This window comes from Dipodomys spectabilis, unplaced genomic scaffold (genome assembly GCF_019054845.1).
Source record: "Dipodomys spectabilis isolate Male_0828 unplaced genomic scaffold, ASM1905484v1 ptg000174l, whole genome shotgun sequence".
In the NCBI taxonomy this organism is placed as follows: domain Eukaryota; kingdom Metazoa; phylum Chordata; class Mammalia; order Rodentia; family Heteromyidae; genus Dipodomys; species Dipodomys spectabilis.
The window spans coordinates 3,740,997-3,885,175 of record NW_024870851.1 but is presented as its reverse complement, the minus strand read 5'-3'; the positions used below and the strand labels follow the sequence as shown (position 1 = coordinate 3,885,175).

The following is a 144,179-nucleotide window of genomic DNA, read 5'->3' as shown; positions in this document are numbered from 1 at the left end:
AGTGGCCTTCCAGATGAACCCATACTGGCTTACACAGTGTGCTGTGAGGTTGTTCCTGCAGGGACCCAAGACTCAGTGCAATCACAGGCAACAGAGACCCTCCATGTGTAAGGTCTGAATGACAGACCACCTTGAATGTATAACCCTATTCTCAGAAGGAAAGTTGTAATAGAGATTTAGAGAATTAAAATTTTAGATGAAAGAACAACAGTGGTAGGAGATTTCAAAGAGAGAGAGAGAGAACTGTCCCCTATCCCTATTTACTATTTTGACTACAAATTCTAGACAATTTGTGAAATTGCTTATTCTGCAAGTCTTAACTAGAAGACAAATCCAAAACATTTTCCTAATAGTAAGTACTCTGAACAGTCACTTTCTACTAGTAAGTACTACATTTAGTATAATAAGTACTACATTTAGAACTTTAAAAGTCAGCAAACAAATTACCTTTCCATACTCTGTGGCTTCCTATACTCAAAGTGGGAGGTTGCATGCTTGCTTTTGAAGTGACTTTATTTCCTTCTCTGTATAGTTTAATTTGGTGATAAATAATTGTAGAGCAACCCTTTTGATAGTCACAGCTTACTCTGGACTAGTGGTCTTCCTGAATGCCCTCCTCTGCTTCTTTTGATCAAAGAGCAAATCAAATCCCAACACAGGATTGGAGGGATAGCAATGGCTTCCCCTGGTGCTTCCTTAGGAGACCTGGAGTCAGGTGCTTCTTAATTATGATGGGATCCTTCTTGTGCCCCAGCACAAGGGACAGCCATGAGAGTGGGAAAACAGGGACTGAACAGACTGATTTGGGGGAGTGTTAGGAAAGGGATCAAGTTGGGGATATGTCTTAGAAGTGCAGATGGAAGGAACAGAGGGGCAGGAGAGGCAAGCTCAGAATCTGTAGCTGTTGAGGACACGCTCACTCCTCCCTCCTAAAGGGCCAACAGGCAGGGATGCCCTGTTGTACAACTCCAGGACCACATTCATCCTGGGAGTTGTGCAGGTGTAATAGGTTTATGGATTTGAGCCTCCCTGCCTGACACCTGAGATTATAGTTTGGGTTCTGGAGTAGGTAGCTCATCAGGCTCTGAGGGCCTGGAGGATCTTGCAGGCTCTATAGTAAGTGTTGAGGGGCGGTGGTAAGGACAGATGTGACAAAGCAGGAGATACAGATCTCACAAGAGCTTAGAATGGAGAATATAGGGTTCTCACAGAAGAGAGAATAGGGTTCAAGAAGTGGGAAGAGCTGGGAAGGAGGCTCGGTGGTAGAGTGCTTGCCTTGCATGCATGAGGCCCTGGGTTCAATTCCTCAGCACCACATAAACAGAAAAAGCCAGAAGTGGTGCTGTGGCTCAAGTGGTAGAGTGCTAGCCTTGAGCTGAAGAGCTGAAAGACAGCACCCAGGCCCAGAGTTCAGAGTTCACAATTGACAAAAAAGAAGTGGAAAGATCTCAAGAATCCATGCTTATCTTGTTCCTCCCTAGAGCAACAATTCTGGCATCCCTGATTTTCTGCTGGCTGAACTTCTCTGATCTTAACTTGGCTTTTTCTATCACTTCCCACTATCTGTATGTGATTTCTTCTGTCAGCAAATTTAGCCAGCACTGAGATACTCATGCCTTCTGCTTACTCATAGCTGGCTCATCTGTGAGCTGCCAATCATTGCTCTTCTTTCTAACATCCAAACTACAAAGATAGATCTGACCGCCTAGTTTGCACACCAATAGTCCTCTGGTTTTAGGGGAGTCCACTCACCAGTGTGCAGAGTCCCTTACCAGTCATGTCCCTTAGGAGGGAAATGGGGATCTTTTCCTTAGAAGAGGACTCTTAGCTTACAGGACTGGGTTTCCTCTACACAAGACAAAGTGTGAAATTTTCTTCTGTTCCACACTAATCTGAAAGCTCCTTGCTGCTGAAGGCCCTCTTAGCAAACTCCCTGTTACACATGGACCATTTCAGAGTCTGAAGGTCACTGGCCTGAAAGCAATAGCTGACCATTAGCTACCTGCCATTTTATAACAAAACAAATACCCCAAACCTTTATTCAAAGCTGTGAATAATAAAACTTGCTGAAGGAAGTGGTGGGAGCTGCATTGCTTAAATCCTTTCAGAATTGACTGAATGAAGCACTTCGCTCTGGCTGCACAGAGAATAGACTGGTGCTGACCCTGAGGGCAATCCATAAGATGACCTCAGAGTTTTTTCCCTGCCTCTGGTTTCTATGAAGGAGAAAGGCGACAGCTGAACCAATGAAACAAAGATGTAAGTTCACAGCCCCGCCTGCCTCAAGCCTTTAATCTTTAGTTGGGTTCTAATTCCAGATCATTTCCACCAGAGATGTTTCCAAAGCATCCTAAAATACTATAAGATCATCTTCTTGCTTTAAAGACCAAACTCATTTCAAAGACCCTTTCGTGTTTCCATTTCTTTTTTCCATAATTACTACCCATGTCATCAGGAATGGACTCTGAATAATTCTCCCAATTCCCTCTGGTGCTGTAAACCACCCTCCACCTTACAGCAGTGAAATGTTTCCTTGCAAGGTTCTGGCAGCCTGTGTCATGAAGTAAGTCTAAGGGTTGTTTGCTCTTTGGGACACAAATAATTACATGTCAGCTTCTTAGGTCACAGCTAGAATCCGTAAAAGTAACAGCAGAAAGAACTGGGCATCTTCTGCAGGAAGGGCAGCTTTGCTTTCTTTCCTTTTTCTTTCATTCATTCCCTCTTTACAAAGCAGATAAGGAGGTATTATTTATCGAGAAGGAAGTGTATGCATTAGCTGCCATGGTAACTTGTTACTGTTGCCACTGTCCAGGACAATTAAGTCCCTTTCATAATACTCATGTTCTTTCTCTGACTTGAGAAAGCCACTCAAGTCAGACAGATAAGTATCTTACAAGCACTAAGCATCAGGCTTCAGATGTCTCTCCATTGACTTTCTGGGAAATCTCTCTGTCCACAATCCCAGGTTTCTGGAAGGGCCCTGGGTCCTACTATGCCCAGATCTTACTCTGGGCAGGGGGAGAGCTCCTTCAGCAAAGATTAGACTTGCCACTGTACCCCTCTGCACTCACTTCCTATTCTGTTTCCACCTAGATTCTGTGTCTCCTTTTGAGTCTATGGAGATCTTCTCTCCCAAGGCTTTTTGCTAGGTTCATAGCCTAAGCTCTCATATCTCTTAGGCTTATCTGTAAGACCTAGCACTTATCCATCTACCTATAGATCCATCTATCCATCCATTACATATTTACCATATGCATGACCATAATATGGTATATGTAGTATATTAGTATGGTATATGTAGTATATACCATTTTATATTATGTACAGGTTTTTATTTATTTTTTTGGTAAAGTCTGATTTTATGTGTGAGCCAGGCTGGCCCACCATGTTCCTACTGGTGTTTCCTTCTGTCACTGGGGATGACAGGCAAATGCCACTGCCCCCAGTCTTTGTGTTTTCCCCATAGCTAGGATAACAAGCACATACCTCCATGCCCAGCTGTTGAGTGAGATGGAGTCTTGAGAATTCTTTTTTTAATGTCAGGGTCTGGGCACTGTCTCTAGGCTGGATTTTGCTTAAGGGTAGAGCCCTACCACTTTGAGCTGCAGGTCTGCTTCACTTTGTGTGTATGTGTGTGATTTATTGGAAGTAAGAGTCTCATAAAGTTTCCTGCCTGCTATGAGCTGTGATCCTCAGATCTTAGCCTCCTGAGTATCTAGAATTATAGGTCTGAGCCACCAGTGCCTGGCTGAATTTCGAGGACTTTTATACTTTGACTGGCCTAGAATCACAATATCCTGATCTCTGATTCCAAAACAGCTAAGATTACAGGTTTGAGTCACTGTACCTGGCAAGAGGGATGCTTTCTGTCTTCAAAGGACTTCTAGTTTAATGGAAGAGGCAAATAATTTTTTAAAGGCCAGTGATTTTATATATGGGACTATTAAATTCTTATAATATCAAAGATTTATAGTAAAAAACAATTCACTCTTGCTCTTGTGAAGATTATCAGTTCTCTACCCTACCAATTTCAACAAATTTATTGGAATCAGTTAAGGTACTTATCTGTGCTCTGGGTTAGAATAGACATCCAGGGGATAGCCAACAAGAATGGACAGGAGAGAGACCACATCAGAATAAAAATGTAGTTGTATAACTCAAGGAGTAGAGTTGAGTGCTAGTAGCTTGCAGTGTGGAGAAAATACACATTGTTACAGGATTTGTAGTGGAGAAAGGTTTAAATATGTTTAGCCCTTATGTTCCTCCAATAGATCAGGACTGTTACAGTAGCTAGTCATAGCTGGTGTGTTTCTCAATACTTAATGTCCATGCCACACAGATCGGAAATTACTTCAGTGGTTCATAGTGTTAATACATACAAGTACTTCATGGGACAGTTTTAAATGAAGAATACCATAGTTTGTGTATATACAATCAAGTAAATATGTTAGGACTATGATTTTAAAAGCATTTCCTAGCCGGGTGCTGGTGGCTCACACCTGTAATCATAGCTACTCAGAAGGCTCAGATCTGAGGATCTCAGTTTAAAGCCAGCCCGGGCAAGAAAGTCCATGAGACTCTTAACTCCAATTAACCACCAGAAAACCAGAAGTGGTACTGTGGCTCAAGTGGTAGAATGCTCACCTTGAGAGCTGAGGGACAGCGCCCAGGCCCAGAGTTCAAGCCCCATTACTGACTCTCCTCCCTCACAAAAAAAAAAAAAAAAAAAAAAAGCATTTCCTGTTGAGCATCCTAGCCTTCATCCCAGCTCGGAAGGAGGCTGTAGGTATGAAGATTACAGTCCATAGCTAACTCTTGGCAAAACACAGAGTTTATCTGAAAAACAACCTAAAGCAAAAAGGGCTGGAGTTGTGGCTCAAGTGGCAAGAGGGATTGACTAGCAAGCCAAAGGCCCTAGCGCCCATACCCAGGTACCGCTAAAGATGATGATGATGATGATGATGATGATGATGATGATGATGGCAATAATAATAGCTTTTTTTCTGTTTTTTTATTGTGAAAATACTGTACAGAGGGGTTACAATTACATGGGCAAGATAATGAGTACATTTCTTATCAAGCATTGGAGCCTCCTCCTTTGTTTCCCCTTTCCATCCTAATAATAGCTTTTCTAGAACCCCTTTCCTTTAGAATTTTCCCCAGGTGCCTTCTTAGGAAGACAGGACCTTGAGGTTCCCTCTTTCTACCTGCACTTATTCAATGAACTCCACTAATTAGAAAGAAGGTTGAACCCCCAGCAGGGTTGTTATTAGGTATGCAATGATCATGCTCTAGGGATATTTCTGGAGATCATGGAGATGCTTAAAGAAGAGCACCTAATCCACTGTAGGGAGTATGGCATGGCCTAGGAAAGACTCCAGAGTGACTTCTGAATTAGTGTTAAGGGATAGGCAGTTGTTTCTTTGGATAGAGTTGGTAGCATTTGAAAAGCCTTACAAGGGGCTGGGAAGGTGGCTCAGTGGTAGAGTGCTTGCCTTGCATGCGTGAGGCCCTGGGTTCGATTCCCCAGCACCACATAAGCAAAAAGAAAAAAAGCTGGAAGTGGCGCTGTGGCTCAAGTGGTAGAGTGTTAACCTTGAGCTGAAGAGCTGAGAGACAGCGCCCAGGCCCAGAGTTCAGGCCCCACGACCGGACCTCCCCTCTCCCCCCTGCCTCCCCCCCAAAAAAGAAAAGCCTTAGAAATAAGCAGAGAAAGCTCAGCCTCTTCAAATCAGTTATTCAGTTATTCAATATGACTGGAGGGATTAGCATAATATATAACTGAAGAGGTGAGTTGAGGTCAAATGAGCCTACCTTGCCTCCCCCAACACCCCCATTCTGTGTCCTGTTGGCAGCCTTCAACCAATGCTCTGGATCTGGCTGGTACCTCTCTGACCTCTGAACTTCAAACCCAATCCATGACTTCAATTGTTTTCTCAGACATGCTTTTGTTTGGGTGTGAGAGACTGGATATTAAACCCAGGCAAACTCACCCGCTGTCTGCATTTACTTATCAACTTTCCAGATACCTGAGCTCCATCAAGTTTGAGGCTGTGTTTCTCTAAACTAAGTGCTGAAGTTGGGTTAGAATTGGAAACATCATACATGTCATCACCTCACTGTGATGGCTGCTAGCAAGGGACCTGTGAGCTCATCGGAATTGAAGAGCTTAGTTCACTGTCTGTAAGTCCCCTACTGCTTATTATGGTCTTCAAATTGTTGATTGTGACAAAGCAAGTTGTGTGCAGGAAGCAACCATTTCCCTTCTTCTTTAGAAGACCAAAAAGTTTTGATCTTAGATAAGAAGCCATAAATAATTACATAAACAATTACTCAGCCTTTGCCTTTTCTTTCTTCTAATCTTGTTATGGTACTTCAGTAATAACCTTACTACTATTTTCCTTCGGTTTTCACAGTGAATAAAAATAGGAAGAAAGTATAAATAACAAGTACTTGTAATTTATAACTAAGACTTCTTGAGACTTTCGTTGTGAGAAGACAACTGATTCATGTTTGCTCTTTAATTTGCCACTTTGCATGATTATGCAATATTCCCACCAAACAGAAAAAATAACTATTTTACCCTATGCCACTGGGGATATAAGTTTCGACATTCTATGAAGTCCTTGGAGTAAAAGTATTATCCCAGGATGACAGCAGATCCAATATTTAATTCTGAATATTCTTCCAACCAGAAAGAAGTTAAAAGCCTGATCACTGTCTATACAGAGGTTGAGGTTTCCAATATACTACTTTCTTTTCAAGGATAAAAAATGGTGGTCACTTTCTGTATGTTAAGCTGTATGATGCTATGTAGCTTCTCTATGGGAATTGGGAATACAAATATGGCCCATCCAATATTCACAATAAATATTTGTCATGTACACAGTTATAGATTTAAATATTTCATGTTTGGGAATATTCTAGAGAGAATAGCCTTTGAGAATAAGATTACCATTAAGTGAAAAATTGTAGTTAATAGATCACTATATACAAAACAGTTTTAGTATTTAACATTTTATATATATATTTGTATTTGTATATAACCATTGCAATACATGCTTATAATTTGAATCTTATAATGCTAAAATGTGCTATCCATAGTAAAGTGTATCTTAGAAGCTTATCAAGGTAGAAGTTTCATTCAATGCTATCTAGCATTTACAATTGTACCTTTGTCCTATTAGGCTTATTCCCTCAGACTAGTAGTTTTTCCCCAGCATTGGGCTTTGAACCCAGGCCCTCAAGCTTGCTAGGTAGAAGTTCTATGGCTCTAGTCATGCTCTCCAGTCCTTTCTGCTTTTTATCAGACAGTCTTGTGTTTTTGCCTGGTCCTAGTCTTTGACTACAATCCTCTAATCTATGCCTCCCAGTAGCTGGCACCAAACATATATACCACAGCCTCTTGTTTGTTGATATGAGGGTCTTGCTAACCGCACACACACACACACAGACTGGCTTTGAATCTTGATTCCCCAATTCCAGAATAGCTGAGATGTATGCTACCATGCCTGGCCAGTCATACTAGTAAATTTGATGGTATAAATACCATCTCTTTTTTTTGGGGGGGGGGGGTCCGGTCGTGGGGCCTGAACTCTGGGCCTGGGCGCTGTCTCTCAGCTCTTCAGCTCAAGGCTAGCACTCTACCACTTGAGCCAGAGCGCCACTTCCGGCTTTTTTTTTTCTTATGTGGTGCTGAGGAATTGAACCCAGGCCTCGAGCATGCAAGGCAAGCGCTCTACCACTGAGCCACCTTCCCAGCCCCATAAATACCATCTCTAAACATCTCTAGGCTGCATATTTACTCAATTATTTATTCTACCTAAATGTTGAACTCAAGCTAAGCCAGGGCTTTGCTCTCTAGGAGGAAAAAGAAGTGAATGTTTAATGTGCAGAGGAAGAATAAAAGAGGGAGGGATTGGGTCCAGATGGACAGGACTTGGTCTATGAGCTCCTTCTGTGGCACAAGATTGACCGATAAAAGATAAGTTGTTCTGAAAGGAACCCCACAAAGGGAACCAGAAGGCTTGAATTTGACTCCTTGTCCCAGGTACTAAATTTATGATTCTTGTTTAACAGGTTTATTCCGTTCAATTCCTTAACTTGTCTCATCTACAAAATATAAGCAATCATAGCTACTCATCCATCTCACAGAATGAGCCAGTGCCTGGGAAAATCTCTTTAAAAAGTGTGTGTGTGTGTGTGTGTGTGTGTGTGTGTGTGTGTGTGTGTGTGTGTGTGAGAGAGAGAGAGAGAGAGAGAGAGAGAGAGAGAGAGAATGTGTGTGTGCATGTGTGTAATATTTCCACATTGTGGACATTGTGTCACATTACAAGTATTATAGCCAGTTCAGGCCTTGATGGAAGGAGATGAAGAACTGGTTCAGGACTCAAAATATGGGTAAGAAGGTTAGCCTAGGATAAAATGGGGGACCAGAGACAAAACATGTGCAACAAACACAGGAAGGGCTCCAGGTGTTTCCTATCTTTGCTGAGAACCAAACAAGAAGAAACAGAGTTAAATCCCAGCACAAGGAGTTTAGGTTAGGAATTATAATGTTTTTCCCCCTAAAAAGCTGTTCAAAATCTTAAAATGGCAGCTGGGGTAATGTGGCTTAGTGGTAGAGTGCTTGCCTAGCATGCATGAAGCCCTGGGTTCAATTCCTCAGTACCACATAAATGGAAAACACCAGAAGTGGTAGAGTGCTAGCCTTCAGCAAAAGAAGATGAGGGACAGTGCCCAGGCCCTGAGTTCAAGCCCCAGGATTGGCAAAAAAAGAAAAATCTTACAATAGCCAGTAAAGAAGGCTCAGGTTCTCTTCCTCTGGAAGTCCTTACAACTGGGGAGAATACAACCATGTTAAGTTGGGTCACTGTTCAGTGCATCTTATGCAAAACAGAGCCTAAGTACAAGAAATGCACAGCTGAAGATTGGCAGAATTGTAAGCCATTCGGGGAGAACCCAAATCTGAGAATGACATCAGGCCCTCATTCACCCTTCTAGATGGAAAAGATAATATTCCTTCTCTCCTTCAGGCCTCCATTGTTCTTTGTTCCTTTGTAACTTCAGCTGTCTCATAACATAGCTATATAGACCAAGGTCCACAAAAGCCATTCACCTTAGGGCCAACCAACATGCAACTGCTTTCTCTTAGGCACTTGCGCTGATCCTTATCCTTGGTGTAATGCTATGATTCCAGCCATGATTCAGCGCCAAGTTGAGTGCTGTAAGGCTAATAAACAATGACTAACCCAAATCTATATGTGATGGCCTTTACTTCAGTGGGGTGTGGCTTGAGGATTCCCATACATGCTTGGCAGGAAGCTGAGAACACCAGAACCTAAAGAAAACAATTAATAACTTGGTTATTTTCCAGATTCTATACAGTAAATATTGTGCTACTTGAGCCAGACCCATTCTTGAATGGCATCGCTCTTTCTTAAACTCGTTGCCCTGTCTGATTACACTGTAGCTTGGAGCATGGGCGACTTTTTCCATTCTTCCTCACTGGGGAGGCTGGCTCTGTGTTTGTGTAGCCAGCAGGGAAAATGGCAGAAGGAGGGAGTTTCTGTTGTAACTATTTTTAGTGGCTCGTAAACGCAATATTCCTTGGCCCAAGGCTGCACATGCTTGGTCTGAGCCCAAGGGGAAGTAACTTTGGAAAGTTTGAGCAAAATCCTCTCCATGGCTGCTTGGCTTGAGTAGGAGTGACAGAAATAAGTGACTTTTGGAAAAACAGGTCTGTAACTTTGGGCTGCTGTGGAACTAACTGCTGGAATCCTATCTGGTGCATTTCCTTCCTGAATCGCAATAAAAAAAGGAGCCACTGAACTTAAATACTGAAAGTTCTTCTTTTTTTTTTTTTTTCTTTTGGTCACTCGTGGGGCTTGAACTCAAGGCCTGAACATGGTTGCAGAGCTTGTTTGCTAAAGGTTAATGTTCTACTAACTTCTGGTTTTTTGATGGTTAATTGGAGTTAAGAGTCTCACGGACTTTCCTGCCTGGGCTGGCTTTGAACCTTGGTCCTCAGATTTCGGTCTCCTGAGTAGCTAGTATTACAGGCGTGAGCCACCAGTGATAGACCAAAGGAAGCAGTTTGGCCACATCTCCAATCATGTTTTTGTTTTTTGTTTAAGTTCTCATTTTGATCTGGAATAAAGGAATGGTAATTTATTTCTTTTTGAGATGGAGGCATTCAAATAATTAAGAGGGGAACATCTTCTCTTCATGTTTTACAGACATTGCTGGTAAGAAATCATTGGGACCAAAGGACAAGATTTTGTGGCAGCCCATATGAAGGGATCTTGAGTATAACTATTTAGAGTTCTTGTTTGTAGAGGGTGGAGGTGCAGGAGAAATCTAAACAAAAATGATGACTTTTATACCGAAATCCCATGTCATTTCCCAGAAGCAAAGCTATTAATTCAAAGCAGAGGAAAACCAGCTTTTTCTTCCATAAATGCAAAAAACATTCATGTGTTTATTTATGCGTCTATTTATTTCTTCAACTAATATTTATTGAGTGCCCACAAATTTATACCTTTTTCTTTGGGGAATGGGAGATAAAATAGGGAAGGGAAGAGGTAAAGAAAGAACATGGTTGGACAACTGGGAGCACTGGCAGGACTTAGAACACTGCTAAATAGTGACCAGAAGCCTGCATGGTATGCTTGTCCTTCCAGGTTTAGGAAGCAAATTCCACTCCCAGCTGGCTATCAAGGTGCTGAGCCTGTGTACTGAGACAATTGGCAGGATGCCACCACACCTACATCAACCTTCTCGATTCCTTGCTCTGTCATCCATTCCCATGGGAAGCTCTGAGTTCCCACACATCCTCAGTCAGGAAGGTCAACACGTCACATCTGTGTGAGGCGGGGCGCGGCTGATAAGCTCCAGCTGCAGGACCCTGCTTTTGCCCTGAATGCCACATCCTCCTCCATATCAGCTACTGCAACAGAACCACAGACATATCCCACGAGCCCTGTCACAGCCAGCTTTGGAAAAGGATAAAAAGGGAATGGTCAGGGAGTGTGATTGGGATGCTTGCCAAACAGGCTTGACATAAGAGGTGGAGGAGATGTGGCAGTATACTTCTTCACACCAAGAGAAAGGAATACATGTACTTTCTTTTTTTTATTATAGTTATTAGCACGTAGTATACAAATTGATGCCAATAATACAATTGAATGGCATCAATTTGTATTATTTTCATACATGTGTATTCATGCATTGATCATATCTGGCCACCTTCCTTCTAACCCTTTTCCAGTCTCAACTAATCTCTCTTCTACTTTCAGGCCTTTTAAAACTGTTTTTAATACTTATACTGTGCGTGTGTGTGCAAATATGTACGTGAACCAGTTCCTGGAGTTGGAACTCAGGGCCTGAGGCACTGTCCTTGAGTTTCCTTGTTCAAGGTGAGCAATCTACCACTTGTGCCACAGCTCTGCTTCTGGCTTTTGTGCTGTTAATTGGAAAGAAGAGTCTCATGAACTTTCCTGCCTGGGTTGGTTTCGAACCAATGTCCTCAGATCTCAGCCTCTTGAGTAGCTAGGATTACAGGCATGAACCACTAGCCCCTGGCTAATACCTATACTTTTACCAACTGCAGATGAAGAAGACAAACAGGCTGTTTAATTTTTTTTTTTTTTTTTTTGGTCTGGCATGGGGCTTGAACTCTGGGCCAGGGCACTGTCCCTCTGCCCTTCAGCTCAAGGTGAGCTCTACACACTAGAGCCACAGCACCACTTTTGGTTTTCTGGTGGTTAATTGGAGATAAGAATCTCATGAAGTTTCCTGCCCAGGCTGGCTTGGAACTGTGATCCTCAGATCTCAGCCTTCTGAGTAGCTAAGATTACAAGTGTGAGCCACCAAGGCCCAGCTAAATTTTTTTAATGTATGCATTTTTTTACACAAGACCTCATTATGTAGCCCAGCCTGATTCCAAACTCTCTATGTACCCCAGGTTAGCCTCAAGTTGCCTCTTCCTCCACAGTTCTAGTATTATAGGCATGAGTTACCATGCTCAACTCACCAAAATTCTTTGTGTATGAGAGGAAGGAGAGAGTTACTGGGGCTTGAACTCAAGGCTTTTCACTTGCAAGGTAGGTCGTCTGCCAATTAAGTCATGCCCACAGACCTTATTTGCCTTGGTTAATTTCAAGGTTGAATCTCTATTTGTGCCCTGGCAGGTGTGGGCTGTGACCCACAGGAATTGTGCTTCCTTTGTTGCTGGGAATGACAGGTCCCAACCACTATGCCTAACGGTCACGCTTCCACCCTAGCTGGGATGATAGGTGTGTACCATGACATCCAGTCATTGGTTGAGATTGGTGATTTTTAGTTTTTTATGTTTGGGCTGACCTTGAACCTCTCTCCCTGAATCTCCACATCCCAAATAGCTAGGATTGCATACTAGAGTCACTACACCCAACTAAGCACTTCCATTTTTTTGGGGGGGGGGTCCGGTCATGGGAACTCGGGGCCTGGGTGCTGTCCCTCAGCTATTCAGCTCAAGGCTAGCACTCTACCGCTTGAGCCACAGCACCACTTCTGGCTTTTTTTCGTGCTTATGTGGTGCTGAGGAATCGAACCCAGGGCCTCAAGCATGCAAGGCAAGAGCTCCACCACTGAGCCACCTTCCCAGCCCAGCACTTCCATTTTTAACAAGCTCCTAAGTGAAGGAAAGCTGTTGGTCCCTAAACCACATTGAGTAGCAAGGTTCTATCTTAATCTCCTCTGCATCCCTCCCCAGGGGTAGAAACATAATCACAAACTATTTTGGACGAATGATAATATCACAGGGTAGACCATGGGGTAATCATTTGCTCATGAAAAACAATCAGAGCTTTTAGCCCTTTTTTTTCTAGTAGGAGGAGGAGGGCTCAAAACAGTAGAGAGAAGGAAAGCTCTCCTTTCTCAAGTGGCTAGAGTGTGGGCCAGAGCCACTGCTATTAATGATGCCTTTTCTCACAAATGGATTGCTCTATGATGTAAAGACAGAGGAGGGAGAGATGGAAGAACAGAGAGGAAGTTAGCAGATTCACTGTCCTGGTTCCACTTGTGCCTAAGGGCTGCACTGCCTGGTCCTTCCAGTGCTTTCTTCCATGAGTGTATGTTACCCTTCATTGCTGAAACCAGTGGTTCTCAACCTGGTTGCCCATTTACAACCTGATACTAGAGACTTTGATTGGATGGGTCTGGGACAGGACTTGGGCCTAGGTCAGTTTTAAAGGTCCTCAGGTGGTTCCAACATAATGCCAAAATGGAGACAAGCTAAATTAAGCTCATTCAAGTGGGGTGTCCCTCAGCAGCTACTGAGAGGATCTAAAATGGGTCCTCAGGCACCATTGGTCTAGAAGAAAAGGCATATAAGCTGGAATCATGGGACAGTCTTCTAGGAGGATCTACACCTACAGAGGGTCTGAAGATGGAGTGGAGGTCAAGGCTCAGCCTTCAGCTACTGATCTGCTCCTTAAGCCCTGTGCCATGACATACCATGTCTGAATTATGGGCAGTGCTCTCTCTTGCTTTGTTGCTGCGGAACTCATTCTTGCTCTGTATTCTATGCTCCTAAAGGGCAGGAATGGTGTCTGAGGTCTCCTTTTTTCCCCCAAAGCATCAGCCACTATGTATGCATTTGCTGGCCTTTCCAAATGAGTAATGGATATCCAAACATATACAACAGTGGGTCAGAGGCTGGACTCAAACTAACAATCTCCCTGCCTCCTTCTCCTCCAGAGTGCTGGGATTATAGGCCTGGGCCATCATCCCTGATTTAACAGAATTAATATCTTAATAAACTTCTATGATGACCAAATTGTTGGTCTATGAACCACACTTTGAGTAGCAAGATGTTACTTTAGTCTCCCCAGTACCCCTCCCCAGGGGTAGAAACAATCATGAACCAAATTGGATGAATGATACATCTTAGTGTAGACCAAGAAATGATCACTTGTCCATGGGGAGCAATCAGAGTTGTTGGTTTTTGCTCCAAACAGACGTAAGTCTTCCTAACTTCTTTAATTATAAGGAAACCCTGGAGCAGCCTACTTAGTTCTCAGCGCGTGTTTTGGAGGGGAGAGAAAGGTTGGTCAAGTGCTTATTTTATAGTTTAGACTCACTTCTCAATCAAGAGTGGATGGAAGGTTTCAGAAGTGAGGGATCAAGGAGTTTGTGAGCTCTCTTGCCACTTCAGGTTTAACAGCTTGTCTTCTTGAAATAGAAATAGCTGCTAGTCCTTTTTTCATTTTTTCCCCCTTCAAGTTCAGCCCCTTTTCTCAGAAATGCAGTTGCTGGTGGAAAACTGACACTCCCTCCCAAGTCCATAACAGCTGTCAACCCCAGAGCAATAGTAATTATCCCTCGGCCTTCTTGCTAAATTCCAGTGATAGTGTCTGCCAAGGCCTGGGAGCAGATGTGGTGGAGTTGGCAGAGCCTCCTGGAGCTCTCTGGGTGGTATCCTCTCCCCTTCCCTCAGGAGACCATGTGCTAGGAAGCCTCTAGGCAGACCATCCACAGTGGAGTGGGGTGGGAGGTTGGAGGGTATGGAGATGAATGGGTAGATATGAGGAATCCTCGGAGAGTGAATACAGAGACCTTATGTGAGTTGCAGGAGGAATTCTATGAGCTCAAAGAATCTGAAGCATGGGGATTGAGCTGATGGTCAAACTGACATGTACCTTGCTAAGGAAAAACCCTAACTGAAACTCATTAATGTGGAAAATTTTTGCAAATGTAAATACTCATTCTTTGCAATGTTTGCATGGATAAGAACAACAGCATATATAAGATACCATCTGTCAACAAACTCTCTTTCAGAAGCCCAGCGATTGACTGCAATCTCCAAGTGCTTATTGTGACATTAACTTGCTGTATGGCCTTGGACAAATTCAGTTAACTTGTCTGGGCCTTAGGATTTCTAATGGCTGGTTATCTACAGTCCATTCTAACAACATTTTTATAATTCACCAAATTTTCAGTGTGATTCCTATGAACTAAGGTCAGTAACCTTCAAATAACATATGAAAAGAAAACTAATTACAATTATTGGAAAGAAAGACAGGGGGCAAGTCCCAAGTGAGTTGAGTCTATATGGATGTTCATTCTTTTATTTCATGGAAATTTCTCACACAAATAAAAGGCTAATTGGGAAGAAATTGTTGCCTCCAAGGTACAGGCTTAGTGTATTAAATCTCTTAGGCTTAGTGAGAATTTTTTTTTTAGCCCCTTTAAGAATTTCTGTTATGGGGCTGGGAGTGGCTTAGTTGTAGAATACTTGCCTAACATGCATGAAGCCCTGGGTTCAATTCCTCAGTACCACATAAACAGAAAATGCCAGAAGTGGGTATATGGCCCAAGTGGTAGAGTGCTAACCTTGAGCAAAAAGAGGCTCAGGACAGTGCCCAGCCCCTGAGTTCAAGCCCCAGGACTGGCAAAAAAGAGAGAGAGAGAGAGAGAGAGAGAGAAGTTTCTTTTGTGCTCATTCTCCCTTCCTCCCTCTATCTTCCCTTAGGCTCAATGGAATCCAGAGGTGTTTTCTCCCATCACACCTGGTAAGGACGTGGGTGTTGGGGTAGGAGTGGGCCAAAAGAGTCAGCAGCTATTTGCTCACAGGCTAAAGGAGAAATAGGCAAACAGCAAAACATGCCTGCCCAGAGCTCCCCTCCCAGGCTGTTCTACAGGTGGAATCCAGCCAGTTCTTCCCAGCTGGCTCTGAAATCTGATGCCTCCATGATTGATTTTACCATCTGACTCCCTAGATCTTGCAGGCAGGCATGCATGTGAGAGTAGGAGAGTTAGAAGGATGTCTCCAAGAGTGTGCTAATCCACACTTCCTGATAAGGTTTCAAACACCATCCTCCCAGTTTCTTTCATGTTTGGTTGCAGATCTTTCTATGGATAGTCTAAAACTACTCTTCACGATTATAATAAAGCAAGTTGCTTTTTAACTTTATAATGGTATGAAAATATATCCATACAACCATAATATTTTGCCTTTCATTTAGTATTCAATATGTTACATGGAATATTCAATACTTGATTATAAAAAAAAGTCTTCGTGTAAGATGTTTTTGCCCAATTGTAGCCTATGGTATGTGTTCTGAGCACATCTAACTAGTCTAGATAAATGTGTCAGTATATTACATATATATATAATATGTAGAACTATATATAGTTATATAGTTTTACTTATATATAGTGCATAAATGTGTCAGTATATATAGTTGTTAGTATAATCAAATTACTGGTTAAATCATTTTTCTGTCTTCCAAATAAGACTCCAAGATGAAGTAATCCTATGATGTTTTAAATATGTAGAAGGGCAAAAGCATATATGTTTATTATCTAGCCACAAATATTCATTAAATGAATGGAAAAATGTGGGATATGTATTTTTAAAAAGTAGAAAATATTTTACTTATGAAGAGATTCTATATTATATATAATATAATATTGCCATATTGTGCATTAATTGTATATTAATACAATTAATACATAATATGTTAATATTCTATTGTAAGAAATATATATATTCCCTTTAGCTTTCTTTTATCTGTTACTTGAAACAAAACTGTGCGTGAGATACCATGTACATTTGGTATGGCCCATGGCACATGGATGTTAGCATTTTTATTTTTTTAATACAAAGCCAAGAACTCCCTCACCCTTCTATTAAATAAAAAGAAAAAATAAAGCCCTTTTGGGTTGTTGTTTTTTTTGGGGGGGTTGCCACGAGGTATGTTTTATTTTCATTAATCATACAAATAATTTTCTATAATATCCTAGGGCAAACCGAGAATTTGGCAGTCCGATCGGTGTCCCCTCAGAGACCTACAGGCCGGTGGCATTGGCACCGAGTGCCTAGGGTTCACAGTTCAGGCTGGTGGCTCGGGTCCATTTTCAGATGGCTCTTCCTCCACATCAGGAGGTGTCTCTGAGATGTTGGGGGGGAGCGGGGGGGGGGGGGGGGAAGAGGAGGAAAGAATTTCACTCTGACTTTCTTGTTCAGTGGTCTCTTTGGTTGTCTCGGTTATCTGTTTCTCCCATGTGGGACTTGTCTGCCATTTTCACGGCGTCTGGTCCGGAAGCCGAGGCCTGGTGCTTCCACTCACGCTGCAGCAGCAAGAGACCAGCCCACTCCGCTGTACAGTGTTTATTCTTCAACAATTCTTTGAAATAGTAAGACAAGAAATAATATCTTCATTCAAACCCCAGTATCACAAAAAAAGGAAAAAAAAAAAGAAGTCATATTCTCAATTTATAGAAGGAAAAAAAAATCAGTGCCTCAGGAGCAGAATGTGACTTAAGTCTCGGGTCATTTTGCCCAATCTCTCTTCAGAGATCTGACTCTAGAGTCTGGTAGCCCATTGGTTCCCTTTTTCACCCAATCTCATTCCATTTCCTTTGCACAAAGCTTGATAAGGATGATTAACTGTGATGCAGGGACCCAAACACTTCTCTCAAGTGGGCCTAGAAGAAAGGAGCAAGAAGTGAAGATGTCTTAGTCTGTTTGTGTTCCTGTAATAGACTAGATAATTTATAATAAACAGAAATGTATTGGTTCACAGGTTCAGTGACTGAGAAGTCTGAGATTGAGGAGCTGGGTCCAGCAAGGGCATCTAGATGCTTCATCATGTGGCAAAAGATTCAGCATGGTGGGAAAGAGCAACAGAAAATGGGGCCCACTCCCATGATAGAAGCATTTCATGAAGAGCCCACACTCATGATATGGCATTAGCCCATATCAATGAGGGCAGACCCCTCCTTGCCTAACTATTTCTTCAAGGCCCCATCTCTTAATATGGTTCCAGTGGCAATTCAGTGTTAACATGAGTTTGAGAAGGAATGAATGCTCGGACAACAGTAAGAGGAAGAAGACAGTGAGGACATCCAACTAGCTTTCTACCTTCTAAGTCTCTATGGGGCACCGTGGGTTTCTACAGATCTCCTTCTCCCACTAAAGGGACTAGACATTGTTTCTGGCCTCACATTACCCCAGATATAGTCATCCCAAAGTATAAGTCATCCCAATTTTAAGGGCCAGTTTTGCTATTTATGGACAGGAGGACAGGCAGAAGATAGCAAGCCTTATAAAGTGCATAAAGCCATTTTATGTGGCCCAGAAGCAGGGCCCTTATGAGTATGAGGCAAATGAAGGAGAGTCACACAAGTAAAGGCTAGATCTATCCCTCTCCTCATCTGAAATCTTGTTTACTCTGTATTTTGTGTATTGTAATAATTATCTTGCTTTTTGATGTCTTTGGTACCCCTTTCCATTTTGACTAAGTCAACAGAGTTAGATAACATCAGGCAACTGTGACAGTGTCTGGTTCATTGGAACTCAATGAGAACAGGATGTCTTTCTATCACTCAAGTGTGGAAAGGTCCCAAAGCTTGAGAGAATCTCAGTGCTATGGAACATGGAAGGTGACAGTGTCTGTGGTTCTATTCACTACTCAGAAGAATTGTTTTTACCTTTCATTCAGCAGCTGTGTGCCTGCCTTCAGGCTCCCTCAGTACCTTGGATCACTTGAATGGATAACTCTCTCAGCCAGCATATTGGATCATATGCTACCTCCTGTAGGACTGCAAGTGTCTCTATACAGAGATGTTGTCTTCACCCTTTCTACCTAACACCAAACACCATGCCTGGCCTGGGCTTATTCAATAAATCTTTATTGAGTGAATAAAATAATTAGACAAGCCGGGCACTGGTGGCTCACGCCTGTAATCCTAGCTACTCAGGAGGCTGAGATCTGAGGATCTCGGTTCAGAGCCAGCCCAGGCAAGAAAATCTGTGAGACTCTTATCTCCAATAAACTACTAGAAAACCAGAAGAAGCTGTGGCTCAAGCAGTAGAGTGCTTGCCTTGACCTGAAGAGCACAAGGACAGGGCCCAAGCCCAGAGCCAAGCCCCAAGACTGACAAAAAAAATAAAAATAAAAAATAAAAAATTAGGCAGTGTGTCTGGCACATATAAAATATTTCTGTAGAAACCTTTTTACAATGTTTGTTATTTTGTTGGCATGAACTTTTTGTACCAGAGATTATCTAATAAGCCAAAACTCAAGTGCTTTCTCTGAATGCTTTCTTACTGTTTTCCAATAGGTCCATTTGTAAGACAGTTCAGTTAAACTACAGCCTAGTCATTAAAGGAATTCCTTAGTAGCTGGATAGACCATCTGCCAGTTGAAGCTATTATTTTAGTGGCTGAAAGTTTTATGTAATTAACAAGGACATTTGGATAAAATCCAACTCGAACTGACTTAAACAAAAAATGAGAATGAGGGGCTGGGAAGGTGGCTCAGTGGCAGAGCACTTGCCTTGCATGCATGAGGCCCTGGGTTCGTTTCCTCAGCACCACATAAGCAGAAAAAGCCAGAAGTGGCACTGTGGATCAAGTGGTAGAGTGCTAGCCTTGAGCTGAAGAGCTAAGGGACAGCGCCCAGGCCCAGAGTTCAGGCCCCACGACTGGACCTAAAAAAAAAAAATGAGAATGAGAGCAAGCTAATGCCTGTAATTCTAGTTAATCAGGAGGCAGAGATATGAGGATCATGGTTCAAGGTCAGCCTAGACAGGGAAGTCCACAAAAGTTTATCTCCAGTTAGCCAACAAATGTAAGACTGGAGGTGTAACTCACAAGGTAGAGCACCAACAATGAGTGAAAAAGCCATGCAAGAATGTGAAACCCTGAGTTCAAGCCCCTGTTCAGGCACAAAAACAAAACAAAACAATCCAAGGGAAGAGGACACAATCCTATTGTATACTAATATCATCAAACTGTTGACTCAGTCAAAATGGAAAGGGGTACCAAAAATATCAAAAAGCAAGATAATTATTTTAGTACATAAAATACAGAGTAAACAAAACTTCAGCTTAAGAAATAGAGAAGTTTAGGGTGGCTAACAGCTCCCAAGATTGAAGTGCTAGGAAAAGACCTCTTCTCTCACTTCTGAGGATAGGTTTAAGTATCCTGGGGCTTGCATGCAACCTACTTAACTGCTCCAGGTGAGGTAGAGCATCTTCATGTTAACTACCGGGAAGTCCTGGGATCAACTGACTGTTGGAATCCCAGTCATGTGCTCACTTGTGAATGTGTCACTGGGGCCATAGAGAATGGCAGACCTCATTCAGGTCTGTATTTCCCCACACCTCTAGAGGACAAGCAAGAAAGATCAGCTGTACCTGCACTGCATAGCCAGGGCTCCTAGCAGGAAGGGAGGTCCATCACAAGAGAATGGGGTGATCTGTGAGCAGGTCCGCTCCACAGGTGCTGTCCTCCTACATTGTCACACCACACACATCATATTTGCTTGCTTTTCATGTGTGTGTGTGTGTGTGTGTGTGTGTGCGCGCGTGCGCGCGCGCTTGAACTCAGACCTGAGCACTGTCCCTGAGCATTTTTGGCTCAAGGCTACCACTTAAGCCACTGCTCTACTTCTGGCTTTTTTTGGTGTGTATGATTAATTGGAGATAAGAGTATCACAGACTTTCCTGACTGGGGTGGCTTCAAACCACAACCCTCAGATCTCAACCTTCTGAGTAGCCAGAATTACAGGCATGACCCACTGGGGCGGAGCTTCATTTTATTTTTATAGTCAATGTTGTTAACTTATCTTTACTTTGATGATAATACACATTTTACTGTGCCTTGAACTCAGGGCCTGGCTGCTGTCCCTTAGGTTTTTCTGCTCAAGGGTGGCACTCTACCATTTGAGTCACAACTCACTTCTGGCTTTTTACTGATTAATTGGAGGTAAGAGTCTCATAGGCTAGCATTAACCACTATCTTCAGATTTTAGCCTCCTGAGTAGTTAGGATTACAATCATTAGGTACTGCTGCTCAGTAGGGGACTGTCATTCAACTTTGTTCTAGAAGATAGAAAACCTTTGGTAAGTATTTGGGGCATGATGCACACTTCTACTCAGCATCTTCTAAGCAATACTTCAGGTCGCTGCTCATCCTGGCACACATATATCAGTTAGTATACCATTGCCATTATGTGCATGTCTCCTTTCTCTTATTACATTGTGAAGTTCTTTCTGGCAAATGACTCTTGGTCTTTATTCATTTTTGTTATCTGAAATCTAGTCCCATGTCTAGTATATAGAGTAGGTGCTAAATGGGAAAGAGAAATTTGTAAACGTAGATCTCTTCATCTAAAATGTTTTAAAGTGGCAGATTACTATATGCCCTTTGTTTCTATCTCTCCAAATGCTTGGTTTGGTGTGAACTACAAACATGTGATTTTTGCCCAAACTTGGTCTGAATGCTCTTTCAATCTCCTCTTGTACTAGATTCTCCGAATTAAGAAAAGAAGCTAGGCCCTGGGGCTCACACCTGTGATCCTAGCTACTCAGGAGGCTGAGATCTAAGGATTGTAGTTCAAAGCCAGCCTGGGCAGGAAAGTCTATGAAACTTTTATCTCCAATAAACCACCAGAAAAATGGAAGTGACACTGTGGCTTAAGTGGTAGAGCACTAGCCCTGAGCTGAAGAGCTGAGGGACAACGCCCAGGCCCAGAGTTCAAGCCCCATAACAACAACAAAAAAAACGAATTAAGAAAACAAACTCAAGAGCAATGAGTACAAACTGGACATCCTGAACATCCCTCCATCCTATTGTATCCTGAGGGAGGAGGCAGGTCCCAAACTTTGATGACTAGAATTCCAAGACCTCACACTTGTTGGTGAATGTAAATGAATGGGGATGGAGTTGGGGTCCAAGAGCCAGTATAGGACCAAATCAAGACCACACTGCTAGGTGAAGAGTCAGAAACGGATTCAAAGTAGAGAATCTAGAAGCAAAGAGAGCCCTGGAAGGAGATATTCCACACCATGGATAGGGCAGGACTTGGACCTGCAAATCTGCCATTGAGCCTGTGAGTAGAGAGATCATTTGGGACTAACTTCTTAGGTATGTGAAGTGACAAGCTGAGGGCCACCACAAGCATGCCACATGTGTCACAGAACATGATTGAGACAGACACCTTATCCTAGTTTTCAGCTGGGCTGCCTTTGCAACCCATGTTTGGAAGCAGTGCATACAAAAAGCAAGTTGGCTGGGCGCCTGTAATCCTAGCTACTCAGGAGGCTGAGATCTGAGGATCGCGGTTCAAAGCCAGCCTGGGCAGGAAACTTTGTGAGACTCTTATCTCCAATTAACTACCAGAAAACCAGAAGTGATGCTGTGACAAGTGGTAGAGTGCCCGCCTTGAGCTGAAGCGCTCTGGGACAGTGCCCAGGTCCAGAGTTCAAGCCCCACAACCAACCAAAAACAAAACAAAACAAAAATACAGGTTGTAAGACAGGGTTCTTGCTCTCTGCTGTGCTTTGAGTAACCCAGATTCTGAGAGCAGAGCTCCTCCTCCTATAATGAAGCAAAATCAGCTTCAGTACATCTGGTTAATATGGTCATGACCAGCCCAGGCTCAGCCCTGGTCACCAGGTTTGCCATTCTTACTCTCTGAATAGCTAGCAGTACTTGCAGCCCATGTTGGAAAATAGGGAAGACTATGATGAGCAACAGCAAGGAGAAAACAGGAAGGTGTGCTTCTATTCCTTTATAATTCCAATAGAATTTATTGGGATTTTAAGAACTGAGAAACCAGACTTGAGCCACTTTCCTCTCGGAAGGAGACACTTTCGTTTCCCAGCCTGCTTACGTCAGAGTAGAAGATGAAGCTCTGATAAAACAATGTCTTTATTTCCTATGTATATTTCTTTGTTCCGAAAAGAGCACTAATGTGTTTTCATTTCATGTGAGTTCAAAGAAGAGATTGTCCTTGGGGGTGGAGCGGGTAGAGGAGGACCATAGCTCTTTTAGAAGGGCAACCAGGGCATAAAAACCCTTTCTACTAAATCTTCACCCTGCTAGGCTAAAGCACTAGATTTCCTGCGCCAGGGTGAGCTCTCTGGCTCAGGTGGTTTTTAATTAAAGCAATTTATATTCCAGGAATGTGTGCACACACAGGCTCACACAAAAATCAATGAAATCAAGAGAGGAAGTGGATGAAGAAAAAAAAAAGCAACCAAGAAGCACTTGCATGAAAAAGCAAAAGAAGTTTTTAAAATTTAGTTTTAGTTTGAAATATTTGTGTACATAGCCTCATTTCAGCCCAAAGTTAGTATGTGTTACATACTCTTTAATATCATTCCCCTCTCCTCCTTACTCTGTCCCTACAAAGTAAAGCTGAGTTTCATCGCAGGTAAGTGCTGCTCCTATTTTCCTTACATTTAAATGAATGTGCACATGGAATAATTAGCTTGGAGCCACCCAGTAGGAATGAGGAACTAATGAGTGTCCTCTTTGAACAAGTGCCGCCTTTTTGTCATTTCCATCAAGTTTACTGGCACATAAATATAACCCCACATTCTTTTATGAAATACATAAATGCAATAAAATAGTCCCTTTGCTTCTCTTCTGGAGGCCGAAGGAGAAAAATGTCAAACACTCATTGTTCTGTGCTCCTAACAGACCCCTTTTGTATGACTGGTATGACTTCCAGCACAAAGTTCTTAAGTGCAGATAATGGCTTAAAAGGCAATCTGAACTCGTTCTGTTATGTAGATGAAAGAAAGTCTTTAAAATTAATCTATGGCATCTCTGAAGAAAAAAGAAGGGCACTCATCCAATTCATTTCCTTGGGCCAAAGCAGTGAGCAAAGCAGAACAAAAATGCCAACATTCTGCTGCTCAAAACCCAGAGTCTGTCATGGCCCAAGCATAGAAGATTAGCAAACCAGTGTTTGCTTCTAACCCATCACTGTTTGGAAACAGGCAATAGTGTGTTATTATGCAATGTTGTCACTAAATTAAAAGTTGATGTAAGGGATCTGATTAAGGAAAGTGTGACAAAGGCTTAAGGACCTTTTACATTGCTATTCTGTAAACAAAATATTTTTTATGAGATGCAAATATTTAAAGGAGATAAAATAATCTTTATTTTAAAATTAGAAGACTGAAGGAAAGCAATTGAATAACTGTGTGTGATAAATTAGGATAAGCATCTTGGGAAATAGGCAGGCCACATCACCTCAGAGTATCAATTTTATTAATAAAATCGTATCTTCAAAAAACTTCTATTGCATTCAGGCGTGGTGGCTCATGCCTGTAATCCTAGCTACTCAGGCTGAGATCTGAGGATCGCCATTCAAAGGTAGCCCTGGCAGGTAAGTACGTGAGACTCTTATCTCCAATAAACTACTCAGAAAACCAGAAGTGGCACTGTGGCTCAAGTGGTAGAGTATTCACCTTGAGCTGAAGAGCTGAGGGACAGCACCCAGCCCAGAGTTCAATACCCATGACCAAAAAACAAAAACAAACAAACAAAAAAAAAACTACTGCAATAGACACTACATCAAGGACTCAACACAAGTGTCATCATCTTAAAATAAGAAAGATTAAAGATTAAATGATGTAGTTACATGGGAGGCTAAGGTTGTTGGGATGGTGGCTTAAAGCCAGCCCAGGGAAGAAAAAAGTTCTAAAAAACCCTTCTCAATGAAGAGCTGGACATAGTAGCTCTAGCTATCCTAGCTACTTGGAAGCCTGATATAGGTTGATTAGGTCTAGACTAACACCTAATCAGAAAGTGAGACCCTATTTTTAAAAATAACAAGAGCCGAGCGCTGGTGGCTCACGCCTGTAATCCTAGCTACTCAGGAGGCTGGATCTGAGGATCGTGGTTCAAAGCCAGCCTGGGCAAGAAAGTCCGTGAAACTCTTCTCTCCAATAAACCACCAGAAAACCGGAAGTGGCACTATTGCTTAAGTGGTAGAGTGCTTGCCTTGAGCTGAAGAGCTGAGGGACAGTGCTCAGACCCAGAGTTCAAGCCCCACGACTGACAAAAATAAATAAATAGCAAAAAGCCAGGCTGGAGGCATGAACCAACAATAAGAGTGCTTATTTAGCAAGTGAGTTTGACCAAAATTCAAACCCCAGAATCTCCGGGGGGTAGTGGGAGAGAAGGGGGAAGGCATCTGCCATTAATGAAAAGAATTAGAAGTGCCTGATCATCAGAATGAATAAGAATTCAGAAGGAGCAGTTACAAGAATAATTATGCAGGGCTGGGAAGGTGGCTCAGTGGTAGAGCGCTTGCCTTGCATGCATGAGGCCCTGGGTTCAATTCCTCAGCACCACATAAGTAAAAAGAAAAAAGCTAGAAGTGGCTCTGTGGCTCAAGTGTAGAGCACTAGCCTTGAGCTGAAGAGCTGAGGGACAGCACCCAGGCCCAGAGTTCAGGCCCCACGACCGGACCCAAAATAATAATAATAATAATGCAATCAATAGTTTCTAATTACAAACAATACACAAAATCATCCATGGTAAGTTGTGCATACACACATGCACGCATGTGCATGCACATACACACATATGCATATACAATACATTACTGCTATTGTCTGAATGTGTCCCCTCCCCCCAAATTCATATAATAAAATTGAATCCCCAATTCCATAGTGCTAGAAGGACAGAGCTTGGGGTCATGAGGGTTCCAACCTCATGAGTGGAATTAGTACTCTTATGAAAGAAACTCCAGAGAGCCCACTGGCGCCTCTGCTCCATGTGGATACAGCAAAAAGGTGCTGCCCACGAGGACCCAGTCTTAACCAGACATTGAATCAGCTAGTGCCTTCATCTTGAAATTTCTGGCTTCTGGAATGAAGAAAGACATTGTTGTTGTTTATGTCACATGGTTTGTAGTATTTTTGAGGAGCCCAAATAGACAAGACAATTAAAAGTAAAAAAGTAGGAAAAATGCCCATTTTAATATATTTTGTTAATATACTTTGTGATTTGTTTCATTTGTAAGGTGTAAAAGAATTTGAATATATGAAATATACTATGTTTCCTATATTGTTGTATCACTGGCTATAAAGGCACAATATTATTAAGTTGACCATTTAAACTAAGCTCTAATATATACTAATAAATATGCCAGTAAGATTTTAGTAAGAACTTGATACAAATATTCTAATATGCATTAAAAATGCATATATGAGCACCAAGGAATATCCTAAGTACAATGATCCTAAGTACTGCTTCTCAAGTTGTAAAATGAATTATGAAATTATTACAATTAAAATAGCATGATATTATTATTTAACAGATTAATAGGAAGCCATTCTTAACAACTCCATAGGAACTTAGGAAATATTGTAGGTATTTACTGTTTGATGAAAGAATAGATTAACATATGAAAAATGTGCATATAAAAAGTGCAATGTTTAATAATGTTAGGAAAATACAGTAGTTTTGATCTTAGGTTGAAAGTTACTGAGGAGTCATGCTGGGTGTGCCTTCTAGTTCTAGCTAACTTGAGAGGCTGAGGCAGGAGGATTCCTTGAGCCTAGAAATTCAGACTAGGCAACATGGCAAGACAGAAAGAGAGAAGGGTGGAGAAAGGAAGGGAGAATGAGAGATGGCATAAAGGGAGTGGGTAAAGAGGGAGAGAAAGGGGCTGGGAAGGTGGCTCAGTGGTAGAGTACTTGCATGTATGAGGCCCTGGATTCAATTCCTCAGCACCATATAAGCAGAAAAAGCCGGAAGTGGTGCTGTGGCTCAAGTGGTAGTGCGCTAGCCTTGAGCTGAAGAGCTGAAGGACAGTACCCAGGCCCCAGGACCAGCAAAAAAGAGAGAGAGAGAGAGAGAGAGTAAGAAAGAGAGGGGAATGAGAAAGCAAGAGTGAGAGAGTAAGAGTGAAAGAGAAGTGAGAAGAAAATTCCTTTATAGTAGCTAACATCAAAATGAAAATTCCTCCAAACACTGGTGCCTCATGACTGTAATCCTAGCTACTCAGAAGGCTGAGGTCTGAGGATCATTTATATCCAGCCTGGGCAGGAGAGTTCTTAAGACTCTCTTCTCCAATTAACCGCCAAAAAGCCGGAAGTGGAGCTTTGGCTTTAAGTAGTAGAGCCTTGGGTACAAAAGCTCAGAGGCAGCACCTGAACTCTGAGTTCAAACCCCAGAAATGACACACACACAAAAGAATATTCCTGTTTAATAAGACCAAGTCCAGCTAATGTTGTTGTCATCAGTGTTTCTCAAATTTGATAAATTTATAGACTTCTTTTAATGGAAAAATTGCTGGTCAGTTCAGGCAATGATTCAAATTATTTTTATAGGCAACAATACTTAAATATAAACACAAAACTAGCCATATACTTTTTAAGGGTTTTAATACTTTAATATAATATTAAAATGTATCCATTAATTAAAATTTATAAGTTAAATGATAAAAATTCATTATTTAAAAATTATAAAAATTTTAGGATCAGCAAAATTCAAATAAGCAACACTTTTAGAATGTGATAGACAGTATTCTATAGAAAGGAAATTGCTGGAGTTGGGTTTAGTAATAGGAAGATGCATTTGGTTGTTTTCTGTTTCTCTTGGTGACTCAATTCTTTGATCTGGGCTATGACGGACCATTTATTTGAGGCTGCTTCTTTTTGTTGTCATTGCTGTTATTTTTAGTCCTCATAATCAGCTTTTGTCTATAGATTTGCTCTGTTGGTTGTCCAGTCAATTTAGCACGTTGTCTTGTACATAAAGTTGTGTACAGGGTAGCATTGAAGGTTTAGTGCTAGTTCCCTTTGAAACACAGATGCAGATAATGAGCTCCAGGCAGCATTTGGTTACAAGATGGTCATCCGGATGATCCAGAACACCCTGAGATTGCTTTTCTTAGATCACAATCCAAAGGAGAGCCTCAAATTTTAGAAATTCTTTCAGAATGCGTAGATCTAACTTTGAGAAATATTACCTTAGTTTTATGTCAAGTAGCAATCTTGGCTGGGAATGTGGCTCAGTGGTAGAGTGTTTGCCTAGCATGTATGAAGCCCTGGGTTCAATTCCTCAGTACCACATAAACAGAAAGAGCCAGAAGTGGCACTGGGGCTCAAGTGGTAGAGTGCTAGCTTTGAGTACAGAGAGGCTCAGGAACAGAGCCCAGGCCCTGAGTTCAAGCCCCAGGACCAATAAAAAATATATTTTTTTATTATTTTTTAAATAATTTGTTATGCTATTAGCTATTAGCACAACAAATTAGGAAGTTGTTGGTAACTGTTACAATTGAGACTTTGTGGTTTGATCTGTATTTTAAAACAAATTGATCCTCTTTTGGAAGTAGATGTTGCACACCCCATTCTGCAGATGTATAAAAATGGAGGCAGACAACAGTATTCCAGGCACACAGAAAAGTATGAGTAAAACTTATAGCAGAGGTCAAAGTTGTTCCTACATAAGACAGAAAGTTAGTGGTAAGAGGCAAAGAAAAGTACAAATAAAACTTACGCTGGGCGCCGGTGGCTCACGCCTATAATCCTAGCTACTCAGGAGGCTGAGAGCTGAGGATCATGGTTCAAACCAGCCTGGGCAGGAAAGTCCGTGAAACTCTTATCTCCAATAAACCACCAGAAAATTAGAAGTGGCACTGTCGCTCAAGTGGTAGAGCACTAGCCTTGAGCTGAAGAGCTGAGGGACAGCGCCCAGGCCCAGAAGTTCAAGCCCCACCACCGACAAAAACAAAAAACAAAACAAACAAAAAAAAACCCTTACTTACATCAGAGGTCAAAGCTGTGCCTAAATAAGAAGGAAAGCTAAACCATCCAGTCTTTTGCTGTAGATCATTTTGGCTTTATTTTTCTTTTCCTGGCTGAACAGGACTCCTTGATATCTCATGACTCAATGAAGACAGATTCTTCTGGGACTTGTGCTTACTACACACCCTGTCCCTATGTGTCCTGTTCTGGTACAGAGGACTAAATGGAAACTGATAATCTGAGACCAGGAACCAGCCCTGAGCTTGCAAGGTATGATCTCTTTTTGCTTACTGGTCCACAAAGGGGTAGATGCTTACCATGGAAGCTACTGGTCTTCCACAAATACAGCTGTCCCTCCTTGAACAGCTGCCAGGTGCTCAGCAGTCTAGGGAGCCCTTCAGATAAGTAGCACCTGGGGTTACTTTGCCTCAGCTCTGGCATGTGGAGGCACAGCCCTCAGGTATCTGGGTGTGAGCTTGCCTTAGTCACAGAGAGACTGGAGAGAATGTTCCTTCAGCTCAAACCAAATTACAGCCACCTCCCCAAATAACAAGAAAACATTACCTAGCCATAGTTACTGTTGTAACCAGGAGATATCACTGGAGCACAGAGCATCAGAAGGTTGTGCCAAGTAGAGCCACTTCTGAGTGTTAAGTAAACTAGCAGCCAGTGTTAAACCCCAGCCTTCCTATGCTTAAGGCTTCCATGTAGCTCAGCTATATAGAATCAGAACACAACTCAGTTCCATAATTCTTGGTAGTAACTATAGTAAGAACTAGAGTCCTAATTTTAACTGATTGGATTTGACTTGTTTGTACATTTGGGGTGACTTGCCAAAGCCAGATTGCTGTCATCCTGTACTTATGTTATTGTTTTTGTTTCTAGGATCCCCAGAGTAGAGTTTGGTACATTAAAAATTGGAAGTTTGACTTACGATCACTAATAAGGAGCTTTTAGCATTAGTCAAAGTTTGAAAACCAGACACATATAAACATGTTCCTACATGCACAAAAGGGAGGATGTAAACTAAAGTATTAACAATGATTATCTCAAGGGAGTGGTATCAAACGGGGTGGGAAGTAGCACTTTCTGTTTTATATACTTGCTTAAGCTTCTTTGTTTCTTTGTGACTTAAACTTCAACTTTCACAAACATAGTTTTTAATTCGAATAATTGCATTCACTTACTGAAAATTCAACTAGGTTTGCACTCAGGCCATAAGTAAATGTGACTCAAGGCATCTTCAAATAAGTAGATGTAAGTTGCTATTAGGAGGGACCCAGGGAAATAGATCACACAATCCAGGGGACAGCCTCTCCCGACACACTGGACTGCTTTTTCTGCTCCTCTCCTCCACACCTCTGGATTGAAGTGTAGTATGAAAGTGGGCAGATTATCACCCTTTGTATGGTATCTGGGTAGCAAGGATGGTAATCGCCTGGGAACATCCATGAAAGCAGAAAATCCAGGCTCAGTGGCATGAAGATGCCAGAACATAGGCATGGAATGACCTCACCCAAGAGTTGAGTTGCTCAGCAATTTTATGGCCCCAGGGCCAATACATCCATGATGGTATGCCCCTGCAGAACCTGGAATGTTCTAGTATGTTGGGCTATTGAGAAACAGAACATGCTGCTTCTGTTCCAAATTGAAATGAGGGAGACTTTCAGCCTGGTTCCTGGTCTGCTCCTCATCCTTCAAGTGGGTCTCAACTCAAGAAGGAGATGTATGCAATCTCTATAGTCTCTTGTAGTACAAAAGCTTTATGACCCTTAGAAGTGATCCCAAAACAAAAACTTGAAAGTTATTTTCTAATCCATTTTTTAAAAGCCTAACTTTAGGGTTGGAATGTGGCTCTGAGATAGAAAACACTTGCCTATTGCCTAGTGTGAGTGGCCCTGGATTCTACCCCCTCCCCTCCCCCCTCCCCCCCACTGCAATATCCCCAAACAAACAAAAACTGTTTAAGAAGCCTGACTTTGAACACAGAAACTCAGGCAGATATATAATATTGTAGGTCAATCAAAGTCAGCAGAACCTAATTTTCAGGGAGAGAAGTGGAAGGACTCAGAGACATGCGGTGCTCAAGGTTTTTCCAGAAACTAATCTGGACTTGGGAATCCCTTGTATCCTCCCTACTCCATCACAGAGATGGGAGATAGAGGTAGGAAGTCTCTATCACCACAGTGCCTAAGACATTAGGACCATGCCAACTATTCTTCAAATTACATGCTAGTTCAGGGGCACAACTGTGTATGGGCCCAACATCTTCTAGTGGTATGACATGTCCCTGATGGTTCTTACTTTTCCAATAAAGAAAATGGGACCACTAAGAGAAATGATTGTAAAGGCGATTGTGAAGAAGGGTTTCTCAATGTAGAAAGTTTTGGACAGTATCTAATGGGTAAATATTCCACAAATGTTAGTTTTTATTGCCATAATTGATTACCTTGACCATAGTCTTTTGTTGATACCAATAATATATCTTGATCTAGTTTTAAGTAGATTTCTGTGGATTTTACAATCATGGATGTAAAGTAGGAGTCTCCTACTCTCCGGCCCCCCCCCCCCCCCCCCCCCCCCCCCCCCGCCACCACATAACCTTGTTTACTCTCCCCCCTCAGACAGGATTTTACTATGTAGCCAAGGTTAGCCTGGGACTTACCATGTTACCTCAGGCTGGTCTCTCACTCTTAATCCTCCTTGTTTCAGCCTCCCAAGTGTTGGAATTACAGGTAGATACCATCATGCCTAGCATCCTGTGTCACTTTCTGCTAATCTATGTGGCCATTATTATAGAAAGAAATTAGACTGGCTATTATGCCAAGCTTTCTTACAGAATCACATTGGTTAATTTTCTGCCTTCTTTATATTATTTTGTGACTATCCTATTATGAATATTCACCAGTGACCAAATTGAGAGCAATTGATTTTTGAATTGAATAATAGAGATTTAATTATTCCGATTAAAATTTCTTTAATGCAGTATGACATATCATACAATATTATACAAGTTAATCCTTTGACTCTTATAGTGTTCCTTGCATTTACCCCTGCACTTCTTCTGGATGTAATGACTTGAAGTTACTAGGTATTGGTGGGGGAGTCTATGCCAAGAGAGACACAGCATGAACAACTCTTGAATCCAAGATCAGGAACTGCCAAAAGCCTACTAAACAATTAGGTGTGGCATTGCCAGTGGTCATCATGAACTAAGCTGCAAAAGTTCTGCTTCCAGTGCCTGTTGTGCTAAATAAATTCCTCTCGCTAAGTATACATATTAGACTCACCGCCTCCACTCAGGCAGCCTCTTATAAACCAGTGGTAAACATTTTGATTAGTGAGAAGTGTTTTCACATCTGCTTATTTCAAGCAGAAGTGCTTTTCTCTTCTCACAGAAAAATTGGGACAAGGCAAATATCATCAGCCCCATTCATTTCCACTTGCAGTTTCAGCTAGTATGTAAATACAAGGCACTGAGGACCAGAAAATGCCTTAAATTAGCACAGTATTATAACAGCATTGCCCAGTTGCCAGGGTGTCATGGGAAATTGGCATTCCTAATGGAGCTGTGGTGAATATTCATTTTTCCATCTGGAAATGAAGCTTGAGTAATTTAAGAGATTGGAAACTGGTGCGACTTCAATATTGCAGCTACCTAAACTTTACAATTGTGACAGTGAAATTCATAGTCAAAACTGAATGTTCCTATAAATGTATGTAAATGAGAACTAGAACAGAAAGTAATTAAGTCCATCTTTCAGAGGTAACCTGGGGCTCAGCTACATTAAAAAAGAAAGAAAGAAAGAAAGAAAATCCTGGGTAGGCAATCCAGGACTACATTTGATCACAATTATAGGGGCCATAGGAATTTGGAAAAGTTCTCTGCTCATTTCGCCACAGGATTCCAATTTCAACAGGAGTTGCCTGTCTCTCCGTAGAAATACAGAATATTGGGGAAATGGAAGGAAATTGAGTAACTCAGAGACATACCTTATGCCATAAATAAAATCCAGTAGTTGGAGTTTGGATTGAAAACCTCCTGGGGATCGACAGCTCCGTTCCTCTGTTAGAATTGCTCTTTGGAAATTAATGGGCTTGGCTTTGTATCTCCAACTGTTCTGCACAAATGAACCAAACTGGGAATCAGTTGGAGTCACTGAAGCTTAACACAACTCCAGCTATTGTTTACATGGCTCCCATGAACCCCCTGTGCCAAACTGATTAGATTTACAGTTCATTCGATAAGCCTGTCTGCTCATGGCACATAGGCAATGAACCTTTTCATAAAAAGAAACCAGAGATGGAGAGGGGAGAAAAACACACAAAATCTTTGGTAGAGAGAGAGGCTACGAGACGGCGGGGATCATTTAAGTGTTTAGAAAGCCTGGCTTGTGCTAGATCCTTGGGCTCAGTATTGAAAGGACACTTTGGGGTTTGCCTCTCTGCTTACCAGAAACTCTGCAATACTATTTGAAAATCCTTTGTGATCTTGGATATGTTTAACAACTGAGACAACTAAGGACTAGGAAAATCTCTTAAAAATAGAGATAAAGTGGGTCAGGGAGCACTGTGCAGAGCTATGGAAGCCACCAACAGCCACAATGACAGACAGGGTTGCTTTTGTTGCTGACTCTTCCCCACCCCCACTCCAAGCTAGAGGCTAGGGGAAAGTGTATAAAACTTACTCCGTGGGCACATGCTTGGGTCCATTATTAGTCATGGAGCCATGAAATCATCACTCTCAAAATGCTTGTCTAGTCATCTTTTAGGCAAAATAATTAATCTCATTTCTTAGAATATGAGTGAATAACTTTGTTAACTATAGCTCGTAGGTCTGCCTTAGTCACTTGGTGAAAATGAAGTGGAGATGGCTAACTGAATAAAAGTCGATACCTACTATCAGAGGAGTACCATATGGGCACTTTATAGCACATCTGTTTTATCCACTACTTCATCACAAATTGTCCTGAAACTTAGGAGCATGAAACAACACCCATTTTATGAATACTGCACAAATTCTGTGGGTGTGGGATTCAGATAGAGTTTGCCTGGGCGATTCTGCTATAACATTTCGTGTCAGCTGTTTGTTTGTTTTTTGTTTTTTTAATACAAGAGCACAGATTTACTTTATTTAATTTTCATTAGTTTTAATTCTGGAGGGCTATAGCATCACATGAATTCTGTGTCCAATGGCCTTAGCAGGAAGGTTGCTTCCGAATTTGGCATGAACCATACCACTGTTTCCATGGGCCTGCGTTACCTTTTCCCAGATTACTATGGTTTTGTTAGGTTTGCCACCAGGAGTCACTGTGTTGTGTTTTGCTTTGTATACATAAGCACATCTCTTGCCCAAGTAGAAATTGATATCGCCTCGGGCATAAACACCTTCAATTTTAAGGAGCACTGTGTGCTTCCTTTGGTTCCGGAAACCCCGCTTATAGCCAGCAAAAATAGCCTTGTACCACAGCCTTCCAGACATTTTGCCTTTTAGAAGTCCTGTTCTCAGCAGGCCTCCACAGATGGCTCAGCTGAGTTTATTTGGTAGATTTTAGCTGGTGGTTAAGCAGGTTTGTGGAGCCAACTTTGGCATGACCAGCTGACCTATCTCCCTCCATGTGTTCTCATGGCTACTCTACCGTGGAAGTCACATGTTTCACATGGTGACTTATGAAGAACAAGTGCCCCAAGGATCCCAGGAATAAACTAAAAGCTTCAACATTTCATATTTGCTGATTTCTATTGGTCAACAAAGTCACCAAACCAATTTTGATTCAAGAAGTGGAATAGAGCTGGCCACTGGTGGCTCATGACTATAATACTAGCTACTCAGGAGACTGAGATCTGAGAGTCAAGGTTGGAAGCCAGCTGGGGCAGACAAATCAGAGATTCTTCTCACCAACTAACTATTCAGAAGTGGTATTGTAGCTCAAGAGGTAGAGCACTAGCTTTGAGGAAAAGAATCTCAGGGACAGTACCCCAGCCCTGAGTTCAAGCCCCAAGACCAGTCCAAAAGGAAAAATAAAAAAGAGTAGACCAGACCCCTCAATCAGAGGAACAATAACCTCCCTCACAAAATGTAGCTATCCTGAACTTGTCTCAAGAACTTTCTTGTACCTGAGAAAAATAATTCAGTAGTATATGTCAATACATTTCTTACTTAATAATGGGGGGGAGAAAATTTCACGGCAACTTGACAAAATCCATAGTGGAAAAGGCATATCTCTTACTCAAAAGATGCTATATTCTTTGCCAGGTTTGGTTTTAAATTTGGTTTTGTTGCTGTCTCTCTCCCCACAACATGGTGTTTAATCCTGATATGCTGTGGGTACTTAATAATATTTAGTAACATTTGAGAGATGCATTAAAGAGAATATATTACTGAGAGGCATTATACAGCTTTCAAGTGGTAACTCTTACCTGGAAATTTTACCACCAAGCTTGAATAAATCACAGAGAAAAATGGATGTTTATGCAAAATAATTGAGCTTGTGTTAAACTCTGGGACTCACACATTGGATGTCTTATTCTTTGTTTCCTGGTCTACCATCATATTAGTGGTACCATAGACTCTCACTTACCACACATGTCTCCAGAACTCTGTGTAAACTATGGCTGTGGCTTTGAACCCTGTCCGATCATCACTGCAGGTGTGAGCAGAAGCCAATTTCCTTCCATGTTTCATTTTCATTACAATAAAGTCCTATCTCTAGTGTTCTTCAGTTCATGGACCTCAGCCATGCTACTCTGCTATTCAATACATGACTTTTCTGAAGAATCTTTCCCTAAGAAAGCCTTGCTGGCACTGAGCTTCCTACCATCTGGCCTGTGCAGTCGGAGTGGGGAGATGTAGAGTGGCCAGTTATTTACTGTTGGCTGGGGTACGCAGTAAGGGAGTGGTTAGGGGAGACTCTTACCTGAACCATTTCTTTCCTACTTCTTGTCTCCCTGTCTTCTTTTTGCTTGGTGGCAGAACAATGAGACACACTGAGTGTGGCAATTTTTTGAGAACTTTGGGAAAGCACATTAAAGAGTGAAACAAATACGTTTTCTAATTTGAGTAATTTAATCCTCCAGAAACCTGTTGTTTTGTTCAAAGGCTTTCTGGATTTGAAGCCACATGGTCCTTTCTCAAATACACCCTGCTTCCCCTTCTCTACTCACCCTCTAACAATCCCCCCCAAAAATTATGTGTTAAGAATTTCCACTCAAGATTAAATAGTCCATTTTTTCCTAGGTATTTTTGAATTATTGGCAGGATTATAACATTAGAGAATCAGTTCCAAATGGTGCTTTGATAATTGGCCAACTTGGTGCAGAGCTTTTCCCTTTCTGTTAAGAATTACTCACCTGGACAGGGAGCATGAGACCTTTGGATATGGTATGCTGTTGGGTATGCTCCATTTTAAGCATGTAATACAAAGGTGATACATTTTCCAAAACAAACAAAAATAAATAAATTGAACAATCTTCCAACTTTAAAGAAGTCCTTGCATAAAAAGGATTGATGAAAAGCCTTTGATATTTTTAGTAACTTTCATGTTCCAAACCCAGTGTTTGGCACTAGATATACAAATGACTACAGTGTGGCCCCTACTCTGAGGGAATTAGCAGCTTAGGAACAGATATCCATGTAAGCAGGTAAATCCCAGCATCACTCAATATGATTTAGAGAGAGGTACATGCAGTGTTAGTCTAATCTAAGGAGAGAGAGCCTGGGCAGATGACAAATATATGCATATATTATAAATACATATGTATGTTGAAACTACTTGTATATATATGTGTTTGTACATATATATGTATATATATACATATATATATATAATTTGTGTGTGTGTGTGTGCCAACATTAGGATTTAGAAATTAAGGCCTCTTGCTCTCACTCCAGTTTCTGGTTCACAGATGGTGCTCTTATACTTAAACCATGCCTCTAGCCTGGCTTACTTTGTTAGTTCATAGGAAGAGAAGGAGAAGGAGAAGGAGAAGGAGAAGGGGAAGGAATCTTGCAGATTTTTTAAAACTTGATTCTCTAGGCCTCAGTCTCCTAAGAAGATTACAAACATGAACTACCATCATGCAGCTTGGCTTGGTGGGGGGATTTGAGGGGATAGATTGATCAATCGATCTATGTCTGTCTGTCTATATATCTATCTATCCGGATTTGTTTGTGTCAGTCCTGGGGCTTGAACTCAAGGTCTAGTGCTGTCTCTAAGCTTTTATGCTCAAGGTTAGTGCTCTGCCACTAGAGCCACAGCTCTACTTCTAGCTTTTGGTAGTTAATTAGAGATAAGAATCTGGACTTTTCTGCCTAGGCTGACTTTAAACTGCAATCCTCAGTTCCTGAGTAGCTAGGATTATAGGTGTGAGCCACCAGTGCCCAGCTGGAATATACATACATACATACATACATACATACATACACACATACACACATACACACATATGTATGTATACAATTATTTTCCTTTGAACTAGATTGAGGCCAGGTATGATAGTCCATGCCTATAGTCCCAGCCCTTGGGAGGCTGAGGTCAGAGTATCATGGTTTGAGTCAAACTGGACTACTTAGCAAGATCCTATCTAACAAAAGAACAACAAAAGCAGATGACTACAACCACTAACAACATCCTTAGCTGCAGCTAGTGCATAAAGGATATCTTATAGAAATAGGTTTTTAATTATTTACAGAATGTAAATTAGAAAATTCAAAAAGCCCTTCAAAATCAAAGGAGTGACTCTCTTCCTTTCATCCATGCTTTTTTTTTTTGGGGGGGGGGAGTCATGGAGCTTGAACTCAGGACTTGATTGCTATCCCTCAGCTCTTTTGCTTTAAGCTAGTGCTCCACCACTTTGAGTCACAGCTCCACTTCCAGTTTTCTGGTGGTTAATTGGAGATAAGAGTCTCATGAACTTTACTTCCCTGGCTTTGAACCCTCCCCCCCCTCCCCCGCAATGCTGGGCCAGGATGCTGTCCCTCAGCTCTTTCAGCTAAAGGCTAGGACTCTACCACTTGAGTCACAGCCCCACTTCTGGTTTTCTGGTGGTTAATTGGAGATAAGAGTCTCACAAATTTTTCCTGGCTTTGAACTGCGATCCTTGAATCTCAGCCTCCTGAGCAGCTAGCTAGCTAGCTGGCCTTCCCATACTTTCTTGCCTCCTTTTCAACAGATGGCCTTTATGTAACTGTTCCTGTAACCAAAGGCAACTAGGGTGGGTTGGCCACTTCGGGAAAGAAAGTTTCTGGAGTAATCAAGTGCAGGTTCTATTTCCTAGGAGGATTCCTCTGGTTTATGAGACTGAGTAAGGACACAGGTCTGCCTGGCTAGGCTTCTGAGTCTCCCATCCTTTTTGAAGCAGGAAAAGCAAGGAACATGTGTTTATATACAAATATCCCAACCTAACTGACTAACTGTTGGTGGTGGCTTTTTCCTGCCAGAAAACACACTGGATGAAGATCACACTTTTTGAACTAGTTTAATTCCTTGCTTGGAAACAGGAACTTTGGTCTCAGTGGACAATTTGCCTGCCAAGGTGGAAGAGGGGGTCTGAGGGAATGGGTTGGGTTATGAGATCAGAAGTCAGGAAATCCTGAATCTTAATTTGGTAGACATACTGGCAGCTGTCTTAGTGAAAAGTCCCTGCTTTGGTGTCTCCAGACATAAATTGAAGATCATGGCTTTCTCCTTGTGGAGATACACCAAACTCAGGGTTTCTATAGATATTTGAGATGTGATACAAAAACAGCGGTGAAATCATTCTTCTTTGTCAACAAGGAAGTCCAGAAATACATTGTATAATACAGAAACATTTGGCCTTTTACTTTTGGTCATGTGGGCTAGGACAGCAAAGCCATTGTTTAAGTTTCTGCATTCTCCCGCTTTTTTTCTTTGTTATTTGTATAGATCACAGTGCAAAATTTACTGCATTGTTCTTAAATGTTCTTTTTTAGTGCTGTCACTGGGGCTTGAACTCAGGGCCAGGGGATTCTCCTTTAGCCTTTTCTACTTAAGGCTGGTTCTTTACCACTTGAGTCCCTTTCAGCTTTTTGCTGGTTAATTGCAGATAAGAGTCTCAGGTACTTATCTGCTTGGGCTGGCTTTGAACTGAGATCTTCACATTTTAGTGTTCTGAGTAGCTAGGATTTACAGGTGTGAGCCCTAGAGCTAGGTTTGCCCTTAAATATTCTGTTAAATGTGCCAATAGGAGAGAGCTGTTGAATATTTATGCTAATTAGGTACTCTTAATTATCCATATGCGAATGACTTGCTTCCACAATTCAAATATTTTGAAGAAATTTTTAAAATTCAAGGTAAAATTTTCCTATCTAGTCACATGCTCTCTTTGTCAATTTATTTTAAGCACTATTGCCATTTTAATATTAGCAGAAAAATGTATTCAATAAATATAGCTACAAACAAAATTAATATTTTTTTTTACCTTGGCTGGGATTTTGGAAAGTTTATAGCATGAACTTTTCCCCTAGTTGAGAAAATGGATCATGAAAAGAGGAAGATGAGAATATATTTAGAAAAGTCCTTCTGTTTCCACTTCATGCTCCTATCAGGCCTTCCTTAGAGCTGGCTGTTCCTCTTAGCTGTTTGTTTTTTTCTGAAGTTATGATGCTGTTTAAGTTACCTTGTTGCGTCTCCAAACATTGCCAAGATGGAAGCTATCCAGATCCAAGCACAAACCAGATGCTACTTAACTCTCAGGCATTGAGAATCAGTGATATGATGAGGACTTTTTGCCAAGCTACAAGGAGAAGGAATGATTATCTTGACCATTTACGCAAAGTGAATTTGGGCACAAATAACCTCATTTGACGATCCCTTCCCCCCATGGTTGGTTCTCATTAGCTGAAAGATCTTATTTTGTTTTCTAGTAGGCTTTCTGCTTCTTCATTTTAACAGCTATTATTTTGTTCAACATATATTTAAGAGTAAACATGTACTACATACTTCACACATATAAATCCATTTAATTTTTGGCACAATCTGTTGTGCACAGGAATGAATTCTGGCCACTTTACAGATTAGAAAACTGAATCCTAGTGAAGTCATTTGTTTCAAGTTTTCAGCTGGATAAATGAATTAGACTAAGGTACTTTCCTTTAGTGCTTGTCTTGACCAAAACTGATACATTCTCTAGAGATCATTGATTTAAGACCTAACTCAAAATTAATTAATATTTTGCCTTTTTCAAAGAAATTTTTTTTGTTTTTGTTTTATTTTGGTGCTGGTACTGGGCTTGTACTTAGGGCCTGGGTATTGACCCTTAACTTTTCCTTTTTTGCTCAAGAGTAGTGCTCTTCTTACGCTTTTTTCAGTTTAATTGGAAATAAGAATTCTGCAGACTTTCCTGCCTAGGCTGGCTTCCAACCTCAGATCCTCAGATCTCGGCCTTCTAGGATTACAGGTGTGAGCCATGGTAACTGGCTCAAGGAAGTTATTTGTATAGAAAGCAAATGTTCCAGTTTGGATATGAAGGGCCCCCCACAAAAGGCTCATGTGCTTAAGGCCTGGTTCCCAGATGGTGGCTCCAATCTTTGAGAGGTGGTTGGATGGGGTAGGGGGGAAGGGAGGGGGTCACTTACCTGAGGAAGTTAGTCATTGGGGTATCTTGTCCCTGGATGCTCTCTGTTCCTCTCTCTGATTTCTAGCTGCCACTAGGTGAGTAACCGCTCCTCCATTCTCTTTCAGTACCATGCTGTACCTTACCACAAGCAGTAAGGGGCAGTTGACCTTGGGCTAATCTGAAACCATGAGCCACAACAAACCTTTCTTGCATTGTTTTCTCAGGTATTCTGTCCCTTAAATAATTTAAATATACCATTTAGCCTTTGAGACTGCATTGTGTGTAGCACGAGATACATATAGTTTCATGTTTGTTTCTAATGATGGCTGGAATGCAAAACCAAACTTGCCAGGTAAGGATTTTATCCTAGCCTTGGGAGCTTTACTTTAAATTTAGCTTGATTCATTCAGGGTTTGAATTTATTTCTGGGTGGCAAAATGTGGCTTATTAGTTTAGAAAAATTCCCTCAAAACAAACTGAAATACTTTACATTTTAATGAGCTCATTGTAAGTGAATTCCCAACCTTCTAAGGCAATTTACCCTAAAATAGATCTGGGTGTTAAAAATAAGGCAGTTTGGGCTGGGAAGGTGGCTCAGTGGTAGAGCGCTTGCCTTGCATGCATGAGGCCCTGGGTTGGATTCCTCAGCACCACATAAGCAAAAAAAAAAAAAGCCGGAAGTGGCACTGTGGCTCAAGTGGTAGAGTGCTAGCCTTGAGCTGAAGAGCTGAGGGACAGTGCCCAGGCCCAGAGTTCAGGCCCCATGACCGGACACCCCCACCCCCACCCCCAAAAAAATAAGGCAGTTTGATTCATCTGATCTCAACCAAAAGAAGGTTTGCCTTTATGTGTTGCGATTTAGAGCAAATATAATATTTTTTTAAACCACTCAAATTTAATGTAAAGGAGAAAGCTCCTTGAATCATTATACAAAAGACAAATAAGGAACATTATGGGAAAATTCTTTTACTGAAACAAACAAAATCTGCTGTTGAAAAATAAAATCCCAGCGGGGCGCCGGTGGCTCACGCCTGTAATCCTAGCTACTCAGGAGGCTGAGATCTGAGGATTGCGGTTCAAAGCCAGCCCGGGCAGGAAAGTTTGTGAGACTCTTATCTCCAATAAACCACTAGAAACCGGTGCCCAAGCCCAGAATTCAAGCCTCACGACAAAAAAAGAAAAGAAAAATAAAACCCCTATTAGGAATAATTTTCTGCTTATATCTAAATCACAATACTATATGCATAACATGCATCAAAATGCATAGCTCATAAAATATGTAATTTTAAAGTCTGTACCTAAGTAGAAATTCTGGCTTGAAAATAAAATGATTAAAGTACATTCCAGGAGATGGAAACTGTATCAGGGATGACATAGATTCTTCACATTTTTCCATGAGGGACCAATATTAATTTATCTATTAGTTCCCTTACCAAAGGCAAAAAAATGTTTAACAAACATAATTTTCTTCCAATAAGAATACTGGTAAAACAGAAGAATTCCAGAGCTCTCATCTGAGCAAATACCTCTATTCATAATCTCAGTCTTTATTGCCTTTTAATGTAAACAAATTTATTTTGTAAAAGTGTCTTCTTAGAATCTTTTTTTTTGACAAGACAGTTTTGCCAGTTGACTGGATTTGCAGCATCCCTTTTGGCAACATGCATATTGTACTACACACACACACATACACACACACACACTCAGAAGCCCAGGCCGAATTTGGTTAGCCCACACCTTTATTATCAAGCCATCTCTCTCCCTTTGGCTGATAAGCATCTTCCTTGAAGACAAGCTAAGAAGCTTTGTCTTTTCTATTAAAACTATGTACCTCCTTCTCTGGGGTTATATCTCATAAATTTTAGTTATCTCGATTGCTTTCATTCCTTTTGCCTCAGATAGGGAAACATCTCTAGTGGGTCCCCAATGACCTCTGAAGTTCTCTTTTATCAACACTTTTGTAAAAACTTCAACTCTGTTTTACCATGGAAATTATAACCAAGTCACTAAACTTGATTGTGATAGCCAGAAAGAGATCACAATCTTCAAAGAGTTTGTGTTAGGAGTCAGAGTTTGACTCAACTTCAAGTATGTCTGGCATCCTAGGCAGGAGATAGATGGAAGGTAGGCTTATAGCTGACAAGTTTTTCATCTGTGATACGCCCAAGGCATAAGAAAAAAAACACAACTAATCTTTCATCTTTTTTCTCCCTCCCTCTCTCCCTCCCTTTCTCCTTCCTTCCCACCTTTCTTCTTTCTTTCTTTTTTGGTGCCAGTCCTGGGGCTTGAACTTAGGGCCTAGGCACTGTCCCTAAGCTTTTTGTGCTCAAGGCTAATGTTTTACCATTTGAATCACAGCTCCACAGATCTCAGCCTCCTGAATAGCCAGGATTACAGGCTTGAGTCACAAGCTTCAGGCTCATCTTTATTTTCTTTATCCCATCTTTCACCCTGACATATCATTATTCAATATCACCATATGTGATATTTAGAATTTTTTTTTTCTTTTTTTCAGTCATGGGGCTTGAACTCAAGATTTAAGCTTTTTTGTTCAAGGATAGTACTCTACCAGTTTGAGTCACCGCTCCACTTGTGGTTTTCTGGTGGTCAATTGGAGATAAAATTTCATGGACTTTTCTGCCTGGGCTGGCTTTGAACTGTGATCCTCAGATCTCAGACTCTTAAGTAGCTAAGATTACAGATGTGAGTCATTGGCACCTGGAGATTTAGAATTTCAATTTGCGCAGAACCAGTGTTTGAGATCAAGTAAGAATAACACTGGCATTCACACATGTAAGAGAGGAATTGATGAATGCCCCACAAAACCAGGAGAGATGTGCTGTTTAGAATAATTAACAGCTTGTGTGTGGATCAGAAGGAGCCATTATAGTACCAGGACTCATGTAGAAACTGGTGAGTCCTAAGTAAGTGTGCAGGGTGGGGCTGTTTTTTAACCTTGGGGAGTCAGGGCACCAGCTTTTCCAACCAATTCAGAAGTATTTAGCAACCACTGCAGCCACATCACTGGCTGAGAATGGCCCTGCCTGAGAATGAGCCTGGTGAGACTCATTATGCTCAAACATAATAGCATGGACTCTGTCTCTCTGAACTAGCACATGTTTATACCATGAAAGAAGAAAGGCTAACTGGTGATGAACTTGTATGAAAGAAATCACACTGGCTTACTAGATGACCATTTCCAAGAGAGTTTTTCAATCTTGAGTGATCTTCAAGGTTGTCTACTGCATTTAAACTTTGGACTATCTGACTGCAGTGACTGATTGTTGGGAAAGTTGTACACATTCTTAGGGTACTGTGGGACTCACTTGACAGCTGCTACCACCTGTGGAGATCCTTGATGTTCCTGCAGTTTTTCTGAGTGCCTCTAGCTGTTCTCTTGGTAGTAATTCTCCTTAAGATGCAGAAGGATTCCCACCCCCACCCCCACCCCCACCACACACACTGCTCCTGCTCTTCCCTGGGACTGCATCCTGCTTCTATTTCCAATGCAGGATTCCGAAGAGGGCTCCCTGGTGCATTCCAGAAGCCTTCAGGCCAGCACTTTTTAACCCTTTCATGCCATGGGATCCTCTTGGCAGACTGCTGAAGACCATGAATTCCTTGTCAGAACATTTTGAATGCATAAGCTAAAACCCATGAGTTTAAAAAGGAAGCCAATTATATAGAATCTTAACAACAAAAGTTTAAAAAATTGTGATATTTATGTGTGTGTGTGTGTATATATATATATATATATATGCTTCTTTATTGACATACTATATACCATGTCGAAGGCCTACCTATTAGCTACTGTAATTTGAGACATTTGCAAGTGTATTGTCCTGTAAAGAAATTATGGCTCTACTGATGATTAAGTCATTGACACTTATCCTCTTGCCCTTGTGATTTGTTGCCTGTGTTCATAATGGAAGGAAATGCTAAATGTCAGAAGTTACTAATAATATAAAGATGTGACTTTAAAAAAAAAATCTTCCTAGTTTTTTTTTTTTTTTTGGCTGTTTATGGGGCTTGAAGTCAGGACCCTGGGCACTGTTGCTAAGCTTTTTTTGCTCAAGAAGAGTGCTCTATCACTTTGAGCAACAGCTCCACTTGTAGTGCTCTGGTGGTTAAATGGAGCTAAGTCATGGATATTCCTGTACTTGCTGGTTTCGAACAGCAATCCTCAGGTCTCAGCCTCCTGAGGAGCTAGGATTTCAGGCATGAGCCACTGTCACCCATCTATCTTCCTAATTCTGAGTAGCTCTGAGTCAATTCTTTGTATTCTAGTTACAAATCCTAGCAAAATAAAGTTGTCAGTAGGACCAACACCTGGTTGAAAGCTCTACTTCATGCCCAGTAGGCAGATGTCTTACCACCATACTTTTTGGCCTGACATTTCTCCCACTAGCTAGACCAGGACGTTTGGGACTAGGAAGAGGGGACAAAGCATGTGCCCCCAGGTGCCTTCTTTTACTACTGAGCGGTTTCTTCCCAGCATCAGTACCACAGAAAACCAACACTTAATTTTCTGGTTCTAGTGTCACTTTTCCCATAAATTGTCCTTGTCACCTGGACACAGATCCCCGGATGATCTGGGGACAAAGCTAAGCTTCCATTTTCTTATCTATGAAAAAGAAAGAAAGGACAAAAATACTTCATAGGAGAACTAGGAGTAAATGAAGGAATGGTTGTGTTTAGTAAATTGTACAACATTATCAAAGTGTGTGCTATTATCATTTTCCACTGTTGGGTCTTTGAGGAACCAGAAAGTACACAGTGCCAGTCCCCAAGAGTTGGGCTCGCGTTAAGTTAAGCAGCCCGTGGACCCTCCTAGAACGCACGGGTGCAAGCCCAGGCCGCTTCAGGCAAGCAGGCCGGTGCAATACCTGCACCTTTCTTTCCTGACAGGTAGCAGACACCTTTCTGGCTCCTAGCGCGCAGCAGGGCTGCAATACAAGTGCTTCCCTCCGGAGAGGGCGCGGGGCGGGGCTGCTTGGCCGGGGGTTGGCCCCGGGGGGGTCTCCCGGGTAGCTGCTTCCGGACAGGTGAGAGGCGGTGAGCGAGGCTGAGGCGGGGGGTAGGGGAGAGGGTGGAGGGACCGAGGGGAAGGCCGGGCTGCGTGCGCGCAGGCCGGGAGGACGCGGAAGGTGCGGGCGGCGGGCCGGACCGCGCGCGAGGAGGGGCCGGAGGGGCGGGGACTGGGCGGGGCGGGCGTTCTCGTCACTTGATAAAACGCCTGCGAGTCTCCAGAGAACAACGGGCTCATTCAGCGATCGGGAGCCGCGGGCGAGGGGGAGCGGCCGGGCCGAGAGCGGGACCCGTCCGGGGGGTGGGGCCGGGCGCAGTGGCGAGGAGAGGCGAAGGTGGCCCCGGCCGTTCGCCGCGCGCCAGGCAGCCTCGGACCCGCACGCGAAGGCAGCCCTGAGCGCAGCGCGGCCGCCGCAAGACCCCGCTCCCTTCCCCGGGCTCCCGCCCATGGCGGCCGCGGGGCAGCTGTGCCTGCTCTACCTGTCGGCGGGACTCCTGTCCCGGCTCGGCTCAGCCTTCAACTTGGACACCCGCGAGGACAATGTGATCCGGAAATCTGGGGACCCCGGCAGCCTCTTCGGCTTCTCGCTGGCCATGCACTGGCAGCTGCAGCCCGAGGACAAGCGGCTGTGAGTTCCCCGACTCTTCCCACCCCCCACCGGGACGCCGGACGGGCGAGAGCCGGGGCCAGGGCGCGCCCCGGCGTTCCCGCCCGCCCCGCGTGCCCGGCTCTGCCCCTGCCGCGCCCGGGACGCCGTCGGCCTCGGGGAGGAGCGGGGTGGTGGTCGCCGGCCGGCGGCGCCCAGCGCTTGCGCGCTTCGTTGGGCACCGGCCCTCTTGCGTGCAGCCCCGGACCCCGGGGAGAGTTTACTTTTGTTGTTGTTGTTTAACGAAGTGCTTTTCTGCCAGTTCGTTCTCAACACCCCCTCACCCCCCCAGGCTTGTTTGCTAGGATCCCGGCAGGTGGCACGCTTTGCTTAGTTTCACACGTGTGTGTGTGTGTGTGTGTGTGTGAAGATCCAGGCCTCTTCCCAGCCCAAGGAACATGGGATCCCCTCGCGGGAGTTGGGAGAGCCACTTTCCGAACGGTCCTGCGTGACTTTTCCTGCTGGGTGGGCACTCCTTGTAGGAGTCACTTTTGCACGCTTTTTCCCCCCCTGAAGGATGGATTTAACCAAGCACCTGTTAGCTGCACTAGATCAGCTGAGAAAACAAATCTCTCTAGTGGTGTTCCCATTGCCCCCCCCCCTTTCCCCCGCCCAACCCCCTAACCTTTGGGCCGCACGGAGACCCGTGGGGCCCCTGCTTGGGTTGGGTTTGGCCAGGGGTTAAAGCGAAATATCGGATCTGAGCTGGGACTTAGCAAACGAGGTTCGGAAGTGACAATCCCCATCCCCCCCCTTCACCCCCAGCAGATAGATCACTGTTCCTCCCAGGAGAAAGTGAAGACTCTTCTCCTCTCCTTTTCTCTCTAAACAGTGTTTGGTTCCCACATGACCGAACTCTTTAGACTGGAGAGAGTGTTCTGGAGCTTAGTCGCCCTAATCGCTGTGGGGCTGCATTCTTGATCCCTTGCTACTAGGGAAAACCACTCTGAACAACAAAAGGTTCCCCCCTCCCCACTCAGGCCTTTAGTTGAACCCAGGTCCTTCCAGGACCAACAGACCGGAGAAAGCAAAGTGCAGCAACAATTTAGTAAGAGACTGTTTAGAAGCCAGTGTGAGTTTTAGATCTGGAGGAAATCCTGATTTCCGTTAACAAGTTTGGAATTTGTAGATATTGAGTCTTTCTGTCAGGCTTTTCTGGTAGGGGAAGCATTGGCAAGGCAGGTGGTCTGAATCTGCAGGCCTGGCCACTGTTCATTCCTTGCTTTTTCTCAGAACTGTGGTTAACTTGTGAGTCTGAAATGAGAGGTGGATTCTGTTAATCAGTTATTGGGTGATGTTTAATGTCTGAGCATACTGTGTGTGGATATCTTTTGGAGTGTCGGAACTTGTTCATCAGAAGTGATTGTGGGCAGGCAGAGGAAATACATTCTCCCTGATATTCTCTCTGCCCCAGAGGCCACTCAGACTGGTGGTTTCAACTGGTCTGAGCAGATGTGGTGAAGAGGAAATATTGAGGCAAGAAATGCCCTTGCATGGAGTTTGCAAAATGTGCTTTTAGCCAGGAATCCCTTGTCATCAAGGTGAGCACATGCCTGTTGAAACTTGTCACTACTACCGGGCTTCTCTGGTCTTAGAGTTGCCACAGGTCTTCCCCAGGGCAAGAAGAAGCTTGCTATTGGCCCCTCACACCTTACAGAAATGCCATCCTTAGGTGCTCATCAAAGGAAGAGGCCCACCCAAAGAGGCTCATCTTTCCCTAAACCCTGGCATAGAAACCACACTGTAGGGGGCTAATGCTTGTGTCCAGTGCTGTTCCACCCTATCTTAGGCTCTTCCAGCTACTTTGGACCTCCCTGGAGAATCTGTATACTTTTGCCACCCATATCACACAGCCTGTTGACAGAGAAGGATGTGCATATAAATGACAGTCAGTGATTTGAGACTTCTGGTCCAGTTTCCCAAGCAGGAAATATTTCAGGAACTGATGGGAGAGAGATAAAGTCATTCCTTTTTTGGCCATTATTTAAGTAGCTATTCATTTACTTTGGTCTTTGTTCTTTTGAGCTATTACAATTTGTTTAGGTTATTGTGAAGATTAAAAGAACAAGAAGTGCCTACCTGCCTAAGTGTTAGATGCTGACAATGATAAATGTAAAAGCATGGGCCTACTGTGTGCCAGTTACGGCAGACATTTCGTCATGCTAAGTTCGCCTAAAAGTAAAGCAAAAGGCTATTGTTTGGTTAATATCCTATCTTAACCATGTTTCTGAAACCCAAAGCAACTCATAATAGACTCATAATAAAAGCAGATTTACTGAACAAGTGACTTTGAGAAGATATAAGACAAATATCGGTATAGAAAACCTAGTATATTTTTTTCTTTAGAAATGTTCTCCCATGCCATCTACATACTTAGTAAAACCTTTAACTCTATTTAAGATTTTACTGTGTTTGAGAGCCCCCAAACGAAACTTCATGAAGGTTTTTAGGCTGCTCAAGAAGTTTAAGACTCCGAAGGATTATATTATTACGTGAATGGCTGACTGTGATCTTTAATTTCTGTTAGGTAGGTAGCATTGAGTCATTCTCAGAGATTGCAGGTGTGTGGTGGTGACTGGTTATATCTGTCCTATGAATCATCCCACTGCTCTTCTGGGAAGAGATGGATCTATGTATGACCACAGGGTGGAACTCAGGAGGAAGTTGTGCAGTGATCCTTACCTGGGAAGATTCTGGATTGCTCCCAATCCTCATTTTCTTCCTTCAAAGGGTATCTCTGTCTGTCTTTCTCTGTCTCTTCTCTTCTCCTCTCTTTATCTCTCTTTCTCTGTTTCTCATTACCATTGTTTTCCAGAAGACCCTACCTTTCTGACAGTGATATTTCTTTCCTCTGAGTTTCACTCAAACTTGTCATTTTCTGAAAACCATATTTCCAGCCCACAGTCTCCATTTACAGTTGAAGAAACTGAAGTTGAAAGTTGTGAAATGTCTAGTACAGTCTCATAGCTACTAAAGCAGAATGTTAACTGAATCTGGATTTGAAGTTGGTATTTCTGACTCATACTCATGCCATCTCTAAAAGGAAAAGTCAAAAAAGTCCATCAGATCTGCAGAAATTGGCAAGCAGTTGAGTTTTGGAAATGAACTGTAGTATGTTGATTTATTATACAGTTTCCCACATGGGTCAGGGCTATCTATTTGAATATTGGTGCCTGGACTCTCTTCCTATTGACTGCTATTCCAGCTGGCCATGGACCAAGTTCTGAGTTCTCCTTCTCTAAAAGCCTGGTGCAGTGAGACTGTCATTAGTCAGATGGGAGCTGTGTCCAGGATGTATACCTAAGGTCTTGGCTTCCTTGATTCTTTCTCTCTGTTAGAATGCCATGTGGCCCAGGGCCATCCTCCAGGAATGGCTGGGTCACCTTGAGTCCTAAGAGTGGAGAAAAATCCAAAATGTGCAAGGAGATTTAGAGGAAACCTGATGTGTGTGTGTGTGTGTGTGTGTGTGTGTGTGTGTGTGTGTATATACAGAAGTAGGCAAGTTTAATTTGAACACAGGCCTGTGTGAGACCTAAGTAATGACTGGGTTAGAAAACGTAATATGTAATGTAAATTACAAAGTCTGGTTTAACATTCATACAATAGAAGTCATTCTGCCTTCTTAGTAATATGGACTATTTTAACATAACAGCATACTAAGGGTTTACATATTTGTAACCAAAGATGCTGGAACTGTGATGCTGTGAAGGCCTGGGCTAATGAATTTTTCAGCATTTTCAGTGGGGACAGTGGACACAAAGCAGAAATGCTGTCATCTGCTTGGATGACAGGGCCAGGTGTGCCTGCAACACCGTCAGTGCAGCCTGTTATCTCAAGGAAAAATATAATCAGATCTCAGGGACCCATCCTATCTTGCAATTCCTCTCCCCTTCAATGTCAGCAGCACACGTGCCTGACAGCTCTGAAGTTCACCTGTTGTCCATCATCTTCTAGGGTGATCTAATCTCTTCCCAACAGGATAATAGGTTCTAGGGGGAGGGGGCAGGGTCTTAGGCTCATCTTTGCCTGATGCACCTGCCATGTGCCTTGCAGATAGATATAGCAGAAGTCATATCATGCACTCAATTTAACTTGTGAAATCAGCGATCCCTGCTGAGGGGACAGGATGGGAGGAGAGGGAACCATCCCTTTATTTAACCCTTTGCCCTTCCCCTCTCAGGCCTAGGTGTCTGTTGTCTCTGGAGAAAGAAACTGGCTGTGATGGAAACAGATGTAGAGCTCACTTTTGGTTTTGAGTTTAAGGACCTAGGTCCCAGCAAAGGGATTCTTCATGGTGATTTTAAATGACAGTTGGGTTTTGCCCTTACTAAAGGCAGACTTTTGAAGCTAATCTCAGAAATACAAGCTGCCCTGTCCTACATTGGGGTGCTCAGGATTTGCTGGGTTGGTTGTATAATGAGTCTAGCTAGAGAAGAAGGGCTGTGGGGAATAGAGCTCCTGAAAGCAACTTCTATGGGGTCAAATGGAAATAAGCACAGGTGAGCACTTGCAGATTCATACTGGAAGGTTTAGGTATTCAAGGAGAGTAAAGGAATCTTGAGTGTGTTTAACTCCTTAGGTGGAATGGCAAGGGGCTCCTTGGGTAGGGTACAGAGAGCCACAGAGTGGGCATCTGGGGGTTGCGTCAATACTCCAGCCTTTGGGGTGGATGGGAAAGACTGAGTCCTTCAGAGTGCTGATCTGAGGGGCTCTTAGGGCCAGATCTATTTTTCAATTTCCTTAAGTGTGATCCAAGAATCTGTTCCTACAGTTCTCTGGGTTTGCAGTAGAAGGGCTTTCCCACCTTGTACTGGTGGCTCATGCCTAGCTATTTAGGAAGCTAAGATCTGCAGATCACAGTTCAAAGCCAGCCCAGGCAGAAAAGCCTAGTGAAATTTTTTATTTCCAATTAACAACCGAAAAAGCTGGAAGTAAAGCTGTGGGTCAAGTGCCAGCCTTGAGTAAAAAAGCTAAAGGATAACGCTCAAGCTCTGCGTTTAAGCATTTAAATTAAAAAAAAAAAAAAAAAGGGCTGGGAAGGTGGCTCAGTGGTAGAGCGCTTGCCTTGCATGCATGAGGCCCTGGGTTGGATTCCTCAGCACCACATAAGCAAAAAGAAAAAAGCCGGAAGTGGCGCTGTGGCTCAAGTGGTAGAGCGCTAGCCTTGAGCTGAAGAGCTGAGGGACAGCGCCCAGGCCCAGAGTTCAGGCCTCAGGACCGGACCCAAAAAAAAAAAAAAAAAAAAAAAAAGAGGGACTTTCCTTGTTTGTACAGAAGGCAGCCGTGATGTCGTGGACAAGGACTGAGCCTAGAGCCAGCTGGAGTCAAATCCCCTTCGACCCTTTGCTAGCTATGACATTGCACAGGAGTTCTTTTGGGTCCGGTTATGGGGCCTGAACTCTGGACCTGGGCGCTGTCCCTCAGCTCTTCAGCTCAAGGCTAGTGCTCTACCACTTGAGCCACAGCATCACTTCCGGCTTTTTTTCTTTTTGCATATGTGGTGCTGAGGAATCGAACCCAGGGCCTCATGCATGCAAGGCAAGCGCTCTACCACTGAGCCACTTTCCCAGCCCTTGCACAGGAGATCTAACTGCTTTGTGCTTCCCTTTCTCCTGCTGTAAAGTAAGGATAACCATGCCAGAGACTCATTCTGGCCCAAAGGAAGCCCTTGCTGCTTGTTAATAGACACAGAAGGCAAAGATGTAAGAGGCAGAGTGGCCATGACATGCTGGCCAGAGTTGCTCTGAAATCCGACTTGCCTGGCCTGCTCAATGTGCATGCGTTCTTCTTTTAATAATATTTAAGTTCACATTTTCCATTTCTTCCCTTTTCATTCACCAGTTACCATGTGCAGGAAGCTCACCTCAGAAATGTGCCTTATAGCTGCCAAGCATGAAAGGTTTCAGTGTTCAGTGGTGGGTATACGAGCAAGATGAGGTTTCTGAGAGAACACCTTGGAGCCTGCTTGGGCAGTTCTAGGATAAGTTCATTGGTAAGGACTACCAACTGTTCAGGAATTCTTAGTCTGTGTGTGTGTGTGTGTGTGTGTGTGTGTGTGTGTGTGTGTACGCACTTGGGCTACTGGGACTTGAATTCAGGGACTTGATTTGGCTTTTTCTGCCTCTTGAGTGTGTGTGTGTGTGTGTGTGTGTGTGTGCACGCACTTGGGCTACTGGGACTTGAATTCAGGGACTTGATTTGGCTTTTTCTGCCTCTTGAGCCACACTTCCATGTCTGGCTATTTGCTGGTTAATTGCAGATAAAAGTCTCAAGGACATTTCTTCCCAGTCTGGCTTCAAACTACAATCCTTAGCTCTTAGCCTCTTGAATAGCTAGGATGACAGGTGTGAGCCATATATACCTGGCCCTTCTCAGAGGTTTGACTCTGAAAGTAGCCCCACATTCCCTCCTTGCTAGCTCATTTATACTCTACTTGGACCAGGTTGATGAGTTATTTTTGTTAGTATTTTGAAGCTAATGTATAGCAGGAAAGAATTTGCATGGAAGTGTCTGATTATTGACAATGCAGCTGCCTAAAGTTGGAAAGATACTTGGTCAGAGTATCCTTGGAAGTTGTTTTCTTCCCAGATTTGTTTGCTAAACTGGCATTTAGAATAGCAAACCATGATCCCTCAGAACTAAATTATGAGGCTAATTGTGAATTAGTCCAGAAGTTGGGCAGGCAGCTGGACCCTTCACCAGACTCAGTCCCTGTCAAATAACAGGGTGGAATGACCACTGTCTCATCTGCTGCCGTCTGGCTTTTCTGTTTAGATAAACAAGGCAGGATGATTGCAAACCAGCATCCTGGTCCTGCGGTTGGCACGCTTGTGTAACAACACCTTTCATTGGTGTTCCAGGGAGCCGACCCTGTCTCACCCTTGTGCTGGATTTCAGTGTTGGGTATCACTGATGCTTTGTTGAATCCAAATTGGCGCAGAAACTATTTTAAAAAATAAACCAGCAAGTCTTTGAAACCAATTAAAGGATAAGGAAGAGTACTGAGTTCTAGGGGGACGAAAGTACCATTCAAAACTAATAGTTAGAAGCCAAACCCAGTGACGGGAGTCTTGAGTATTGCCCACCAGCTAGCTCTATTTTCATGTTATATGAAGCTTGCCTTTTTTCTTTTCTCTTCTTTTCTTTGCTTTTCTTTTTTGTGAAAGAAACATGTCAGCCTATTTCTTTAGAGAAAATAGATTTTTAAAGAACAAAACCAAAAATAAGCCTTGGGATACTTTGGAAAGAGTCTTGCAGGTTAGTGATAAGACTTAGGGGGAAGCACTGGGTAATGCCTGTTTACAAAAAGTCTGTTCTATTTGGCGATATCAAGGCTACTGAGGCTTCTTTTGAACTGAAGCTATTTTGATTGTTGGTGTGCCAGGGTGTCCTGCAAATGTGGTGAACATTTTGACTCAGAGGGTAGAAAGACACCAAATTGTCCTGAGATGATACTCATTTGGTGCTTGTGAAATAAGGCCCTTCTCTTTAGAACATGCTGACATTGTTGTGGTCCTGTAAAAGCAGCTTGACATAAAATTAACTAAGGGATCCTTGCCACTATTTCAACTGTCCTGGGTGGGAGGGCTGTTGGCAGTTCGTGGGGTGGGGTGCGGGCCTCTTCTGTTCTCCCTCTTTGCTGAGGAGAAGTCTTTCCACAGCTGGTTCCTTCTAATGCATCTGTCAGATGGTAGCTTACTTGGCTATACATGCTTGATTCTTTAGAACAAAGTTATTGATAATAACAAGAGCTAGGGTGGAAATGTTTAGAATTTTCCAAGGCTCCAGGGAGACTGGAGATAGATAGGAAAAGGCTATATGGAATACTTGAGGAGAAGGTAAGGTATAGGGAATCTGTGGATGGGAATTAAGGAGCTCAGCTTTGTGGTGACATAAGGCAAATTTGACTTTTCAAACAAAGGAGAGCTCAAAGAGGCTCAGACACAATCAGGTGGACATGCAGATACATAGTTCTAAGAAATTATTATAGGCCACTCATGGCCTAGGGACCAACTTAAGACAATACTTGGAAAAAGTTGGGCTGGGAGCTGGCTTTTAGGTCAGTGTGTTAGTCAGCTTTCTGTTGCTGTGCCATAGCACCTGAGAAAGTCAACTTCAAAATCACCTATTGGCTCTTGGTTTCAAAGGTTCTAGTAGACTGGCTTTATTGTTTTTGTTACAGAATAACATGGTAGGAACAAGGCAGAAAATCATGGTAGGACGCTCACTTGGTGTCTAAGAAGGAGAAGGAGTAGAGAAGGAGAGAGCTAAAGGGAGACTGGGAATGAGGCAAGGAGAGAGGCTGAGAGAGGGAGGAAGGAGCTGAGGTCCAGTCTTCCCTTCTAGGGCACAGACCCAGTGGCCTAACTTCCTTCCCCTAGGCCTCATCTTTTCAAAGTTGGCCACCTCCCAGTAACACTAACACAGGCCTTTGAGGACATTTAACTAATTGTAACTAACTGTAAGAATCAGGGAGATTATATATATATGGAGAGACATGCAGAAATGGGTTTGAGTCTTCTAGAGGCTCAAGGACAGAGACCTAAGGAAGGCTAAGCGAAAGGCCTGCCACAGTGGAGGATCCCAAAGGAGGAAACTTTAGGAGTCTAGTAAGTATCTTAATGCCTAGGGTACTGGAAGGCCATTTCAGATATCATTTTCAGATAAGCCAGTTTGGAATGAAAGGAACTTTCTCTTTTTGTGGGGGGGTACAGTGGGTGATACTGGGGCTTTGAACTCAGGGCCTCAGGCTTACTAGGTTAGAGCTCTACCTCTGAGGAATGCCTCCAGCTCCTTTTATTATTTTAATTTCCTCTGATGCATACTTGGAGATAGGGTTTCACTTTTTGCCCCAAATGCTGGTCTAGACCCTAGCTACCACACCCATCTTAGAAAGAATAGTGGTTTCTAATGCTTTCATTGTATTCAGTAAAGTCCTGGGGCTACTCTGGGGTTGACTGAGAAAGGGAGTAAAGTGTAAGGCAGCTTTGAAGACCTAAGAACTTACTCAAAGGTCACAGGAACTAAGGGCTGAGGGACAGTGATCTCCTTCCGGGAGCTTAGCTGCTCAAGTGTCTGCAAAGATTTTTCAAAGCCTTAGGATAAAGCTTAGTTAATTCTTTGATTCGTATTTGTTTTCTATTTCAGCCTAAAAGGCACTTGAAGACTTATAAGAGAACAAGCTCTGGGCCTGCCAGAGAAATTTTAGTGAGCATCTTGATTTATTTTATTTTCCTATAGAAGGTGTGTATTCAACTGGCACTCACTGAGTATCCAGGATGTTGGCCCTAGTGCTGGAGGTGCAACAGCAAATGAAATAAACAGCCCTGCTTATGTTCTAAGGGAAACAGACAGTAATCAGGTGTTTTAGTGGGCAGTGAATGAGGGTAAAGTGGAAAAAGGAAGGGATGGGGAATTGCTCATCAGGGTAGGCTTCATTGAGAAGGTAAGCTGCAAGAAAGAACGTTGCTGGCAGTGTGGACAACTAGTACAAAGGCCTCGAAGCAAAAGCAAGAATGCTGTCTAGTCAGGAAAATCCAGGAGGCCAGGTAGTCTCCTTGGAGGCAAACTGTGTGTGGCTATATAGGTCATTTTACTCCTAATGAGATGGAAAGCCACTGGAGGGTTCTGAAAAGAGTATGGTATATTCTGAATTTGGTTTTGATTTTCTGTAGTGCTAGATGCCAAACTCAGGGCCTTGGGATATATAATAATAGGCAAGTGCTCACTCCATGCAGCAACAGCCTTCTCCCAGAAAAGGTGTTTTTGTTGTTGTTGTCGTTTATTTTGTTTTATTTTTTAAATGCTGAAGATCAAACCCAAGGCCTTGTCCTTAACCATGCTAGCCAAGCACTCTATATCTTCAGGCAAGCTATATCCAGAGTCTCAATTTGATTTTAAATGGATTTCTCTGGCTGCTACACTGACAATAGACTGGGAGCAAGGATTATATAGTGATTCTGCCTGACATGGTGATGCACACCTGTAATCCCAGCACTTGGGAGGCTGGGGCAGGAGGACTGAGAGAGAGAGAGGTTGAGGCCAACCTGGGCTGCGTAGCCAGACTTTTTTTTTTTTTTTTTAAAGTCTTCTGTTTTAACGTTGTAATTAGTAGCGATAGTGGGTTGGATCAGGTAGTAGCCAGATATAGCTAGTGGTTGGATTCTGGACATAGTTTGAAGTAGTGCCGACAGGATATCCTGTGGACTAGATAAGAAGTAGGAAAGAATGTGTTCAAGGCTTTTGGTTTGAGCATCTTGGAAGGATGAAGTTCTGTCCTATGGTGTGGGGAAAATTGTGAGAGGGAATGATTTGGTGACAAGCAGAAGTTTGGTTTTCATCCTGTTAGGTTTAAACCATCTACACCCATGAGCAGTTGAATAAGTCTGGAGTTCACCTGGAAAGGACTGAAGAACAGCTGGAGGCTACTAGGCTCCATATAGGATCAATGAACGGGACAAGGACCCAGGGATAGAGGGTAAGGTGGGCAGTCTTTCTTCATGTGGGGTCAGAAGATGAGGGGACCCAGGCGCCGAGGCTGAGATGAATAGCCAATAGTGTAGGTGGAAATTGTGAAAATCACTGTCCTGTAAGCCACCTTACATGAGGATGGTTACTGAGAAGGAATCACTGGTTAGTAAGGAGGAGGAGGACCTTGGACTGTCCAAGAGACCTTGTGGAGGAGGAATGGGGACAGTGGCTGATTGGTTTGTGAGAGAAGAGGAGAGCAGCAATCAGACAGATCAGGGACTCTTGGAGTTTTGCTTTGAAAGGGAAAGACCTAGGCACCAGAGAGAGAATGGGATTGAGGGGTTTTTGATTTTTGTTGTTGTTGCTGCTGCTGCTGCTACTATTTTTGGTGCTGGTTTGGGGGCTTGAACTCAGGGCCTGGGTGCTGTCCTAGAGCTTCCTTTGCTCAAGGCAAGTGCTTTATCAATTGAAGCTACAGCTCCACTTCTGTCTTTTTGATAGTTTATTGGATTTAGATGTCTCATGGACTTTCCTACCTGGGCTGGCTTTGAACCATGCCCCTCAGATCTCAGCCTCCTGATGGAGATTGGGAAGAAGGAGGAGAAAATGGGTAAAATGGGCATGTGTTAAAAATCATTCCCAATCCCCACTTTTTCCCCCCTGTATTTGGGCAACTGAGAGCTACAGCTTTTTTTTTTTTTTTTTTTTTTTGAGGTTTATTGGAGATAAGAGTCTCATATATTTTCATGCCTGGGCTGGCTTTGAACCATGATCCTCAGATCTCAGCCTCCTGAGTAGCTAGGATTACAGGCTTTCTTAGCTTTTTTTTATTCAAGGCTGATACTCTACCACTTGAGCCACACCTCCACCTGTGGCTTTTTTTGGGTGATAAGAGTTCCCTAGGTTTTCCTGCATGGCTGGTTTTGAACCACATTCTTCAGATCACAAACTCGGGTTGCTAGAAATACAGACATGAAACACTCGGGCTCAGCATTGAGCTGAATTCTTTTAAGTCTCATTTGCGGTGTGGAGAGAACTTTCCAGCACAGGATGGCTGCTGCTCCAGAATTTAATACAACTCAGCTGGTATGGTCTCCATGTCTCCTGCAGGCAAAGTGGACACTAGGGTGGAAGTGGGTGGCAGGAACTCACAGGAGAGAAAGTCAAGCCTTCCTGCTCCTGCTGGCTATAGTCAGCTTAGCCAATACCCACCACACTAACTGAATAAGAATAACCTATGGCCTTGAGTTGTCTGGGGGGGTGGAAAATGAGGACAGTTTAGCCCTTTGATTCTAAACTACTGTCAGTTTTCAATCTCTTTGTTCAAGATAAGTAGTATGGACCTTGAGGTAAATCGAATCTGAAAGGAACAGAGCCTCTTTGGAGTTACACAACACTATGACTAATCAGGATATTAGAATTCATTCCCCCAGGTAGGTGTTCCACAATTCAGTATGCTGCATCTTCCCCAGGAAATATGATAGTTTATTTTGTTTAAAAATAGGACTAGGGCTGGGAAGATGGCTCAGTGGTAGAGCACTTGCCTTGTATGCTTGAGGCCCTGGGTTCGATTCCTCAGCACCACATAAGCAAAAAGAAAAAAGCTGGAATTGGTGCTGTGGCTCAAGTGGTAGAGTGCTAGCCTTGAGCTGAAGAGCTGAGAGACAGTGCCCAGGCCCAGAGTTCAGGCCCCACGACCGGACCCCCCCAAAAAATAATAAAAAAATTAATAAAAATAGGACTGGGCACCAATAGCTTATGCCTATAATCTCAGGGGCCTCAGATCTGAGGATCACAGTTCAAAGCCAGCCCAGGCAGGAAAGGTCATGAGACTCTCATCTCCAATTAAGCACCAGAAACTGGAAGTAGAGCTGTAGCTCAGAGTGGTAGAGCACAGTGCTCAGGCTCTGAGGTCATGACTGACAAAAACAAAACAAAACTGGAGCTGGAGATATGGCTCACAAGTGACAGTGCCAGCTTGAATGAAACAGCCAATCTAGAGCTAGAGGTCCTGAGTTCAAGGTATCTAGGGAATGAAGACTAGGCGCATGTCTACCCCGCCCCCCAATTTTTGTTTTTTAAAAACCCATACACATGCAAAAGAAATTTAACATCTTCATAATGGAAGATGAAATATGTGTACTATTTTATATGAAACTTAAGATTTTAAAGATATTTTGAGCCCTTGGTGGTTACTTTGTGCTAAGCCTCTCATATGTGTTCAGTTGTCTTCTGTCATTGAGTGCTGTCAGGAAATTGAGAAGCACTGACCAGTCCAATCTCATTTCTGTACAAGGAAGACTGAGACCTAGCAATTTCAAGGACAGCCAATTAGTAGTGAGGCCTGATGCCATTAATTGTGTCTACCTGCCTTTGTTCAGTGTAATCATGTCCTTTTACTTGAAGGTTTTTTTTTTTTTTTTTTTATTGGTGTTTTTTTTGGCAATCCTAGGGCCTGAACTCAGGGCCTAGGCACTGTCCCTGAGCTTCTTTTTGCTCAAGGCTAGCATTCTTATCACTTGAGCTGTAGAGCTACTTCTGGCTTTTTCTATTTATGTGGTACTGAGAAGTCAAACCCAGGGCTTCATGCATACTAGGCAAGCACTCTACTACTAAGTCACACTCCCAGCCCTTCTTTCAGTTTTTAAATGTCTGCCACATAGTGGCCTACAATAGAATGAATATGTATTTATATATATATATATATATATATATATATTATATACATTTTCACTGTTGCTTTTTCTTTCCTTTGCTAAAAATTGGACCAAGTGACCACAGTGTCTTTATCAGCTGAGTCTCAGAATTCCTTGGGACCATGTGAGTCAGCATAGGTTGCTTACGGATGTTTGAATGTACATGAGCACCTGTCTGCCCTGGTGACCCATGGCAGGCATTCCATACATATCTGCCTGCTGCATATGATATGGCTGCTGTTGTTTTGTGAGTCCGAAGAACAAGACCAACATCTTGTCATTTTTGATTTGGATCCAGAGAAATCAATATTCCATAAATATTTCTAGTGTTCTTTGGGTTATTGAATCACTCAGATATATTAAAGGCATCTAGAGAACAGGAACTAGGCAGACAAGTTCTTTCGAGTAATCCTTTTCACCTTTGTACTAAAAAATACTTGTAGTAAAATAATGGATAACATAAAATTTGTATCTTACCACTTCTAAGTGTAGCGTTCAGTCGTGTTTACACATATTCACGTTGTAGTGGACACCCTGATGCTTCTTCAGCTGGTTCTGTATTGCTCAGAAATGCTGACCACCGTAAGTATTGGTTAGGTAACTAGAACTACGTATAGACTAGTGGCAGTGGAAGTAAGTTTAACAAATTTATGGTAGAAGTTGAAGTTCAGTCTCATACTTAAATTTGTTTTTCTATCTTGATGAGGGACCACTGCTAATTGAATTCAACAGTTGTGTACCTGGCTTCTTCACGTGTGGCCCATCACCACTGTCCCTTGAGAAATCAGAGTAATTCATCTTAGGCCCTTAATTGTATCTTTTAATATCTTGCTGTTATTCTTGGTGTCTTAAAATGAAACTGAGAGCTACTTTAGCCCCATACTGAAGGCAGAGCTGACTTTCCTTTGACAATGGTGTACTCAGGGATCAAAGTTCCAGAGGAAGTGCCTGTTTGTTCAGAGATTACCATTTACACTATGTACAATGTGGTAAGGCCATCTTTGGTTTGTCTTATAAATAAATGCTTTCTTCTTCACTGACTTATCCCCACTCTACTTCTCTTGAGTCTTGTTAATATACCTCTGAATATACATATTCCTTTTCTGTACCTCATACCAATTCTTCATACACTAATTTTTCTACTGCCCAGATCTTGTTAAATTTAATTGGCTTTATTCTTATTCAGGTTTTCATGGTAAAACTTCTAATTCATTATTCAAGAGCTCTCAGAACAGAAGGCTTCTGAAAGTTCTGAATTGTGGGACCTCTGAAGACAGAGGCTTGGGGTTGGTTTACATGTTTTTCCTAGAGGTTCAGTGTAGAGCCTGGCACTTTCTCGCATAAAATGTGCTTTAAGAGAAATCTAAACCCAAGATGTGAGTCAGGTGATTTGTGTGTAGAGCACGCATAGCCTAGTACTCTAGTACTACTACCCAATAATGTTTTTGTAAATATTTTGCCATTGAAATGATGTACCACCTGCCAAAATTGGGAGACAAGCCGGGGAGGTTCTAGAGAGGCAGAGTACCTCCTCCATTTTATAGATCATGAGTCATATAACTGGTCATAACCACACAGCCAACCCCTAGCAGAGCTGTTCCCATAATCCCCTGCTCTGCACTCATTTGTAAGCGGATGTCCGGTCTTTGTAAAAATGTTATCAGATCTGCTGAAGCAGATAAGTAGATCTGTTCAAATCCTGTGTGTCTCTCTATCCTAGAGTGTTGTGGAGATGACTGGCATTCCTCAGAAGCTAGGCTTGGATTTGCCTTCTGTCCAGAAATGCAGAAGTAGCTTTGTGTTCCTTGTATTTTTTGTTATCCCTGAGCCCTCTACTCCCCCAGTGAGGCTGGGGATAGAACTGAGGGCCTTAAAGCACTACTAGTGAGCTTCATCCCAGCTCTTGAACCTTTCAGTACAAGGATTCTCACCCCTTCTCCACTCTGCCACACCTCACCAGGACTGCTTTAGATAGGGGATAAGTTAACGACCTTGCCTCAGGAGATGACTCAACTGTGTCCGGGAAACCCTGCTCTTTCTGTAGGTTGTGGCTGCTATAGCCTGGTCTGGCAGTGTCCCTGGAGTACAAAACTAAGGCACTGGGACCCTACAGCTATATAAGCAGGACTTATTATACTTTCACTCCAAATATTCGGACTCTCCTAGGCTAGACTGACTCATCCTTCCTAAGGGAGGGGAGGACATGAGGGGAGGAGGTGTTTGTGTTTGATATTTTTCTAAAGCTAAGTGAGATTTTTGCCAATGGGGACAGTCAATATTGTGTTTTATTCTGCACTTCCTTTGACTGTGGGGCCATTGGAACTCTTGCCTCTTCTTTGAGCTGTTGGCATTCTCTTTATTTAGATCTTTCTACTCTGCCTTATGTGGACACTTGAAGGTCCTGGCTAGCTTGCCAGGGTGGTGTAGTACCTGGCTCCCAGTAGGTGTGTGCTCATGCATTTTTGGTAGATGTGTCATACCTCCATGAAGCGTGCTGGAAAAAGTCAGCTTTGACTTTTCTGCCTGCAACTTTCTCGGTCGAGAGCATGTGTGAGCTTGTTTGTACAATTATAGGTTTGCTTCATGACCTCTGGCCACTGATTTTTACCTCTATGACTCTATGTCATTTTCTTTGCAAGACTTCAGTGGCTCTGGGATCTGTTTTTAAATTACATTTTAAATAGGTAGTACAGTTATGTGGTACAAAATTGGGAGAAAATGAGGGATGGGGTGGCACTGTTCAAAAAGAAATGGACTCAGTACCTGACATGTAACTGTAACCCCTCTGTACATCATCTTTACAATAAAAATTTTTTTAATTAAAAAAAAGTAAGAACTACCAAGAGTTGTGGAGTAGAAGTAATAGTCTATGCTTGTTCTGTAGTTGCCTTATTCTTCTTGGAAGCAACCATTGTTTTACAGGTTTGTTGCGAATTCTTTCCACACACCTGCTGCAGTTGAGATGTGGTTTATCCTCCCAGAGGTTCATGTGTTAAAGCCTTGGTGCTGAGAGACAGTGGGACTTACAGAGTCAAGACCTAACAGTGGGACTTACAGAGTCAAGACCTAGTGGGAGGTCAGTAGATCATGGGGGTGTGCCTTCAGAAAGAATTAATAGTTCTTAAGGAGCCCCAATTAGTGCCTTGGCAGTAGATTGTTATAAGAGGAAAGAGTCTAGACCCTAAGTGTCTGTTTTCCCATTTTATCTTGTGATCTCTTGTACATGATGTACTCCCTTCATAGTGGTGCTATTATTAGTCATGAGTCTCATCAGAGCCTAAACCTTTGAGGCCACTCACTCAATCTTGGACTTCTAGCCTCTAAAATTATAAGCTAAATAAACCTCTTTTCTTTATAAGGACACAGCTTCAGGTATTTTGTTGCAGCAACAAGTGGACTTGTACAGTGCTTATATATTTAGAAGCAAATACATATCTGTATAATATTGTAACAATATTATTGTAGCATGCCAGGTATATTCTGTACCTTGTTCCCTTTTTTTTTTCTTTTCTATTTTTTCTCTTCGCTGGCATGTTTTAGACTTGTGTCTGTATGGTATTTACTTTTAAAGATGAATCATGATTTATTTAAGCAGCCTGAATGTTTAGATAATTTCTAATCCTTAGCTATTAAAAGCAGTGCTGCTGTGGAGAACTTTGTACCTCCCTTGTTTCACCTAGATAATTCCTTCCTCATGAAGTAGAATGCCCAGTGTTTTCATGATCAGGGCTGATTCTAGAGGAGTGGCTATCTTCTCATCCAGTTCACAAAATGTCTTAGCCATCTGCTACTACCACAGGCCACTCTACCAGTGGGGTTGGCTGATTGTGGTTTTGACATGCTAGTCTGTTATGGGGCAAAGAGGAAAGAATGAGCTTCCAGGAGGGGGTAGATAGGACCTCTTATCCCTTCTACATAGCTTCCCCACAGCCCAGTACCTCAATGGCAAATGTCCTAGGAAGTCTCTGTGTCACACTGCCAGTGCAGTACCACCACTTGAGCTGATTTAATAGGCTCCCAAACCGTACTAGTTCCTAAATATATTTTAAATATCTATCTAAGTGTAGGAATGGAACAATAAAAGATACAAATGTTTGTTTTTTTGTTTTTTGTTTTTGCCAGTCGTGGGGTCTGAACTCTGGGCCTGGGCGCTGTCCCTCAGCTCTTCAGCTCAAGGCTAGTGCTCTACCACTTGAGCCACAGTACCACTTCTGGCTTTTTCTGCTTATGTGGTGCTGAGAATTCGAACCCAGGGCTTCATGCATGTAAGGCAAGCGCTCTACCTCTGAGCCACCTTCCCAGCCTGGTTTTTGTAAATATTTATGTTGACTTCTTTATTTTCTCTTCCTAGTCTAGAAAAGTATGAATAGCTGCTCTGAGGTGTCTATAACTCATTTGTTGTTACTCATCCAAGATGGCAGCATTTATAGTGTAGGCTTGTGATAACAGGAGCAAAGAGCAGAGCCAAAGGCACATGCATGCCACACCACCTTCTATGGAAGATTATTGCAAGTGGTGATGTGATACTTGTCATTAGCTCATTCAGCAGGATCCAGGTGTGTGGCCTGTCCATCTAGAAAGGAATACTGGGACCAGAACTCCTCTTACAGAGTGGCCTAAAGCTCAGCATAAAAAGTTGTTTACTAAACAGGAGCCAATGGCTTGTGCCTATAATCCTAGCTACTAAGGAGGCTGAGATCTGAGGATCTTGGTTTGAAGCCAGCCTTGGCAGGAAAGTATGAAACTCTTATCTCCAATTAACCACCAGAAAACCAAAAGTATAGTTGTGTCTCAAAGTGATAGAGTGCTAGCCTTGAGCGAAAAAGCTTAGGGACAGCATGCAGGCCCCAAGTTCAAGCCCCATGACCAAAAAGTAAAACCTTTTACTGTGGAAAAAGGAGAGAGGCAATACTGAGAAGAGCTAGCTGTCTCTGGCACAGCTAAGCTGGTTGTTTTAGTTATCTCATTTAGAAAATAAGCTATATGATCATATTAGTACCCTTTTCAAAACACTGCAATTGTGGATTTCTTAAGCTTCTGGAATAGTGAAATGAATATGGTAGGCAACCAATTGTAAGTTTGTTAAAGATACCTTTTCTCTTTCTGGTTTTTATTCAAAACACTTTTACTACAAAATGATGAAACTTGAAGTCATTTTTTCCTTTGCAAATGAGATATGATTTATTTGATAGCATCTTTTAAGGAACTTTAGAGTTAGTACTGATATGATGCTTATAAAAACCTATTTGGTGCCGGCTGCCAGAGGCTCATGCGTGTAATTCTAGCTGCTCAGGAGGCTGAGATCTGAGGATCATGGTTCAAAGCCAGCCTGGGCAGGAAAGACCATGAGACTCCAATAAACCACCAGAAAACCAGATGTGGCGCTGCAGCTCAAGTAGTAGAGTGCTAGCTTTGACCAGCACTCAGTTTCTGTTTAAACTCTAGTATTGGCAAAAACAAATAAAGCTTGCTTGGTTAGCACATGCTTGAATACAAAATTATTAATAATGAAAATGAATTATAAAAATAAACATTATTCCCCAACAAAGATGTACTAGGCAACTACCTTAGCCAAGCACTGTGTGAAGGTTGAGGATGGGACTGTGGGCTCCTAGTCTACCTACATTGCTTCCTAGAATTGCTCCTTTGGAAGGAAAACTCACTAGAGAGTGGACTCATGAAGGCAAATGTAACGTTACAACTGAAAAGTTAGGTGTCTGATAATTTAGAAAGAAAGTGATAAATGCCACATTTGACAAGATTTGGCAGCTAAGTTTGTGAAACTGAAAGAATAGGGTTGCTTGAGATTATTAGAACTTGGGACTTTTCCACTTCCCCTTTCTTACTTGACAGCAGTGTTTTTATTTTAATACTTTGGACTGGTGTCTTACCAGTATAAGTTGCTTGATCAGCTGGAACTCTTTTAAGCTAAAAGCTTTATTTTTTAATGAAATGTGGAATTGTGTGTGTGTGTTTGTGTGTATGTGAGTGTGCGCATGCTGGAGCTGGGGCTTGAACTCATGGCCTTATGCTTTCCGTCAGCTTTTTTGCTCACAGCCAGTACTCTATCACATCTAGCTACATGCCTAATCCAGCATTTTTCTAGATTATTGAAAATACAAATATCATGGACTTTTCTTCCCTGGTTGACTTTTGAACCATGAACCTCAGATTTTAGCCTTCTGAGTAGTGAGGATTACAATTGTGAGTCACCAGCATCAGCAATGAAGTGAAATTCTTGGCTATTTTAAGTAGTGGCCAGTGGCTGCTGTGATTTTTTTTTTTTTAATATTGTTGGTGCTAATGGTATTTTTCTGTTGAGATCTTTTCAGTCACACTGAAAATGCGTCACAGGGATAGAACCAGAATTCCTCTCTCATCCTCTTCTCCATTTCCTGCTCTAAACACTTGAGTTGGCATTCCCTTTAAGTAGTGGAACTCAGTGTTTGCAATTTTCATTTTTTTTCTTCTAGCACATAGGAAAGATATGTAAGCTACAGGTAGAACGGGTTCTACCTTGTATGTTTCTTTATACACAGGTTTTATTGCTTTTAGTCAGACATACCTAAAGGAAAATGCACAGTAAGAACCATAACCCACAGGCTCAACCATCACATGATTTCATAGTCAGTGGAGCCTAAGTTTAGTTCCAGCTTGCTCTTTCAAGGTGATGTGCAGGAGGGGAGTGGTTCTTGTGAAATTTTGGGAAGGCAAGGGCAAAATTACTGCTCTTACGATTCAGTTAAAGACAAGTAATTCTTTGGGCTCCTGTGGAATAGATGATAAAGTACTTAATAGTCTTTAATTATAACCAACCTCTTATAAAGAAAGACTTTCTAAAAAGTGGCTAATCAAAGTGCTTGAGTGATATCAAACCAAGCAGAAAGCTGACTGGGGGGTCTAGTGGTTCAGAGCAAGATCAGAGAGCCAGGGAGTGCTGGACAAAGCTCCCTATTGTCACCATGAAGCCTTGTGGCCCTGGGCAAATTGTTTCTCCTCTTAGAATTAGGGTCCACATTTATGAAATGGATGTAGTCATAGTGTCTACTGAATGAACACATAGCAGATGCTTTTCCCATGGTAAGAGCATGGGAGATGATAGCTACCAATGAATTAAGAATAATAATTTTCCTTTTTAGTTGAGTACTGATGGTTCACACCTGTAATTCTAGCTATTTGAAGCCAACCTATGTAGAAAAATCCTTGAGACACCTATCTCTGGTTAATGAGCAAAAAGCCAAAGTTGAGAAGTAGATCCAAGTGTAAGAGTGCCATCCTTGAGGGTAAAAAGCCTAGCTTAAGCTGGGCACCCATGGCTCATACCTGTAATCTCAGCTACTCAGGAAGCTGAGACCTGAGGATCGTAGTTCAAAGGTAGCCCAGAGAAGAGTGTGTGAGACTTACCTCCAATAAACTACTCAGAAAAAGCTGTGTTATGACTCAAGTGGTAGAACACTATCCTTGAGCACAAAGAGGCTCATGGACAGTGCCCAGGCCCAGAGTTCATGCCCCGGGGCTAGCAAAAACAAAACAAAACAGCCTAGCTTGAGCTTGGCTCTGAATTCAAACCCCAGTGTCTGCACATGCACATGCACGCACACACACCCCAACACAAGCGCGCGCTCGTGCAGAATGCTTTTTTAAACTAATTTGCAGGTAGGGTATGTTTTTCTTGGTGATTTCTGGAAAAGTAGTGTTCAAAATATGACTTTGTAGTTCATAGACAGCCTCAGCCTTGTAATCAACTTTCTGTGTAAACACGAAAACTCCATGCTAGAAGGTGAATAGATCTGTTCCACTGTGAGTTGTAGCTCACACTCGTCCAACTGGATCAGCCAGTTAGGAAAGTTAAAGACAGGTTTGATTTTTCTTGGCTAAAGGCCCTTGAGGTTACAAAAATTAGGCTAAGATTTCTGCCTCAGGAAGTATGTAGCCTGGTTAGGTGAGGGTGGGAGATATCCTGGCCAAGGAAATTCACGTTACAGAGAGTAGAACTTGAGCAAAATCTTGCAGACAGCTTGGTAGGTAAAGCCTAGAGCTTGGGGAGTGGTGGGGATACAGCTGCTCCAGGTAGCGGGGGATGTCAGGAAACAGTGTGACAGGGGCAGCTTGGCCTGATGGTGGAAGGATGGCTCTTAGGTTATACTGGCTTGAACCAGCTGGGGGCAGTGGGAGGGGGGAGGAAGTTGTGGGGGGACACACTATCCATTTCAAGGAAATGTCTGATCCTAAAGTTATGCATCGTCTAAAAATTTTTTTTGTTGGTCACGGGGCTTAACCTTGGGGCACTGTCTCTGAGCTCTTTTGCTGAAGGGTAGCACACTACCATATTTTGAGACAGTGCCACTTCCAGTTATCTGGTGGTTAATTGGAGATAAGAGTCTCACAGCCTTTCCTACCTGGGCTGCCTTTGAACTGTGATCCTCAGATCTCAGCCTGCTGAGTAGTTAGGATTACAGGTGTGAGCCACCAGCACCTGGCTGAGTTCTGCATCTTAAAGATGGAGGTAACTAACCCTCCCACTACTGAAATTTATTTGAATAAAAGTATGACATGCAAGGACTTTGTATAGTTAGTGATCATCCTATATATGTAAGTAGTTTGTGTATAACTCAAGTTTACTGCTTCCCTTGCCCAGAAAAAAATAAGGGTGCATGAGTAGTATCTACTTAGGATTGTATGGATCCTATTTATTGAATACTAAGAATGTACTAAGTGCCATTTAGGGACCTTTTTCAGCGGACAAGCGTCCCAACAGCCACGAAGCTAATGGTGTATACTAGTAGAGGAAAAGCAATGGTTGAATAGCACTATTTCAAATACTGATGAGGGCTAGGGAGATTATCCTATAGGCTGAGCACAAGGAGGAATTTAGAGAGAACTTTTAGCTAGGATTGTCAAGAGAGAGCCTCTCTGAGAAATTGGTTGAGTTTGACCTGAGAATGATGAAGAAAGCAACCCATCTATATCCACAGCAGGAGTGTTCTGAGCTAAGGGAAAGACTTGAAAAGGCCCTGAAGTGGAAAATGAGGGTAGTGGGTTCAAAAGAACAGAACGAAGGTCCTTGTGGTGGAAGAACACACAGATAAGAGCCATCTACCAGGGACCTCACTTTGGTGGCCGTGGAAAGCCACATAGGTCTGTGAGAGATCAGTGATGGGAAGTTACTTACGTGTAAGAAGAAGAGTGTTAGCACTGTGGAGGCTGTGCTGGGGGAGGGGGGAACAGGTGTGGACTCAGACCAGTTAGAATGGACATCTGATAGTGGCTCAGACCCCGTCACAGCAAAGGAGCCGCTGAGGTGTGAAGTGGTCAGATTCAGAGTCAAACGCACAGAAGGAGCCCATGAAATATATTGATACAAGGGATGTGGGTTGGGAGGGAAAATGAATAATCCAGGGTGTGACTCCTGGGCCTCTGGCTTGAGTACCTGTGTATATCTGTGCATTTGACACCATAGGGAAACTTTATAGGGGCCCACCTGTTAGAAATAGCATGGGATGTTTGGGGGGTCACATAGGAATAAGGACACCAACTCAAAAGGAGCTCAGCAAGGTAATGTTTACTTTTGCAGAAGGGTGCACCATCAGCCAAAAATCTGGCAAGCAAGCATACAGAGCAAGCAGGCTGCTCCCTTTTTATCCCTAACCCCTCTGCTCACATTGGCTGAGCTCAGATTCACAATCTGCAAAAGGATGTGTCTTAATTAATAGGATGTAACTAAAATCCAAGGAGCTTCTAACAGGATGTCTTAAAGTGTTCAAAGGATATATGTAGCTAAAATGTAATTAACAAGGGCCAAGCTACCTAGCCAAAGCAGAAACCCTTCAGAAAAACAATTCTCTCAAGATGAACAGAAAGGAAGCAAACTTTGATAGAAACTTTCCTCACACACCCATGGGGAAAAGTTGATTGTTTAGCACATAGTAGATGTAGAATGCTAACTGGAGGTGTAGACTGTTGGTGTCTATGTGCATGGAGTTGAGGGGAGAAGAAGCCTGGGTCTGAAGAGAAGCTTTGAAAGCCATCAGCGAGTGGATATTTCTAGCTCCCGGAAGAGACTGGGAAGGGTCTAAGATGGGATGGAAGAGGAGCAGCCAGGGAACCTGAGGCTAAATCTGTCAGACACTGAATGACTTGCATATCAGCCTTGTCTCTTTCTTTCCTCCTGTTGTCCATTCTGGTTCCTAATTGAATCTGATTAGAAAGTCAGAACTGAATTAGATTTGGAAAGCCCCAGAGATAGTCAGTCTCTTAAATTAAGAGAAGTGAGCTCTCAGTTTCATTCAGTCTCCTCAGTCTCCTCATGTGGAGCAATTGTAGCAATGATCATAATAGACACAGTATCACCTTGAAGGACACACAGATAGTGGGACCCTTCCCATAGGGGCAATGGCTATCTGTACGGTAGCCTCTTAGTGTTACTGCTTCAAGTGTTACCAGTGAGTAGTTGCCCTGGTGCTTGTTCTCACTGCCAGTTTTACCAACATTTGCTCTTGGCCCATTATGTTTCATGATTTATGTCAGGAGGCCCCTCTACTGCCCCGAGTGGCAGCAAGCTGCAACAGTCTCATATTTTCAAATCATAAAATTAGATACTAGGGCAGGAGTCCCCCGCCCTTCCTGAGTCTGTCAGAGTTTTTGAAATCACTCCATACTTAAAGCTGTGTGTGTTATCTTGTCTGTTGCCTTTTCGCTCTCCATTTTTACTTGGGTGATTTTACATATCAAGATCATAAAGGAATTTGACATTCTGGGGATTCTGTTCAATGCTGTAATGAAATGTGGTTTTCGAATTTGACTCTATCTATAAGAACACTAGGCGCCAGTGGCTCACACCTGTAATCCTAGCTACTCAGGAGGCTAAGATCTGAGGATTGAGGTTCAAAGCCACCCTGGACAGAAAGTCATTGAGACTCCTAGCTCCAATTAATCATTAGAAAACTGGAAGTGGCTCTGTGGCTCAAGTGGTAAAGCGCTCTCCTTGAGCTGAATTGCTGAGGGACAGCGCCCAGGCCCAGAGTTCAAGCCCCATTACCAGGGGGATGGGGGAACTAAAATGTGCCAGGCCCTGTTGGCTTATGCCTGCAATCTTAGCTACTCATTAGGCTAAGAACTCAGGATCACAGTTCAAAGCCAGCCTGGGCAGGAAACTCTGTGAGACTCTTAATCTCCAAACTACTCAAAAAAGCTAGAAGTGGGGGAGGGGGGGGCGGAGAGGGGGTGTAGCTCAAGTGGTAGAGCTCTTGCCTTGAGCAAAAGAAGCTCAGGGATAGTGCCCAAGCCGAGTTCAAGCCCCAAGTCTGCCCCCCCCCCCAAAAAAAGTATGTCAGTTTGTATGAGTGTTAGTTACTCAAATAGCTGTATAGGGGAGTTTCAATTTAACATGTCTATTTATATGTATAATGTATCTTGATCATCCTTCCTCCCACTCCCTACCCTTTTAAAACCCCACCAGACTCTTCAAGTTTCCTAGTTCCATTTTCACATATGTACATTGAGTATATGGTCAGCTTTCTTTGTCCAGCTTCCCTCCACCTTGCAGTTCTTCCAGGCAGTTAATGGATAATGCCTTCAGAGTTCCCAACTACAATCTATTCAGGTGTTCTCTGAGTCTTCATCCCTCTTTCCACAAAGATGGGATCAGGTTGGTCTCTTTGAACTCAGGGAATGAAGACCATGGGCCCCAGATAGGCAGAAAGCCTGCTAGAGGGATGGGTGCTCTGTCCAGTTACAGCACACAGCAACATAGGCAGGCTTTGCTAATGGTGGAAGGGGAAGCTTGAGATGAGGGAGGAATTGGAGACAATGGAAATGCAGACATGACTTGTTCAGATGCCTCTCCAGTGCCTCTCCATCAGGCTGAGTGTAGGTGAGGTATGTTGTTGGAGGTGGGGGGGGCAGGAGGAGTAATAGTGGTGGTGAGGCTGGGCTGTCACAATCCAGCTTGAATGATACTTCTGCTGTAATTTCTGTCTGTGAGTTGCTGTGAGAGAAGCAAAAATCAGCCTGATGGAGAGAGTCAAAAGTATCAGGGGTGTTAACAATGGAATTCTATGCCTCCATTAGAAAGAATGACATTGCCCCATTTGTTAGGAAATGGAAAGGCTTGGAAAAAACTATATTAAGTGAAGTAAGCCAGGCCCAAAGAAACATAGGTCCCATGGTTTCCCTTATTTGCAATATCTAGTATAGGTATGAGTCAAGCGGAAAAAGTCAGAGAATGTGATGTTAGGAAAACGAACCCTCAAATATGTATTTTAATGTTTTTGTTTCTTTCATGCATGTGTTTCTAACGCATTTATAAGATTATTTCTTGGTTGCTTTGTATGTCCCTCCCCCACAGTGTAACCCCTGCTTTCACTATATTTGATGTCAGTATAACATGTGGAGGAGATGGGGACAAACAAGTCGTTTAAGGATTCAGGTGGACCTGTTGCAACAATGAGAAGTACAAAATGTCATGTCAAAACCAGCTTTACAATGTCGGAGGGGGGGGGAGGGGGGGTATGATTGGGTGGGGGGGAGGGGGGAGGCTGGGAAGGGAGGTGAAGGGTAAACAAAGGAGGAGGCTGCAATGCTTGGTAAGAAATGTATGCATTATCCTGACCATGTAATTGTAACCCCTCTGTATAGTATGTTCTCAAATAAAATAAAATTAAAAAAAAAAAAAGTATCAGGGGTGTTAATACTGCTGGTATAAGACATGAATCAAATTTAATCTTCTCTAATCAAGTTGACCTTTCTTAAGGTTTTTCTTAAGACCTTGCTAATGGGCTCATCTTGGTATTTGTTTTAGTTGGTGAGCCACAGGAAGAGGCTTTAGCTTTACTTATATCTACCTTTTTTTGGGGGGGGGGGGGTGGGTCATGAGGCTTGAGCTTGGCTTGGGTGTTGTCCCTGAGCATCTTTGTGCTCAAGGTGAGGACTCTACCATTTGAGCCGCAGCACCATTTCTGGCTTTTTTTGAGTAGTTCATTGGCGATAAGAATCTTAAGGACTCTTCCGCCTGGGTTGGCTTCGAATCACGATCCTTAGATCTCAGCCTCCTGAGTAGCTAGGATTGCAAACATGAGCCACCAGTGCCTGCACTGAGGCACATATTTCTACCTTTGGAATCCTTTCATCCCCTTGCTTTCCCCTGCATGGCGTTTGGGGCAAACTGCTTTGAGGCCTACTTTGAGAATCAGTGGAAAGTTTTAAATCTGCTGCATTAAACTTACTAAACCTGGATGTTCTTTTAATTATGTAAGGTACTTGATTTGTTACTCAGAGAGGGTTCTCGAAGTGCCAGGCATGGAGCTAGGTGATGGGAAAACACAAGTGAATAGGACAGATGTGATTCCTGGCCCCATGGCACTGACCTTCTGGTAAAGGAGGAAAATGAACAAGAATCACATAGTCTCTAACTGTAGTTGTTTGTAAAGAAGTAAGTGGAAAGAGGTAGGGCTTGGCTTGGCCTGACATGTATGGGAAAGGTTTAAACAGAGGCCCCAAAAGAGAGAAGAGCCTTGGCAAAGGTCCGGGGCCAAGAGAGAACTGGGTGGCTGGAGGGGTGTGAAGCAAACTCATTGTGGCTAAAAGGCAGGGAGTAAGGGAGAGAGTCAACCCAGTGCTCCTAACACAAAGTGTTTTTACCAAAGCCATCATCAAAATTCAGGTGTCAGCGCATAATTTAATGTGACTAAGAAAGAGCCAGTGTAGATTTCCTGCTGCAGCAGGCAGAATGTTGCCCACCCACCATGCCTGTGGGTGTGCCAGGCGAAAGGGTGAGGGGAGTTGAGGTTGGCTAGTTCACTAATCTGATGAGGGTAATTTTCCGGGATTACAGGTGGTTTGGGCAGTCACAGGAGTCTTCATATTGTGGAAGAGGGAGGCAAAGAAGTTTGAAGATGCTGTAGTGCTGCTGGCTTTGCACTTAGAGGAATCACACGGCAAAGGAAACTGGGCAGTTTAGAGGCTAGAAAGGACAAAGGAACCTGATTCCTCAACCAAGAGATTTGGGTTGTGCTTCTGATCTAAGGAACTGTAAGGAAATCTGTGTATTTTAAATCTCCAACTTGTTAATAGTAGCAATAGAAAACTAACACACAATTTGGCCACCACAGGTGGCTCACACCTGTATTCCCAGCTACTCAAGAGACAGATCTGGTGAATCATGATTTGAGGCTAGCCTAGGCAGAAAAGTTCACTACACTTCATCTCCAAAACAACTAGCAAAAAGCAGAGCCAGATACATGGCTCGAGTGGTAGAACACCAGGCTAACAAATACAAGGCTGAGTTCAAACCCCATGACTTCCAAAAACACCACTTGTTTTTTTTTAATAATTTTTTGTTGAGATTAAGTGATTACATAAATTTCACAAATTTCACAGTATTGTGAGATAGTGATACTTAAAGTCACAAACACATTCTAACCCTTATGAGGCAAATTGTCATTATTGTGGTCTATAAAGTTTGTGAATTCTATGAGCTTTGACAATACAGCTATTTCTTCCACATCGGGTGGTATGCACGTTTCTTTCCTTTTGCTTAGTGTTAGCTGTTCCCTCTATTCCTCTCATTCCCTCCTATCATTGCCTTTGTGTTGCTTAGTTTGTTTTCATCAGTGTCAAGTGCAGCTTTTTGGCCCCTCTGTGGTATGTTGTCCTGTTTCCCTCTGATTCTGTGCCCTCCTCCTATTTACTCAGATGTGCGCATATGTATACCATATATGTGGTCAACATCATGGTGTCATGTAGTAATGATACGACGAGATAAGTGGAGGTCCTTTGCAAAAACACCACTTGTTAAACAAGTCATTAAGTTATAAAGATGTCTGACAGTTTCCCTGGTAGCAAACAGCAGTAGAGGACATCTTTGCAAGTATCACCTTTGCTATGATGGAGTTGCAACCCTTCATTCATCAGCAAATATTTATTGAGGGCCTGGCCTGGTCCCTGAGCTGTGGATAAAAATGTCAAGAAATGTGCCTCAGTGAGTCTGGTTCTAGATGCTCCATAGCTCTGACCTGTGCAGAGGGCAGCAAAGGGCAGTTCATGTCCAGTACCCCATCCAACAGTGAGCAATGCTGTGTAGCTGGGAAATGCTGGCCACTTTTCCTTGTCTTCACTCTGGTAGAAAAACTATAATTTTAAGGCAACATGTTTATACTAAAGTGGTTTCCTTTTAGTTTGTTTTGAAATGATTTTAAAGGACTGATAAAACAAGACAAACTAAATCCAATAATGTCTGTAAAAGCACAGCCCACCTCTGCTGGATGTAACTTTGTAAGTGCAGAGTTTTGAGTATTTTTAGATCTCTAACCACACCAAATAGGAAAATAGTCATTTCATAATTCTTCTTAGAAAGGAACATGTAGCTGGCTGCCTGTGGCTCATGCCTATACCTCTGGAGACCGGAGGCTGAGATCTGAGGATGGAGGTTCAAAGGTAGCCTGGGCAGAAAAGTCCATGAGACTCTTACCTTCAATTAACCACAGAAACCTGGAGGTGAAGTTGTGAACAAAGCTCCAGTTGAGTGAAAAGGCTAGGGGCAGTGCCCACACCCTGAGTTCAAGCCACACACACACACACACACACACAGAAAAGGATGGAAGGAGAGAAGGAAGGAAGGACAGTAAGAAAAGGCAAGTGTATAGTGGCTGAAAGCCCAGTGTGGGAGGGGGTTGGTTTGAATGACAGAGGCAGAAGTGCAAGGCTCAAGTAAAAGTATGGGCAAGGTTGTGTGTGTGTGTGTGTGTGTGTGCGTGCGCGTGCGCTGGCATGGGCATGAACTCAGCACCTGGGCCCCTGTTCCTGAGCTTTTTTGCTTAAGGCTAGTACTCTACCACTTGAGCCACACTCCACTTCTAGCTTTTTTGGTGATTCATTGGAGAGTTTCATGGGCTTTTTCTACTGGGGCTGGCTTTGAATTGTAATGCTCAGATCTCTGCCTACTGAGCAGCTAGGATTACAGGCATCAGCCACTGGTGCCTGGCATATGGGTAAGTTTTAATGTCACCAATAATCTCTGGTCTGGGAAGACAAGGGAGGAGGTTCTTGGTTTTAGAGTGGAGTAAAGAGCAGAAGGCCCCAGCCCTCTAGCCTTCTGCTGGTGGAGGGGCAGGGACATTCCTGTGAACCACTGGTCTAGGAGAACAAACACAGTACCCTCCACCCACAGGAGGAACAGTACTTTCATCAGGGGCCGCCTGGAGTGTCAACCTGAGGTAGGGGTGGGGGCAGGAAGGGAACCTACTAAGCCATTGGAGCTTTGGTGACCAGACAAGCTGTCCTCAGCCTGGTTATGGGGAGTCTGGCCAAAGGTCTCCCAGGTGGACCTAACTCACCAGGATTTGACGGTGGCCACTTTGGGCAGGGCCTCACTCTGGAGTTCAAGGTGCTGCGTCAACACATTATTCAGCCTGCTTGGTCTAAGGCTGAGCTGAACATTTGTTTTCCAACCTGTCATGTTTTTGAAGGAAAGGGGCAGGTGACTGTTGAGTTTTCAGACAATAGGTGTGCCCAAGGACTGTTCTGGGGGAAACCTGGGTATTCACTCAGCCTCTCTATGGCCGGCAGGCACTATTTCATGGGAAGTCTGAGGTCCAAAAATGTCACAGTGCAACCTAGCCTTGCCTTTATGGAAGGGCCTGGGCCTCAGAAAGAGGAGGAGTGGCCCAGGTACCCTTCCAAACATCCTTGTCCACAGCAAGGGGAGATCTCTGATATTGGTGTCCAGAAAAGATCTCTGATATTGGTAACAAAATCTTTATGCCCATGGACATGAAGCAAGTTTTTTACGTATTTATTTATTTAATATTATTTTATTTTTGTGCCCAACCTAAGGGTTGAACTCAGGTCCTGGGCACTATCCCTCAGCTTTTGTGCTTAAGGCTAACGCTCTACTACTTAAGCCACAGCTCCACTTCTGGCCTTTTTTTGTTTGTTTTTTGTTTTGTCAGTCATGGGGCTTGAACTCAGGGCCTGGGCTCTATCCCTAACTCTTTTTGATCAATGCTACTGCTCTATCACTTTGAGCCACAACGCCACATCTGGTTTCCTGGTGGTTAGTTGGAGGTAAGAGTCTCAGATTTTCCTGCCTGGGCTGGCTTTGAACCACAATCCTCAGATCTCAGCCTCTTGAGGCTTCACTTCTGGCTTTTTTGGTGGTTAATTGGATATAAGAACCTCATGGACTTGACTTCCTGCCCTGGCTTTGAACATCCATCCTCAGATGTAATTCTCCTGAGTAGGTAGGCTTACAGGCACAAAGCCACTAGAAATCAGCTTCAAAATGTATTTTTTACTCTCAAATTCCTCCACCTTATATTTGTGTCTTTAAATTTATTTGTTTATTATTTATAATTTGGACAGTTCTCATTATGGAGCCTGGGTTGGTTTCAAACTTTTCTGAGCTCTTGATCCTTTTTTCTCAGCCTCTCTTTGCTGTGATTACCACTGTGTCCGGCCTGTAGACTTCTTTTTGAATGACAAGGTTGGGCTAATGAACACATTGGCCTTAAACTTTCTCAATTGTTTCTAATTGTGGGTGCCTATAGAGATTAATTTGATATTCAAAAATACACTAAATCAAAATAAAATACATTGAAATTTGACTTAAGGAAGTTCACGCTCAAATTTCATTCCATTCAGAACTAATTGACAGGTGGTTGTGAGATTTGGCTGCTTGAAATGTTCTGGGAAATTATAGTAGACATTTTCCTCTGAAGTAAAGCCAAAGAAGCTTAAAATTTGTGCATTAGAAATAAAACCAATTTGAAATGAATGGCATCTTTTTAGTGTTTATATAAATTGAGTGATCAAATGTTGTCAGTTGTCTATTTCATTTAGGATGCAAGTTGCCTTAAAGAAGTTTTCTGAAGGTTTCTCTTCCCCCTTTATTTTTATTTATTTATTTATTTTTTGGGTCCGGTCATGGGGCCTGAACTCTGGGCCTGGGCGCTGTCCCTCAGCTCTTCAGCTCAAGGCTAGCACTCTACCACTTGAGCCATAGTGCCACTTCCGGCTTTTTTCTTTTTGCTTATGTGGTGCTGGGGAATCGAACCCAGGGCCTCAGGCTTACAAGGCAAGCGCTCTACCACTGAGCCACCTTCCCAGCCCTTCCCCCTTTATTTGACTCATGCATGTTATTTTTTGTGGACTTGGTGAGTCTTGGGTGATGGGAGCTGCTGGTCAACAGTGGGGAACAGGCATGGACTTTCAAATTTAGGTAAACTAGCTCAGCTGGGATGAAAATCTGATTCTGTAAGAAATGATTGGATTTTTCCCCCTGTGGTTCCACGTACTGGCTGGGTAGCTGAGTTTGCTTCTTAGCTCTACAAGGCACTCTAGAGTACTCTCTCTCCCTCTCTCTCTCTGTCTGTCTCTCCTTCCTTCTCCTCTCCCTCTTTCCTCCTCCTCTCTCTGCCTCTGTCTCTCTTCCTTTCTCACTCTCCTCTCGCTCTTTTGTGCTGTTACTGGTACTTGAACTCAAGGTCTGGCACTGTCCTTTAGCTCTTTTGCTCAAGACTAGTGCTGTACCAGTTGAACCACAGCTCTACTTCCAGCTTTGTTGGTTAATTGGAGGAAAGAGTCTCAAGTACTTACCTGCCTGAGCTGGCTTTGAACTGTGATCCTCCTGAGTAGCTAGGATTCTAGGCGGGAGCACTGGCACCTAGCCAAGGTTATTTCTAAAAGGCAGAAATGAGGTTACTGGGAGGAGCCTCAGGGAAGATGGTGTGGTCAGCTCTGTGACGGCTTTCCCACCTCATGACACAACAAGCAATCTTTCTGGAAGGCAGGGACTAGGAATGAGGAGTAGGTCTGGAAGCCACTGACCCCAAATGACATCCTTGCCACCTCTATGCAGAATATAGGCCAGAACAGGCCACAGGATTTGGCGGGGGAGGGTGTCGGAGAATGTTAATACGAACATTTTACAAGCTGAAATGGATTACAATGCACAAAAATAAGGAATGGATTCTTCCAGAGGCAGGAAAGACGGAGCCATGATAAAAAAAATAAACCAAATAATAGGGCTTCCAGTATGAGTGCTGACGCCCTCCTCTGCTTGGGGTTTGAAGGGCACTATGCAGTCTGAACTAGCTGCCGGAAGTAAATCCTTCTCCCTGAAGTCCACAGGCTTCACCCAGACTGCCTTTCAGAATTTCTTCCAGGGTGAGACCACCCCTGAAGTAGATCACTTTATATTATAGCCAAACAAAAAGTAAGGGCTGTTAGGCTTGTGGTGAGAGCTGGGGCATAAAAAGCAATACATGGTAACCCCTCTGTACAGTATCTTTATAATAAAAAATATTAAAAAAAAAACAAAAAACAACAAAAAAAAAATACATGGCCAGGTTCTGGTGGCTCACTTAATACCGGTAATCCTAGCTACTCAGGAGGCTGAGATCTGAGGATTACAACTCAAAGCCAGCTCTGGCAGGAAAGTCTATGAAACTCTTACCTCCAATTAAGCACTAAAACCAGTAATGGAGTTATAGCTCAAGTGGTCAAGTGGTAGCCTTGAGCACAAAAGCTCTGGGGCAGCACCCAGGCCCTGAGTTCAAGCCCTAGGTCTGACACCAAAAAAAAGCAATGCATGATGGGAGGAGAGGGGGTGATTATGATCCAAGTATATGTATGCATGTGAGAAAATGTCATCATGAAACTCATTAAAGAATAATAATAGGGGGGAGGCTGGGAAGGGAGGTGAAGGGTAAACAAAGGAGGAGGCTGCAATGCTTGATAAGAAATGTACGCATTATCCTGCCCATGTAATTGTAACCCCTCTGTACAATATGTTCACAAAAAAAAGTAAAATTTTAAAAAAAAGAAGAAGAATAAATGGAAGAAAAAAAAGCAGTTAGAGAAAACCAAAGGAAAAACTAAAAGAAATAGCCCAGGAAAGCAAAGCAAACTTCTGGAGAAGTCACAGACAAAACAGTCAGATGTTTGTGGACATATTGAATACACACTAAAGAATAAGATCTGTTCTGTTAAAGGCACAGTCAAAACAAAGGGAACCTTCTAGAAACGACAGAGCTAACTGCTGAAATTATAAAAGCTCAGTAGAGATACTGGAAAGTAAAGCTGGAAACTGCTAGAACCTAGACAGGAGAAACCAGAAAGAAAAGGTAGATTATCCCCAGAGCCCAACACCTGACTAAGAGTTTCAGAAAGAGAACAGAAAATATACCACCCAGTGAGATGATGAGTATACAAAAAAAGGTATTCCTGGAAGGTACTGTCCTAAGTCAATAGTATGAATGAGGTCAGTCAGAGATTAGTACTTGAATAAAGACATATGGGCTGTCCTGCTGTCCAGAAGGCCCAAGGTAAAGCCAGAGCTCAAAAGTGATCCTTCAAGCAGTGCCCATCTAATAGCAGAACATTCACTGGATGCTGGAGTACATTACAGCAGATCCTCCCACAGTTCTGAAGAAAGGTTCTCTATACACAACATAATTTTGCATGACAGAGAAATACAGTTTTGTACATACAGAGACTAGATTTTTGTACATACAGAGACTATCACTGTTAGCTAATTTCAAGTAAGAGTTAAACATAAGATCCTAGCTGGGCATTGGTGGCTCACGCCTGTAATCCTAGCTACTCAGGAGGCTGAGATCTGAGGATCATGGTTCAAAGCCAGCCCGGCAGGAGACTCTTTTCTCCAATTAACCACCAGAAATGGTACTGTGACTCAAGTGGTAGAGTGCTAGCCTTGAGCTGAAGAGCTCAGGGACAGCGTCGAGGCCCAGAGTTCAAGTCCCATGACTGACCCAAAAACAACAATAACAACAACAACAACAACAAAACCAAAAACATAGGATCCATGGCAAAATAGATAACCCCAGAGTAGCAGTGAAGGAGAATGTAGCCTGGAGAGGAGGCCCAAAGGGTTGAGCCATGGGTCTGTGTACAAGAGGCCCATTGGGGTGGGGTAGGGGTGGGGCCAACGTAGTCTAATCAAAGACAAAGCCTTCATTTAATGTAGACTGAGGCACCAAGAAAACCAGAAGTGATCACTCACATGTGAAGTGCAGCCAACAACTGACAGCATTGTAAGAGGGCAAGTCTGTCTGATGTGCATACTAGAGATAGTTTCTTTTGAATCAAGGGTGTCTGATACTGGTCTCAGAAAACAGGATGCTTTAAATGTGGCTTCATTGAGTACTCAATAATACTTACCTGGCTATGTCAAAATAGATGCTATGAACTATGGCTACCAGATACAATGTAAGTATACTGATATATAGACAGAGATAGACTTGGGTGGGTATCAGAATTCTGGTAGTTTTGTCTCATCAATTAGGAGACTAAATGTTATTCTGGTGGCTTATGCTTGTAATCCCAGCAACTTGGGAGGCTGAGAAAACGAGGATTGCTTTGAGGTCAGCCTAGGTTGAAAAGCTCACAAGACTTCCCCTCCATAGTTGGACAACAGTAGTGTATGTCTGTGATCCCAGTGACAAAAGGAAGCATAGTATACACTGTTTATTTTTTTGTGCTTCCTTTTGTCACTGGGATCACAGGCGTACACTTCTGTGTCCACACTTGGGCAGGACACAAAATTGTTATCTCAAAAACAGCCAGTGAAAAACAGCTGGGAGCAGTATCAATACCTAGCCTAAATTCAAACCTTTAATACAGCCAAAAATGAAACATCGAAGGAGAAATCAAAATTTAAGTATTTAAAACAGCAGCAAACAGAACTAAATATAGACTAGAAAGTAGCAAGTAGTTTGTCTTTCCAGATTTGTGAGGCCAAAAGAATCAGCCCCAAACTGATTCTAATCCAGTCATAAACATCATAATCAGGGGCAGGAACATTCCTATGTTGCTACTTGGGCGGTAGAGACAAGTGAGGTCTCAGCTCAGCTTTGGCAAAAAGTTAGCCAGGTCTCCATCTCAACCAGTCAAGCTGGGCATAGTGGTATGTACCTGTCATTTTAGTTACTGGGGAGGCATAGGTAGGAGGAGCACAGTTAGAGGCTGGTTCTGGGTAAAAAATGTGAGATCTGAAAAATAGCTAGCAAAAGGGCCAGGGGCATGGCTTTAGTGGTAGAAAGCCCACCAAACAAAGTGAAATATCATAGCCTAAAAAAGTAATTCTAGTGCAGGGAAGGTGGATCAGTGGTAGAGTGATTGCCTTGTATGCATGAAGCCCTGGGTTCGATTCCTGAACACCACATAAGCAGAAAAAACCAGAAGTGGCGCTGTGGCTCAAGTGGTAGAGTACTAGAGTTGAAGAGCTGAGGGACATCACCCAGGCCCAGAGTTCAGGCCCCATGACCGAATTCTAGAATAAGAAGAGATTTGCCAGTGTGGAGTCTAAGATAAGTTTCAAATCTTTTCCTTTATGTACTGTTTTCTTTTAATTTCTTATTGCTACTTATTTTACCAGAATTTATAATATCGAGTTTGAAGATGAGTTTAATGTAATAGTGACACAGTTGCTGCAATAATGCCATTTTCTCATTTTCCTTTTTTTCAGATCCTAATTTGGAGGAACTAGGAAGGCTTATGAAATTAAGCAATAACAGTGTCCTTGTTCTAATGAAGCAATCTTTCATGTTTCTTGGGACAGAGTTGCACAGCTAGAGGCAGAGAACCCTTAATCCTTGAGAAAATGAATTATTGCCAGGGACAATGAAACAAAGCTTGCAATTGTCCTTAAGGTTTTGAAAGCACCCCAGTGTTGAGAATGTTTGATTAAATCATTATGCACAAGTGTAACGCTGTCCTTAGAGGAAGACTTGAATGCAGAGCAGGAGTCTGGCTTCCTTGAAGACTTTTGAACTATCCTGCTGCTAATAGCATGGTAGGGAGTCCTCAACATTTTGAGCCAGTGATTATCATTTAGACCTTTAAGACAGGAATTTATATCCTATCCTCAGTTACTGTCATACATTTACATCACCATTTATTACTTAAATGGTGGGTTTTTAAAAATTCCTTCTAAAATCTATTCCTTGCCATGGAAGAGGATGTTGTGGTTTTGCAAGTTTTGTCTTTAAACACGGTTTCCAGTGTTTTGATTCCCCAGGCAGTTTGGAAACTCAGTGGAGGTGCCTGTTCTCAGGCTCTTGTCATGAGCACTTTGGAGAGTGATGGTTTCCTGTTCCTTTTGTGTCTGAGACAATCTTAGTTCAAAGCCAGACTTACCTTCTTTGATACAATTTTTTTTCCCCTTTGCTGGGCTGTGGGGAGAGACTTGGAGCTACTATGCTGCAAGTTTCCTTCCACACCCTCAGCAGAGGCAGGCTTGAGACTACAGGCAGCTCTCCAACTGTGGAACTGCTCCCTCCTCCCGGGCTTGGGTGGGCCGTTCACAAGCTTGCAGCTGAACACAGTGCAGTGGGAAGTGTGCTCCATGCTGCCCTGTTCCTAGGAAGGACTTGTTGTGGGCATCCCTTGTTACACCAGGCTGCCTGGGGCACCCTCTACAAGAGTACTTGAGAGAAGGGAAGGCAGCTGGCATTGAGGCAGAAGCCACATTTTGGTTGGGGCAGTGGGTCCTTTGGGTGGTCAGATCCTCCAGTACCAGGGGTAATTCTACTAGCTCAGGAGCCCACAAGAGTTGAACACTTTAGACCTGTTAGGCAGGGCCTTGATAATTGAGATTAAGGTTGTTCTCTAGTGTCATTGCTCAGAGACTGCTCTGTTTGTGCTTAGTTATTTGTTCCTGCTAGGCATGCTGGCTAATGGACTGCAACCTGCCTTTAAGGCCTGTTGAAAGCAGAATTAAGCCATTGCTTGTTTCCCAAGTTAGCTTGGCAGTTTAGAGTCTTAATAGCCTGCCAGACTACTCAAGAGTGACTGGGGCTTGGATTTTGGATTTTGTGCCTGGAGTTTTGCTCTGCTTTCTCTCTGACGCCATTTTACCTGGGGACCAGGTGTGGCAGAGGAGGGCGCCACCTGCCGGCCGTTTTTCCTTAGCGCCTCCATCTGCCCTGGGATACACATATCCAAGGTGCATGCTGAGCCCACAGGGAGACTGGCAATAGCTAGCGTTGTCCTCCAGTAGACACATTTATTTCCCTGATCGTGTGGAGTTCTTTTCAGACTTAGTCTTTTCTCTCAAAGCACCCTGCTGGTTTCTTCCTTGTGTGATCCACTGTCATTTGCAGCGGTGGCCGCAGGTACAATGGGAAGTCCTCTCCAGGAGCTTAGCATGGGCAATCTTGTGGCCTCAGCCCCTGCTGCCCAACTTGTGTCAGCCAATGAGACCAAAGGAACCCTGAGGGTGGATGAACAGGGAGACGACGGCTGGAGGAAGCAGACCTACTCTGAAGGACGGTCTTTAGACTCTACAGTATGTTCTCTGACCCTTCTCTCCTGAGCCCCAACTTGTCACCACACTGGCCCCCTAGTCCTTTCCTCAAAGAGCAAAAACTGCCTTTGCTCAGGGGCCTGTGTTCCATCACCTCCTTCACCTCCAGCGCTGCTGTCACCTCTGGTAACACTTCCTCCCAGGCTGGTGTAGACCTGTGTAGACCTAGCACTTGTCCTACTATTGCTGTATCACCCCAGGATAGAGGTTGAAGGGTATGGGTAATTTCTGTTTAACCTTGAGGAGATTGCCTACTCTTCTAATGGAGTGGGTGTATGAATGAGTGAATGGAGCATTTAGGCAATTTCAAGCCTCCTACCTGCCTGCCTCAGATAGTTTAGGACTATCCTTGGGTGTGAGTACGAAGAGGAAGTGATTAGAGGAGACAGAAAAGCCTTAGGGCCTCCTGGCTGCCCTTTACAGCCTGCCACTGGCAGTTGGTTAACTTTACCCAGCCCGGCTGCAATAACCCTTCCATTGTGCTTTGATTTGCCAGGATTGGGTCTTAAACCTGTGGGTATAAAAACAGTTCTTGTTTCATGGCTCTTAAGTTTTGCCCTTTCAACTAGGTTGTAATCTCCTTAAAAATCTAAAGGAATGGAGACATTGCCACAAGGTAACTTTCGTCCTGGCTCTCACCTAGTGGTGAGATGTGAAGACCAGAGTAATGAACCCCCCCTCCAGCTCCAGGCCTCTGTGCCTTCAGAGAACTGAACCCAAGCCCTTAGCTGTGCAACTCTGGCCCAGCATTCCCCCTTTTCTCTCCTGGTTCCCCAGCACAAGTCCTTTATACACCTGTTCACCTCCCAGTCCAGGCAAGCTCACCTCTCAGGTGCACCACGACACTCCTGGGATCAGAAGTAATATGTTGGAGATGGGTGTGGGGTGGATCTGCGCAGACCCCTGTGGCTCTGTCTTGCCCCTGCCTTCCACTTGGGCACCAAGGACACTGCCTGGTCCCTCGACATGTCTGCTTCAGTTCTGTACCTTGATGTGTGCCGTTTCATTCCTTTACATGTTTGTAGGGTGAACTTGGAAAGGTGGAGGCTGGTTGTGCAGACCATCTAGGGATCCTGGGAAAGGGACAGTGAGGGAGGGAGCATAATGTTCCCATATGACACACCCGATTCTCCTCACTGCCTCCCCCTGGACAGCTGCAGCTCCCTCTGTTTGCCAAGTGCATTAGCTACCACTAGACCAGCCATATTATGTCCTTGACACAGTGAATGAATCCTTTATTGGGTCCCAGCAAGAGGAGGTGGCAGAGACTGTGTTGGCTCTGTGTTTATTTTGTTTTCCTTTTGCACTTGAACTTATGGCTTTAAGGCCAGGCAGGGCTTGTTTGCTATGTGTTCTGTGGGGTTGTTGTATGCTTCTGTGTTCCCAGCTAGTTTCACAGTTCCAGCCTTTTTTCCCAAACTTGTCACCCTCACTTTCTGTCCAGTGAGGTTAGGTGTAGGTTCGTTCTCTCTCTGTCTTTCTGTGCTACCGGGTTTAAACCCAGGCCTTAGGCTTGCTAGGCAGGTGCTGTACTGCTTACAGCACATATTTAGTCTTCTTTTTCTCTCTTGTTTTAATTGTGACATTAGTCAAGCAGACCCCAGAGATGGTAACCCTGGTTCCAAAGAGCAAAGAACCCTTCTGGCTATGAATTTGTGGGGTTAAGCTGAGGGGCCTCTCTTCACAGGGACTCCAGGGTGGGAGGGCATAGGTATACTACTGTGCCAGGAACAATGCAAGAGTCTCAGGAAGACAATACATCAACTGTATAAACAAATGCAGTTTGTTTGTAGTTGTCAATTATACCCCCAGCAAAGCTGGGAAAGGAAGAGGGTGGGGAAGAATTGACGTGTAAGAGGCCCAGGCTGCAAGAGAGAAATTCATTCCAGTGGTATCTTAGGCAAAGGGAGGGTAGCTTTTAACTCTATTAAAACTGAAGATATAGGATGTAGTCCAAACTACCCTTGAACAGCATCCCAGGAGGGTCTAGAGTCAGAAATAGACATACTGTTGTGTAGGAGCAGTGTTGGAAGTGTTGGTTCTTTTGGCTGCATGTGCTGTCCTTGTATGAAGAGCTTGTCTTTCAACCCCAGAACCACACCACAGTTGAGTCATGGATTCTGAGACAGGTTATTTTTCCCTTTGCTTTATATTTCACCATCATTTGGGCCTCATTTCTGCAGTTGGGTTTGTGTGTGTTGTGTGGACCAATCAAAAGACTACCGTTGTGTTCCCTCACTGCCCACGCTGCTGAAGAATTAGTGGATTCTCCAGCAGTCCTGATAGCTCGGGGTTCGACTTCATTTCAATAGTAAATGTATGTAATATTTAAATACCCATATTCTCTCCCTTTTGTCACCAGCTTGCTCGTGGGGGCACCTCGAGCAGAAGCCTTGCCACTGCAGAGGGCCAACAGGACAGGAGGCCTCTACAGCTGTGACATCACCTCTCGAGGACCGTGCACACGGATTGAATTTGATAATGATGGTACATTCTGCCCTCACTCGTGTTGATTTGGCCGTTCTGCCTGCACCCTACCAGAAAGGGGGTGCAGGTGTTTATGCTCACTTAATGCAGGCCTCTTAATCGCATCAGTCTTGACTTTATTTTCCCTTAGAATACTTTGTAAAGAACATTAGAATGCCACATTTTTATTGCGTTAATATAGTGTGTTTGTGTTGCCATCTAGTGGAGTTTTGAGGTTCTACAAGAGACAGTTGTAAAACTGAACTCAGATAAGTGGGAAAAAAAATAGAATGTGTATATCTTATACTCAAACAGAAGCTTAAAATATTTGGGAGAAAAACTATTGCTGTTAAAAATATCTGGCAGGAAAACGATGCATTTCTTTTTGCTAGTGTTAGAGTGGGTGTTTTTTGTGGAAGGTGGGGTGGAGGGGTGGAGGGTGGTTTTGGGTTGTTTTTTTGTTTTTTGGTTGTGAAGCTTGAACTCTGGGCCTGGGCACTGTCCTCAGCTCTTCAGTTCAAGGTGAGTGCTCTACCACTTGAGCCATAGCACCACTTCCAGTTTTCTGGTGGTTAATTGGAGATAAGGGTCTCACAGCTTTTCCTGCCTGGACTGGCTTGGAACTATGATCCTCAGATCTCAGCCTCTTTGGAGTAGCTAGGATTATAGGCGTGAGCCACTGGCTCCTGGCTTTAGTATTAGAGTTTGAAATTTGGGTTTCATGCTTGCTTGGCTGGTACTCTACCACTTGAGCCACATCTCCAGTCCATCATTTTACTGATTATTTTGGAGATGAAGTATCACTAACTTTTCTCCCTAGGCTGGCTTTGAATAATGATCCTTTAGGTCACAGCCTTCTGAGCAGCTATTGTTATTTTTCAACTGATTAGAAAATGATACATATTAGTTGTAGGAACTTGAAAGTTTTGGGTTTTTTTTTGTTTTTTGGGTTTTTTTTGTCAGTTGTGGGGCTTGAACTCTGGGCCTAAGCGCTGTCCCTCAGCTCTTCAGCTCAAGGCGAGCACTCTACCACTTGAGCTATAGTAACACTTCTGGAACTTTTATAGACCTATAAAGCATATAACTTTATAAACTTGAAAGTACATAGACCTATAAAGAAAGAAAAAAAAGCAAAACATTACTGATAAACTCGGTATCTAGACATACTGGCTATTTGACATTTTAATAATTTCCTCCCTCTGCTTAAATGTTTTCATATTTTTATAGTGATTCAAGATTGAAATTAGGTCTGCTTGCTTCACAATAAGGAAGGAAAAACCTTGAATACTGAATCATAAAATGAGCTTGACATGATACTGAAGTAAGGCCAGGTACTGATGGCTACGTTTGAGACTGAGATCAAAGCCAGCCAGGGCAGAAAGCTGTGAGACTCTTATCTTCAATTAACCATCAAAAAACCAGAAATGGAACTGTGGATCAAGTGGTAGGGTGCCAGCCTTGAGCGCAAAAGCTCAGGAATAGCACTGTAGGCCTTGAGTTCAAGTCTTAATGCTGTCATACCAAAAAAGTGTGTTGGGGGGGGGTTCTTAAGTATACATACATGGTATTCCTGTTCCCCCCACAAAATACAAAATATACTATTTGCCAACTGATACTGAATCTTAGGCCTTATCTCTAATAATAATTTTTTAAAAAGAATAACATACTGTTATACTTTTTAGAAATGGGGAATAGATAAAGGAGTAACCACTTTTTCTTGGTTTGGTTGGTAACTGGACCTTAGAGAATGGGTTTATAATGTTACTTTAAAGAGCTACCTCTAGTTACATAATTTTCTAATACCTTATATGTAGGATTTTTCTGAAAAATTCTTACCAACGACCATTTATCTGTTCTCTTAATAAGAAGTCAGTTTTTTGGTCTGAGTAACTGGCATTCCTAGATGCTAGACTTGGAGTCAGGCAGTTGTGGAAAAATTTTATTGTATTTTTGTTCATCTGTGGGCTCCTAGTCAGTTTAGTCATCTGGAAGTGCTGACTGACTGTATAACCTGTTGCTCTCCACAGCTGATCCAATGTCAGAAAGCAAGGAAGATCAGTGGATGGGGGTCACTGTCCAGAGCCAAGGCCCAGGGGGCAAAGTGGTGGTAAGTAGAGAACTGCATTCATCCCACACTGTACCTAGTATCAGCAATGCTCAGCTGACAATGAACAAGTCAGCCCTGACCATGTGGAGTTTACCTTCTAGCAAATTCCCTGCTTCAAAGCAGGAATCAGTGTTAAGTAGAATCTATGATATTTTTCCTGTGATTTCTAACATACTATTTGACAGTCTTACAACTTGATACAATTTCAGATTGTGGCTCAGGTTAGCTTGGACTAAACCACAAATAACTAAAGCAAAAAGGAGTTAGCAATGTGATTCAAATGGTAGAGTGTTTTGCCTACCTAGCGTGAGGCCCTGAGTTCAAACCTTAGTACTTCAGGGGGAAAACAAAGAAGTAAAAAACGAAACATAGTTTCTGTCCTAAGAGCTTTGTGGTCTTATAAATAAGTTATTAAAAATATATGGGAGTTGGGCGCTGGTGGCCAATGCCTGTAATCCTAGTTACTTAGGAGGCTGAGATCTGAGGATCATGGTTCAAAACCAGCTCAGGCAGGAAAATCCATGAAACTCTTACTCCAATTAACCACCAGAAAACTGGGAGTGGCACTGTGGCTCAAGTGGTACAGCACTAGCCTTAATCTAAAGAGCTCAGGGACAGTGCCCAGGCCTGAGTTCAAGCCCTGAGTTCAAACCCTACGACCAACGCCCCCCCCCCCCCAAAAATATATATGAATTATATGGAAGGTATCATCCAGTAATTTTAAAAGTCTTATTTATTCTGAACTTCTTGCTAGCAGTAGTGGCAAAGGAAAGAGAGGATATGTTAGGTACATAGTGCCACATGGCTGTAGTGTGCTTCCACGCTGGAATATGATCATTTTATTATAAGTAAAGGGAGTGGGTAGGAAGAAAGTGTCTTTGTTTAAAGTATGTTTGGTTGATCCCTGTGAAAATAAGACCAGGATTTGTCTCCTCCATAATGTAATTATTTTCACACTGATGGGGTAGAATAGCCACTGAAAGCCAATGAAGAATATGAAGTTATAAGATATTTCTCTTTGTTGTTTATGTGACAGGTAAATTTACAGATAAATTGCTCATGGAAGCAAACTGGCATTTCAACATTACTCTAAGTGAGAGTATAACAGAAGTCCTGGTTTATTAGACACCATGGTCTCTAGTACCATTGTGGGGAAGGCTTACTGGTTTGAGATCCTCTCCCAGGATGAGGGCACGTTTAATCATGCCACTTAGAATTAACATCTTGATAACTTTATCCATTCTGTGAACTTTCAGTAAGGTCGACAGACATGAGTGGGCTCTCCTATTCCATCTGTTTGCAGACATGCGCACATCGATACGAAAAAAGGCAACATGTTAACACAAAGCAGGAATCACGGGACATCTTCGGCAGGTGTTATGTCCTGAGTCAGAATCTCAAGATTGAAGATGATATGGATGGCGGGGACTGGAGTTTTTGTGATGGCCGATTGAGAGGGCATGAGAAATTTGGTTCTTGTCAGCAAGGTGTAGCAGCTACTTTTACTAAAGACTTTCATTACATTGTGTTTGGAGCCCCGGGTACTTATAACTGGAAAGGTATGATGTCTGAATTTACAAAAAAAGCTATTAGAATCACTGAGGAGTTTCTACAATATGCTTAATATGAGATTTAGACCATGTGACCTTTAAGTGTGTTATAAAGCATTTGTATGTTATAAAAGTAGGTCGGCATTGACAACTCTAATCTAATCAATTAAAATCATGGGAACTGGAAGCATGGCTCAGCTGCAGAGCACTGGCCTAGCAAGCAAGAGGCCCTGAATTTAATGCCCAAAAGAAAATGCTAAAAAGAAAAATTTAAATAAGGGGACATGTTTTTTGCGTTAGGTTTTTTTTTTTCATATTTACTTTTTATTATCAAAATGATGAACCAGAGGGGTTACAGTTACATAAGTAAGGTAGCAAGTACATTTCTTGTCAAACTTGTTACCCCTTCCCTCATTTTTCTCTTTCTTTCCCGTTCTTCCACCCCCCCCCAAGTTGTACAGATCATTTCCAACATATTGTCTGTGTATGTCGCTGTTGCATTGGCTCCCCCTTGTCCTTTGTCTCACCATTCTGTTATCCCCCTTCCCTTCCCTAATTCAGATAAATGTATATACAATACCAGGGCACCAAAATCAAATACAGTGACAACAGGATATTCCATAGGGGGAAAACATGCAAAAGAAACAAAAAAAGGAGCTGGGAAGGTAGCTCAGCAGTATAGAGTGCATGCCTTGCAAGCATGAGGCCCTGGGTTCGATTCCTCAGCACCACATAAACAGAAAAAGCCAGAAATGGTGCTGTGGCTCCAGTGGTAGAGCACTAGCCTTGAGCTGAAGAGCTGAGGGGCAGCGCCCAGGCCCAGAGTTCAGGCCCCATGACCGGCAAAAATAAAAAAAAAAAGAAACAAAAAAAAAATCACATAGTACATTAAAAACAACAACAACAACAAAACCTCCTGTGTTCATGTCTTAGAGTTTATTTTGCTTAGCTTAGTTTGTTTTTAAAGCCCCGTGTACTAGTACTTTACATTAGTACAAGTATTTAACTTTTTTTCTCTAGGAATATAATAATGACCAGAGTTGTTCTTAGTTGTTTTTAGTTAGTGATTTGAAAACTCAGAATTTAGTGGTATGTACAAATAATGTGTTAATATGGATGTTTCTTTCATTATCCCTTATGGTAAAAGGCTTTGATAGCACAGAAAGTTAGGTGGGCAGATGATTGCCATATTGGGGAACTTTCAGATGGTGATTTCAGACAATGTGACATGGAATTATTCATGACGTTATGTAACAATTATTATGAATGAAAGGAGATGGGGCTGGAAAGGGGGTGGCTTCTGTATTCTGATTAGATGAACCTGGTCAGTTCCTGTAAAAAAGTTTAGCTTCTCTGAAGAAATTAAGCAAAAATAGAAAGCTTCATTGTTTAAGCTAGCTGAAGAGAAACACATTGATCTGGACAGAGACTTCTTTTTTTTTTTTTGTCTATTGTGGGGCTTGAACTCTGGGACTGGGTGCTATCCCTCAGCTCTTCAGCTCAAGGCTACTGTTCTGCTTGAGCCACAGCACCACTTCCGGTTTTCTGGTGGTTATTTGGAAATAAGAATCTCATGGACTTTCCTTCCCAGGCTGGCTTTGAACTGCAGTCTTCAGATCTCAGCCTCCTGAGTAGCTAGGATTACAGGCATGAGCCACTAGCACCGGCTTTGGACAGAGACTTTTTTAAAAAAGATTTTTATTAAAATAAATCATAATGTTGTTATGCATCAGACGACACTTAGGAAAAAAGTTTTCCTTTCCCACTGAAACCTTCCTGTTTTCATTGCTATTAGAAATGATTCTTGGGGCCACAATCCTCTGTATGTCCACTCTAGTAACCTTGGAAAATAATCTCATTACATGTATACATATCTATGTCATATAATGAAATCAATCAGGCTCATTTGACCTAATAAGCTCAATTTAGGAATAGTTTTACTTTAGCAATGATAAGTGGCATCTGGCCAGTTGTGGTAGCTGAATCTTGTATCCTAGCTACTCAGGGCAGAGATTAGAGGATAAAGGCTCAAGGGTAACTCACTCCAAAAGAAGTTTGCAAGATTTTATGTCAGTCAATGCTGGGTCTGATGGCCCATGACTTTGTATCCCAGCTCTGGGGAAGAACAATGGTTGGGCTCAGTGGAGTCCTTCTGTCATTCCTACGTGGGGAAGCCCACAGATCACTGCCCACATTGGCCTAGGCATAAATCGAGACTATACCTTGAAGATAACAGTGCAAACAAGGGGTTGGATATAGCTCAAGTGGTAGAGCACCTGCCTAGCAAGCTTGAGGACTGAGTTCAAACCCTAGTACTGCCCCAAAATTGTGAAAACACTCACCAGTTGAGTGTATTTTAATTAGTGGAGATACATGCTTTCTCAACTTCGACTTTAAATGTTGGCATTTTAAAAGGTCACAGCGCTTAACTATATGAAATCTTTTTAATAATTGTAAATACTTCTGAAAGATGAAATTTTGGTCAAAGGAATTTAAGGAGAAGATCAGTACATTAATTTTGATTGATACACTGTAGAAAAGAAACAATTTGATATAGGATTACAAATAAAAAATACCATGTCTGTCAAGTTCATGTCATTTAAAGAATTAGTTTTATACAGACCTTGTTGGTTAAGCAGACACTTCATTTTCCATCCAATTCCATGGCATTATGAAGATCACTTTTGTAAATGCATGCAATTTTGTGTACGTCAGTTATGGAGCTTGAACTCAGGCCCTGGACATTGTCCCTGAGCTTTATTGTTCAAGGCTAGTGCTCCAAGTTACTCACTTGGAGTAACAGCCCCACTTCTGGTTTTCTGATGGGTAATTGGAAGTGAGTCTTATGGACTTTACTGCCTGGGCTGGCTTTGAACCGAGATCCTCAGACCTCAGCCTCTTGAAGCTAGGAGTACAGGTTTGAGCCATCAGTGCCTAGCTGCATGCAATTTTTAAAAAAAAATTTTTAAATGAGAACAAATTTCTTTTGCATAGATTTTTGTTGTTGTTGTTGTTGTTGTCGGTTGTGGGGCCTCAACACTTGTCCTGGGTGCTGTCCCTCAGCTCTTCAGCTCAAGGCTAGTGCTCTACCACTTGAGCCAGAGTGCCACTTCCAACTTTTCTGCTTATGTGGTGCTGAGGAATCAAACCCAGGGCCTCATGCATGCAAAGCAAACACTCTACCACTAAACCACCTTCCCAGCCCCTTTTACATAGATTTTTACATGAACATGCTCAATTAAACTACCTTTCAAGTCACCTCTCTAATCTGCCTTTTCTTCTAAACTTTTCTTCCTGTATTCCTTGATGACAGAGGGTATTTATTAGGTGCCATCTTATTTTGTTTCATCTTCATTTTTTTTGTTTTATCATTTCATTCCTTTAGGGATTGTTCGTGTAGAGCAAAAGAATAACACTTTTTTTGACATGAACATCTTTGAAGACGGGCCTTACGAAGTTGGTGGAGAGACTGACCATGATGAAAGTCTTGTTCCAGTTCCTGCTAACAGTTATTTAGGTAGGAGAGAGGGCAGGTGGCATGCCTCCCTTTCAGATGTGATTCTCCCTAAAGGGCCCCAGACCCCTAGATTTGTAGTCTGATTCTAGGCCCAGTGGAGCCAAAGGACTTGTTACATCTGGGTTATTGGAGGCAACCCAACTGCTGGCTCTGGGACCTTCCCTTCTGGCTTAACGCTCCATCAAAGGAGGAAGAAACCTGTTACACTTACATCTGTCTTTCCTCTTGGAAGTCTGTCTCCTGAGCAGACTGTGTCTAACCTGCAACAGGCCATGTGTATAACCATGAGAAAATGCCTGGATGTTTATAGTGGGCAGAACCGCCTTTTTGCTTCCCGCAGAGCCTCATTCTAGAGATACTCTTAAGAGCTACATTTATAAAGTTACTTTGAAGTGGCAGGTCAAGATCTCCAGATCCTTCCTCTGTGATTGCCGTTCTCTCCAAGGGTTGGCCCTCCCTCTCCATTGAGACTTCCATGTCACAGGGCCTGGTGGGCGGCACTGGGGCTCCTGGCTGAGGTTGAACAGGAAGGCTAACACAGCCGGAGGACACCCAGATTGTGTCTTAAGTGGCAATTCCTTAACTCCTGAAGCTCGTTTGCATTACTAATGGTGGCCTAAATTATTCCTGTGCATTATGGTAATTACACAAAGGCTTTTAAAAGCTTTAATTCTTGGTATGAGTTGACATAAAGAATAATTACTGTTCATTTCTTGGAGGAAAAAAAGACAGAAAATATTCTAAACCTAAATAGTAACCTATTTGTTAAAATGATGAGAAAAGTACCCATATGCTCAAAAATTACTAGAACAATGGAAGCTAGAAAAGGAAACAACGCAGGTACAGGTACATAAATAAGACCAAACAATGTGTTAGTAAACATATTTCAAGTTATTTTGATTCTATAAATATGAATGAAGTATTACTATTAATGGGGGAAAAAGCACTCTTCAATTCATACATTCCAACTCCTGTAGAAAAACTGAATATGAAGGTATGGAAGAGGGAAGGCTCAAACAGTATACTTGTTAGGCACAGTCTGTGTGCTGTTAGTCAAATATTTCCCTTTTTTGTGTTGTTTTTGTGGTGCTGGGAGTTGAACCCAGGGCTTGTACACTCTAGGCAAGTGCTCTACCACTGAGCTATACACGCCCAACCGTATGTCAGCTACTGTACTCAGTATTTTACATAGCTAATATAATATGAATTATTACCCAGTACCCCTTTCTTTTCTTTTCTTTTTTTAATTGAGAAGTAAAACTGTGATTTAGGGGACTTGATTTTGTAGCCCAAGTAAGACCATTGATACTATTCACCCCCCATATACACATACAGAAGGAGAGAAATACTTTGGAGAATTGGAGCTGGGAAGCAGCTGGTGTGTGAATGGTTTGTTAATGGCTCCACAGGACAGGAAGGGAGCTCAAGGCTAGTGGTTTGCAGTCTCACGTATTAAACATGGGTTTTCATAGTAAAAGCCTTTCAAGGTAAATGTCAACAAACCAATATTTTATTTGAACATATATTAACCAGTAACCTCTCTTTCTTCAGATGTGCTATTTAGAGATTACTTATGATGGGAAGTACTTAGTTTTAATTGTTCTGGTCAAGAAGCCAGCACTTTGGTTAAAATATAGGAATATATAAAGCATTTTCTTAAAAGCATTTTTCCATTTTGGCAGTGCATTTTTTCCAAAGTAGATGTCTGAAAAAGAAATCGAGTTCGTGTTGTTACATTTCACTTGTCTCTGTCATTTCAAAATATCAGTGGGTTTGGGGAATAAAATGATCTGCCTGAGGTTTTGGAAGTAGCAAAGAAGACAGCTTGCCCAGTACGACAGTGGCCTCATCCTTCAGCGAGAATGGCAGTGGTGGGGCCTGCCTGTTACCAAGCATAATTATTTTTTCTTCAATCTCTTCCATCCCGTGCATGTGTACAGGCCTGCTGTTTCTGACCACCATTTCCTATACAGATCCCGATCAGTTTGTTTATAAAACACGGCCTCCCAGGGAGCAGCCTGACACATCCCCTGATGTGATGATGAATAGCTACCTAGGTTTGTGACCTCTGAGATGACAAATAAATTGTCTTGGTCATGGTCATTTAAAAAAATTTTTTTTGGATCCATACAGAGCATAAATCTTTTTATTTTCTATTTCATTTCAAGTGAAGCACACGCAAAAAGCATGGCATGATGGAGGCTCTGCTGCCAGATGGTTTTCAGAGCTGGATTCAATTATATCACCCTGTTCCGAACTTAGGGCTCATCGTATTTTTCAACTCATTTCACAATTTGAGAACTGCAAGGGTAGTGGTGATGCATTTCATGAGTAAAGCTCAATTTTAAAATGTGGGAAAGGGGGGGTAGGTGGCTTATGTAATGCTACTTCTATCCTGCCTTTGAATGGAAAGATTTGCTTAATTTTTGAAGTATTTTATTAGTGAGCATTTATATTTACTATCTAGCAAATCTTTTGGTGCCTAGAATCTGACATCCTAATTGGTACTTTATAATTGGGCATTCCAACATTTTCTCCCCCTTGACCTAATACATAACTGACTCTGTAACAATCACCTCTATTGTTTCCATAAGTTCTCAAATACTCTGTGGCATCATGCATGGTTTTATTTGCATGTTTGTGTCTGAGAACTAAATTGGTTCAAAATAGTGAAATGATATGCATGGTATATCAAGGAGATTGATGAGCATTGATTCTGTACACATAAGAATGCTGGTTATGGGGCTGGGAAGGTGGCTCAGTGGTAGAGCGCTTGCTTTGCATGCCAGAGGCCCTGGGTTCGATTCCTCAGCACCACATAAGCAAAAAGAAAAAAAGCCGGAAGTGGCGCTGTGGCTCAAGTGGTAGAGTGCTAGCCTTGAGCTGAAGAGCTGAGGGACAGTGCCCAGGCCCAGAGTTCAGGCCCCACGACTGGACCCAAAAAAAAATTAAAAAAAAAAAAAAAAAAAAAGAATGCTGGTTACTACAGCAAAAATCTGTAACACACTCAGCAAGAGCTGGGTCCTGGTGGTACACATTTATAATTCTAGCTACTTCAGAAGCTGAGATCTAAAGATCACAATTTGAAGACAGTCCAGGCAGAAAAATCCTTGAGCCTATTATCTCCAGTTAATCAGCAAAATGCTGGAAGTGGAGGTGTGGTTCAAGTGGTAAAGCACCAGCTATGTGAAGAAAAGATGAGAGCGCACAAGACCTTGAGTTTAAGCCCCAGTACTGGCACAGAAGAATTAAATAATAAATAAATAAATAAATAAAGCTACAGATTAGGGTGTATTTTCTTTTTTTGGGGGGGGGTCCGGTCGTGGGGCCTGAACTCTGGGCCTGGGTGCTGTCCCTCAGTTCTTCAACTCAAGGCTAGTGCTCTACCACTTGAGCCACAGCGCCACTTCTGGCTTTTTTTTCCCTGCATATGTGGTGCTGAGGAATCGAACCCAGGGATACAGGCATGCAAGGCAAACGCTCTACCACTGAGCCACCTTCCCAGCCCCATCAGATTGTATTTTCTATTCCAGTGTGAGACTTTGGAATCTAGCTTGCCTTCCTTTATCAGAATTGTAATGCTCAAATAGAGTTCAAATCCTAAAGCTCCATAAGTACTTCATAATTCAAATTATACAAATGCTAAATAGTACAAACGTTTTCCTTAAAAGTCTTAATACACCAACAGAAAACAGCAAAATATCCTAGTACTTTCTCCTTGTGTTAAATCTCTTAGTGATATAACTCCTATTATAAATATGAGAGTGGGGTAGAGGGTGACAGAGGCCGGTGACAGGAGTTGAGTGGGTAGGTAATGAGAAGGAAAGTACCCATGCAGGGTACTTGCTAAAATACAGGATGGATGTAAGAAGATATATTTTGTCTTTCTAGGCTTTTCCCTGGATTCAGGGAAAGGTATTGTTTCCAAAGATGAGATCACTTTTGTATCTGGTGCTCCGAGAGCCAATCACAGTGGAGCTGTGGTGTTGCTAAAACGAGACATGAAGTCTGCGCATCTTCTCCCTGAACACATCTTTGATGGGGAAGGTCTGGCTTCTTCATTCGGCTATGACGTGGCTGTGGTGGACCTCAACAAAGATGGGTAAGAATGTCATGTATGTATTCATTCCTCTACAGGGGCTGCTTGAACTTAGGGCTTGGACACTGTCCCCTAGCTTTGTCACTCAAGGCTGTTGCTCTACCATTTGAGCCATTTGGGTGGTTAATTAGAGATAAGAGTCTCACAGTTTCATGCCTGGATTGGCTTTAAACTCTGACTCTCAGATCTCAGCCTCCTGAGTCACTAAGATTACAGGCGTGAGCCATCAGCACCTAGTGTATTCTCTGGTTTCTTAGGAGTGTTGGAACATGTAGAATATCCTGTTGAAAGTAGGGACTGGTGATGAAGTGAATGTGTAGGTGATGGGTGGCTCTTTGGGGTGTGGAGTGATATGACCTTTGCTGGTGAAACTTTAACTGCACTGTGGCTCTGACTTGAGAAAATGGCTTTGAGTTCCTACCCTCCATCTTTTTGGAGTGCATGTATTCTAAACTATTCGTATTTTGTGTGTGTGTGTGTGTGTGTGTGTTTTCTTTTGTGAGATATAAATTGTCCATTTGCAGTTCTTCTCTACCTAAACTTATTGGTATTCTGGCCAGTGGTTCACAGTTCATCCCCTTCCTTTTGGTTTTAGATGGCAAGATATAGTTATTGGAGCTCCACAATACTTTGATAGAGATGGGGAAGTTGGAGGTGCAGCATATGTCTATATTAACCAGCAAGGCAGATGGAATAATGTCAAGCCCATTCGTCTTAATGGAACTAAAGACTCTATGTTTGGAATTGCAGTCAAAAATATTGGAGATATTAATCAAGATGGCTATCCAGGTACATAAGAGATGGTAAATGGCTGTGATTTGTCAGTGGATTATGTGGTTGTGTAAAGGAAGTGCTTATGGCATTTTACTTCAAAACATTGTACTGAAGTGTTTTGAAAAGTGTCATGTTAAGCCAGGCGCCGGTGGCTCACGCCTGTAATCCTAGCTACTCCACAGGCTGAGATCTGAGGATCGTGGTTCAAAGCCAGCCCCAGCAGGAAAGTTTGTGAAACTCTTATCTCCAATAAACCACCAGGAAACTAGAAGTGGTGCTGTAGCTCAAGTGGTAGAGCGCTCGCCTTGAGCTGAAGAGCTGAGGGACAGCGCTCAGGCCCAGAGTTCAAGCCCCACGACCGACAAAAAAAAAAAAAGAAAATGTCATGTTTTTACAAATGTGATGTTGTTAACAGATATTGCGGTTGGAGCTCCCTATGATGATCTGGGGAAGGTTTTTATCTATCATGGATCTGCAAACGGAATAAATACCAAACCTACGCAGGTAACTAGATAACCTGGGTTTCTACATATACAGACTCAGCTTTTTTCTTTGTGATGTACTACTACGAAGTAAATTTTCACACAAACCTTACTTTATTTACAAATCTACAATAATATATATGCATAATACATATAATATACATATATATATATTTTTTTTTTTGGGTCAGTTGTGGGGCTTGAACTCTGGGCCTGGGCACTGTCCCTCAGTTCTTCAGCTCAAGGCGAGCACACTACCACTTGAGCCACAGCACCATTTCTGGTTTACTGGTAGTTTATTGGAGATAAGAGTCTTAGACTTTCCTGCCTGGTCTGGCTTTGATGGTGATTCTCAGATCTCAGCCTCTTTTGAGTAGTTAGGATTACAGGTGTGAGCCTCTGGCACTCAACTTATATTTTGTTTTTATAGACAAAAAAAAAGTGCTGATGAGGTAGGTGCTGGTGGATCATACCTGTTATCTACCTACTTAGGATGCTGAGCTCTGAGGATAGCGATTTGAAGCCAGCTCAGGCAAGAAGGTCCATGAGACTTTTATCGCTGATTAACCACCAAAAACCCAAAAGTGGAGCTGTGGCTTAAGTGGTAAAGTGCTAGCTTTGAATGGAAAAAGCAAAGTGAGAATGCTTGGCCCTGAGTTCAAGCCCTAGCATGCATAAACAACAAGAATAACAACAAGAATAACAAAACGATGCTGGAGATAACATGAAATACAGATGTTATGCAATGACCTGATTGTTTTAATTATAAAATTTCTTGGATAAGTTAGGAAAACAACACAATCCAGAGCAAACGACTATTCTGCCTAACAACAGAAGAGATGAAACTATGACCTATTTTTCTTAGTATTTAGTAAAAATGAAACTGTGAAAGCAGAGTACATAGTTTTAATTAAATGGAGAATTTGGACACCAAAAACTTTAAATTGCTTTAGAAAAAAAAAAAAAACAACCTTTGAAGGACAGGTAAGGACGTTAGGTTTGAAATACAATAAATACCAAAATTGAGTTCATTTGTTCTTTGAAATATGTATAACTCAGATGATTTTAGGAAATAAAATGTATTCAGTATTAGATCATTGAATATTTATACTTTCTTTGCAAATGAAATGAAACTTCAAGACAAACTCATGGTCTATTTCCAAGTATAGAATAATGACATATTTGGTGCCCACCTGTCCTTGCTGGTCTTTCTTCCAGGTTCTCGAGGGTACAACACCTTACTTTGGATACTCAATTGCTGGGAACATGGACCTCGATAGAAACTCCTACCCTGACATTGCTGTTGGTTCCCTTTCAGACTCAGTTGCTATTTTCAGGTGTGTTATCTTTGACTTTAGCATATTCTATAAGTTTTAGTCTTTGTAACATACTATCAAGGCACAAGTTTATATGAATTTTGAAATTTTCTTTGGTGGGATTATAATAATATACTAAAGGCATTGTGGAAAATCTTGCTAGTAATAAACTAATTGAGAAAAGGTGGGTCAGAAATTAGTGAATGTGCCAGGCACCGGTGGCTCACAACTGTAATCCTGGCTACTCAGAAGGCTAAGATCTGAGGATCGTGGTTCAAAGCCAGCCCAGGCAGGAAAGACCGTGAGACTTATCTCCAATAAGCCACCAGAAAACCAGAAGTGGTGCTGTGGTTTAAGTGGTAGAAAGCTAGCCTTCAGCTGAAGAACTGAGGGACAACGCCCAGGCCTAGAGTTTAAAAGCCCCATAACCAACCAAAAAAAAAAAAAAAGAAGAAATTAGTGAATGATTTGTCTTGATAAATGTATCTTCAAAGCTGGACACTGGTAGTTCATGCTTGTTAAGCCTAGCTACTCATGAGGCTGAGATATGAGGATCATAGTTTGAAGTCAGCCCAGGCAGGAAAGTCTATGAGACTTTTTTTTTTTTGGTCAGTTGTGGGGCTTGAACTCAGGGCCTAGGCACTGTCCCTGAGTTCTTTTGCTCAAGGCTGGTGCTCTATAACTTTGAGCTACAGAGCTATTTCTGGTTTTCTGGTGGTTAATTAGAGATAAGAGTCTCACAAACTTTCCTCCCTGGGCTGGCTTTGAACTGTGTGATCCTCAGATCTCAGCCTCCTGAGTAGCTAGGATCCCAAGGGCCATACATGCTGATCCTTTGGATCAGCAAAACAAACAAACAAACAAAAAACATCAAATTTTTCTCTTGATGAAAAAAATAAAATTCCCAGTTAAATAGTAAGATGTATGACATAAAATCTGACAGAACAAGCCGGACACAGGTGGCTCATGACTGTAATCCTAGCTACTCAGGAGGCTGAGATCTGAGGATCACGGTTCAAGGCCAGCCCAGTAGGAAAGTTGGTGAAACTCTTAATCTCCAATTAACCACCAGAAAACCAGAAGTGGCACTGTGGCTCAAGAGGTAGAGCACTCACCTTGAGCTGAAGAGCTGAGGGACAGCGCCCAACCCCAGAGTTGAAGCCCTATGACTGACAAAAAAAACAAAATCTGACAGAACAAAAAACACGATGGAATTTCTTTATAATTCAGCATTCATTCTTGAACTCTAAAATTTTTGATTTGTATTCTTTTAGTCTTACTGCAATTGTACAAGTGTATTTCACAACCTTAACACCATATATACCATATGTGTTGTTTGTAACCTGGTTTTGTCCATTTATGATCGCAGTGACCTCTCCCATGTCATTGAGCACCTTCTGAAACGAAGGAGTCCAGGGTTTTTGTGCCCAGGGCTAGCTTTGAACTGCAAACCTCTGGATCTCAGCATCCTGAGTAGCTAGGATTACAGGTATGAACCACTGGTGCCTAGCATCTTACCATATGTTTCTGAAAGGGAAGATGATCTGTGTACTTACAGTCTTGATTCTTGGAGACTGGGCAAATGACTACCTTTGCACATCCTTTTCCACAGCTTTTATTGTAGCTGGAAGTCACCATTAGAAAAGGACTTTTTCTCCTTTTTCCTTTTCTTTAAATTATTTATTCACTCACTCGTTCGTTTACAGTATTGGTACTGGGTTTGAATTCAGGCCTGAGCACTGTCCCTTAGCTTTTTTGTTCAAGGCTGGTACTCCATTACGTGAGCCACACCCCCACTTCTGGCTTTTTGCTAGTAAATTAGAGATAAGTATCTCTTGGATTTGTCTGTCCAGAGTGGCTTCAAACTGTGATCCTCAGATCTCAGCCTCCTGAGCAGTTAGAATTACAGGCTTGTGCCACTTTTTGTACCTGGCTAGATAACCATATATATTTGAGTTAAATATTTGTTTTTGTCTGTGTATATTGATATTTGATTTTTTTCTGCTTTCCTATCATCACAAGTACATTGGTAATATACTTTAAAAACTAGCTTTATTTCCTCAGAGATAGTCTTGAGAAACAATTTCAAAATCCTTTGCTAACAAGAAGAGAATGAACCCCCTTATTTTATAAACAAGGGAACTGAGGCCCAGGATTTGCTTCAGTTTCTAAGGCTATTCTGAGCATGAGGTATAGTTCCTAAATCTTGCCAACCCCAGTCCTCAGTATTTTACCACTGAATCATACTACTCCTTAGAGTAGTTAATAAATAAAATGCATAGGCAGCTAAGCCAGGGAGATGGGCCTCATGTAGTATAAGAGATATTTTTCCTCACTTTTATATGTACTATACTGTTTCTCAAAATTGTATATATTAAGCCAGATGCTGGTAGATCACAGTAGCAATTTTAGCTACTCAGGAGGCTGAAATCTGAGAATCACAGTTCCAGCCAAGCTCAGGCAGATAAATCCAAGAGACTTATCTCCAATTAACTAGCAAAAAAACAGAAGTGAAGTTTGGCCACTGATGGCTCACGCCTGTAATCCTTGCTACTCAGGCATATGCCTATAATCTTAGCTACTCAGGAGGCTGAGATCTGGGGATGGTGGTTTGAAGCCAGTCCAGGCAGGAAAGTCTATGAGACTCTTTAGTAATTACCAAAAAGTTGGAAGTGGAGCTGTGGCTCAAGAGCTAGAGAATGATAGTCTTGAGCACAAAAGCTCAGAAATAGCACCCAGGTCTTGAGTTCAAGCCCAGGACTAGCAAAAAAAGAAAAAAGCCAAAGATGGAGCTTTGGTTCAAGTGGTAGAATGCCAGCCTTGAGCAGAAACACTTAAGGGACAGCATCCAGGCCCTGATTTCAAGTCCTACTACAAGCACACACAAACAAAAAGTCGGGTATGTTATATATTTAAAAAAGAAAGCAGGACTGGAAATGTGACATAGTGATATAGTGCTTGCCTAGCATGCATGAAGCCCTGGGTTTGATTCCTCAGTGCCATAGGAAAAGCCAGAATTGATGCAGTGGCTCAAGTGGTAGAATGCTAGTCTTGAGCAAAAGAAGCTCAGAGACAGGGCCCAGGCTCTGAGTTCAAGCCCCAGGACTGACAAAAAATAAGTAAGAAAGCAGACCTCCGACAGAAATGTGTGCTAACTTTATTTCTCATCAATTTACATTATGTGTAAAATACACTACAAGTATGGAACTTATTGTAAGATACTTATGTGAATAAGTATAATAAATGAGGAATATGAATATATTTACCTCTTAAATGTGTTCTCAACATTGAAATTAAGAATGTACCTAGTTAATTAGTATCCTAAAATTTGAAACTGTCTAAATATACAGTAAAATGAAAAGGTAAGCATACAAGATAAAGGGACATGGAGAAACAGGAAAGTGGGTAGTGTTTTCCCTTTTATTGGCCTCTGCCTTTGTTGTGAATGGCTCAGGCCCTTCACAGCCTATCAATAGATTGATTCCAGAAGGTTGAGCTGGGATTTGGAACAAATTTTCCTATAAAAATACTGTTCTCCAGGATGGCTGGGTTTACCGCAAGCCCACCAAAGTCTGCCTAACTGAATCCATGTGGAAGGGAAATCAGAGATGCATTCCGAGTTTTAGATGAGGAGCCATGGAGGTGGGACATGTGGTAGGATATTCTCAGCCCACCTGCATCCCTCCTACCCCCAACCACTATGTACTGGCATTTCATCTTGACTGTAACATTGCTGAAGCCATCGGCCCTGGGTAACCGCCTGGCCTGCCCCAGAGTGAAATATAGCAGGGAGAGAAACTTTGTTTTCACATAAGGAACAGAGTAAAGGTGAGGAATTCCACATTATTGAGGGTTGACAGCCTTGGAGCAGAGATGAGAAAAGGTTAGGAACTCAAGTTTCTGCTGACAGAGATATTGTGGGGTTAGAAAGGTTGTAGTCTGTTTTTTGTTTATTTTTTTTTAAGGTTGGGGATGAGAGATTCTGAGAAAGGATAAAGGATAAATGTTTGCAAGATGGAGACTTAAAAGTTCAGGATTGGTATATTGTCCAAATTAGCACAGAGACCCTGATACCAGCCTAGAGTTAGATGCATTATTGTGTAAGTTACATGGAAAGTATTTTTAACAAGGGTCCTTATAATTAAAAATGCACATACTTAGCTGGGCGCTGGTGGCTCATGCCTGTAATCCTAGCTACTCAGGAGGCTGAGATCTGCGGACCGTGGTTCAAAGCCAGCCAGGGCAGGAAAGTCCCCGTGAGACTTAACTCCAATAAACTACCAGAAAACCAGAAGTAGTGCTGTGGCTCAAGTGGTAGAGTGGTAGCCTTGAGCTAAAGAGCTCAGGGATGGTGCCCAGGCCCAGAGTTCAAGCCCCACCACTGCCAACAACAAAAAAACAGCACACATCTGGGGCTGGGAAGGTTGCTCAGTGGTAGAGCGCTTGCCTTGTATGCCAGAGGCCCTGGGTTCGATTCCTCAGCACCACATAAGCAAAAAAAGAAAAAAGCCGGAGGTGGAGCTGTGGCTCAAGTGGTAGAGTGTTAGCCTTGAGCTGAAGAGCTGAGGGACAGCGCCCAGGCCCAGAGTTCAGGCCCCACGACTGGACCCCCCAAAAAAAACCCCAAAACAAAAAAAGCACATATTTGACAATGAACCCTATAGACTTGAATAGTAAGAGGGACATTTTACCAAACAGCACACAACAACTTGTACAAAAAAGACAAAAGGTAAATGCTGACAAAGATGTGGAAAAGGGAACCCTTGTACTGTACTTGTGGGAATGTAAGTTAGTACAGCCATTATGGAAAACAGTATGAAGGTACATACACACACTCATATAGACACAAGAAATAAATTAGTATTTCAGAAGTACCTGCATTCCCATTTTTACTGCAGCAATAACCAAGAAATGGAAGCAACCAAAGTGTCCAACAGCTAAAAAGAAAATGTGGTGCATGTGCACAGTGGAATACTATTCAGCCATTAAACATGAAGTCTTGTCATGAGACGATGTGGCTAGAATTAGAGATCATTATGTTAAGTGAAACAAGTCAGGCACAGAGAGACAAATGCCATGTGATCTCACTCATATATAGAATCTAAGAAAGTTGAATTCAGTAAATTTGGGAGTAGGAGGGTGATTACCAGTGGCTGGAAAGGATGGAGTGAGAAAGGTTGGGCAGTAGGTAATAAGTTGCAGTTAGATAGGACAAGAAGCTCTAAAGACATGTTACATACTTGATTTTTGTTTTTTTGTCAGTTCCGGGCTTGAACTCTGGGTCTGGGCACTGTCCCTCAGCTTCTTTTGCTCAAGGCTAGTACTCTACCCCTTGAGCCACAGTGCCACTTCTGGCTTTTTCTGTTTATGTGGTGCTGAGGAATTGAACCCAGGGCTCATACATACTAGGCAAGCACTCTATCACTAAGCCACATTCCCAGCCCTACATACTTGATTTAGAATGTCTTCTGTTTTAGCACTTGGGATTGAACCGAGGGCCTTGGATAAGCCAGGTAACATCTCTCACTACCACTTAAGCTGTGTCCCAGCCCTTGAATGTATCCATCATAAAATGATGATGAGTTTACCTGAATTTAAACAACACACAAACCAAGCGCTGATAGCCCCAACCTGTAATTTTAGCTACTTGGGAGGCTGAGATTTGGAGGATCACAATTCAAAGCCATCCTGGGCAGAAAAGTTCATGAGACTCTCCAAAAATAACCAGCAAAAAGCCAGATTGGCAGGACACCAGTCTCTCACTTGTAATCCTAGCTGGTTACTCAAGAGGCTAAGATCTAAGGATCATGATTCAAAGTCAGCCCATGCAGAAAAGTCAGTGAGGCTCTTACCTCTAATTAATCACCCCCCAAACCAGATGTGGATCTATTGCTCAAGTGGTAGAGTATGATAGTCTTGCACAAAAGCTCAGGAACAGCAGCCAGGCCTTGAGTTCAGGCCCTACAACTGACAAAAAGCCAGACTGGAGACATAGCTCAAGTGGTAGAGTACCAGCTAAGCAAGAAGGAGGCTCTGAGTTCAGATACTAGTACTGGAAAACACAAACAAATACAATATATACATGTCTTACTTTATTTCCTGAAGACAAGGTATGTAGTCTAGACTGGCCTAAATTTTGTAATTGTCTTGACTCAGCTTCCTGAGTACTGGAATTGCATATCAATTTAACAGTAAATTTATATAAAGCATTTTTAAATGTGTATGTACTTTGAGTCAGAAATCACTGCTAGGGCCGGGTGCCGGTGGCTCACGCCTGTAATCCTAGCTACTCAGGAGGCTGAGATCTGAAGATCTCGGTTCAAAGTCAGCCTGGGCAGGAAAGTCTGTGAAACTCTTTTTTTTTTTTTTTTTTTTTAATTGTGAAAATACCGTATAGCATGAGACTCTTATCTCCAATAAACTACTAGAAAACCGGAAGTGGTGCTGTGGCTCAAGCGGTAAAGTGCTCACTTTGAGCTGAAGAGCACAAGGACAGTGCCCAAGCCCAGAGTTCAAGCCCCACAACCAACCAAAAAAAAAAAAAAAATCACTGCTAGGAATTTATCCTACAACTAACCTCAGGAAGCCCAACAATAAGAGGGGTTTTGTACTGACCTGGAATTGGTAAAAGATGCTATAGTAATAGAAATAGAGCACACTACCGCTAGGTAGAAAAAGCCATGAAATCGACCTATGTGTACAGGACACGACAGGAGGAGACCTCCAAAGTGTTCATGAATGACACTAAACAACATATAGAATAGATATAAACCACTTTGGAAAGCAGTATGGAGGTTCCTCAAAACAATATATACAGAACTCCCCGATGACCCAGCAATCCCACTTTTGGGCATTTACCCAAACAATCACAAACAAACAAAGCCATACTAAAGCTACCAGCACAACTATGTTTATCACAGCATTACTCACCATAGCTAAGATATGGAACCAACCCAGATGCCCCTCAGTAGATGGATGATCAAGAAAGATCGAATAGATCAAGAAAATGTGATATATATGCATTATATATATATATATATATATATATATATATATATATATACATACACACACACACAATGGAATTCTATGCCTCCATCAGAAAGATGACACCACCCCATTTGTGAAGTAAGTCAGGCCCAAAGAAACATAGGTCCCATGGTTTCCCTTATCTGCAATAATTAGTATATGTCTGTGACAAGCAGAAAAGTTCAAAAGCTATGTACATATAAGATGTTGCCAAGCTAACTGAACCCCAAGATAGGGTCATAAGATGTTTTATCTTTGTTGCTGTTGTTTTTAATGTACTTATAATGTACGATGTGATTTTTTTTGTTGTTGTTTTTTCTCTTGTATGTTCTTCCTCCATGGTAGAGCTATATTTGATTCTGGTACCCTACATCTTGTATATATATTTTTCTAATTTGGGGAGGGGAAGGGAAATAACAAAATACTGAAATAAGCATACAAGTTGACCCATTCTAACAATGAGATGTACAAGACACTATGTTGAAAACAAACTTTACAACTTTGGGGCAGGGAGGGAGGAGTTGGGGATATGGGGAGGGAAGGGATGGTAGGGAAAAACAAAGGAGGGGTTAACAATGCTCGATAGGAAATGTATTCATTTCCTTACTCATGTTCTGTAACCCCTCTGTACAGCATCTTTACAATAAAAAATATATATTGAGAAAAAAGAATAGACATTAAAAAGCACCTACTTAGTTAACCATATATGTATTTTATATATATGACCATATATGTATTTTATATATACATATACATATATAACCATATATATAAGGAAAAGCAAGCACACATGTAAACATTTCCATTTGTCTTCTCATGGTGGTTGAGCTGGAGCGGGCAGAGATATTGCCTGGTCTGTGAATAACTCACATTTAAGAGCACCAGTTGGGTACGGGTTCCTCACTCCTGTAATTCTAGCTACTCAGGGGGCTGAGATCTGAGGATCATGGTTCAAAGCCAGCCCAGGTGGGAAAGTCCATGAGATTATCTCCAGTTAACTACCAGAAAACCAGAAGTGGAGCTGTGGCTTAAAGTGGTAGAGCACTACCCTTGAGCAAAAGAGCTCAGGGACAGCATCCAGGTCCTGAGTTCAAGCTCCATGACTGACCAATAAAACAGCACCAAAGGCTGAACTTATTCTTCATGTCTTTGTCTTCAGATCCCGGCCTGTGATCAGCGTTCAGAAAACGATCACAGTAACTCCGAGCAAAATTGATCTCCGCCAGAAATCCGTGTGTGGGGCCCCCAGCGGGATCTGGTAAGTCCTTCTGGATTCTTGGGAACCTCTTTTGCTTCACAATTACTCTGCTGCCCTCAGGAGCCACACAGGTCAAGGTCAAGGTCCAGGGTGTATGGGGCAAAGGGAAGAGGAACCTGTACAATGACTATCACATTATTTTTATACATCAGCGGCCACCAATTGGGATGAGGAGGTAGAGGATCAGAGAGCTTGGGACCATGTTGGGTGTTTTCTCTGCAACAATCATCTTTTAAGAAATACTTGTTTGATTTTTATACAGCCTCAAGGTGAAAGCCTGTTTCGAATATACTGCCAAACCCACTGGTTATAATCCTTCAATCTGTGAGTACCTAGTACAGTACAAAAATCTCTTCTCTCTGCCAGGTTGAACATTCTGCATAAATTACAGAAAAACAAAACTGCTGTGGCCCAAGTAGATCCTTCAGGTCTTGGTTAAGAATTAAGTGTATCTGTGGTCTCCCCTTTAATCAAGAGGCCACAGCACCATGAGGGAAGAACAGCTCTCCATTTGGTCCCCATTTGAATTTTCCAGAGCAGATGGTTTGGGACAGAATACATTGGAAAAGTACTTATTTCATATCGCAATGGTTTTCTTGGTTTCTGTCTTTGCAAAGCAGTGTGGAAAATTGGCTTTGTGGTTGTGAGGTGGATGTGTATGGAGAAAAAGAGAGGGTGTAGAGGGGCAACTGTTGTAGCCAGAGCACAGCTGGAATGGAAATCAATGTCAGGTTGACAACTGCTGGGGCCCCAGATCCCCAGAGTTGTGCTCCCAGTTCCTAAGGGCCAGGCTCCTGTGTACTTGAAGGGTGGCCCTGGGGAGTAGGAGACAGATTCTGAAACTTGAGCCTCGAAGCTGAATGACCACACAATATGGGGCAAATCTTTAACCTTTCCCATTTAATTTTCCCTAAGAACAAGGCCTCTAATGGTCCTCAATGCCTAGGATTATATTGGTGGCCACATGAGAAGAACCATGATGGAAAGCAGTTTTTCTTGTACATGATTCTGCTTCCTTCTGCTGTAATCCAAATTAGATTTTTGCCGAGTTTTTAACCCAGCTCAAATAGTATATATAATGAGGTTCTTCCTGGTATGTTTTAAGAACAGCCAAAGCTCTTCAGATGTGAGCCACTTGACCCAACTCCAGAGTAGAGACAGAAGTGTGTTGGTATTTAAAGAAAATCCTTTCCAAAAGCAGAACTTGGTGTGGTCAGTATACTACCTAGAGTTGGTGGAGGATCAGGTAGGTTGGTATGTTACCTCATCAATCCTTATTTTACTTTGATTAATAAATTCTAAAGTATTCCTGTTCATTTTAATAGATGAGTCCATTGCTGGGCTCTGGTGGTTTGTGCTATAATCCTAGGTACTCAGGACACTGAGATCCAGATGATCTCAGGTTAAAGCCAGCCTAGGATCTGGGTGCTGGTAGTTCACACCTATAATCCTAGTTACTCAGGGGGCTGAGATCTGAGGATTGCAGTTCAAAGCCAGCCCAGGCAGGAAAGTCCTTGAGACTCTTATCTCCAATTAATCACAGAAAAAGCCAGAAGTGACACTGTGGCTCAAGTGGTGGAGTGCTAGCCTTGAGCAAAAGAGCTCAAGGACAGCACCCAGGACCAAGGTGAGGGCGGAGGGGCGGGGGGGGGGGGGGGGGGGGCGGGGGGGGGGCGGGGGGGGGGGAATAAGTGAAGCCAGCTTAAAGTGGAAAATTCCTTGATACTCCACAATTCCAAAATAACCAGCCAAAAGATGGACTGGAGGCATGGTACAAGTGGTAGAGCATCAGTTGAGCAAACAAGCTGAGCCAGTATGAGCTTCTGAGTCCAAACACTAGTCTCACACACACAAAAAAGTGTGTCTCTTAGTATCCCAGAATTTAACCTAATTCAAATATACTCTCACTCTGTTCTTGACTGTGTTTCTCATTCTGAAAATTTGATTTTATGTAATAGTAGTGAACACTTAGGAAATAGAATGATTACATTCAATGGGTTATGAAAAATTAAGTTTAAATATTCTGGTTCATTATTATTATTATTATTTGCGTGTGTACACATGTATGTGTGCGTACATGCATGTGTGCCAGTCCTAGGGCTTGAACTCAGGGCTTTGGCACTGTCCCTGAGCTTTATTGATTAAGGCTAGCTCTACTTTTTTTTTAATTATTGTTTTGTTTTGGGTTGGGTTGGGTTTAGTTTTGGTTTTTGATAGTTATTTGGAGATGAGTCACATAGACTTTCCTGAATAGGCTGGGCTGGCTTTGGTTTGTGATCCTCAGATCTCAGCTTCCTGAGTAGCTAGAATTATAGGCATGAGCATCTGGCACCAGACTATTATTATTATTACTTTTTTTTTTTTTTGCCAGACCTGGGGCTTGAACTCAGGATCTGTGCACTGTCCCAGAGCCTCTTTGTGCTCAAGGCTAGCACTCTACCACTTGAGCCCAGCGCCACTTTCTGAGTAGTTTATTGGAGATAAGAATCTCACAGACTTTCCTTCTCAGCCTGGCTTAAAACCACGATCCTCAGATCTCAGCCTCCTGAGTAGCTACAGCCACAGCCCAGCTATTGTTATTATTTTTAAAGTTTTCACATTCTAAGGCCCAATTGGTCTTCATCTTTACAAATTTTAAGCTGTTCTTGAGTGGTTTCTTAATTTCCTCCTGTCTGCTGGGCAGATTCTTTCTGTCTGGTCTCTGCAGATCTGCACAAAGCATTTCTGATGTGGTTGTATCATGACCTTGTTCACAGATGCTGTGGTTTTTCACTTTGCTTTTTCATGCAGCTGGCATTTTGCTATGTGGCTTTTAATGACAAAGACCTATACTACAATTTTCTCAGGATCTCATGCTTTTATTATCACTTGTGCTATTTTACCCAAATGTAGTAACTTACCCTGCCTCTTGGATCACAGGCCTCTACCTGTGTTTGTAATGGAATAGAAAGACGGGAAGAAAGCTGTGGTTCTCAGGTACAGAGAAGGAATGAGAAAATGTTTATATTCTATTATTCTACCTGCTGTGTGTGTGTGTGTGTGTGCGCATGTGTGTGTATGTGTGTCTGTGTGTGCGTGTGCTGGTAATGGGGCTTGAACTCAGCATCTGGGTGCTGTCCCTACCACTTGAGCCATAGATCCATTCTGGCTATTTGGTAGTTAATTGGAGGTAAGAGTCTCATATACTTTCCTGCCCAGGCTGGCTTCAAATTGTGATCTTCATATCTCAGCCTCCTGAATAACTAGGGTTATAGGTGTGAGTCACCAGTGTCGGCTGACTGCCATTTCTCTTTTAAACCACTGTAGATTATTTGATTATCAATGTGAAATCTCATCAGAACACTCTTTCCTTCACATTAACTTCGATATAAGAGAAATTACAGAGTTTATCCTAGCTTTCATACAACACTAGATGCTACGTACATTGCTTTTATAGTCTATAACTGTTCCATTAGCTAAGTGTTTGTTGCTGACCTATGATGGATGGAACTTTTCCTCTTTAAGACAGAACACTTGCTTTCATTACTTCTACTTCTGTGGTGCTGAGAACTTCTAAATGAAATAAAAGGGCTTCCATAGAGCTGCCTAAGTTAATACATCTAGAATCTTCTTCCACTATCCCAAAATGTGAGCGTATTGTTTGGCCAGAATATTTTAAAATGGCAGCCCTCAAATGTAGCATTCCTACGTACAGATATTTATAATTGAGCCTTAATGAGTATTCTACTTGGCCTGGCCCTCAGAAGGTCAACAGAAGTGGCTTGCGAGGATTTCAAGAGGATGTGAGTTGTCTGGGAGGTTGTAGAAGGTTACTGTGGGTTTGGTAGATAAACGGTTTTAATGCATCCATACCCTCCCATACTTTGGCTATGGAGGCACTCAATATGTGAGCCTTTGTCTCGCTCATTGTGAAGTTAGCAGGTCACTGATAAATGGATGATAAAAGGTTACAGAAGGCCTAAAATGGGGAGCATTCCATCTGGCAGCTGTGACATTTAAGAATTCTTCAGATAGACACAGAAATTACTATTGAAACTGATGGTGATTCTGAATTTTGGTCTTAAATAGCTGTCAAGAATGTTACATCCTCTGTATATGTGTGTGTGGTGTGTGGTGTGTGTGTGTGTGTCTGTGTCTGTTATTCTAGAGTTAGTTACCCAGCTTTTGCTCATGTATTTACATATTGTATTTCTCTCTGGTGTTAGTAGTGGTTGGGACTGTGGCAGTGAACAAGCTCATTTGGTTCTTGGCCTCAGCATGGCCCCATACTAGAAGAGTCAGCAATCACAACGCAGTGTGATTGGAGAATGGGAGACAGAATAGTCCTGGGTGATGCAATAGGGCAGGTTTCTTGGGAGAAGTGGTCAGAAGGGAGATTGAGAGTTAAAGGAAGAGGAGGGTTAGCCAGAAAGGTGAGAAAGGAGAGAGGCACAGGAGACTTGCTGTCTAAGTGGCAGTGTAGAGCAGTCAGCTTTGTTTGCAATAAGAGATGCTGGTACCTCCATCCCTTACTGTAATGACCTTGGGTCTCCTTTTCTTCTCTTGCAAAGATGAAGAAGGTATTCAAATAGATGCCCTTTTTTATTTTTTTTGAAAATTTACTCCAACCTTAATGCAAATATTGGGAATAGGCTGTTTATTTTCTGAAGTGGATTTTTTTTTTTTTCTTGAGGCTGCCATCTCTGGGCCTTGGCACAGGTTTGGTTTGCTTTCCCTTCTGATGGTTAGTGAGTACCTAATGAATGTAAGTAATTTAAGTATTGGCCCTGGAAAACATAGTTAGTAGCTATATCCAGTGACCCGACGAAGAATGCATTCTGAAGTCCAGAAATGAGATTTTGATAATCCAAATCCTGGCTGGCCTCCACGCTCCATTAGTAGAGGTAATCAAGAGCAGGCTGCTGTTCTAGACTGGCAGGTTGCAAACTTCAGCTTTATTATCATGAAACACATGTGCTTGCTAACTTCTAAACAGAAAATTATTGACCATTTGTGTGTGTGTGTGTGTGTGTGTGTGTGTGTGTGTGTGTGTGTGTGTGTGTGTGTGTGTGTGTATGTATGTGTGTTTACATGCACACTGGTACTGGGTTTTGAACGCAGAGACTGGGAGCTGTCTCTTAGCTGTTTTGCTCAAGACTCGCGTGGTACCACTTGAGCCACAGTTCTGCTTCTGGCTTTTTGCTGGTTAATTGAAGATAAGAGGCTCTTGGATTTATCTGCCCAAGCTAGCTTTGAATTAGGATCCTTACTCAGAGCTCAGCCTTTGGAATAGTTAGGATTACAGGCATCAGCCACCAGTGCCTTGCTCTCAGAGACTCTTTCATGTAGCAAAAGCCATACTCAGAAGGTCACTGAAATATAGACTGAAGGAAGCAGGTCCTGAGGGAGTGTCAGATGTTGTCTTTAGTTGTCTTTAGTCCTCTGTGGTTTCCTGAAATTCAACCAGAAACTGATTATTAGCTGCTGCAAGTTTTGGCTTATTCTGGAGCTCCCCCAGGTGGCCCAGTGAAAATTTACCTTTACAATGCTGTCGGAAGCTAGGGGAAGGAAAGAACAGTTTAATTCAACGTATCACAAATTATCCAAAGGCTCTTACTGAGAAATAGGAATGAAACAAGGGCAGAAGGGAATGCAAGTATTTCAAAAGGAGCTCGACATGCTTGTAGCTGCATGGTGCATGAGTATATTATAAGTCAATAGGGTTTTGTTCATTCTATCTAGCAATTTTGGGCACATTGGAAGCTGAAAAAGAAAGAAGAAAGTCAGGGCTGTCATCACGAGTTCAGTTTCGACGCCAGGCCTCTGAGCCCAAGTACACACAGGAGCTCACTCTGAACAGGCAGAAGCAGCGCACTTGCATGGAGGAAACCCTCTGGCTGCAGGTGAGTTCAGGCCTTCAGCTGTTTAATGATTCATATTCAATCATACTTGTTTAAGCATCACATTAATCAATGCATGGTCATCCTCTTGGAGCCCCCAGTTGCATTTGGAATGAACTTAGTTGTGTCACTACACACTTTGTAGGAAAACATCAGAGACAAATTACGTCCCATCCCCATAACTGCTTCTGTGGAGATTCAGGAGCCCAACTCTCGCCGGCGTGTGAATTCCCTACCAGAGGTTCTTCCCATCCTGAACTCCAATGAGCCCAAGACGGTCCATACAGACGTAAGTCATCCGGACAGCTTTTACCCAAGTTTTTGTTGTATTCTAATGCTAAATCAAATGTCTCCCAAAAATAGTAGAACTAGTGATTTACTTTAAAGACCACGCCTTGTTATTAGCATTTTTCAAGGTATGTAAAATTGGACGGAGAGGACCTTCTTTGCAAATTAGCATTGAACATAGAAACCTATGAAAAACAGGTTGGGGCCAAGGGAGTATTTTGTCTTATTTTTGGACACTATAAGTTAATTGGAACTATAAGTGGCAAAGCTTATATTCTCATATTGTTTATCCTATGTATAGAAAGAAAAATATATTGTATTTCACCAATAAGAACAATGAAATGAGAGGTGGCTCAAGTGGTAGAGTGCCAGTCTTGAGTGACAAAGCCAAGCAAGAATGTATGGCCTTGAATTCAAGCCCCAGCACGCGCACACGCGCGTGCACGCACGCACGCACGCACACACACACACACACACACACACACACAGTAGCTGGGTCCTGGTAGCTCACACCTGTAACTAATTCTAGCTATTCAGGAAGCTAAGATCTGAGGATCACAGTTTGAAGCCTGCTTGGGGAGATAAATCTGCCAGATTCTTATTTTCATTTAACCAGCAAAACTTTGGAAGTGGAGGTGTGGCTCAATTAAAAAAGCACCAACCTTGAGTGGAAATGCCAAGCAAAAGCATGAGGTCCTAAGTTTAAGCCCCAGTATTAGCACCAAAAATAAATTTAAAAAAATTTAAATGCAGGAAAAAAATGTCATTAGAACATTAATGAAGGAATATGAAATTTTGCAACACAAAAATAGATTAGCAAAAAAAAAAAACATTAGCAGTGAATAGTCATTTAGTGCCTAATGCAGCCTAGGTCATCTTAGGAAGAAAAAAATTACATCACATGGCTTGCTGGGTACCTCACGTGAGATGGGGACTCTTCCCCACGGTTCATGATGGTGAGATGCAGGTTAGTCTGGGAGTTGTAACATATTGATCTAGTAGTATTATTTTGGTGCTAGCATCAATGCCCAACAAACTATTACCCAACCCCTCCCTGCCCCGGCCTCTTTTTCTATACTTTGTCAGTTGTTTTTGTAACCAAATGGAGTTTTTATACTGTTGTATACTTGTGGTCTTTGATGTTAATACTATGTTATCAGTATTTATTATACACATTGTCAGCTCCAGAGCCAGGTTAAAAAAAGCAGGAAACCATATTCCGACCCAGCAGTGTGATGATCCATTACATTATTGAACATCATGCTAAATGCTCCCTGTCATTTGCTTTTCTAACTGGAAGCTTTGTTTTCCTAGTTGGGAAAACAGATTCATAATAATAAGACTCATACAATACAATGAGACTCATAATAATGGTATGTACTCAGAGGTTCACTGGGAGGATTAAAGGACAAAATATATTAATTGCCAGGCACCAAAGGCTTACTTCTCTAATCCTAGCTATCTCAGGAGGCTGAGATAGGAGGATCATGATTCGAAGCCAACCTAGACAAGAAAATATGTGAGACTTTATGTCCAGTTAACCACTGAGAAGCTGGAAGTGGAGCTCTGGTTCAGTTAGTGCACTACTAGCCTTGAGCAAAACAGTTCAGGGATAGTGCCCAGGCCCTGAGTTTAATCCCCAGAACTATTGCGCACACGAGCACGCGCACGCACGCACACACACACACACACACACACACACACACACACACACACACACACACACACACAAGTATTAGCATCAAGGTTATTGGTATTATTACAGTTAATTGTTTAAAGTAGAATGGCGGTATTCTTATGTAACTACGGTGAAACTTAAGAGATATGTCTGGCCGGGCGCCGGTGGCTCACGCCTGTAATCCTAGCTACTCAGGAGGCTGAGATCTGAGGATCGCGGTTCAAAGCCAGCCCGGGCAGGAGAGACCGTGAGACTCCTATCTCCAATAAACCACCAGAAAACCGGAAGTGGCGCTGTAGCTCAAGTGGTAGAGCGCTCGCCTTGAGCTGAAGAGCTGAGGGACAGCGCCCAGGCCCAGAGTTCAAGCCCCACGACCGACAAAAAAAAAAAAAAAAAAAGAGATATGTCTGGAATCACACAGCTCAGCAAATGGCAGAGCTATGTTCAGAACTCAGATTCTCTGTGGTTTTAAGGCTCACATTCTTTTGCAACTAGTTGCCTTGACCCTAATGAAAGCATCTGATAAAGGAGAGTGCAGGGCAAATAGGTAGGGCAAAGCATGTTGGAACATGAACTCTGACTTACCTGAGGAAATGGGCTATATGGAAACCTCTTTAGATTCCTTTCTGCTTTTGTTTTCCTACAGGTACACTTCTTAAAAGAGGGATGTGGAGATGACAATGTTTGTAACAGCAACCTTAAACTAGAATATAAATTTTGTACCCGAGAAGGAAATCAGGACAAATTTTCTTACCTTCCAATGTAAGAATTTCTCTGTAGCACTAGCAACAATGACTCTGGCTTTGAGGTGGCTTGTGGTTAAGCCAAGATTACAGAGAATGTATTGAGGACTTTTCTCTCTCTCTGTTTCTCTCTTTGTCATTACTTTTTAATAGTCAAAAAGGCATACCAGAACTAGTTCTAAAAGATCAGAAGGATATTGCTTTGGAAATAACAGTGACAAACAGCCCTTCCAATCCAAGAGCTCCCCAAAAAGATGGAGATGACGCCCACGAGGCTAAACTAGTTGCGACATTTCCGGACACATTGACTTACTCTGCATACCGAGAACTGAGGGCTTTCCCTGTAAGTATTTTTGGAGAGCACTGGGTAGGGCAAACCGAACACTACATGGCACACAAGTGGATGGTGACCTAATACCTTTTTCTGCTATAGGAGAAACAGCTGAGTTGCGTTGCCAACCAGAATGGTTCCCAAGCGGACTGTGAACTCGGAAACCCTTTTAAAAGGAATTCCAGTGTAGGTGATCTCATCCCATACCAACCATGTTTCACTGCATTGAACGCCAGGACCATGTCCATATGCTTGGCCCTATATTAACAGCTATTTCTATTATTTTTTTTTAGGTTACCTTTTATTTGATTTTAAGTACAACTGAGGTCACCTTTGACACCACAGACCTGGACATTAACCTGAAGTTGGAAACGTAAGAGTTTTTCCAACCTTCCCATTCAGAATTATTTCACGAAAACCCTGGCAGTCAATGAATTGGCACTGATCTAACTCCTAAAAGGAGTGTAATTGTAATGAGAAAACTGACTGTTAAAATAAAACTCTATTGTTTCCTTTTCATTTTCAGAACAAGCAATCAAGATAATTTGGCTCCAATTACAGCGAAAGCAAAAGTGGTTATTGAACTGCTTTTATCGGTCTCTGGGTAAGTGTTTATGTTTAGCATAACAAATCAATGTTTGAAAGAACCATTTACAATCCTCACTAAAACCTGGTGTTTTTTTAATTTAACAGAGTTGCTAAACCTTCCCAGGTGTATTTTGGAGGTTCAGTTGTGGGTGAACAAGCTATGAAATCCGAAGATGAAGTGGGGAGCTTAATTGAATATGAATTCAGGGTGAGTTGAATCTTTTTCAAGTACCAGAAGGTAAGATAATTTAGGTGGAGTCTGGAACTGGTAAGTTTAATAAATAAGTGATTATAAGCATTGTACATTAATATTCAGTTAGAAATAAGTTTGCCAGATTTTAAGTGACATGCTGGTCTACATTAAAAACTTTATATTTGTTTTTATTGGAGTGAAAAACAAGTGTCACTCTGCATGAAGTTTTTACTTAAAAATCTAGTACAGTTTATTAGTGTTTTAATGTATATATGGTACAGAGACAAAGTAGCACTTGATTGCTTCCCCCAGATTCTATCAAACAAAGAAAAGTCGGTCTCAAAGTAATTTCTATTTGACTTTAGAAGGAGTAATTTCTTTCTTCCTCTATTATAAGGTTATCTTTCTTAATGGTCATGGTTGAAAGAGTACTGTTTGTTTCCCTTTTTCATTTTGTGTATTTTTCTTGTTTGTTTCTTGGTACTCTACCATTTGAGCCACAGCTCCTCTTTCCAGCTTTTTAGTGCTTAATTTGAGATGAAAATCAAACAGACTTTTATGCCTAAGCTTACTTCAAACTGTCATCCTCAGATCTCAGCCTCCTGAGTAGCTAGGATTATAAGTGGGAGCCCCAGATGGCCAGCACATTTGTGATAGTGAATGTAGAGGTGGTATACAATAAAGAAGGCTCATGATGGGCTCTGGGTCATTTCAAAGAAAGTGATCACAGTGACTGTGCCCAACTGAATGAGCATAAACATGAGTGTGAAGTCCTCCCATAATTCATGTGTGGAGCTCGATCTGCTCATGCAAATCACCTTCCTGAGAGTATAGTGAATGTTGAGATGAACATGTGAAATGGCATCAACAGGCCTCTAGTAGGATGACTAGGCAGAGTTCTCCTCTGGTATCACTTAGAACAGCTGAGTCAATGAAGTGGGTGGTCGTGGCCTCTGTGCAGATCTGGAGGGACAAGAAGTCTGTGAGTTCTGCAACAGTCCTCCCCATTTCTTTATGTTGGCTCCTGTTACAGGAATTGTCTGTATTCTCAGCTATCATTCTCAGGTGGATGGCTGTCACATAGCTTTCCCCAAAGTCTCTCCCAGGCAGAAGAGGACAAAGGCAGCTTTGTTTTCCAGTAGAAGGGCTTCCCAGAAGCAGTTTGTGAGTGCTTTGCTTGGCCTAGGCTCTGTCCTCTGCCAAACAGGTGGTTATAGTATTAGTTACTTTTGTGTAGTGATGACCAAAATACTTGACATAAGCAATCTTAAGGGAAGAAAGATTTACATTGGCTCGGTTTCACACTAAGGTCCCTTGAACAGAATCATGGTGATGGTGTAGAAGCATGTGGGGAGTCACCTCATGGTGGACAGGCTAGTGGGGGGAAGGCCAGCACTGAGCTAACTCTCTCTAACTCCCTCTCCCTCTCCCCCCCCTCTCTCTCTCACCCACTCTCTCTCTCCCCCCTCTTTTCCCCTCTTTCCTTCTCTCCCTCTCCCTTTTCCTCCCTCTTTCCCTCCCTTCCTTTCTCCCTCCCTCTCTCCCCCTCCTTCCCTCCCTCTTTCTCTCCTCCTCCCATTCCCTCCCGCTCTCTCTCTCCCTTTTTTTGTTTACTTTTTGTCAGTTATGAGGCTTGATTTCAGGGCCTAGGCACTGTCCCTGAGCTCTTTTGCTCAAGGCTAGCACTTTACACTTTGAGCCACAGTGCTGCTTCCAGTTTTCTGGTGGTTAATTAAAGAGTCTCACAGATTTTCCTGCCCTGGCTGGATTTGAACCACGATCCTTAGATCTCAGCCTCCTGAGTAGCTAGGATTACAGGCATGAGCCATAAGCACCCAGCTTCCTTTTTCTCTCTTTATTCCATTGGGGCCCTAGCCTATGGGATTGTGTTGCCCACACTTAGCGTCTCCTTTTTCTCCATTCCCAACTCCCAGCTAATCCTTTCTGGAATCTCCTTCTAAACAAATGTCCTTCTAGAGGTGTGCTTTACTAATTTCCTTGGTGCTTCTCAATCCAATCAAGTTGATGTCATTAACCATTATACAGAGCAATTCACAAATGTACACAGGACTATTATCTGAGTTTGTTCAGATCATGAAGTATATCTGTGTTGCTAAGACTGTTATATACAACACTTATTCCTGGATAATATTAGCAATCATTCTCTTTGTCATTTTTTTTTTTTCTGGCAGGATTCTTTAAGCACAAATCACTGTTTTGAATACTCTATCCTAGTCCATTTTTGGAGCCTATCTTGTTATTGTAGGATGGTGTTTCTGTTTTGTTTTTTTTTTAATCTTGACAATAAGCATTGATCTTCATTTGATTTTATGTTACAAAGATTACATTGAGATAATGTGTATTATTTTCTAACAGGTAATTAATTTAGGTAAGCCTCTTAAAAACCTTGGCACAGCAACCTTGAATATTCAGTGGCCTAAAGAAATCAGCAATGGCAAATGGTTGCTGTATTTGGTGAAAGTAGAATCCAAAGGATTGGAAAAGATAGTTTGCGAGCCACAAAAGGAAATAAACCTCCTGAATCTAAAGGTATGTTGGGAGTTTTCTAAACTCTCTATAAATGTAAACAAGAGAGGCTGACCTTTGAAGGGAAATCATGCTTCTGCTAGGAAACTAGCATTCTAACATAGTTGAGGCATAACTGACCATTATGGTACATAGGGTACATACAGTCACTAAGGGCTTATTCAGACAAATGACCTTTTCTGAAAGTTGTTGTTTTTTTTTTTTGGGGGGGGGGGGTCCGGTCGTGGGGCCTGAACTCTAGGCCTGGGCGCTGTCCCTCAGCTCTTCAGCTCAAGGCTAGTGCTCTACCACTTGAGTGCCACTTCCGGCTTTTTTTTCTCTTTGCTTATGTGGTGCTGAGGAATCGAACCCAGGGCCTCAGGCATGCAAGGCAAGCGCTCTACCACTGAGCCACCTTCCCAGCCCGACCTTTTCTGAAAGTTTTATGGCCCAATCAACTGTATAAGGAAGACTGGTATGTGCTTCTAGGAGCTAGCCAGCCAGTATTAACTCTAAATTGGATCATGATAAAGGCATTATATGTATAGGATTAGGGAAGGTGGCTCAGTGGTAGAGTGCTTGCCTAGCATGCGTGAGGCCCTGGGTTCAATTCCTTAGCACCACATACACAGAAAAAGAGAGAAGTGGGCGCTGTGACTCAAGTGGTAGAGCACTAGCGTTGAGCTGAATCGCTGAGGGACAGTGCCCAGGCCCAGAGTTCAAACTTCACGACTGACAAAAAAAAAAAAGATACATATACCTTACCAGGTGACCTTGAGAGTGATGTCAAGTAGATACATCATCATTCGATGATGAAATGTACTCAAGGGTATACATGTTTTTTACAAAGTAAATTTATTTTATTGAACTATGCCTATAAATTGCAAAAACTAAAATATTCTGTCATTTTATTAGCATGTGTTTATTGCACAAGTAAATGGAATCAGTGTGAGTGTGTGTGAGTGTGTGTGTCCCTCCTGGGGCTTGAACTCAGGATCTGGGTGCTGTCCCTGAGCTTTTTTTGCTCAAGGCTATTGCTCTACCACTTGAGCCACAGCGCCCACTTCTCTCTTTCTGTTTATGAGCCACAGTTCCACTTCCAGCTTTTTTCTGGTTAATTGGAGATAAAGAGTCACACAGACTTTCCTGCCCTGGCTGACTTCAAACTCCAATCCTTGTATCTCAGCCTCCTGAGTAGCTAGGGTTATAGGTATGAACCATCCAGCTCATTCTTTTTTTTTTTTTTTGGTGGGTTGTGGGGCTTGAACTCAGAGCCTCGGTACAATCCCTGAGCTTTTTTGCTCAAGACTAGTGCTCCACCACTTTGAGCCACAGGTCTATTTCCCATTTTCTAGTAGTTAATTGGAGGTAAGAATCTCACAGACTTTCCTGCCCAGGCTGGTTCTGAACCTCAGTCCTCACATCTCAATCTCCTGAGGAGCAAGGATTATAGGCATGAGCCATAAGCACCGACTTTATTCTTACTTTTAATAGTAAATATTCATCAGATATTTATTAACTCTGATGCTCTACTATGCATGTTGCTTACATTTTCTCATTCTCTCAGTAGTCTTATGAGGTATTATTCCCATCATCATAGGTGAGGACATTAAGTAACTTTCTTGGAGTTGCTCAGCTATTAAGAGCAGATGATTCTGTATTTAAATTCCTGCCCCTCTTAAGTCTATACTGCTCCGCACTTAAGTCATTGGCTTGTTTACGTTCTAGATTGATGAATATTTGCATTATCATGGCCTGTCTATTTTATTTTGAGATAATTAGGTATGATTAGTATGGTGTTCATAATTGGAAGGCAACAATTTGAAATGTAGAGGAGAAAGATGGGAGAGGTGACACTGATTAAATTGACATGTTGAGTTGAAACCCCTTTGTACAACTACTTAAAGATAACAAAAAAATATTAGTAAGTTAATTTTTAAAACAAGAAAAAAAAAATCTAAAATTGTCCAAAGAACCCAAATCTGAACCACTTTTGGTGAATTACCAAGAAGGGACACGACTTGTATAAAGAAGAAAGTTCTCGTGGCTTAGTTTGCAATCCTTTTCTCTGATTAGCATCTCTTTCTGTTCTTCAATATCATGTAGTCATTCCATACCTGCTGACTGTCTACCATAAGTTAGATCCTGAGATGGGCACCATGGAGAAAAGCTGACCCTGGTCACAGTGGTGCCATTTGCTCACAGTTTAGAGAAGCCAAAGGAAGCCTCTTTCTTTTTCTGAGAGTCAAGGTCATAGTTGAACTACTCAAAACAGTCTAATGAGTGACCAGAAGTTAGAGTTGTCCTGACACTTAACTGGTTTTACACTTGAGTTATTTCTGTTTTTGGTGGTGAGAGGGGGATTGATATTAATTATTGATTATGTAATTTTGGAGTTGTATGAGATGAGACTTATTTGATAATGCCAAAGAGTGACATAAAGTAGAACTATTGTGATAGAGCCTGGCGCTGGTGGCTCACGCCTGTAATCCTAGCTACTCAGGAGGCGGAGATCTGAGGATCGCGGTTCAAAGCCAGCCCGGGCAGGAGAGACCGTGAGACTCCTATCTCCAATAAACCACCAGAAAACCGGAAGTGGCGCTGTAGCTCAAGTGGTAGAGCTGAAGGACAGCGCCCAGGCCCAGAGTTCAAGCCCCACAGCTGACCAAAAAAAAGAACTATTGTGATAAATTCCTTTTCAGGAATCTCACACCTCAAGAAAGAAACGGGCAATTGCTGAAAAACAGATAGATGAGAGCAGAAAATTTTCTTTATTTGCTGAAAGAAAATACCAGACCCTGGTGAGTACATTTCTGGACTGTGCCCACATGACAGAGATGGCAAGGGAAGGGACATCTTGATAGGGTGATTCTGATAGCCAATTTCCCTGTCTCTAGAATTGCAGCGTGAATGCAAGATGCGTGAACATCAGGTGCCCACTGCGTGGGCTGGACAGCAAGGCCTCTCTTGTTCTGCGATCAAGGTTATGGAACAGCACATTTTTAGAGGTGTGGCTCTGCCGTGAAACTGTCCCTTGGGATCATTGCCTAACTCATTTGTCATTTGACTAATCTGCTCATTGTCTCCCACAGGAATATTCTAAACTCAACTACTTGGACATTCTTGTGCGGGCTTCCATTGATGTGACCAATGCTGCAGAGAATATCAAGTTGCCCCATGCAGGCACTCAGGTGACAGGTTCTTGGCTTCCAGCAGGCTCAGGGCTCAGAAAAAGGCCTCTTCCTCTATCCCATCCCCCTGCCTGAGGTCCTGCTCTTTAGAATCCTGGATAAATGTCTTAAACGTTGGATTTTATTAGAGTAATTAAAAGAAATAAGCCCTAAAGTAAGCCTGAAGTAAAATCTATAGTTGATGAGTTGTTAGCTCAGTGGAAAACTGAGTGTGGGAGGCGGGGGCTGGAGAGGAGATGTAGCTTAAAGAAACACAAGGCACAAGCCAGCCCTGATACTACAACCACTCTTGGAATGCTTGTGCTCTGTATAGCCAGATGCAGTTATCTTTTAAAGAAAAAGAAAAAAGAAAAGCTCTATGTAAATCTAGAAAGGAAATTTGTAAAATGAGTCTCTGACCCTTGGAACAAGTCTAGAATCAGTTCTTTCTTTGGCCGTATATCTGGCTTTTCAGTGATTGAAGGAAATTATCATATCACTTAGGACACATCTTGGCTGATTCTGTTGAGAGAGATGCCACATATGTTCTTGGCTAGCCTTTGTTGGGCAGTGTGATCCCACCTGGACAGGTGGCAGAGATGTATGCCACCCAGTTCAGCTCACCTTGGGCCTTTGTCTTGCAGCATCTCAGCACTAGCCTAAAATGTTAAACAAATGTTGCCTGAGCTTTATTGATAGAATTTGCAGCAGCTGCTATTTTTGTGTTGTACTCTACTGTAACTCCCAGGTGGCTTCATCAGAATATATTGTCAAGCTGTGTTTACTCTCCATCTTCTTGAGCAATATGAAAAAATGTAAATGTATACCCTTAAATGTGTTAGTATCTTACAGGGTGTTTGCTTTAGGCCCAATGTCTCCGTTTATAATTTTGAATCTTGATCGTTTGTTTTCTAACTTTCTATCATTGCAAACTTAGTCTTGTTTAAAACTGAGAAGCAAGCTCTGTCTTCATCCAAGTAAAACTATGAGATCAGACATGAGGCTGATCTTTGTGGCAAACCACTAGTGGGGATTTCTTGTAGGAGTCTACATCAGGATCCTGGGGTAAAATGATTACATAACATAATTGGGAATTGGGAATGAGATTGTTCTTGAAGAAGAGACTGGAGAAACAAACGGTGTTATTACTGCTGTTAAATTTTTTCCCTCCAATACTGGAGATTGAACCTGGTACTTTGGTACTAGGCAAATGCTGTACTACTAGCTGCCCCTAGCCCTTTTATTTGAATTTTATTTTTAATTCAGTATCTTGCTAACTTTGCTTCTGCTAGCTTTGTCCAAGTTCTTAGAACTTGTAGAATGAATGCTTCCAAATGAGAAGTCAAGGGGCTGGGAAGGTGGTTCAGTGGTACAGTGCTTGCCTTGCATGTATGAGGCCCTGGGTTCGTTTCCTCAGCACCACATAAGCAAAAACAGCCAGAAGTGGCACTGTGGCTCAAGTGGTAGAGCACTAGCCTTGAGTTGAAGAGCTGAGGGACAGTGCCCAGGCCCAGAGTTCAGGCTCCTCGACCAGCAAATAAGTAAATAAATAAACAAACAAATGAGAAGTTAAGTTCCTGTTCAATCTTACTTTGTTTACTACACTTGATCTTAGCCAAAAGGCTAAGAAATTATACTTTGTTTAATAATAGGTAGGTTGGTCTCATATCTAGAACTTATTTCTCTTGAAAGTAAAGACATTTTCTTATCTCTAGTGTTCTACTACCTCCTCCATTTTCTGTGATTTCTGAGATACAATAGCTTAGATATCCTGCCTTCATTTTTCCTTGAGTATTTTAAAGTGTAGTTTTTCTAGGCTTAAAGATTTGATCTTAATTCAAGTGTCAGGATGCCTTTTTTTTTTTTTTTTTTTACTCCCTCATTATGGGGATATAGTTACACCTTAATTGGTAGTTCCATTTCTCTTTTCCGGTCTGAAGATGATTTTCTTTGGAGATGGAAGGAAAAATGTTATGTAATGCAGTCTTGAACCTGTTTTAGTTTAATCTTATCCTGCTTTAAAAATGTAAGAAATATCTTTTTGTTACCCAATTTCAAGAGCTCCTAAAAAGTGGGGAGGAGTGGCCAGCTACGCTTGTACCTGTAATCCTAGCTTTTCAGGAGGCTGAGATCTGAGGATCTCAGTTTGAGCCAGCCTAATAAGCAGGAAAGTCCATGAGGCTCTTATCGTCAGTAACCACCCCAAAAAGCTAAAAGTAGAGCTGTGACTCAAGTGGTAGAGTACTAGCCTTGAGTAAAAGTACAAAGGGACAGTATACAAGGGTGAGTTTAAGCCCCAGAACTGGCGCATGGGTACAAGTGCACATGTATGTGCACACACACAAACATACATAGGCACTTTTAACTTAAGACACCATTTTGACTAAGTAAGACCATAGTCTTATACAATTGCTTCAGGCAAGCTGTTTATAATAACATCAATTAAATTTAATCTGTGCTGTTAACAAACAACTATGAGGAATGTATGGGTAACTTACCTATACTAGATGGTAGAAGCAAAGTTGAATAAGATAGTGTCAAGTATTTCATGTTTGTGGTTGGATTAAGCCACGGAAGGAAAGAGGGATCATTTGCTGTTTGTTTACTTCATTCCTTAGGAAGCAGGTAGATAATACTCAAGTTTCTTGGCTCCTAAAGATAAAAGGAAATGTGATCAGTAAAAATAAATACTCCATTCTTCGAGGAAATGAAGTTTTTCTTCCTAGTTCTAGAGCTTGAGATGTGTACTTTAATTTTATTTTGTTGGTTGGGGTGCTTGAACTCAGGGTCTAGGCACTGTCTCTAAGCAATTTTTGTTCAAGACTAGCTCTCTGCCACTTTGAGCCCAGCTCCACTTCCAGTGTTTGAGTGGTTAACTGGAAATAAGAGTCTCATGGGGACTTTCGTGCCTGGCTGGCTTCAAACCATTATCTTCAGATCTCAGTCTCCTGAGTAGATAGTATTACAGCCATGAGCCACCAGTGCCAACTGAGACATGTACTTTTAAAAGACTCATAGGAGTGGCTGATCTCTTTAATAAGTAGTTTTGTAAAAGACATATGAAAATCAGTTCACCAGGTGTAAGTCATGTGGAAGTGTCTTGACAGTTGGCAAGCTAATCTGGTCTCTGCACTGCCCACTCACTGGTGAGAGTTTAAGCCCTTTTTCTCTTATGAGCACAATGATTCATGAGGTTCACAGATGTAGGTCACCCCATAAGAAATGACTAAATTTTAGTAAAACCAAAATATTATCTTTGGAATTCTGAAACTGCATGTTTCTACTCCCCTTAAACTGTCATTATTCATTAATAACAGTTGCTATGTCAGAATGATACAGGCTTCTCAGAGATCTGGGGGTTGTAGTCCACCCAGTTGGTCTCCCCTGACCTGATCCTACTTCTCCTCTCTTCCTCCCAATCCCAACTGAAGAATGGCTTTTGTGCCAGACCAAAAAAAAAAAAAAAACTTCAGTTGGCAGTCTAAGTAAACAAACAATAGTCTTGTTCATTGGCTCTTGCCTTCCTGATTCCCAGAATAGCTGACCTGTATATGTGAAGCTAGTCTAGCCCCTGACTTGAGTCTTCAACCTCTGATGCCCAGTGAGTTATTTTTACAGTGTCTAATAAAATTACCAGTTCTGTTTTAAATGGTATATATACCTGAGGCTGAGAGATTCTGCTGGATTCCCACCTACCCCTCACCCTGTATTGTGTAAAATCAAAACCTTGTTCAAGGCTGATGAGTAGCAGCCATTTATGTTTGTGGTTTCTCCTATAATCAGCCATTTAAAAAGAAATGGATTACCATGTGATTGCAATAAGGTTGATTCCTTGTCATAGACCAGTCTCCACCTCTGTATTGACTAGAACTCTGGACCTGGGTACTGTCCCTGAGCTCCTTTTGCTCAAAGCTACACTACCACTTTGAGCCACAGCTCCACTTCTGTTTTTTGAGTAGTTAATTGGAGATAAGAATCTCACAAACTTTCCTGCCTGGGCTGGCTTCAAACCATGATCGTCAGATCTCAGCCTCCTAAGTAGCTAGGATTATAGACTTGAGCCATCAGCACCCAGCTTCAGAACTTATTTTTACAAATGATGATAGCTTTTCCTATCCTGCTCCATCTAGCTCCAGGGATCACCAATGCCTTCCTTGTAGTAGCTAATAGGAAAGCAAGGCTAAGTGAGATTGCCACCTAGAATAAACGGAAGTCATTGTTGATTACAGTCATCTTATCAGCCATATAACTAGGTTGCTTCTTCATTTGTCTCATGATTTATCTCTTCTTTCCTCCTTGTTATAGATAATCTTATGCTGGACCAAATAATCTCAAGGAAAGGGGGTTTTAGTTTTAATCTGGCTTATGTCTAGAGATGGGGAGACAAGGAGTAGTGAGCCATAAGCCACTCTGGGGCCTCCAAATGAATCCAGGGTCTAGTTTGTCCATATGTATTTTGTAGAACATGACACTGAGCCGTGTCAATTAATTTAATTGTGTATGGGTGTTTAGGGTAGTATCCAAGAAAAGATTAAAATAGTATCTACCCATCATGCAGCTTCATCATTATTTTTATGTTTTTAATAACATCTTTGAAGTTTGAGATATGTAAACTAATTGTAGATAGACCGGCTTTTTGCTCTCTGTTATTGAAAACTGAAGTTTTTTTTTTCTCAAAAGGAGATATATACATATATATGTGTGTGTGTGTGTATGTATGTGTGTATATATATATATATATATGTATATATATATATATATATATATATATATATATATATATAACTCAGTGGTAGACACCTAGCAGGTTCTGGCTCTAGGTTCAATGTTAGCAGCAGAAAAAAATAAAAGTAAAACAATACCAACTTTTATAGTTGAAACATGATTGAACGTTAATTGATAATTGTTGAAATAGGTAGCCAGGCGTCGGTGGCTCACACCTGTAATCCTAGCTACTGAGGAGGCTGGGATCTGAGGATCACAGTTCAAAGCCAGCCCAGGCAGAAAAGTCCATGAGACTCTTCTCTCCAATAAACCACTCGAAAACCTGGAAGTGGCGCTGTGGCTCAAGTGGTAGAGCACTCACCTTGAGCTGAAGAGCTCAGGGACAGTGCCCAGGCCCAGAGTTCAAGCCCCACGACTGACCCCCCCCCAAAAAAAAAATGTTGAAATAGGATGATGACTATATGATAGTTCATTACCTACTTTTCTCTATCTTAGTTGTTAAAAAAAAAATTTTAAGGTAAGTCTGCAAAAATTAGTTTGTCAGAGCCGGGCCCAGTGGCTCACGCCTGTAATCCTAGCTACTCAGGAAGCTGAGACCGAGGATTGCGGTTCAAAACCAGCCTGGGCATGAAAGTCAGTGATACTCATATCCAGTTATCCACCCAAAAACCAGAAGTGGCACTGTGGCTCAAGTGGTAGAGCACTCACCTTGAGCTGAATGAAGGGCTCAGGCAGTGCCCAGGCCCAGAGTTTAAGCCCCACAACCGACTAAAAAAAAAAAAAAGTTTGTCAGAATATAATCCAACTTTTTCCACATTATAGGGAAAGACTTTCAGGGAATACCTCATTATGAGAAAGGATCCCCCAGGAGAAAGTTGCATCATCCATAGGCTTTGTCCAGAGTATGTTCAGAAGTAGAAATAGAACTGTGGATTCTCAGTGTCAACTCATATTCCCGTTTATGATGATCTCCTTTCTAACTATGCCCTTTAGGTTCGTGTGACTGTGTTTCCCTCAAAGACTGCAGCTCAGTATTCAGGAATAGCTTGGTGGATCATCCTGCTGTCTATTCTTGCTGGGATTTTGATGCTTGCTTTGTTAGTATTTTTACTATGGAAGGTGAGTTATATCTGACATTTGAGTTCCTTGATAGGAATTTGATTTCATGCTTTAAAAATGTGTTAACCCTGGCAGTATGTTTTTCTTTTCTTTTTCATTGTTTTCTTTTCCCCAACATACAGCAAAGTTTTTCAACATACAGCAAATTTGAGACAAATTTACAATAATAATTTGTATTTAAGTATATTTTATTTTACAGAAGAATTTCTTAAGTGAATAAATTTTAGTATCTTTTGAATATAATTGGCATGTTTGGCAAATGACAAATTTAAATTTTACTGCCTTAGTACTTTCTTCATCTAAGAGCAAAGTCTTGGATCTAAGCCAAATTGTTGAGTATGAGATTTAATCTAAATTTATATTCCTGCTAATTTTCTGTGAAGAAATATTTGTGGCAACTATTGGCTTGTTACACTTGCAAGGAAATTAGGAAATTGAAAGCATGAAATGAAATGATTAACTCCATCTCAAGTGCATCATCATAGCCTATATCAAATATGAGGGAGGTCTGGGCGCAATATGATGTTCCTTATTAACATTTAGCCTTCTAACTAAACATAGTTTAATGTCTTCTCCCTGCTTCTCACCTGTAAACAGTTTGCATTATGAAAAAATATATCTGAGATTGTTATACACTTCTGTTGCCAAAGTTTACAAACTTGAAGGTTTTACACATTTCCAGTAAGTAAGTGAAATCTGAAGTTCCTTATCTGTAATTCCAGAATAGCCCTGGAGATTGAAAGTTTACAATGACCTTTTTGACAGCAAAATCTAATATGATGTAAAGAAAAGTGACTTATAGTTCATATTTTACTCAATTTCACTGCAGAAATGTTAGCTTTTTTAAAAAAAATTACAGTAGCATATGTGTACAGCATAATACTTCCAAAAATGCCAAAGTATCTGGAATCCAAAACACATCCGATCAAAAGGGTTAGGGTTGAACTAATAGTTTCCTAGGATCAACCCATCCTTTTCCTTTCCTTGGGTCTAAGAGTATATTAGACAAGGCTTCAAGGATATTTTTACTTCCATATTTTGAACATTGTTTGTTTTTGCTTTATTCTTCCAAGTAATTTCCTTGTGTCAGATTGAGATAATTTTCTAATGTTCTCTCAAACACAGGAGGACACTATAGGAGTTGCTCTGAAGATTATTTACTGAAGAAAAGTTAATTAAGGGATTTAGCGTTTGAGGATGGTTTTATATTCTCTGGAAGAGGTTACAAGGACAGTGTTTTTTTGTTTTTTTTTTTTTCCCAGAGCAGATCTTATTGTCAGTCTCTGGCCTCAAGGGAGACATAACAGAAAGTTAAGAAAAAGCCCAAGCTATAATATAATCTTGGGTCTCTGGTCTGCCTCAGCTGTTCAATGGTAGATTGGACTAGATGATCTCATTGAGTATTTTGAAACTCTATCCTTCTTTTTAAGGAGACTCTAAAATATCAGATAATATTGATAATTCTCATATGAAAGTAAGCCTTAAAACTACTGTATATTATTTCTTAAACTGAATCATTTTTAGGAAGTTTAGGGTCAGAGAAGATTGTTAGGGCAAAAAGAATGGATGGAAAGAAGAATTCTAGTTCAGTGGTCTTTAAATTGAGTTTTGTACATGCACCTTGGTAGCAACTAAGCTAAGATAGAGATTTCTTCCTTAACCAGAGGAGTTCTGATTTTAATCTGCCACAAATACTGGCTTTTGTCTAGAATTTCCTTTGAAGATAAAAGAAAAGTCCTCCAGGTTGATCTGTTCACTTTAATGTTTTTTACATGAAGATGCTCATGTGTAGGGATATTAAGAATGTTATAAATCAGAAGGAAGATCAGAACTCTTGGTTTCTGGTTCATTATTCTTCCTGCCTAATACTTGCATTTATTATTGTGTTTAGTATGTATTACCTTAAAACTCACAAATAAATATCAGGATAGATAGTCTGGTTCAATGCTGCCCAGTATGTCCTGTAATGATGAGAATGTTCCAGTATAATTGGTAGCTTACAGTCACCTGTGGCAACTGAGCACTTGTAATATTGCTAGTGCAGTGGAGGTATGACAATGTAATCTAAATTTCAATAGCCATGCCATGTATAGCTAGTAGCTACCATCTTGTGCATCTGCATCTAGATTTTTACCCTAAGCAATTACCAAACTAGGAAGCAGAATTTTCCAGGAGAGATTTATTTTATTTTATTTTTATTTTTTCATCAGTCGCAGGGCTTGAACTCTGGGCTTGGGTGCTGTCCTCAGCTTTTCAGCTCACAGTGAGCACTCTACCTCTTGAGCCACAGCGCCACTTCTGGTTTTCTGGTGGTTAATTGGAGATAAGAGTCTCATGGACTTTCCTGTCCAGGCTGGCTTTGAACTGAGATCCTCAGATCTCAGCCTCCTGAGTAGCTAGGATTACAGGCATGAGCCACCAGTACCCAGCAAAAGATTTATTTGACCCAAGTTATATCTTAAAAGACACTAATTACCAAGGCCTTATGAACTAGATGAAAGTTTTTTTTAAGGCCTTTATTGTTGAATGAAGGAAATGATAATAGAAAGTAGAATTAGACTTATACACTCATTTAGAGTGACTTAACCTAAGGAACATAGGGTTCTATCATGATGGTATATTCAAATTTGTATTGTGATTTACCCTAAAAAGCAGGATAATATAGTATATCTGTATTTTATTTGCACTTGTGCTAAATTCTAGAGAATTTATTTATTTTCTAGCCTTTGTCTCAGCAGACTACAAAAGTCACTCTTTTGCCTTTTTTTAGTCTTTATTCTCATGCAAGACGAAAGCATCTAAAGCCACAATTAGATGTACATGCATTTCCCTTTTAGAAAGAACTGAGAATTTCTACTACAAATAGAAAAGTCAGTAAGTCAGGTACTAACATCCATACAAATGCTTTACTAGAAAACTTGTGGTGGCAGAAGGTGCTGAATGCTGTCACATTGTAACATAGTGCTGTGGCTGCTCACTTCCAGTTGATCAAAAATGGTTTATGTCACTAGCACTGGTAGCTCACCCCTGTTACCCTAGCTACTTAGGAGGCTGAGATCTGAGGATCAGGATTCAAAGCCGGTCTGGGCAGAAAGGTCTGTTAGACCCTTACCTCCAATTAACCAGCAAAACGCTGGAAGCATGACTCAAGTGGTAATGTGCCAGCTTTAAGTGAAAAAAGCCAAGTGAGAGCTCAAGGCTCTGAATTCAAGCCTCCATACTGGCACCCATACACACAAAAAAAATGGTTTCTGTAAATGAATTGTAAATAGGAAACAGGCTAAAACCTCAGTTGTACTTTTGTTTAGCTTTTATCCTCCAAACTGTAAAATTGACTAAATACCTTGCTTCTTTGTAGTGTGGTTTCTTCAAGAGAAATAAGAAAGATCATTATGATGCCACATATCACAAGGCTGAGATCCATGCTCAGCCGTCTGATAAAGAGAGGCTTACTTCTGATGCATAGTATTGATCTACTTCTGTAATTGGTAATTGATCAATGTTTTATAATCGCTAGCTGTGGGACCTGCTATGGTTGTGGTGGCTAACTTCTAAGAGCAATAGCTTGCTGTGTGTGTCCCATTAACAGATGTTTCCAAATGTCCACACTGGCTTGCCTTGCTTGGATTTGTTTATTTTATTTATTTCACTTGAAAGCACAAAGTTTGTTTTTTTAATGCACAAAAGAATCAACACAGGTGAGTTAATGTGTTCTTATTTAAGTTGACCCACATCAGTGAAGAAACTCTCCATATTTGTACACACAAAAGGAGGCTTTAGACCTTTCCAGTAGTCCAGGATGGAGCATCCCACTTGGAATTTCAAAGATGCATGAGAAGTCATACCAGATTTCTTGTTCATTTTGGAATTTCCCAGAAATAGAAGCTTGTGTTGACTGGCTGATTAACCTTTTGCATGCTAGAAACATTAGGTTTCTCTTGATGAAGAGGCTTTCTTATTTTTGTTTTCCTTGCTATTTAAAAAGTGGTGGGGCAGGCTTCAAATGCTTTTTTTTTTTTACAGTTGCTCTGAAATTGTTTTATGCCAGCTTAGCATGCAGTGTTCTTTCTCTGCATATCTCCTTTAGGTCAAAGACCATTACAACAAAGAATGATCATCAGTGTGATGCACCATCTCCTACTCTAGGACATGGTCTGCATTTTAAAGCAACCTACAGTCTACAAAATTCTAGTTTGAAAACTTGTTTTGAACAGTTTTTATTTCACTGTGTTGTAATGGAGTTTGACCATTTTTCATCATTCCACAGACTTTTCTCTGCCTTGGGTCTCAGTTGATTTTGAATTCATGTTTTGCTTCTCCGATTTGTGAATCTGGAAACATGAATTGTTGGTGTTTCCTTTTTCCATGTTTGTGCGCATGTAGTTCCCTTTCATGGCATGGCCATGATGAACCTCAATATGCAATTTTGGCTTTAGGGTTCACCCTTTATTTCCTCCTTTTTTAAAATGGGGCAGGCAGCAGTCAACATATTTTGTAATGAATAAGTACCCTGGCGTATTGCACAGAATAACAAATGAGTGTACGTAGAAATAGCTTAGCACAAAACATCTTAGTTCATTTAGCCTATTAATTTAGTAATAACTAGAAACATTATTTTTGCCTGACTTCATGATATTTTTATTTCTTTTTATTTTATTTGTTCTTTTTTGTCAGTCATGGATCTTGAACTCTGGGCCTGGGTACTGCCCCTCAGTTACTTATTCAGCTCAAGGCGAGCGCTCTACCACTTGAGCCACAGTACCATTTCCAGTTTTCTGAGTGGTTTATTGGAGATAAGAGTCTCATGGACTTTCCTGCACCAGCTGGCTTAGAATCTGATCCTCAGATCTCAGCCTCCTGAGTAACTAGGGTTATAGGCATGAGCCACTGGCTCCCACCCATGATATTTTTGTATCATAACATTTTTCACCATAAATGTTCTGTTCCTGTTGTCACATAACACATTAACCATCCATTCTAAGAATCTTCTTTTTATTTCAAGTTGCATTTTTAACATGAAAACTCCTTTAAAAATTCCTTATTCATGAAAAAAATTCAACCTGATAAAAATTTTCAGGCATATTTTCAAATTAAACTTTGGATCAGATTGCATTTTTAAAACAGTGGATAAGGTACAGATTCATTTGCAATTTGAATGTAAATATTGTCTTTTTCCTTTTTGCAAAAGGAGAGAAATCAGAAACTATTCCAAAATTCAGTATAGCAATACCTTCCTTGAGTCCTCAATTTTCATTTCCGGACACAATTACTTTGTGGTTTCTTAATGAAACAGTCTAACTTAAGCACAATCTAGACAATGCTAAGGAAGGACCTTCTAGCTAATGACATGATAATGTGTACCGAAGGGGCATAAAGCCATTTTTTTAAAAAATTTTTTGGGTCCGGTCGTGGGGCCTGAACTCTGGGCCTGGGCGCTGTCCCTCAGCTCTTCAGCTCAAGGCTAACACTCTACCACTTGAGCCACAGCGCCACTTCTGGCTTTTTTCTTTTTGCTTATGTGGTGCTGAGGAATTGAACCCAGGGCCTCAGGCATGCAAGGCAAGCGCTCTACCACTGAGCCACCTTCCCAGCCCCCATAAAGCCATTTTTTATTTGTGCTTTTTTTCTTAAACTGAATAAGACTAGCAATATACACCTATAATCCTAGCGTTGGGAAGATGTAACAGGAGGATTGTGAGTTCCTGGCCAGCTTGGGTTGCATAGTGAAATCCTATGTCTAAAAAGATTTTGTTGTTGTTCATAGAATGACCTGAAAATTTTATCTCTAATGTAGGGACTTTTTTCTTAATGGAAGCATTGTTTGACAAATTCTTAAATTGTTAGTTAAAAGTTGGTAGCTAACATTGTTATAAAATGTAAAAAAGCGTGAAATTGGACTTCCCTTCCTTCCAGTTTTACAGCTTTTCTCCTCTTTTGTTTATTCCCCCTGCTGTTAGGTCTTTTTAACCAATTAGTTTTCCCCTTTAGTCCAAAGGTACTCTAGCCAAACAGAATACTTAAACATTCCAAATTTAGAGCACTTCCTAATGTAGAGCTTTTTTTTTCCCCCAGATGAGTTAATTGGTGTCTGTTTCTCTCTCCTCCAGTGCGGATTCTTTAAACGCTCTAGGTACGATGATAGTGTCCCCCGATACCATGCTGTAAGGATCCGGAAAGAAGAGCGAGAGATCAAAGATGAGAAATACAATGATAACCTTGAAAAAAAACAGTGGATTACAAAGTGGAATGAAAATGAAAGTTACTCCTAGGGGGGAGAAGGGGTGTTCAGAAAAAAAAAGCATCACCATACCCAAAATGCCTTTTTCTTTCCAACTCAGCAATTCAAATGGATTTAAAAGCCTGTTCAATACCTGGAAGTTTGATTTCAGACTGACTACCCTCAGTACGAACCTACAGTTTTAACTGTGGATATTGTTACGCAAACTAAGGCATCCTGTTTTGCACAGCCAAATTAAGACCATTGAAATGGATTTTTTTTTTAACTGCCTTAATTGAACTTTCCAGATTGCCTTTGTTTTTGGTGTGGCTGACTTAACCTATGCTGGGCAAAGGCCTGCCCACTTGCACTCCCATAGTATCTCCTGATAGGGAGCTGGAGGAGGACATCTAGGATCACCCACACCAACAGAGGGACTGTTCTAGCCTGCACCGCCAGCATGCTTCGTGCAGGGGAGAAGCTGTGAGTTCACTGTCCCCCAGGGGTCCAAGACTCAGTTGAAAGTGCTGTCTTATGTTAAATGTGCAATAGAAGGTGATGATGCCATCCTGCCCTCTCTCTGTTTCCTACAAGTGTGAATTCTTGCACACACCAAATGCATACAGGCTTCACTACAACACACAGGTGCAACAGACTTGAATGCTAGTTATACTTATTTGTATATGATATTTATTTTTTTCTTCAAACCATCTTGTTATTGACTAAACGGCCAAAGATCCTTCAGGTAGTTTTAAACAATCAGAAATTAAAAAAAAAAAAAAAAAAGACAGAAAGAAAAACAACCAAAAAAAAAAAAAAACCAACAGGAGGTCATTGGTTTAACCTAAATTACTTCCTGTGAAAAGAAAATAATAGCTCTTTATAAATGTACCAGAGTTGCTTTAATGATAGAAACAAACTTATCTGTAAATGATAACATTTTCTTATGGCAACCCCTTCCCTAAACAAGGGTTAACCTTTTCACTCTCATCCAACACCTGGTATTTAGTAGTTTAGAGCCCTCTGTGATATTATTGAACTTTGGGGCATGTTTACTCACTGCTGCAAATACTGTATATTCAGAACTTGAAAGAATCAGTGAGTGGATCCAAATGGACCCAGTGTGATACTACTGAATGAGTATTTGCTACTAAAATGGCAATTCTAGTTAGATGGAAGAAACATCATGGCTCTTACCTTTTGAAGTGTCATTAAAACTATTTAATCAGTGAATCAGTGTTCCATTTTTCTTTAATTATGCTTTCTCCCCTGTCTAAATTTCCCAAATGTCCTTGCCACTACATTAACAAGATTTTTGGGACTCAATAGTAGAGTGCCTAGTGTGCACAACACCCCGGATTTGATCTCAAGCACTGGCCAAAAACAACAACAAACAAAAAAACAAACAAAAAAAAGCTCAAGCTTTCATTTTTTGAAAAATAATGTAATGGTGGAAGTGGGTGGAGAGAGATTTTTTTTTGGTGCCAGTCCTGGGGATTGAACTCAAGGCTGGCACTCTGCCACTTAAGCCACAGCTCCACTTCAGCTTTTTGCTGATTATTTGGAAGTAAGAGTCTAACAGACTTTCTTGCTCAAGCTGGCTATGAACAATGATCCTTAGATCTCAGCCTCCTGAGTAGCCAAGAATACAGATGTGAGTGACTGATGCCCAATAAGACTTATTCCATACACTCAATAGAGGTTTCATGGAAATGAAAGACTTTTTTAATGTGCTTTGAACTGTTATATGGGGAGCAATAGCAAACAGGTGCTAATTTGCTTGAATATAGTATAAGCAGTGCCTCAGATCTTTTAAAAGAACAAAATAGAGTTATATGTGCCATTTTTGCTTTGGAGTTTTAATCTTTTTCCCCCTTTTCACAAATCTACTCTTAAAATGCTAAAGATTTTATTCTGGGTGTAGTTTGGTATTTCCATTTATAAAAATAATTTTACAAATGATACTTTGTTTACAAGAATTCTCTAAAACAGGTCATAATAAAGTCGCACTTTCTTGCTGGAGGAACTTGGAGCCTAACACAATGGCTTGATAAAATACCAAGAAGCTGTTATCCTGACATGTGTGTAGACCTTTGTCATAAAAATGAATGTCCTGAATTAGGGGGAAGGGGCCTAGTTAAGCAGGAAGAAACAAGAATGTTATGGTGTTTAAATGAATAGTTGTTAAAAATGTCATCTCAAGTCAAGTCACTGGTCTGTTTAAATTTGATACATTTTTATACTAACTAGCATTGTAAAATTATTTCATGATTAGAAAATACCTGTGGATTTTTGTATAAAAGTGTGAAATAAATTTTTTATGAAAGTGTTTATTGGTTAGTAACACAGCATTATATATATATGTTAAATTCTAAAATTATAAATGACAACCTAAATTGCCTTTCTTTTTTATTTCATCAAGCGAAACTGAAGTTTTCAATATTTTTATTCTGAAGACTCCCATATCATGTCAGATCATCCAAAGATACTAGTATCCAAGGGAATGTAATGTAAATGTGATTGGATTTTTTTAAGTCCTTTAAATCTGCTGTGCAGTGGATGCTTAAATCTTTAGAGTTTCTTTTTTCTATAACACAGAAAAGGAATGTCTACATGGTTTAGTCAAGATGCTTATAAGTTGGGAGCTGTCTGTTTGTATTGATTCTCCTTGATTCAAAGGTTTGTGTCTGTAAAGTGATTAGGAATTTTGTAATGACATAAAAAAAAAAACAATTTCTTATGATTTAGTTGCTTCCTTCTAAGTACATTCTGATATGAGAGCAGTCCAACTGGAACATGTATGTGTCCTGTGTGTATCACTGGGGCTGGTTTTACACCAGTTAGAAATATTTTCTTTAGGGGCTGGGAAGGTGGCTCAGTGGTAGGGTCTTGCCTTGCATGTATGAGGCCCTAAGGTTCGATTCCTCAGCACCACATAAGCAGAAAAAGCCAAAGTGGTGCTGTGGCTCAAATGGTAGAGTGCTAGCCTTGAGCTGAAGAGCTGAGGGACAGCACCCAGGCCCAGAGTTCAGGCCCCACGACTGACAGATAGATAAATAGATAGATAGATAGATAGATAGATAGATAGATAGATAGATAGATAGATAGATATAGCTATATTATTCAAAACATTTTATTTAGATTTAAGCAGACCTATGAAGCTCTCTAACTAGGTTATTACAACTTAACAGAAGAAAATAAAGCATTTATATATTACCTGCAATAGCTACCCTACTAACAGATTCCCCAAGAGGGAAAGCGCAAAGTTACCTGGGGAACCCAGGATCTGGGGCACAGCACCATTGTTGGACGTCTCAGCCAGATAAACATACCATACACTGAGGAAAAGTTTAATGCCAGAAAGACTGACAGGCTGTCTCCATCAGGACAGAGAGCAGAAGCTGCTATTAAGCTAGGAAGAGGTATTTGTAGGGAGGGAGCCTGCAAGATGATGGGAGATGGCCTTGTGAATGGGAGGCTGGAGGCAGGGTTAGTAGAGGTGGCCAGACTGGGGCAGGATGACCTTGAGATGCAGACAGCCAGTCAGCAGAACCTTGGCCACTGGAATGTTAGCCCTCACAGAACGACTTCACACCCACGAACATTATCAGTCTAGGAATGTGTCCCATCCAGCGGTTAAGATATGTGAGTGCCCAGGCCACCTCAGCATTGGTGTTCATAAAGAGGAATTTATGAAAGGACTCAGGCAACTGGACACTGGTGGCTCATGCCTGCAATCCTTGCCTGCAATCCTTGCTACTCAGGAGGTTGAGATCTGAGGATCATGGTTCAAAGCCAACCTGTGCTGAGACTCTTTTCCTTCAATTAACCACCAGAAAACTGGAAGTCATACGCTGATTCAAGTGGTTAGACTCGTGGCCAAGTCCTCTAAAGATACATAAAATAATATAACAAACCAGAGTAAGAAAGCTTGGCTAGCCCAGTGATAGGTTAGATAAAACTAGTCAGATATTGGGTGATGCTTATGGCTAGGGAGTCAAGGACAATTTTTGTAGCAGTTAGCAAAGTTTAAGTGCCTCAATCTTCTGCCAGGATCTATCTTAGTCCAACTGCCTGTGTCAGTGTATAGATTCAGACCCACTCTAAGAGGTTTTTGTAAGGTAAATCTCAGTCATGAAAAAACAGAAGCCACATTTTGAGAGGTCAGATTGAGGGTCTTTATTAGCCAGCATCTACAGGAGGACTCTTCTCAAAATGATCTGCAGCCCTACACACAACACTTTTAAAAAGAAAAAACACATGTTTGGGGAGTGGTGAAGCCCCAACATAGACAGGCATGAGGAGCAGGCTCCCCTCTCCGTGGGGAAGGTGTGTGTGAGAGAGAGAGCACACATGCACGCAAGAGTCCCTTTGTCCTAGGGTTTGAACTCAGGGCTTGGGCACTGTCTCTTAGCTTGTTTGAGACTGGAGTCCCCAATTCACAAGTTACAGTCTGCTCAAATAAAGCCTTTAAATTTTTAGTGTGCTTATACTTTTTTAACATTGCCAATTCCAATTTTTCCAAGTGCAACATTTCTCCCTGTCCATGCTCATAAATATTCAGGGTTGTGCTTCTTCATAACCTTCCTGGTCTTCCCTCCCCGGCAACCCCCTCCCCCCACCTCATAGTCCCCTCTCAAATTCTTGTGTAATTGTTGTCCCTACTGGCTTCAATACTTGAAAAATTCACCACCATCACCACATCCCGAGCCCCCCAGTTTACCCAAAAATACAAAAGATCTGGTCACATTCTTCTTTGCTGTTGTTGTAACCTATTAAATGTCTGTGTTAGGAGCACTTGCTCAGGTTGTGAACCAGCCTTAGCATTGTTCCGTCTCCTCCCCTTTCCCTTTCTTTAACAAAATGAATTCCTCTCCAGGCTTCCTGCAGTGCTGTTGGTGAGTCTGCCCAGGGGAATCTCTGCTCTAGCAGCACATCAAAGTACCGGTTCCAAACATAAAGCTGTTTCCTCTAAAAACAAATCCTAGTGAATAGATGCCTCCACTGTCTTTGCCCAAGTAGTAACTAGAACTGATGCTACTTATTCAAGAAGGTAAATGTATATAGAGAAAATTGTGCTTCAGTGGAATGCCAGACTTTGTTTAAAGTAAAACTTCCTTCCCAAGGGATTTGTCATTGAACTATTTAACAACTCTGTAAATTGCTGCTGATAACAAGGGACATAAATCTGTCAAGAAGAGGGACCATGCTCCTGGGGTCCCCAGTAAAAAGCTAGTTTTGCAACCTTTGCAAATCCCTGTCTGTATTGTTTTTTGACTTCTCCACTGAACTTGCCACCGCATTTTTTCCCTATTTCCTCATTTAATTAGTATGTTACATAAAAATGTTGATGGGTTAATTTTATAGTTGTATGAGTTGTGAGTTTACTTTTTATTTTTTGGCTAGTATCTGGAACTGAAGGTTGAGGCAAGAAATGATAGCACACTCAAAAAAGAAATTGAAGAGTATTTAATGACTATTTTTAAGGATACAGGCTAAGATAATCAGCAAGAGATAATAAAGAACCCTATTACTATCACAGGGTGTCTGTAGGTTCTTTGGGCTTGTAGAAGGAGTGTGGCCACACTTAGAGGAACACAGATTGCCCGGAAGAAAGGGATTAGAGAATAAATGACTGACTCCTGTTTTTGTTCTCTGAATCCTAGGAAGCCAAAGGGAAATGGAGATAGTGTAGTTTGTTTCCCATCACTTTTCCCACCCTTTTCAGCCAATATAGATCATAAATGTTCGAGGAACTTAGAATCTGGACCAAATGTGTAATATATGAAGCATACATATGGAGATTGAAAGTTTGATTCTATTTTATATCTAAAATGTAAATCTCAGTCATTAGAAACAAACTGCATTTTGAGAGGTCAAATAGTCTTTATTAGAAAGCCAGCATCTGCAGGTGGACTCTTGTCACGAAGAACTGAAGGAAGCCCCACACACAGCTTGCACCAAGTTTTGTTTGTTTGTTTGTTTGTTTTGGGAGGTGTCCTTTTTTGGGGGGGAGGGGGCTGGTCTTGGGGCCTGGGAGCTGTCCTTCAGCTCTTCAGCTCAAGGCTAGCACTCCACCACTTGAGCCACGGTGCCACTTCTGGCTTTTTTTTTTCTGCTTATGTGGTGCTGAGGAATCCAACCCAGGGCCTCAGGCATGCAAGGCAAGCGCTCTACCACTGAGCCACCTTCCCAGCCCTTGCACCAAGTTTTTAAAGACAAAACCCACAAGTTTGGGTGGTGATGAAACCCCAACATAAACAAAGGCAAGAAGAGCAAGATGACCCTCTCTGGGTCTAAACAACAGGATACATCCTCTCTGGGGCTAAAAACATGTATCTGCAAACCCAGCCTTCCTTGCTCTCCCAACTGAGCTAGGCATCTACAATTCAAAGGCTTGCCTGTCTAACCTCCAAGTCTTTGAAGCTAGGTGGAAAGCCTCCATCACCCAGCTAGGTGCCAGGATGTCTGTGAGAACAAGATGGCATCAACTAGCCCTGGTTTTCCTACTTCACACATAAAGCAGTCTCTTTAGTAAAGGTTTCTTTAGTAAGGTTTCCTCTACTTTGGATCTTAAGCCTTTGACAAAGAAAAAAAGGTAATGAAAAAGAAAAGAAGGAAGAGTTGACACCTATTATATGTGATTTTATTACTCATTCTTTGTATATCACGTACTCTGTGTATCACACAAATTAATTTTCAGCTGGACATTTTGTATAGTATCAAAGATGTAAATAGGGGTTGAGGGCTGAATACTGTGCCTGATAAACTGAGGATACTGGCGTCCAGAAGGAAGGCAGGAAGGCAGAAGATAACTTGAGAGGCTGAAGTAAAGAAACTAGCATGGTTAAGACCTATTTTAAGAATATCTCAGGGTAGTTGGATAGGCTTTAGCTGCTCATACTTGTAATCCTAGTGACTCAGGAGACTGAGATCTGAGGATCAAGGTTCAAAGCTGGCCTAGGCAACAAAGACTTTGAGACTCATCTCCAATCAAGCACCAATAAAGCTAGAAATGGAGTTGTGGCTCAAGTGATAGAATGTTAGTCTTAGGTAAAAAAAGCAAAAGGACAGTGCTCAGACCCTGAGTTCAAGCTCGGATCTGTCACACACACACACACACACACACACACACAATCTTAGTACTGAACTTTGTTTTCTTCTAAACTTTTGATAAAGTCTGTTTCAAGGACCTATATAAGTAGCGCTTACAAAATCTTAATAAGATAATAAAAAAGAGTGGAGGCTGAGATTTGAGGATTAAGGTTCAAAGCCAGCCTGGGCAGGAAAGTCTGTGAGACTCTATCTGCAATTAACCACCAGAAAACCAAAAGTGGCACTGTGGCTCAAGTGCTAGAGCTCTTGCTTTGAACTGAAGAGCTCAGGAACAGCGCCCAGGCCTAGAGTTCAAGCCCCACAACCACCACCACCAACAATAACAAAAAAGTGATAAAGATTTTTTTTTTTTTAAGATTGTTGTGTGTTTAGTAAGTCCTGAGCTGGTCCTGTGCTGACACAGATATTATGCTTCTTTTTTGAGTGAGTAGATTGAGGTTCAGAGAAGTTAAGCCACAGAAGGACCCATAGCCAGCAGATTGCAAAACCAGGATTCAAAACCTAGTCTCTTTTCATAATCCTCCCTGCATCCTCCTTACCAAGCTGGTATCCAGGCTATTGACTAAAGGTCATTGACAAGAGTCCATCTCACAGAGAATTTTTGCCCATACATATTAAGTTTAGCCATGTTGAGTCAGATCTACCTCCATCCAGGGTTTCCACCCTAAAGCCCTTCCGTCTGCTATGTGGGCCATATAGAACAAACTTTGCTCTTTCACAGAGGGACTGTATTTGAATATTTGAAGATGTGGAAAGGAAGGGAAGACCCTAGTTAAAAATAATAGTAATAATAATAAGGCCACAAGATCTCTGTCTTTGGTATCAAATTGCCAGCCAGGAAAACACACAAGTGAGTAGTTGACTGCCCCTGCCATAATGGGTGTTAAGACACTAGCTCTCTCCTAAGAAAAACAGGACTATGTTTTACAGACCTGGGAGGCTAAGTTTTGCAAGGTTGCCCTTCCTCTTGTCCTGTTTGGCAGACAGTTAAATTTTAAATGCTTTTTATACGAAAACACAGAGAACTCTCAACTTTTAATAGTCAGTTAAAAGTCATTGCTAGATGAAGCAATCTGACCTCTAATTCACCCTAGTTACAGAAAAACTGGGCAATCCATCAATGCCAACAATCCTTACCATTGAAAAATAAATCCACATACCCAGCACAAAATATAAACCCCCTAGACTCTGAGCCTGCTTCAGTTTCCCTCTTCTTCTTCCTGTGCAGGAACTTTATTCTATCCTCTGAATAAACTTGACTTGTTTGCTTCTATGTCATTAACATTCTGGACATGAACTTGGGAACCCAGAACTACTTACAGTTTTAGTCCTGTCAGGAAAGTACCTGAGACTCTTATCTTCAAATAATCACACAAAAAAAGCCAGAAGTAGAGCTTTGGCTCAAGTGGTAGAGTGCTAGCCTTGAGCAACAAAGCTAAAAAAACAGCACCCAGGCCCCTTGAGTTTCAGCCCCAGGACCAGTACCAAAAAATAAATAAATACAAATTAAAAAAAAGAAAAGGGAAGGCAAAAACCAGGCCCAGGTCACGTACTTGTGGCTCATACCTGTAATCCTAGCTACCCAGGAAGCTGAGGTCTGAGGGTCATGGTTCAAAGCCAGCCTGGGCAGAAAAGTCCCCATGAGACTTTTTTCTCAGATTAACCACTCAAAAAAAAATCAGAAATGGAGCTGTGGCACAAAGTGGTAGAGTGCTGGCCT

General features: G+C 42.0%; 2 protein-coding genes and 1 non-coding gene across 4 annotated transcripts; 1 reads left to right on the top strand and 2 right to left on the bottom strand.

Moving 5' to 3' along the window:
• Positions 1–33,712: 33,712 nt before the first annotated feature.
• LOC122120129 (60S ribosomal protein L35a-like) lies at positions 33,713–34,065 on the bottom strand. Its single transcript, XM_042694219.1, has one exon. It carries the CDS (start codon positions 34,028–34,030, stop codon positions 33,713–33,715), a length of 318 nt encoding a protein of 105 aa, XP_042550153.1. The 5' UTR covers positions 34,031–34,065.
• Positions 34,066–45,404: 11,339 nt separating this feature from the next.
• On the top strand, positions 45,405–136,576 carry Itga6 (integrin subunit alpha 6). Of its 2 annotated transcripts, XM_042694108.1 has the most exons (26): positions 45,405–45,782; positions 85,651–85,775; positions 87,782–87,861; positions 89,165–89,420; positions 92,797–92,928; positions 96,820–97,030; positions 97,623–97,816; positions 98,217–98,305; positions 99,502–99,620; positions 107,788–107,886; positions 108,149–108,210; positions 113,608–113,768; positions 113,911–114,054; positions 116,378–116,493; positions 116,628–116,817; positions 116,908–116,991; positions 117,099–117,178; positions 117,332–117,409; positions 117,499–117,601; positions 119,963–120,136; positions 122,815–122,913; positions 123,010–123,120; positions 123,205–123,303; positions 129,001–129,126; positions 132,485–132,614; positions 135,234–135,322. In XM_042694108.1, exons 1-25 carry the CDS (start codon positions 45,601–45,603, stop codon positions 132,590–132,592), a joined length of 3,222 nt encoding a protein of 1,073 aa, XP_042550042.1. In that variant the 5' UTR covers positions 45,405–45,600; the 3' UTR covers positions 132,593–132,614; positions 135,234–135,322. The 2 variants fall into 2 exon arrangements, with proteins under 2 accessions (XP_042550042.1, XP_042550041.1); XM_042694107.1 differs by lacking the exon at positions 132,485–132,614 and having other exon boundaries at positions 135,234–136,576.
• LOC122120154 lies at positions 124,731–124,917 on the bottom strand. Its single transcript, XR_006149674.1, has one exon. It is a non-coding gene; the product is annotated as a U2 spliceosomal RNA (small nuclear RNA).
• Positions 136,577–144,179: the final 7,603 nt, after the last annotated feature.

Excerpts from the sequence above, each read along its gene's own strand:
- LOC122120129 (XM_042694219.1), bottom strand. The coding sequence starts at position 34,030 with ATGTCTGGAAGGCTGTGGTACAAGGCTATTTTTGCTGGCTATAAGCGG.
- Itga6 (XM_042694107.1), top strand. The coding sequence starts at position 45,601 with ATGGCGGCCGCGGGGCAGCTGTGCCTGCTCTACCTGTCGGCGGGACTC. Across the intron at positions 89,421-92,796 it reads GGGTACTTATAACTGGAAAG|GGATTGTTCGTGTAGAGCAA; the intron begins GTATGATGTCTG and ends TCATTCCTTTAG. Across the intron at positions 116,494-116,627 it reads AAATTTTCTTACCTTCCAAT|TCAAAAAGGCATACCAGAAC; the intron begins GTAAGAATTTCT and ends ACTTTTTAATAG.